General features: G+C 44.8%; 2 protein-coding genes and 1 long non-coding RNA gene across 6 annotated transcripts; 2 read left to right on the top strand and 1 right to left on the bottom strand.

Annotated features, from left to right (window-relative positions):
- The first annotated feature begins 30,398 nt into the window (after positions 1–30,398).
- LOC115831199 lies at positions 30,399–47,818 on the top strand. Its single transcript, XR_004026718.1, has 4 exons — positions 30,399–30,458; positions 41,451–41,458; positions 45,127–45,132; positions 47,808–47,818. It is a non-coding gene; the product is annotated as an uncharacterized LOC115831199 (long non-coding RNA).
- An 8,120-nt stretch (positions 47,819–55,938) lies between these two features.
- NUBP1 (nucleotide binding protein 1) lies at positions 55,939–81,153 on the top strand. 4 transcript variants are annotated; one of them, XM_003269272.4, is made up of 11 exons: positions 55,963–56,028; positions 56,107–56,211; positions 59,290–59,423; positions 64,851–64,919; positions 67,976–68,008; positions 68,940–69,030; positions 70,121–70,275; positions 73,616–73,726; positions 74,017–74,119; positions 79,758–79,841; positions 80,847–81,153. In XM_003269272.4, the coding sequence occupies exons 1-11, from the start codon at positions 56,010–56,012 to the stop codon at positions 80,903–80,905; spliced, it is 963 nt and encodes a 320-aa protein (XP_003269320.1). In that variant the 5' UTR covers positions 55,963–56,009; the 3' UTR covers positions 80,906–81,153. The 4 variants fall into 4 exon arrangements, with proteins under 4 accessions (XP_003269321.1, XP_003269320.1, XP_030654103.1 ...); XM_003269273.2 differs by lacking the exon at positions 67,976–68,008 and having other exon boundaries at positions 55,939–56,028; XM_030798242.1 differs by lacking the exons at positions 55,963–56,028; positions 56,107–56,211 and adding an exon at positions 56,378–56,686.
- Positions 81,029–131,055, bottom strand: TVP23A (trans-golgi network vesicle protein 23 homolog A). The gene is made up of 8 exons (XM_030798244.1): positions 130,701–131,055; positions 130,323–130,402; positions 87,354–87,498; positions 85,837–85,926; positions 85,113–85,241; positions 83,472–83,600; positions 82,071–82,130; positions 81,029–81,280 (listed from the first exon to the last, which is right to left on the bottom strand). The coding sequence occupies exons 1-7, from the start codon at positions 130,707–130,709 to the stop codon at positions 82,071–82,073; spliced, it is 642 nt and encodes a 213-aa protein (XP_030654104.1). The 5' UTR covers positions 130,710–131,055; the 3' UTR covers positions 81,029–81,280.
- Positions 131,056–131,321: the final 266 nt, after the last annotated feature.

Raw genomic sequence — 131,321 nt, 5'->3', positions numbered from 1 at the left:
TTTGCTCATCATTAAATTCCTGGCATCCAGCCCACTATTGAATGAGTGAATGAATGGGTATCTAAAATGAGAGCTTTCTTGTTCCAGAAAAGTTATTAACTCTATATTCTATAACAATTTTTTTGTTTTCAGAGAGACAGTCTTGCTCTGTTGCCCAGGCTGGAGTGCAGTTGCATGATCGTAGCTTACTGCAGCCTGAAACCCTTGGGCTGAAGTGATCCTCCTGCCTCAGCCTCCTGAGTAACTGTGACTACAGATGTATGACTTCATGCCTGCTAATTTTTTTTTTTTTTTTTTTGTAGAGATGGGGGTCTCTCTGTGTTGCCCAGCCTGGTCTCAAACTCCTGGCCTCAAGCGATCCTCCTGTCTTGGCCTCCCAAAGTGCTGGGATTACAGGCATAAGCCCCCCACCCCCACCCTACCACCACCACTCAGCCTATAATAATATTTTAATTACACCAAGAAACTTTCCTCCCTCTTTGGCTGGTGAGAGTAGCAACAAAGTGACAAGGTACAGAACAAGAGGAGTGCTTGATTTGTGGGGCTTCTTTCTGCTGTTGAACTGGGAAAGAGATGAATCTAACTCTCAAATGGTCTTTGTTAGTAGAGTATGATGTTCAATAGTAATTTTCCCCCAATCGCCTAAAATCAGGAGTGGGTATGAGAGGACCAAGGCAGCAAAAGTGAAGATAAATAACATTTAGTAAGCACCTTCAATGTTCTTGTGCTTTACATAGACTCATTTATTTCATTTCCACAGAAAACCTTTAAGGAAGGCTTCACACCCACATCTTCTAGTGTGGGATCAGAAAAGCAAGTGGGCCCTGGTCCTCCCGACGTTCACAACCCTTACCTCTCAGGATCTTCCAAGATGAGACGTCACATACAGGAGGGGCTTGCACACAGAAGGCAGCCAAGAAATGGACGAAAAAGATTCGCATATTTTTTAAAGCACTAAATGGTTATGGTAAAATATTATTTTGGAGGAAGTGTAGGGGGAGGCGAGGGGAAAAAAGGTTTTTTGTGTAACATCGACAAGTATAAAGTGAAATTTAGGGTTTCTCATCATCCTTGGCTTCTTGTAGCTTCCTCAGATATAACTAGTATTATCAGATTTTTACAGAGATAATTCATACATACATAGCATATATCTAGATAATATCATATATAACACACTATGATATTAATAAAATCTCTAAAATATTTATAATAATATCAAGTGTTAACACACAGTGTTACCACACTATGATGTTAGCAAATATCCATGATATTTATAATATCTAGTGTTAACACAATGTGATATTAGTAAACTAACTCATCTACAAATTCTAGTGTTAACACACTGTGATATTAATAAAATATCTATATTTATAATATCTAGTGCTAACACATGGTGTAACACACAATTATATTAATAAAATCTATATATTTATAATATCTAGTGTTAACACACTATGATATTAACAAACTATCTACATTTATAATATCTAGTGTTTACAGTGTTAACACACTATGATATTAAGAAAATATCTTTATATTTATCACATCTAGTCATAACACACTGTAATATTAAGAAAATATGTATGATTTTTACATGATCTTGTGTTAACATACAGTGTAAACACCCTATGATATTCACAAAATAGCTATGATAAATATAATATCTAGTGTTAACACACAGGGTTAATACATTATGATATTAATAAAATGTCTGATATTTATAATATCTAAAGTTAGCACACTGTGCTAACACTATAATATTCATAAAATATCTACACTATTTATAATAACTAATGTAAACACACAATGATTAATAAAATATCTATGATATTTATAATATCTAGTGTTAACACACAGTGTTAACACACTATAATATTAAAAATATCTATGATATTGAAAATATCTAGTGTTAAAACATTAAGATATTAATAAAATATCTATGATATTTATAGTAGCTAGTGTTAATACACACTGTTAGCACACTATGATATTAATAAAATATCCATGATATTTATAATATATAGTCTTAACACAGAGGGTTAACACACTATGCTATTAATGAAATATCTACAACATTTATAATATTTAGTGTTAATGCAGTACAATACTAATAAAATATATATGGTATTTATAATATCGAATGTTAACACACTATGCTATTAATAAAATATCCATATTTATAATATCTACTGTAAAAACACAATGATATTAATAAAATATGCATAACATAATATTCAGAAATTAATTCATGGATATTAATAAGATAGCCATGATAATTATAATATCTAGAGGTAACACAGTATGATATTAATAAACTATCCAAGACATTTATAATATCTAGTGCTAAAACACTATAATATTAATAAAATATCTATGGCACTTGTAATATTTAGTGTTAACACACTATGATATTAATAAAATATCTGATATGTATAATATCTAGTGCTAAAACGCTATGATATTAATAAAATATCTATGACATTTATAATATCTACTGTTTACACACAGTGTTAACACACTATGACATTAATAAAATTTCCATATTTATAATATCTAGTGTTAACACACTATGATATTAATAAAATATCCAGTGTTAACACACTATGGTATTAATAAAATATCCATGATATTTATACTATCTAGTATTAACACATGTGATACTAATAATATATCTATGATATTCATAAAATCTAATGTTATCACAGGGTGCTAACACACTATGCCATTAAGAAAGTATCCATGATATTTATAATATCTAGTGTTAACACACTAGGATATTAATGAAATATCCATAATATCGCACCCCCTGTGACATTAGGAGTAATATCTCACTAGGATATTAAGAATAATATCACAGGGTGTACACACATGGTATAAACCCCCTGTGACGTTAGCAGTGATATCTCCCTAGGATATTAGGAATAATATCACAGGGTGTACACATGGTGTACACTTTCTGTGACATTAGGAGTAATATCTTCCTAGGATATTCCGAATAATATCAAAGGGTGTGTACACCCTCTGTGACATTAGGAGTAATATCTCCATAGGATATTACAAATAATATCACAGGGTGTACATCCCCTGTGAAGTTAGAACTAATATCCCCCTAGAATACTACAAGTGATGTCACAGTGTGTACACCCCCTGTGATATTAGGATTAATATCCTTCTAGGATACTATGAATAACATCACAAGGTGTATACCCAGTGTGACATTAGGAGTAATACCTCCCTAATATATTAAAAATGATATCACAGGCTGGGCGTGGTGGCTTACGCCTGTAATCCCAGCACTTTGGGAGGCTAAGCGGGTGGATCACGAGGGCAGGAGATGGATACCATCCTGGCTAACACAGTGAAACCCCGTCTCTACTAAAAACACAAAAAACTTAGCCAGGCATGGTGGTGGGTGCCTGTAATCCCTGCTACTCAGGAAGCTGAGGCAGCAGAATGGTGTGAACCTGGGAGGTGGAACTTGCAGTGAGTCGAGATTGTGCCACTGCACCCCAGCTTGGGTAACAGAGTGAGATGCCATCTCAAAATAAAAAATAAATAATAATAATAATAATAATATCACAGGATGCACATCGATTGTGAAATTAGGAGTAACATCACCCTAAGATATTACGAATAATATCACAGAGTGTACTCCCACTGTGACAAGAGAAGTAATATTACCCTAGGATATTATGAATACTATCACAAGAAGTACACACATGGTGTACACCCACTGCGACATTAGAAGTAACATCCCCCTAGGGCATGCCGAATAATGTCACAAGGTGTACACACATGCCGTACAACCACTGTGACATTAGGGGTAACATTTCTCTACAACATGATCAATAATACCACAGAGTATACATCCTGTGAGTAACATCCTAGGAGTAAAATCCCCAGAGGATATTAGGAATAATATCACTGGGAATGTACACACATGGTGTACACCCACTGCGAGATTAGGTGTAACATCTTCCCAGGATAAGATGAATAATATCACAGGGTGTACATACATGGTGGACACCCCCTGTGAAATTAGGAATACACCTCTTTAGAATATTAGGAATAATGCCACAGGGTGTACATCCTCTGTGACATTAGAATTAACATCCCCCTAAGATATTAAGAATAATATCACAGGTTTACATGCCCTGTGACATTAGGAGTAACATCCCCCTAGGAGATTACAAATAATATCACAGGGTGTACACCCCCTGTAATATTAGGATTAAAATTCCCCTATAATATTATGAATAATATCACAGGGTATACACCCCCTGTGATATTAGAAGTAACATCACCCTAAAATATTACAAATAATATAACAGTGTATACACACCCTGTGACATTAGGAGTAACATCCCCTGGGATATTAAGAATAATATCAAAGGGTGTACACCCCCTGTGATATTAGGAGTAACATATCCCTAAAATGTTACTGAAAGTATCAAAAAGGGGTACACAACCTGTGACATTAGAAATAACATCCTCCTAGGATATTACAAATAATAACACAGTAGATATTACTCCTAATGTCACAGTGGGTGACCACACATGGTGTGCACCCACTGTGATATTAGGAGAAATATCTCCCCAGAATATAACGAATAATGTCCCAGAGTGTACACACACGATGCAAACCCACTGTGAAATTGGGAGTAATATCTCCCTGGGGAATTACAGATAATGTCCTAGGGTGTACACACAGGGTGTACACCCACTGTGATATTAGGAGTAATATCTCCCCATGTTATTATAAATAATTTCCCAGGGTGTACACACACGGTGCACACCACTGTAATATTAGCAGTAATATCTCCCAAAAATATTACAAATAATGTCCTGGGGTGTACACACATGGTGTACACCCACTCTGATATTAAAAGTTATATTTTTCTGGGTATCATGAATAATGTCCCAGCATGTACACATGGTATACATCCACTGTGATATTAAGAGTAATAACTCCCCAGGATATTACAAATAATGCCTCAGTACGTACACACAGGATGTTCATTCAATGTGATGTTAGAAGTAATATCTCCCTAGTGTATTATGAATAATGTCCCAGGGTGTACACACACACTGTACACTCACTATGACATTAATGATAATATCTCCCCATGATATTACAAATAATGTCCCAGAGTGCACACACACGGTGTACACCCACTGTGATATTTGGAGTAATATCTCCTTAGGATATTATCAATAATGTCCCAGGGTGTACACATGGCACACACGCATGGTGATATTAAGAGTAATGTCTCTCTATGATATGACAAATAATTTCCCAGAGTGTACACCCACTGTGATATTAGAAGAAATATCTCTTCAGGACATTTCAAATAATATCCCAGAGTGTACACACATGGTGTACACTCACTGTGATGTTAAGGGTAGTATCTTTCCAGGATATTACTAATAATATCCCAGTGTCTGCACACATGGTGTACACTCACTGTAATATTAAAAATAATATCTCCTCAGAATATTACAAATACTATTTCAGGGTTTACACTCATGTTGTACACCCACTGTGATATTAGGAGTAATATCTCCCCAAGATATTACGAATACTATACCAGGGTGTACACACATGGTGTACACCTACTATGTTATTAGATGTAATATCTCCCCAAGCTATTACGAATGCTATCTCAGGGTGAACACACATCCTGCACACCCACAGTGATATTAGGCACAATATCTGCTCTGGATATTACAAGTAATATCCCAAACAGTACACACATGGTGTACACCCACTGTCATATTAAGATTAAGGCTGGGTGCGGTGGCTCACGCCTGTAATCCCAGCACTTTGGGAGGCCGAGGCAGGTGGATCACGAGGTCAGGAAATCAAGACCATCCTGGCTAACATGGCGAAACCCCGTCTCTACTAAAAAAATTAGCCGGGCATGGTGGCGGGCGCCTGTAGTCCCATCTACTCGGGAGGCTGTGGCAGGAGAATAGCGTGGACCTAGGAGGCGGAGCTTGCAGTGAGCCCAGTTCGCACCACTGCACTCCAGCCTGGGCGATAGAGTGAGACTCTGTCTCCAAAAAAAAAAATTAATAAACCCCAGAATATTACAAATACTATACCAGCATGTACACACACAGTGTACACCCACTGTCATATTATAAGTAGTATCTCCATAGGATATTATGAAGACTATACAAGGGTGTAGATGCATGGTGTACACCCATTGTGATATTAGGAGTAATATCTCTCCAGAATATTACTAATAATATCTCAGGGTGTATGCACACAGTGTACCCCCACTGTGATATTAGGAGTAATATCTTCTCAGGATATTACAAATAATGTCCCAGGGTGAACACACATGGTGTACACCCACTGTGATATTAGGAGTAATATCTTTTCAGGATATTAGCAATAATGTCCCAGGGTGTACACACATCGTATACACCAACTGTGATATTAGAAGTAATATCTCCCCAGAATATTACAAATAATTTCCCATGGTGTACACACTTCATGTACACCATCTGTGATATTAGGAGTAATATCTCTCCAGGATATTATGAATATTGTCCCAGGGTGTACACACATGGTGTGCACCCACTGTGATATTAGGAGTAATATCTCCCCATGATATTATGAATAATGTTCTAGGGTGTACACTCTGCTGTGATATTAAGAGTAATATCTCTGCAGGATACTACAAATAATATCCCAGGGTGTACATCCACTGTGATATTAGAAATAATATATCCCCAGGATATTACAAATAATATCCCAGTGTGTTCACACATGGTGTACACCATCTGTGATATTAAAAGTAATATCTCCCCGGAAATTACGAATGCTATCTCAGGGTATACACACCTGGTGTACACCCACTGTGATATTAGGAGTAATATATTGCCAGGATATTGCTAATACTATTCCAGGGTGTACACACATGGTGTAAAAGCATTGTGATATTAGGAGTAATATCTCCCCAAGATATTACAAATGCTATACCAGTGTGTACACACATGGTGTACACACACTATGATATTAAAAGTAGTATCTCCCCAGGATATTAATAATAGTATCCCAGGGTGTACACACATCATGTACACCCACTGTAATATTAGGAGTAATATCTCTCCTGGATATTACAAATACTATCCCAGAGTGTACACACATAGTGAACACCCACTGTGATATTAAGAGTAATATTCCCCAGGATATTATGAATACTATGCCAGTGTATACACACATGGTGTACACCAACTGTGATATTATAAGTAGTATCTCCCCAGGATATTATGATTACTATCCCAGGGTGTAGACACACGGTGTACACTCTTTGTGATATTAGGAGTAATATCACCCCAGATATTACTAATCATATAACAGGGTGTACACACATGGTGTACCTACCCCCACTTTGATATTAGGAGTAATATCTTCCCAGGATATTACAATAATTTCCTAGGGTGTACAGACATGGGGTACACCCACTGTGATATTAGGAGTAATATCTCCCCAGGATATTATAAATAATGTCCCAGGGTGTACACACGTGGTGCACAACAACTGTGATATTAGGAGTAATATCTTTTTAGGATATTATGAATAATGTCCCAGGGTGTACACACATCATGCAAACCAACTGTGATGTCAGGAGAAATATCTGCCCAGCATACTACAAATAATGTATACACCATGTGTGTATACCCACTGAGATATTAGGAGTATTATCTCCCCAGGATACTACTAATACTATCCTAGGGTGTACGCACATGGTGTACACCCACTGTGATATTAAGTGTAATATCTTCCCAGGATATTACGAATACTCTCCCAGGGTGTACCCACCTGGTGTACAACCACTGTGATATTTGGAGGAGTATCTCCCAAGGATATTACGAATACTATTACAAGCTGTAGACACATGGTGTACACCCACTGTGATATGAGGAGTAGTATCTCTTGAGGACATTTTGAGTACTATCCAACACATCGTGTACACCCACCATGATATTAGGAGTAATATCTTCCCAGGATATTATGAATACTATACGAGGGTGTACAGGGTGTACACACATGATGTATGCCCACTGTGATATTAGGAGGAATATCTCCCCAAAATATTACAGATACTAAAACGGGGTGTACACACATGGTGTACAACCACTGTGATATTAGGAATAATAGCTGCCCAGGATATTATGAATACTATCCCTGGTGTACACATATAGTGTCATATTAGAAGAAATAATAGACATACATAGGGTCATATTAGAAGAAATATCACCCAAGAATACTATGAATACTACCTGATGGTGTACACACATAACATACACCCACTGTGATATTATGAGTAATATATCCCCAGAATATTATGAACACTATCCCAGGGTGTACACACCTGGTGTACACCCACCGTGATATTAGGATTAATATTTTTCCAGGATATTATGAATAGTATCCCAGGGTGCACACACATGGTTTACACCCACCATAATATTAGGGGTAATATCCGTTTAGGATATTATGGATACTGTCACAGGGTGTACACCATGTATGTGATATTAGGAGTACATTTCCTCAGAATATTATGAATACTATCTCAGGATGTACACACATATTGCACAACTACTGTGATATCATCAGTAATACCACCCAATGTTATTACGAATGCTATACCAGGCTCTACACATATGGTGTACAACCACTGTGATTTTACGAGTAATATCTCTTCAGTATATTAAAAACACTATCTAATGGTGTACACACATGATGTACACCCACCATGACATTAGAAGTAATAGCTCCCCAGGATATTACAAATACTATACTATCCCAGGGTGTACACACATGGTGTACACTCACTGTGATTTTAGTAGAAATATCGCTCCAGGGTATTACAAACACTTCCCAAGGGTGTACACACATGGTGTACACTAACTGTGATATTAAAACTAATATCTCCACAGGATATTATGAATGCTATCTCAGGGTTTAAACACACGGTGTACATCCACAGTGACATTAGAAGCAATATCTCCCCAGGATTTTACGAATAATATTCCATGATATTAAAAGTAATATCTCCCCAAAATATTACAAATACTGTCCCAGGGTCTGCACACATGGTGTACACCCACAGTGATAGTAACAGCAATGTCTCCCCAGGATATTATGAATACTATCCTAGGGTGTACACACATGGTGTACAAGCACTGTGATATTAGGAGTAATATCTCAACAGGATGTTATGAATAATATCCCAGTGTGACATTAAGAGTAGTAACTCCAGAAAATGTTACAAATACTATCCCACACATCGTGTACACCCACCGTGATATTAGAAGAAATATCTTCTTAGGATATTATGAATACTATCACAGTGGGTGTACACAAATGATGTACAACCACTGTGATATTTAGAGTAATATCTCCCCAAAATATTAAGAATACAATAACAGGATATATACACATGGTGTACACCCACTGTGATATTAAGGGTAATATCCCCCAGGATGTTATGAATACTATACCAGTGTGTACACACATGGAGTACACGCACTGTGATATTAGGAGTAATATCTCCCCAAGTCACTGCAATATTAGGAGTAATATTTTCCAGGATATTACCAATGCTATCCCAGGGTGTACACACATGCTGTACACCCACTGTGATACTGTAAGTAGTATCTCTGCATCATATTATGAATTCAATCCCAGGAGGTATACACAGGTTGAACACAGACTTTGATATTAGGAGTAATATATTTCAAGGATATTACAAATACTATACCAGGGTGTACACACATGGTGTATGCCCACTGGGATATTAGGAATAACATTGCCCACGAATATTACAAATAATAGTGCAGAGTGTATACACATGGTATACACCCACTGTGATATTAAAAGAAATATCTCCCAAGGATATTACAAATAATATCTCAGAGTGTACACACATGGTGTACACCCACTTTGATATTTGGAGTAATATCTTTGGAGGATAATATGAATAATATCTCAGAGTGTACACACATGGTGTACACCCACTGTGATACGAAAGTAATATCTCCAGAGGACATTACAAATAATATCACAAGGTGTACACTCACTGTGATATTAGAAATAATATATTCCAAAGATATTATGAATAATATCAAAGGGTGTACACTCAATGAGATATTATGAGTAATATCTCCCTAGGATATTACAAATATTATCACAAGGGGTGCACACACCGTGCTATTAGGAGAAATATCTCTCTAGGATATTACAAATAATATCACAGGCTATACATACATGGTGTACACACACTGTGCTATTAGGGGTAATATTTCCCTAGGATATTATTAGTAATATCACAGGGTGTACACACATGGTGTACATTTACTGTGATATTAGCTGTAATATCTCCCTATGATATTACAAATAATATCACAGTGGGTGTACACCCACTGTGGTATTAGGAGTAATATCTCCCTCGGATATTATGAATAATATCAGAGGGTGCACACACGTGGTGTACACCCACTGTGATTTTCGAAGAGAAATATTTTCCCAGGATATCATGAATAATATCCCAGGGTGGGCAAACATGGCATACACTCACTGTGATATTAGAAGTGTAATATTTCCTCAGGATATTACAAATATAATCTTAAGGTGTACATATATGGTGTACACCCACTAAGTTATTAGGAGAGTAATATCTCCTTAGGATATTATGGATAATATTTCTGGGTGTACACACCATGTGTACACCCTTGTGATATTAGGAGAATAATATTTCCCTGTGATATGGGGTGTAACATCATCCTTTTCCCCGCTGGATATTAGGGACTATATACACCCCCTGCGATATGGGAAGTAATATTATCCTTTCTTCACCTGGATACTCTGGACAATATCTCAGGGGGGTGTACAACCCCTGCAATATGCAGAGTAATATCATCCACTCACCTCCTGGATATTATGAACAATATCACAGGGGGGTGTTCACCTACTGTGATATGGGGAGTAATATCATCTTCTGTCTTCCTGGATGTTGGAAACAACATCAGAGGGGGGTGTACATCCCCTGAGATATTGGGAATAATATCATCCTCTCCCTTCCTGGATATTATGAAAAATAAAACGGGGGGTGTACGCCCCCTGTGGTAGGGAGAGTAATATCATCTTCTTCATCCCTGCATATTATGAAATATGTCATAACAATGTGTATACTTCCTGCGATATTGGGTGTAATATCATCCTCTCCCTCCCTGGATGTTATCAACAATAGCATAGGGAGGTGTACACTCCCTGCGGTATGGGGAGTAATATCATTCTCTTCACTCCTGGATATTATGAAATATAGCACGAGGGGGTGTATACTTTCTGTGATATTGGGAGAAATATCACCTCTTCCACCCTGGATATTACAGACAGTATCACAGGAGGGTGTACACCTCCTATGATATGGTGAGTGACATCATCCTCTGTTCCCTGGATGTTAAGGATAATATAGCAGGATGTTGTACACCCACTGCAATGTGGGGAGTAACATTCTCTCCACCCGAATATTACTGACAATATCGCAAGGAGGTTACACCCCTTGTAATACGGGTAGCAACATCAGCCTCTCCACCCCTGGATATTATGAACAATATCATATGAAGGTGTACACCATGAGGTGTGGTGAGAAATATCATCCACGACCGCTCTGAATATCAAAAAACCATATCACAGGACGTTTTATACCCCCAGTGATATGGAGAGCAATAGTATCGTCTCTCGTCCTGGATATTATGAACAACATCATAAAAAAGTGTACACCCCCCGCTATACGGGTAGTAAATATCACCATCTCCCTCTCTGGATGTGACGAACCATATCACGGGTGAATGATATGGGGAGTACTAATTCCCCACCGGATATTACGAACAATGGCACAGAAAAGGTGTACACACCGTGCGATATAAGGAGTAGTAGTATACATTTTCCTCTTGGATATTAAGGACCACATCACAGAGGATGGAACATCCACCGCAATATAAAAAGTAGTATCACCCTATCCAACCCTGGAAATTATAAATTATATCACAGGGGGGTGAACACCACCAGCGATATGGGGAGTAACACCACCAAATCCAAACCGAATATGACCAGTCATATCACAAGGAGGGTGTACAGCCCGCGCAACACAAAGAGGAATATTACACAGTTTCTTCTTGGATATTACAAACCACATTGCAGAGGGGCAAACGACCCCTGCGATATGGGGACTAACAGCACCCCCCTCTCCCCTCCCCTCCTGGATGTTCGCCCCTCTCGTTCGCCGTGTTTTCGACATTGGAAGAAACATCGTCTCTTCCATGTGTATTACGGCCCATATAACAGAGGAGTCTGCACCCCCTGCAATATAAAGAGAAGTATCATTCTCTCCTTTCTGGATATTAGGAAGAATAACACAGGGATTTGTACACCAGCTGAGATATTAGGAGTAATATCACCCTCTTCTTTCCTGGGTGTTAGTAGCAATATCACAGGGGCGTATATACCTCTTGCGATACTGGGTTTAATATCATTTTTCCCTCACTGGATATTACGAACAGTATCACCAGGAGGGGGTTTAGACCCTCTGAGATAATGGAAATAATATCTTTTTTTCCACTCTTGGATATCAGGAACCACATCACAGAGAGGTATATACTTCCTGCAATTTTGACAGTCATATCACCTCCTCCTCCCCTGGAAATTAGGAACAATATCATAGAAGTGCTGTACACTTTCTGGGATATTGGTTGTAATATCTTCCTCTCCACCCTGGACGTTATGAACAATGTCACAGGCGTGTGTACATGCCCTGCGATTTTGAGAGTAATATCTTTTCCTTCTTTGCATAGTAGGAACCACATCACAGGGGTGTATAAACTCCTGCAATATTGACACTAATATCACCTTCCTCTCCCCTGGAAATTAGGAACCATGTCACAGGAGGGGTGTATACTTCCTGCAATATTGTGAGGAATATCCTCTCCCTTCCTGGATATAGGAAGAATATCACGGGCAGCTCTACACTCCCTGCAATAAGGGAAGTAATACCATATTCTCCTTCCCTGGATATTGAGAACAGTATCACAGGGGAGGTGTACAACCCCTGAGATATTGGGAGTAATGTTATTCTCTCCACCTTTGGATACTAGGAACTATGTCACAGAAATCCTGCACACTTCCTGCGATGTTGGTGGTAATATTTTCCTATTTACACTGCATATTATGAATAATGTCACAGGGGTGTGTGCACAGCCTGCGATATTGGGAGTAATATCATCCTTCACCCCCCCCGGATATTAGGAACAATATCACAGAAGGGGTGTACATTCTCCCTGCAATATTGGGACTAATATCATCCACTCACCCCCTGGATATGAGAAACAATATCACGGGGAGGGGGCAGTGTACACCCTTCTGAGATATGGAAAGTAACAGTATCCTCTTCCCCCCTGGATATTAGAAACATATTACGGAGGGGTGTACACCTCCTGAAATAGTGGGAATACTATCATCCTCTGCCCTTCTAAATATTACAAACAATATCACAGAGAGTGTACACCCCCTGCGATATTGAAAGTAATACCATTTTCTCCCCTTCTGGATATTACGAACCGTATCACGGGGGGTGTACACCCCATGCAATTTTTTGAAAAATATCATTTTCTCTCCCCTGAATATTACGAACAATATCACAGGGGGAAGTACACCCCCTACGATAGTGGGAGTCACATCATCCTCTCTCCCCCTGGATATTACATACAGTATATCAGGCGGTTGTACAACTCCTTCTATATTGGGAGTAATATCATCTTCATTTCCTTGGATATTAAAAATAATATTACAGAGGGGTGTACACTTTCTGCGATATTCAAAGTAGTATCATCCTGTCACCCACTGAATATCACAATAATAATAATGGGTTATTATTATGAACAATATCACAAGGGAATGTACAACCCCAGTGATACTGGGCATAGTATTATTCTCTCCATCCCTGGATTTTATAAACAATATCACGGGGGAGCTGTACACCTCCTGGATATTAAGAGTAATATCATCCTTTCCCACCCCTGGATGTTAGGAACAATGTCATAGGGAGGGTGTACACCTCCAGCGATTTGGGGAGTAATATCCTCTCATATCTTTGGATATTATAAACAATATCACAGGGAGTGTGTACACCCCTTGCGGTATTGGGAGACACATCACCCTCCCCTCCACTGGATATAAGTGACAATATCACACAGGGGCGTACACCCTCTAAGATATTGGGAGTAATACTATTCTCTTTTTCCCTGGATATTAGGAACAATATCAAAGGGGGGTGTGTACACCCTCTATGATATTGAGAGTAATATTATCCCTTTCCTCCCTGGATATTAGAAACTATATCACAAGGGGGTGTACACCCCCGAGATATTGAAAGTAATATTATCCTCTCCCTCCCCCCCTAGATATTGGGAACAACGTCTCAGGAAAGATGTACACCAGCCGCGATGTTGGGAGTCATATCATCCTCTCGCCCTCTGGATATTAAGAACAATATCAGCCGGGCGCGGTGGCTCACGCCTGTAATCCCAGCACTTTGGGAGGTTGAGATGGGTGGATCGCGAGGTCAGGAGATCGAGATCATCCTGGCTAATGCGGTGAAACCCTGTCACTACTGAAAAAAAAAAAAAAAAATTAGCCGGGCGTGGTGGCGGGCGCCTGTAGTCCCAGCTACTCAGGAGGCTGAGGCAGGAGAATGGCATGAACCCGGGAGGCGGAGCTGGCAGTGAGCTGAGATAGCGCCACTGCACTCTAGCCTGGGCGACAGAGCGGAACTCTGTCTTAAAACAAAACAAAACAAAACAAAGCAAAACAAAGAAACAAAAAAGCAATATCATGGGGGGTGCACACACCCTGCAATATTGGGAGTAATACCATCCTCTTTTCAACTGGATATTAGGATATTACAATATCACAGAGGGAGTGTACACCCCCTGAGATATTAGAGGTAATATCATCCTCTCCCCGCGGATATTATAAACAATATCAAAGGGGGAGGGTGTACACGTGCTGTGATATTGGGAGCAATATTACCCTCCCTTCCTGGATATTAGGAACAATATCACAGGGGGGTGTACATTCCTTGCAGTATTGGGAGTACTATTATCCTCTCTCCCTCGGATATTAAAAACAGTATCGCAGCAGGGGTGTACACCCACTGCGATATTGCGAGTAATATCATCCTCTGCTCCCCTGGATATAAGAAACAATATCAGCAGGGAGGTCTACACCCCCTGCGATATTGGGAGTAAGATCATCCTTTCCTCCCGTGGATATTAAGAATAATATCACAGAAAATGTGAACATCCTCCTGCAAAATTGGAAGTAATATCATCCTCTCACCCCCTAAATATTATAAACAATATCACAGGGGTGGTGTGCACTATCTGCGATATTGGGAGTAATAATATCCTCTCCCCATGCCTAGATATTAGAAACAATATTACAAGGGCGGGTGTACACCTCCTGCGATATTGGGAGTAATGTCATACTCTCTGCCACTGGATATGAGAAATAATATCATCGGGGGGCATATACCCCATCCAATATTGACAGTAATATCATCCTCTCTCCCCGTGGATATTAGGACCAATATCACAGAAGGGGCAAACACCCCCTGCAATTCTGTGAGTAATAGCATCCTCTCCCTTCCTGGATATTCGGAACAATATCACGGGAAGGTGTACACTCTCTGTGATATTGTAAGTAACATCGTCCTCTTTCTCCCTGAATATTATGAACAATATTACAGGGAAAGTGTATACTCCCTGCCATATTGGGAGTAATATCATCTTCTCTCCCCCGGATATAAATAATATCACAGGGGGAGTGTACACACCCTGTGATATTACAAGTAATATCATCCTCTCCTTACTAGATATTATGAACAATATTACAGGGAAAGTGTACACCCCCTGCGATATTGGGAGTAATTTCAGCCTCTCTTCTTTAAATATTAGGAACAATATCACAGGGGGTACACCCCCCTGCGATATTGGGAAAAATATTATCCTCTTCACCTTTGAATATTAGGAACAATTTCACAGAAGTGGTGTACACCCACTGTGATATTAGGAGTAATATCTACCTAAAATATTACAAATAATGTCAAAGGTGTACACCCACTGTGATATTAGGAGTAATATCTTTCTTAGATACAACAAATAATATCATAGGGTGTACACCCACTGTGAAATCAGGAGTAATATCTCCTTAGGATATTACTAATATTATCCTAATATTCGTAATAATATTACGAATACTATCACAGGGTGTACATCCACTGTGATATTAAGAGTAATATCTCCCTAGGATATTACAAATAATAACACAGGGTGTACAGCCATTGTGATATAAGGAGTAATATATTTCTTAGATACTACAAATAATATCCCAGGCTGCACACCCACTGTGATATTACAAGTACTTTCTCCCTAAGATACTATGAATAATATCACAGGCTGTACACTGTGATATTATGAGTAATATCTTTCTAAGATACTATGAATAATATCACAGGCTGTCTACCCACTGTGATATTAGGAATAATATCTTTCTAAAGTACTATGAATACTATCACAGGGTGTATACCCATTGTAATATGAGGAGTAATATCTCCCTAACATACTATGAACAATATCACAGGGTGTACATGCACTGTGATACTAGGAGGAATAGCTCCCTAAGATACTACAGATAATATCACAAGGTGTACACCCACTGTGATATTAGAAGTAATATCTCCCGAAGACACTACAAATAATAGCACAGGGTGTACACCCACTTTGATATTAGGAGTAATATCTCCCCACAATACTACGAATAATATCATATGGTGTACACCCACTATGATATGAGTAGTAATACCTCTCTAAGCTACTACAAATAATATCACAGGGTGTACACCCACTGTGATATTAGGTGTAATATCTCCCTAAGATATTACGAATAATATCACAGGTGTACACACATGGTGTTCACCCACTGTGATATTAGGAGAAATATCTTCCTAACATATTATGAATAATATCACATGGTGTACACACATTGTATTCACCCACTGTGATAGTAGGAGTATAATCTCCTTAAGATGTTAAGAATAATATCACAGGGTGATAACGTACACTCACTGTGATAATAGGAGTAAGATATTATGAATGGCATTACAGGGTGTACACACATGGTGTACACCTACTGTGATATCAGTCATAATATATCTCTAAGATATCACAAATATTACAGAGTAAACATCCACTGTGATATTAGGAGTAATATCTCTCTAAGATATTACAAACAATATTACAAGGTAGACACCCACTGTGAAATTCAAAGTAATATATGCCTACGGTATCACGAATAATATCACTAGGTGTACACTCACAGTGATATTAAGTGTAATATCTCCCTCAGATATCACAAATAATATCACAGGGATTAAACCCATCATGGTATTAGGAGTAATATATCCTTAAGATACCACGAATCTTTTCAAAGGGTGTACACCCCCTGTGATATTAGGAGTAATATCTTCCTAAGATAGCATGAATAATATGACGGGGTGTACACTCACTGTGATATTTATAGTAATATCTCCCTAAGATATCACAAATAACGTAAAAGGTTGTACACCCACTATGATGTTAAAAGTAATATCCCTCTAAGATATCATGAATAATATCATAGGTTTACACCCAATGTAATATTAGGAGTAATACCTTTCTAAGGTATAACAAATTATATCACAGAATGTACACTCACTGTGATCGTAGAAATTATACATCCCTGAGATATCACGAATAATATCACAGGGTGTACCTCTACTGTAATATTAAGAGTAATATCTCCCCAAGATATGATGAATAACATTTCCCTGGGATATTACAAATAATATCGCAGGCTGTACACCCTCTGTGATATTAGGATTAACATCTGCCTAAGATATTATGAATAATATCAAAGAATGTACACCCACCATGATACTAGGAGTAATATCTCCCTAGGATAATACGAATAATATTATCACAGGCTGTCCACATACTGTAATATTAGGAGTAATATCTCCCTAGGATATTATGAATAATATCATAGTGGGTGTTCACACATGGTGTACACCCACTGTGATATTAGGAGTAATATCTTCCTAGGATATTATGAATAATATCACAGGGTGTACACCCACTGTGCTATTAGGAGTAATATCTTCCTAGTATATGACAAATAATATCACTGGGTGTACACCCACTGTGATATTAGGAGTAATATCACCCTAGGATGTTACCACTAATATCACAGTGGGTGTAGACACATGGTGTACACCCACTGTGATATTAAAGGAAAGATCTCCCCAGGATATTACAAATAATATCCTAGGGTGTACAACCACAGTGATATTAGGAGTAATATTTCCCTTAGATGTTACAATCAGTATCACAGGGTGTACACCCACCTGGATATTGGGAGTAATATCTCACTAGGATATTATGAATAATATCACACGCTGTGCACCCACTTTGATATTAGGAGTAATATCTTTCTAGATATTATAAATAATATCACAAAGTGTACAACTACTGTCCTATTAGGAGTAACAACTCCCTAGGATATTACAAATAATATCACAGGGTGTACACACATGTTGTACACTCACTTTGATATTAAGAGTAATATCACCCTAGGATATTACAAATAATATCACAGGGTGTACACACATGTTGTACACCCACTATGATATTAAGAGTAATATCACCCTAGGATATTACAAATAATATCACAGGGTGTACACACAGGGTGTACACCCACCTGGATATTGGGAGTAATATCTCGCTAGGATATTATGAATAATATCACACGCTGTACACCCACTTTGATATTAGGAGTAATATCTTTCTAGATATTATAAATAATATCACAAAGTGTACAACTACTGTCCTATTAGGAGTAACAACTCCCTAGGATATTACAAATAATATCACAGGGTGTACACACATGTTGTACACTCACTTTGATATTAAGAGTAATATCACCCTAGGATATTACAAATAATATCACAGGGTGTACACACATTGTGTACACCCACTGTAACATTAAAAGTAAATCTTCTGAGGATATTATGAATAATATTATAAATAATACACAAATATGGTATACACCCACTGTGATATTAGGGGTAATATCTCCTTAGGATACTACGAAGAATATCACAGGGTGTACACTCACTGTGATATTGGAAGTAATATCTCCTGAGGATATTATCAATAATATCACAGGCTTTACACACCACTCACTATGATATTAGGAGTAATATCATCTCCCAACGATATTACAAGTAATATCACGGTGTGCACACACATGGTATACACCCACTGTGATATTTGCAGTAATATCTTTGGAGGATATTATGAATTATATAACAGAGTGTACACACATGGTGTACACCCATTGCGATATGAAATATCTCCCAAGGATATTACAAAGAGTAGTGCAGAGTGTACACACACTGTGTACACTCACTTTTATATTTAGAGTAATATCTCCACAGGATATTATGAATAATATCACAGAGCATACACACATGGTGTACACCCACTGGGATATTAAAAGTAATATCTCCTGAGGATATTATGAATATCACAGGGTATACACTCATGGTGATATTAGAAGTAATATATCACCATATATTATGAATATTATGAATAATATCACAGGGTGTGCACCCACTGTGATATTTGGAGTAATATCTTTGAAGGATATTGTGAATTATATTGCACAGTGTACATACATGTTGTACACACACTGTGCTAGTAGGAGTAATATCTCCCTAGGATATTACAAATAATATCACAGGGTGTACGCACATGATGTACATTTACTGTGATGTTAGGAGTAATATCTCCCTAGGATTTTACTCCTAATATCACAGGATGTACACATATGGTGTACACCAGCTGTGGTATTAGCAGTAATATCTCTCTCAGATATTATGAATAATATCACAGTGGGTGTACACAGGATATTACGAATTTCCTCAGGATATTTCCTCAGGATATTACGAATAAAACCCCAAGGTGTACACACACAGTGTACACCCCCAGTGTTATTAGGAGAGTAATATCTTCCCAGAATATTACAAATAATATTTCTGGGTGTACGCATGGTATGTACATCCACTGTGATATCAGGAGAATAGTATTTCCCTGCGATATGGGGAGTAACATCATCCTTTTCCTTGCTGGCTATGCTGGCTATTAGGGACTATATCGCAGACACCCCCTGCGATATGGGGAGTAACATTATCTTTTCTTCACCTGGATACTACGGATAATATCGCTAGGGATGTACACCCCCTGCGATATGCAGAGTAATATCATCCACTCACCCCCTGGATATTATTAACATATCACGGGGGGTATTCACCTACTGCAATATGGGGAATAATATCATCTTCTCCCTTCCTGGATTTTACGAACAATATCACAGGGGAGTGTACATCCCCTGCGATACTGGGACTAATATTATCCTCTTTCTCCCTTGACATTATGAAAAATAACACAGGAGAGTGTACACCCCCTGCGGTATGGGGAGTAATATCATCCTCTTCACCCCTGGATATTATGAAATATATTACAGCAAGGTGTATACTTTCTGCGATATCGGGTGTAATATCATCCTCTCCCTCCATGGATGTTATGAACAATGGCACAGGGGGGTGTATATCCCTTGCAGTATGGGGAGTAATATCACCCTCTTCACCCCTGGATATTATGAAATATGTCACAAGGGGGTGTATATATTCTGCAATACATTCTTCCACCCTGGATATTACAGACAATATTGTAGGGGACTGTACACCTACTGCGATATGGAGAGTAACATCATCCTCTTCCCTCCTGAATATTACAGACAATATTGCGACGGGGGTACACCCCCTACGGTATGAGTAGCAACATCATCCTTTCTGCCCCTGGATATTATGAACCATATCACATGAAAGTGTACATCCTGCGCTATGGTGAGAACTATCATCCCTTCCCCCTCTGGATATTAAAAACCATATCACAAGACATTGTACATCCCGGCAATATGGGGAGTAATATTATCATCTCTCATCCTGGATACTACAAACATCACAAGAAGGTGTACCCCCTGCTATATGGGGAGTAGTATCACCCTCTCCCCCCCGAATATTACGAACCATATCACACCCCCCGTGATATGGGGAGTAATATCACCGCCCTCTCCCCGCCTGGATATTACGAACCATATCACACCCCCTGTGATATGGGGAGTAATATCACTGCCCTCTCCCCCCTTCCCCAAGATATTACCAACCACATCGCAGAGGGGTGAACACTTTCTGTGATGTGGGGAGTAATATCACCCCCCTCTCCCTCCCTGGATATTTTGAACTGTATCACACCCCCCATGATATGGACAGTAATATCACCCTCCTCTCCCCACCCCTGGATATTATGAAACATATCACACCCCCTGTGATATGGGGAGTAATATCACCCCCTCCCCCCCTGGATATTACAAACCATATCGTGGGGTGATGACCACCCTCCTGTGATATGGGGAGTAATATCTCCCCACCTCCGCCTCTGGATATTACGAACCATATGGTGGATGGGTGAACACCTCCCCCGATATGAGGAGTAATATCACCCCCCCTTCCCTCCTGGATATTGCAAACCATATCGTGGGGTAATATTCCGATGTAATATTAAGGGTTTTTCATATGGATGAATATTCCTGTTGGCTAGATCTTATTGTACAGTTAATAATATAAGCTCTATAGTTGATTAAGAAATTTTGATACGTGTTTATATGTATGTGGGCTAACTTTTTTATATATTTTAATATATGAATGAACTATGTGCGATTAAGCATGTATAGTACAATATATTATTCTTGGGGAATAACAGTAATGCATGAAGTACATAGAAGCACTGATGTATTAGTGTTAGTTTATTAATACTGACATGGTAGCTAAAATGTGTGCTGAGAAAAGTACATGGAATAGTTTAATTATGATTGCAGCTTTAGATGTTGACGGTGAAGTGGGAATGCTTTTTCCCTGAGTTGTCCTGTGGAGGGAATTCTCTATTTCTGGTTTACAAGACCAGAGTATTGAATTATACTGCAACAGTAGTTTAATTTAAGTAGCTTATTTTCAATTAAGGCAGTGAGTGGCATAAGGGTGAGTAGAGTGGAGAAATACATAATGGATGCTGATTGTCCAATAATAATGAAACGGTAGTGGACTGGCTGTCCTCTGATTCATGTGAGGGTGAGCAGGTCAGCTACTAAGATTCAGAATAGGCATTGACTTAATGGACGGAATATTATGCTTTGTTGTTTAGACGGGTGAAGTATGGCATAATTGCTAGAATGAGAAGGGAGGATATAAGGGCTAGTACACCTCCTGGTTTGTTAGGGATGGATCGTAGAATTGCATATGCAAACAAAAAATGTCACTCTGGCTTAATGTGGGGTGGGATATGTAGGGGGATGGCCAAAGTATAATTACCTGGGTTGCTTAGAAGGTCAGGTGAAAATAGTGATAGAGTTACTAGGAGGAAGAGGAGAAAAATTAAACCTAGAATATCTTTGATCGTGCAGTAGGAGTGGACAGTGATTTTGTCTGGGTCTGATGAGACTCCTGAAGGGTTGTTAGATCCTGTTTCATGTAAGAATAAACGGTAAACAGTTGCTAGATCTGTAATGATGAAAGGTAAGATGAAATGGAAGGCGAAAAATCATGTAACAGTGGCTTTGTCAACTGAGAATCCACCTCAGATTCATTGTACAAGGTCAGTTCCAATACATGAAACGGCTGATATTAGGTTTTTAATTACTGTAGCACCTCAGAATGATATTTGGCCTCATGGAAGTATGTAGCTTAGAAATGCTGTTGCTATGGTTGTGAGTAGGAGGATAATACCAATATTTCAGGTTTCTAGAAATATAAATGAACCATAGTATAAGCCTCGGCCAATGTGTAGGAAGAGGCAGATAAAGAATATTGAGGCATCATTAGCATGAAAATAGCGGATTATTCAACCATAATTTACATCTCGGCTGATGTGGGCTACTGAAGAGAAAGCAGTTGAGGTATGTGATGTATAGTGTATGGCTAGAAATAATCCCATGATAATCTGGAGAATTAGCCAGGCACCAAGAAGTGAGCCCAAGTTTCCTCATGTGGAAACGTTGGATGGTATGGGGAATCAATGAATGAATGGTTAATAATTTTTATTAGTGGGTGTGTTTTGTGTATTTTGGTCATTAGTGTTTTTATAGTTGAAGTACAATGACGGTTTTTCATACCATTAAGTCATCGTTATAGTCCATTTGGAATAATGGCATATGCTTTATTTTCATTAAGTATTCTTTTGGTTATAGGGTTTGTAGGTTTTTCTTTGAAACCTTCTCCTATTTATGGGGGTTTAGGGTTAATTGTTAGTGGCGCTGTAGGTTGTCGTATTGTGCTGGACTTTCGTAGGGCTTTCGTGGGGTTAATAGTGTTTTCAATTTATTTGGGTGGTTACACTTAGTGCTGTCAGTTTTAGGTGACGCGGTACAGTTGTCTGGGGGAATGAAGTAGGAATAATACTGTTGGTGATAAGGAATCCAGCGAAGATACTGCCAATTACTAGGCATTTAACTGAGTTAATTAGGAAGGGGTTATTTTCGTTAATAATGATCAGGGTTGTAAAGCGGGGTTGTCCTATCAGAGCGAAGAAAATAATTCGGATACTATAGACAGCTGTTAGGGAGGTTGCAATAAGAGTAACACAGAGGGCTCAGCCATTGGTATATGATGTGTTTGCGGTTTTGATAATAAGATCTTTAGAATAAAAGCCTCTGAGGAAAGGCATACCTGTAAGTGTGAGGCTACCAATAATTAGGGAGGAGGAAGTGAGGAGTAAAGTCTTGAATAGATCTCCTGTTTTTCGGATGTCTTGTTCATCAATAAGGTTATGGATCATGGATCCTGAACATATAAATAATACAGCTTTAAAAAAAGGCATGGGTGCAGATGTGAAGAAATGCTAGGTGTGGTTGATTAATGCCAATTGTGACTATTATAAGGCCTAGTTGGCTTGAGGTGGAGAACACTACGCTTTTTTTGATGCCATTTTGTGTTGGAGCACAGATTGCTGTAAATAAGGTGGTCATAGCCCCTAAGCCTAATGTGAAGGTTTGCACTAATAGTTTATTTTCTATTAAAGGGTAGAAGCAGATGAGCAGGGAAACTCCTGCTACACTATAGTGCTGGAGTGGAGTAGGGCTGAGAGTGGGGTTGGACCTTCCATGGCAGAAGGAAGTCAGGGATGAAGGCCGAATTGAGCTGACTTTCCTACTGCTGCTAGGAGAAGACTAATTAACGGAAGGGAATTGGAGGCAGAATCTATAATAAATGCTTGTTGAAGCTCCCATGTGTGGGAGGACAAGAGGAATCACGCCATAGCTAAAATGAAGCCAATGTCATCGATGTGGTTATACAGAACTGCTTGGAGGGTTGCTGTATTAGTATCTGCTCGGCCATATCATCAGCCAATTAATAAGACGGACATGATTTCTATAACTTATCATCCGATAACAAGTTGAAAGAGGTTATTGGCAGTAACTAGAATTAATATTGTGATGAAGAAAATGAGTAAGTATTTGAAAAACTGATTAATGTTAGGGTCTGAGTTTATCAAATTGAGAATTCTATAATAGATCAAGTAACAAATACTGCTACTGGGAGAAAGATTGTGGCTAAGTAATCTAGTTTGAAGCTTAGTGAGAGTTTAAGAGTTTGGATTGTTATTCAACGTCAGTTTGAGATAATTATTTCTTGGTCTATTTATAGAAATATTGCCGTAGGGATGAGGCTAATGATGAAGGCGCATGCAATAGATATTTTTACATAGTATGGGTATGAATCTTTTTTGCAGGAGTTGGCTAAGGTAATAATAATTGGTAAGATTAAGGGAATTAGAATTGTTATAGTAGTGGAAAAGTACATGTTTATTACTTTTGTTTGGAGTTGCACCAATGTTTTTGGTTCCTGAGACCAATGGATAACTCTTATCCTTTAAAAGTTGAGAAAGCCATGTTGTTAGACCCAGGGGAATGAGTTAGCAGTTCTTGCATACTTTCTCGGTAGATAAGAAGTTGCGGGCTTCTATTGTTAGATTCATAGTCTAATGTTTTGGTTAAACTATATTTACAGCATGCAAATCCCATAATAATTTTAGAGTTTAAGGATAATACCAAAATAGGTGCAAGGTATATAAGTATTAGTGTATTTTCTCGTGTAAAGGAGGGTTTAATACTGTTAATGTAAAATGCAAGTGTTCCTCATTGTGTCGTGGTTAGCATACACAGGGAGTAAAAGGGCTGTGATTAGCATATTAAGTCCTATAAGCATAATGGTGCTGTTTGATCAGGAGAATGAAACCATAGTGATGAAGAGTTCTCCTACTAGATTAATATTCAGCGGTAAGGCAAGGTTAGTAAGATTTGCTAGAAGTCATCAGGAAGCTATTAGTGGAAGCAATCTTTGAAGGCCTTGGGTAAGTAGTATAATTCAGCTGTGGACTCGTTCATAGTTCCAGTTTGCTAGGCAGAATAGTAAGGATGAAGTGAGCCCATGGGTAATTATAAGGGTGACTGCACCTGTAAAGCTTCAAGAGGTTTGAATGAGGATAGCTGTAATAACAAGTGCTATATGGCTTATGAAGGAGTAAGTGATAAGTGATTTTAAATCGGTTTGTGGTAGAGATATTGAGCTTGTCATGACTATCCCTCATAAGGATAATATGAGGAAAGGGTAGGCTATATATTCTGTTAGGGGGCTGAGGATAAGGGTAAGCCATATGATACTGTAGCTGCCTAGTTTTAGGAGTACCGCTGCAAGTACTATTCATCCAGCAATAGGAGCTTCTGCATGGGCTTTGGGAAGTCATAGGTGAAGTCCATATAGAGCTATTTTTACTATAAAAGCCAAGATACATGCTAGTCATATAATGTTATTAAATCAGGCATTTAATAGTTCTTCGGTGGTAAACATCATTATTAGCCTACTTAGTGAACCTGAGACATTTTGAGTATAGATAAGTGTGACAAGTAGGTGAAGGCATCCCACTAGTGTATAGAATAAGAAACATGAGCTTGCATTGAGGAGTTTGGTTACCTCAGCAGGTGATGATAATTAGGGTAGGAATAAGTGTAGTTTCAAAGAGGATATAAAATATAATTAGTTCTGTGGCTGTGAATGCTATAACTAAAAAATTTATAGGGAAATTAATATGGAAATGTAGAGTTTTTTTCGTAGAAGTGATTCATTGGACATGTGATATTGGCTTGCTAGAATTATAAGAGGTAATAGTCAGGCTGTTAAGATCAGAAGGGGTAACGTTAGCGGGTCAGGAGAGAAGGTTAGTAAGAAGTTAGATGAATTATCGTTTAACTGGTTAAAAAATAGTAGAGTAATGAGGCTGATGAATATGCTGTGAATAGTTACGTTAATTCAGATTATAGAGTTTTCTGAGAGTCATGTTATTGGTAACAGTATAATTGTTGGAATAATAACTTTTAGCATTAGAGTAAATTTAAATTTTGTATGTAATCTAGGCCATACGTGTTGGAGATTGAAACTAGTAAGGCAAGGCCAACTGCGGCTTCGCAGGCAGCAAATACTAGGAGGATAATGGGCACTATGGATGCTAGAATAAAATGTATATTTAAAGTTACAAGAGTACTTATGATAAATATTGATAATATTATGCCTTCTAAGCATAATAAGGATGATATTAAGTGGGATCAATAGATTAATATTCCCAGCAGTGCTATGGCATATGCTAATATGTTAATATAAATAAAAGGCATTTAGTAAATATGGTCTATCATAATCTAATGAGTCAAAATCATTTATTTTAACTTAAACTATTTATCAATTCAACTCAATCTAATCCTTTTTTGGTTCATTCATAAATTAAGCCTAGGATTAAAATGATAACTAATACAAGGGCTGTGCTAATTATTAGTGTTGGGTTGTTTGTTTGAAGGGCTCAATGGCAGGGCTAGTAGTACAGCGACTTCTAAGCTGAACAGGAGAAATGTGATGGTTACTAGGACGAATTTTATGGAGAAGGAGAGGTGAGCAGAGGCTAGTGGATCAAATCCACATTCATAAGGGCTGGATTTTTCTATATAAATATTAAGTTGTGAAAGTCAAAATGTAACTATTATTAGTAATAGGGCCAGTAAAGTGTTGGTTGCTAGGGCTAGTGTCAGGTTAATTACTCTTTTTCAGATCTTATCGAAACTAATTGATTGGAAGTCAATGGTACTACTGCTTATACTAAAAGAGTAGGACCCTCATCAGTAGATAGAGACATATAAGAATAATCACAGTACATCTACGAAGTGTCAATATCAGGTGGCGGCTTCAAAGCCAAAGTGATGGTTGGATGTACAGTGATATTTTAATTGGCGGAGGAGGTAGATAGTGAGAAATGTTGATCCAATAATAATGTGAAGTCCGTGGAAGCCTGTGGCTATAAAGAATGTTAAGCCATAAATTCCATCAGAGATAGTAAAAGGGGTCTCGAAATATTCTGAGATTTGTAGAGGGGTGAAGCAGCTACCTAAGGTAATCATGATGGATAATGCTTGAATTATTTGCTTTCGACTACCTTCTGTCAGGCTGTGGTGAAGTCAAGTAATTGAAACTCCTGACGCAAGTAAGATGCAAGTAAACACAGATGCACTGAGGAGAGGTACTTCTAAAGGGTTAAGGGGAAGAATGTCTGTTGGAGGTCAACGTCCCTCTAATTCTGGAGCTGGTGCTAAGCTAGAGTGGTAGAATGCCCAGAAGAGACCGGCAAAGAAAAACACCTCTGAGATAATAAATAGAAGCATTCCATATGAGAGGACTTTTTGGACAATTGTCATGTGGTGGCCTTGAAATGTACTTTCTCGGACAACACCACGTCATCATTGATATATAGTTAGTGTGCCGGTTACTAGGTTTAGGGTTAAAAGAGTAATAGAATTAAAGTGAAATCATATGGCCAGGCCAGATGTTATTAGGAGAGCCAAGAGAGCTCCTGTTAGTGGTCAGAGGCTGAGATTAACTATATGGTAGGCATGTGTTTGGTGGGTCATTACGTGTTATCATATAAATAAAGGCTTACTAGTAGTGTGAAGACATAAGCCTGAATAAGGGCTACGGCAAACTCGAGAATACTCAGTAGGATTAGAATAATGAGAGATATTGAAGCGGTGGGGATACTAATAGTTGACAGTACTAGCGTGGCATCTCCTATTAAGTGTATTAGTAGGTGACCAGCTGTAATGTTGGCTGTTAATCGCACAGCCAACGCTATTTGTTGAATAAATAGGCTAATAGTTTCAATGAAGACTAATATAGGGATAAGCGGCATAGCTGTGCCTTGTGGTAAAAAGTGAGCTAAGGATATTTTGGTTTTAAAGTGAAAGCATGTGATTACTGTTCCTGCTCATAAGGGGATTGTTATACCTAGATTTATTTATAGCTGTGTAGTCGGTGTAAATGAATGGGGTAGAAGTCTGAGGAGACTGGTTGAAGCAATAAAGAGAATTAGGGATATCAGCATAAGGGATCAGGTTTGTCCTTTAATGTTATGGATCATTGTTATTTGTTTTAGTACAAGTTGAACTAATCATTGTTGGATCGAAATCAATCGATTACTGATTAGGTGATTTGAGGTTGGAAATAGCATGGTGGGAAATAAAATAATTAACACTACTACGAGTAGACCTACGATTGTCGGGGTAGTGAAAAAGGTGAATAGATTTTCATTCACTTTAATTCTCAGGGGGTTTTATGCTTTTGCATTTTGATTATTTTTGGTGTAGGGAATATATAATAAATGAAACTTGATAATTTTAACTGAATGATGGAGAATAAAGTTATAATTATTGACAGGATAACAGTGAATCATGTGGAAGTATGTAGTTGTGGCATTCACCTTAGAGAAGCATAGATCCACTCAATCTTTAACTTAAAAGGTTAATGCAGGCCGGGCACAGTGGCTCACGCCTGTAATCCCAGCACTTTGGGAGGCCGAGGTGGCAGATCACGAGGTCAGGAGATCGAGACTATTCTGGCTAACACGGTGAAACCCCGTCTCTACTAAAAATACAAAAAAAAAATTAGCCAGGTGTGGTGGCACGCACCTGTAGTCCCAGCTACTGAGGAGGCTGAGGCAGGAGAATTGCTTGAACCCAGGAGACGGAGGTTGCAGTGAGCCAAGATCATACCATTGCATTCCAGCCTGGGTGACAGAGTGAGAGTCAGTCCCAAAAAAAAAAAAAAAAAAAAAAAGTTAATGCAAGGCAGCTTAGGCAGCTTTACAGTGATTACTATAGTGTGGATGTAGATCAGATTTCGAAGTCTTTTAAGGGAACTAGTTCTAGGACAATAGGTATAAAACTCTGATTAGAATCACAAATTTCTGAACACTGTCCGTAGTAAAGGCCTGATGGTGTGGCAGTTAAGGCAGATTGATTTAGGTGTCCGGAGATTGCGTCTGTTTTGAGACGCAATGAGGGGATAGTTCATGAGTGCAGGACGTCTACAGATGTAATTAATATATGGATGGGAATCTCTGTTGGGAGAATTGTTCGGTTATCGACTGTGACGAGTCAAAAATCCCCTGGTTTTAAGTCAGCTGTTGGGACTATATAAGAATCAAAGCCTAATTCTTTGCAGTCTGTATATTCATAGCTTCAATATCATTGATGGCCAATAGTTTTAATGGTAAGTGAAGGATTGTTAATTTTATCTGTTAAATATAGAATACTTAGGGATGGGAGGACAATTAAAACTAAGATAATAGCAGGTAAGATAGTTCAAACAGTCTTAATTTCTTGGGCATCTACGGTGCTAGTATGAGTTAGTTTTGTTTTGAGTATTGGGCAAATAATATATAGGACCAGGGAACTAATTAGGAAAATAATTATAAGAGCGTGATCATGGAAAGTGAGCAGTTCTTCTATAATAGGGGATGAAGCGTCTTGAAGGCCTAACTGAACTAGATGAGCCATTAAGATACACAGGTATTAACCTATAACTTAACTTTGACAAAGTTATGTAATGATTTTACTAATATCTTATCGAGAAAGTCATAGAGGTTATGGGATTGGCTTGAAAGCAGTCTCTGGAGATTCGATTCCTTCCTTTTTCATTTAGGTTTTTACGCAAGCTGGTTCTTCAAGTGTATAATAAGGTGGTGGACAGCCGTAAAGTCACTCTAGATTGGTAGATAATTGTTTAATTGTTAGAACTTTCCTTCTCAGGTTATAAAAATTATTAATATTACTGCTGTTAGTGAAATAAATGAGCCTACAGGTAAGATAATATTTCATGTGGTGTACATGTCACGATAATTGGAGTAATATTATCACAAATAATATCACAGGTGATACACACATAATGTACACCCACTGTGATACTAGGAGTAATATCCCCCTAGGATATTACAAATAATATCACAAGATGTACACACACTGTGATATTATGAGTAATGTCTCCCAAGCATATAACGAATAATATCAAAGGGTGTACACCCACTGTGATGTTATGAGTAATATCTCTCGATGATATTCAGAATAACATCACAAGGTGTACACCCACCATGATATAAGGGATAATATCTCCCTAGGGTATTACAAATAATATCACACTGTGCATACCCCATGTGCTATTAGGAGTAATATCTCCCTAGGATATTACAAATAATATCACAGGATATACACACAGTGCACACCCACTGTTATATTAGGAGTAATATCACTCTAGGGTATCACGAATAATATCACAAGGAGTACACACATGGTGTACACACACTGTAATATTAGGCATAGTATCTCCCAAGGACATTACAAATAATATCACAAAGTGTACACACACGGTGTATACCCACTGTGATAGGAGTAATATCTCTGGAGGATATTATGAATAATATCACAGGGTGTACACCTACTATGATATTAGGAGTAATGTCTTTCTAGCATATTACAAATAACATCACAGGGTGTACACCCACTGTGCTGTTAGGAATAACATCTTTCTAGGATATCACAAATAATACCACAGGGTATACACACACGCTGTGCACCCACTATGATCTCAGAAGTTATTTCACTGTAGGATATTATGAATAGTATCACAGAATGTAAACACATGGTGTACACCCACTGTAACATTAGGAGTAATATCTCCTGAGGATATTTTGAAAAATATCACAAAGTTTACAAACATGGTGTACAACTACTGTGCTATTAATAGTAATATCTCCCAAGGATATTACGAATAAGATCATGGGCTGTACAAACATAGCGTACAGCCACTTTGATATTAGCAGTGATAACATCTCCCAAGGATATTATTAATATTATCACAGGCCATTCACACGTCATGTACACCCACTGTTATATCAGGAGTAATAACATCTCCTGACGATATTACAAATAATATCACAGGCTGTAAACACATGGTATACACCCACTGTGATATTAGGAGTAATATCTACCTAGAATATTATCAATAATATCACAGGGTTTACACACATGGTGTACACCCACTGTGATATTAGGGGTAATATCTTCCAAAAATATTATGAAAAATATTGCAGAGTGTACACCCACTTTGTTATTATATCTTTTGAGGATATTATGAATAATATCACAGGGTGTACATTCACTGTGATATTAGAGGTAAAATCTCCCGAGAATATTATGAATAATATTACAGGGTGGATGCCCACTGTGATATTATGAGTATCTTTCTAGAATATTACAAATAATATCACAGGATGTACACCCACTATGCTATTAGGAGTAATATCTCCCTGGAATATTATGAATAATATCACAATGGGTGTACACACATGGTGTACACACATTGTGATATTAGGAGTAATATCTCCCTATGATATTATGAATATTATCACATGGTGTACAAACATGATGTATACCCATTATGATATTAGGAGTAATACCTCCCTGGCATATTACAAATAATATCACAGTGGGTGTACACACATAATTTACACCCACTGTGATATTAGAAGTAACATTTCACTAGGATATTATTAATAATAACAAACATCATGTACACCCACTGTGATACTAGGAGTAGTATCTTCCTAGGATACTACTAATAATATCACAGGGTGTGCACACATGGTGTACACTCATTGTGATATTAGGAGTAATATCTGCCTAGGAAGTTATGAATAATATCTCAGGCTATACACCCACTGTGGTATTAGAAGAAGTATCTCCCAAGGATATTACAAATATTATCACAGGGTGTACAGACATGATGTACACCCACTGTGATATTAGGAGTAATATCTCCCTAGAATATTACAAATAATATCACAGTGTGTGTACACATGGTATACACACACTGTGATATTAACAGTAGCATCTCCCTAGGATATTATGAATAATATCCTATTCGTAATGTGTGTACACCGACTGTGATATTAGTAGTAATATCTGCCTAGATTATTACTTATAATACCACAGGGTGTACACTGACTATGATATAAGGAGTAATATCTTCCTAGGATATTACAAATAATATCACTGGATGTACACCCAGTGTGATATTAGGAGGAAAACCTCTCTAGGATATTACGAATAATATCACAGGGTTTACACCCACTGTGATATTAGGAGGAATATCTTCGCAGGATATTACAAATAATATCACAGTGTGTACACCCACTGTGATATTAGAAGGAATAACTCCCTAGGATATTATGAATAATATTACAGAATGTACACCCACTGTGATATTAGGCATAATAGCTTCCAAAAATATTATGAATAATATCACAGGGTGTACACCCACTGTAATATTAGTCATAATATCTTCTTAGAATATTATGAATAATATCATAGTGTATACCACAACTGTGATATTAGGAGTAATATCTCCCTAGGATATTACAAATAATATTATAGGGTGTACACCCGCTGTGGTATTAGGAGTAATATCACCCAAATATATTAAAAATAATATCAAAGGTATACACCCACTGTGATATTAGGAGTAATATCTCCCTAGGATATTACGAATAATATCGCAGGGTGTACACCCGCTGTGATATTGGGTGTAATATCTCCCTAGGATACTATGAATAATATCAAGGGATGTACATCCACTGTGGTATTTGGAGTAATATCTCCCTAGGATACTACAAATAATATCACAGGGTGTACATCCACTGTGATATTGAGAGTAAGATCATTCTAACATACTAGAAGTAATATCACAGGGTGTATGCCCACTGATATTGAGAGTGATATCTCCCTAGGGTACTATGAATAATATCACAGGGTGTACACCTACTGTGCTATTAGGAGTAATATCTTCCTAGGAAATTACAAATAACATCACAGGTTGTAAATGCATTGTGATATTAGGAGTGGTATCTTTCTAGGATTTAAGAATAATATCACAAGATGTACACCCATTGTTATATTAGGAGCAATATCTTGCTAAAGTATTATGAATAAATCACAGTGTTTATACAATGGCATACACCCACTGTAATATTAGGGTAATATCTCCCTAGGATATTATGAATAATATTACAGGGTTTATACCCACTGTGATATTAGGAGTAATATCTCCCAAGGATATTACAAATAAAATCACAGGGTGTACATCCACTGTGACATTAGGAGTGATATCTCTCTAGGATATTACAAATGATATCACAGGGTGTACACGCACTGTGAGATTAGGAGTAATATCTCCCCAACATATTACAAATAATATCACAAGGTGTACACCCACTGTGATATTAGGAGTAATATCTTTCTATTATATTATGAATTATATCACAGCATTGTCCACACATGGTGTACAACCACTGTGTTATTAAAAGTAGTATCTCCCAAGGACATTATGAATAATACCACAGGGTTTGCACTTACTGTGATATTAGGGGAAACCTCTCCTGAGGATATTATGAGTAATATTAAAGTGTGTATACCCACTGTGACATTAGGAGTAATATCTTCTAAGCATGTTAGGCGTAACACCTTCTAAGTATATTATGAATAAAATCACAAGGTGTACACCCACTATAATATTAGGAGTATCTCTCTAAAATATCACAAATAATATTAAAGTGTGTACACCCACTGTGATATTAGGAGTTATATTTCCCTGAGATATTACAAATAATGTCACATGTTGTAAACTCTCTGTAATATTAGGAGTAATATCTCCATAAGATATTACAAATAATATCACAGGGTGTACATCACAGTGGTATTAGGAGTAATATCTTTCTGTGATATTATGAATAATATCACAAGGTATACACTCACTGTGATAATAAGAGTACTATTTCCCAACAGTAGTACAAATGAGATCACAGGCTTTACACTTACAGTGATTTTAGAAGTTATATTTCCCTAAGATATTACTCCTAATATCACATGTTGTACACCATCTGTGATATTAGGAGTAATATCTCTGTATGATATTATGAATAATATCACAGGGTGTACACTTACAGTGATATTAGGAGTAATATCTTCTTATGCTATTACAAATAATATCATAAAGCATATACTTACTGTGATATTTAAATACCTCTCTACAATATTATGAATAATATCATAGGGTGCACACCCACAGTGATTTTAGGAGTAATAGCTCTCTACGATACTACGACTAATATCACAGAGCATACACTCATAGTGATATTAAAAGCAATATCTCTCTATGATATTACAAATAATATCACAGGGTGTACACCCACAATGACATTAGGAGAAATATTTTCCTGCACTATTATGAATAATCACAGAGTGTACACCCACAGTGATATCTGGAGTAACATCTCCCTATGATATTATGAATATTATCACAGGGTGTACACCCACAGTGATATTAGAAGTCCTGTCTCTCTACAGTATTATGAAAAATATCACAGGGTGTACACCCACTCTGGTATTAGGAGTCATATCTCCTATGATATTATGAATAATATCACAGAACGTACACCCTCAGTGATATTAGGAGTAATATCTCCATACAGTGTTATGAATAATATTACAGGGTGTACACCCACTGTGATAATAGGAGTAATATCTTCCTATGATATTACAAATAATATCACAGGGTGTACACCTATCATGATATTAGGAGAAATATCTCCCGATGATATTATGAATAATATCACAGGGTGTACACCCATCGTGATATTAGGAGTAATATCTTTCTGCAATAGTATGCATAATATCACAGGATGTACACCTACTGTGATATTAGGAGTAATATCCCCCTTCCATATTACGAATAATATCACAGGGTTTATACCCACCGTGACATTAGGAGTAATGTCCCCCTATGATATTACGAATAATATCACAGGGTGTACACCCACTATGATATTAGTAGTATTATCTCTCTATATTATGAATAATATCACAGTGGGTGTACACACATCGTGTACATCTACTGTAAAACGAGTAATATCTTTCTACTATATTATGAATTATATCACAGCGTGTCCACACATGCTGTACAACCACTGTGATATTAGGAGAAATATCTTTTTATGATATTACAAGCAATATCACAGGGTGGACCCCTGCTGTTATATTAGGAGTAATATCTCCCTATGATATTATAAATAATATCACAAGATATACACACATTATGTACACCCAGTGTGATATTAGGAGTAATATCTTTCTTTGATATTATGAATAACACAGGGTGTATGCCCACAGTGATATCAGGAGTAATATCTCCCCACAATATTATGAATAATATCACAGGGTATACACCATGGTATTAGGAGTAGTATCTCCTTATGATGTTACAAATAATATCACAGGCTGTACCCCCACTGTGATATTAAGAGTCATACCTCTTTTTGATATTACAAATATTATCACTGGGTGTACACACATGGTGTACACCCTCTGTGATATATGAGTAATATCACCCTACAATATGACAAATAATATCACAGGGTATACACCCACTGTGCTATTAGAAGTAATATCGTTCCATAATATTATGAATAATATTACAGGGTGTACTCCTCCTGTGATATTAGCAGTAATATCTCAAGAATATGCTATGCATAATAACACAGGGTTTACACCCCATGTGATATTAGCCTTAATGTCTCGAGCATATGTTATGCATAATATCACAGGGGTTTACACACACATGGTGTACACACCGCTGTGATATTACCAGTAATGTCTCAAGGATATATTATGCATACTATCACTGGGGGTGTACATACAGGGCGTAATCCCCCTATGATATTAGCAATAATTTCTCAAAGATATATTATGCATAATATCACAGGGGTTGTACATAAACAGAGCATACTCTTTCTGTGATCTTAGCAGTAATGTCTCAAGGATATGTTATGCATAATATCACAGTGGGTATACATTCCCTTTGATATTACCAGGAATGTCTCGAGGATATATTATGCATAATATCACAGTGTGTACACCCACGGTAATATTATCAGTAATATCTTAAGGACATTATGCATAATATCACAGGGTGTACACCCACGGTGATACTAATAGTAATATCTCGAGGAATTATGCATAATAAAAGAGGGTTACACCCACTATGATATTAGCAGCAATATCTCAAGGATATTTACACACTGCGATATTAATGAAATATCGCTCTGATATTTATAATATCCAATGATTACACACTGCAATATCAATGAAATATCGCTTTGATATTTATAATATCTAGTGTTTACATATTGTGATTTTAATGAACTATTGCTCATATATAGTAATATCTAGTGTTTACACATTGTGATATTAATGAAATATCACTCTAATATTTATAATATCCAGTGTTTACACACTGTGATACTCATGAAACACTGCTCTGATATTTATAATGTGCATTGTTTACACACTGTGATATTAATCAAATACCTCTCTGGCATTTATAATACCCCATGTTTACACACTGTGATAATACTGAAATATCAGTCTGACATTTATGATATCTAGTATTTACACACCGTGATATAAGTATCTCTTATAATATCCAGTAATTTATACACTATAATATTAATGAAATAGTGCTCTGATATTTATAATATCCAGTATTTACAGTGTTTACACTGTGAGAGTAATGAAATATCGCTCTGATATTTATAATATCCAGTGTTTATACACTGTAATATTAATGAAATATTGCTGTGAAGGGCCAGGTGCAGTGGCTCACACCTGTAATTCCAGCACTTTGGGAGGCTGAGGCGGGTGGATCACGAGGTGAGCAGATCGAGACCAGCCTGACCAACATGGTGAAACCCCGTCTCTGCTAAAAATACAAAAAAAATTTGCTGGGCATGGTGGCGGGCGCCTGTAATCCCAGCGACTTGGGAGGCTGAGGCAGGAGAATCGCTTGAAAGAAGGCAGGGGTTGCAGTGAGCCGAGATTGCATCACTGCACTCTAGCCTGGGCAATAAGAGCAAAAACTCCGTCTCAAAAAAAAAAAGAAGAAGAAAAAGAAATATTGCTGTGATATTTATAATATCCAGTGTTTACACACTATATTAATATCACTCTGATATTGATAATATCCAGTGACGCACTGTGATATTAATGAAACATTGCTCTGATATTTATAGTATATTTATACACAGTGTTTACACCTTGTGATATTGATGAAATATCGCTGTGATATTTATCATCTTTAGTGTCAATGCACTATGGCATTAATGAAATACCGCCATGGTATTCATCATATCTAGTGTCAATGCACTATGGTATTAATGAAATATCACTGCAATATTTATCATATGTAATGTCAACGCACTATAAATGAAATTAATGAAATATCACTGTGATATTTATCATATCTAGTGTCAATGCACTGTGATATTAAATATCACTGTGATATTTATCATATCATATCTAGTGTCAATGCACTGTGGTATTAATGAAATATCACTGTGGTATTTATATTAATGTCAAACACGAGTATTCATGCAATATCACTGTGATATTTATCATATCATATCTAGTGTCAATGCACTGTGGTATTAATGAAATATCACTGTGGTATTTATCATATCTAATGTCAACACACGAGTATTCATGCAATATCGCTGTGATATTTATCATATCTAGTGACAATGCATTATGGTATTAATTAAATATCGCTGTGGTATTTCTCATATCTAGTGTCAACACACTATCTTATTAATGAAATATCACTGTGATATTTATACTGTCATATGTAGTGTCACGCACTATGGTATGAGTGAAATATCGCTATGACATTTATCTTATCTAGTGTCAATGCACTATGGTATTAATGAAATATCTCTGTGGCATTTATCATAACATATCTAGTGTCAGTGCCCTATGATATTAATGAAATATCACTGTGATATATATCGTATCTCTAGTGTCAGTGAACTATGGTATTAATGAAATATCGCTGCGACATTTATCATATCTATTGTCAATGCATTATAGTATTAATGAAATATCACTGTGATATCATATCTAGTGTCAACAGACTATGGTATTAATAAAATTTTGCTGTAATGTTTATCATATCTAGTGTCAACACATTATAGTATTAATGAAATATTGCTGTGATATTTGTCATATCATATCTAATGTAAACACACTACAGTATTAATGAAATATTGCTGTGATATTTATTATATTATCTCTAGTGTCAAACCACTATGATTTTAATAAAATATCACCTATATAATATCTAGTGTTAACACACTATGATGTTAATATCATCTATATATTTATAATACCTAGCGTTAACACACAATATCTATGAAATATTAGCTACATATTTACAACATATAGTGTTAATACACTATGATATTAATAAAATGTCTAGATATTATAAATAATATCACAAGATATACGCACATTATGTACACCCAGTGTTAACACTAGCTATTAGAAATAGCCAAAAATGTCCTATGGTGATTTCCATAGGTGGACTGCTCTCTGCAGGCTGAAGTGTCTGGGACCTTGCTCACCTGGGCTCCAGGTCAGCTGCTTGAGTGATTTGGGGAGTTGAGTGAGGACAGACCCCATGAAAATCTTACCATCCACTTGGGGCTCTTGCTTGATCTTCCTAAGCAAGGTGGGGCTCCTTGAAGGAAAGAATTAATCTCAAATTTCTGATATTTGACTTTGCATACATAATATATATGGACAAAATATGATCTCTACTTCTGTGTGTGCATGTGTGTATAACCCATGTGCATTTTTCCCTGCTGTAAAGAAAGATAAGAATCTATGTCAAGAGTCCAACAGTATAGCAGAGTGCAGCCTGCAAGGTGTGATGTTTTTGTTTGGATCATGACATTTTTAGTTCCTCCATGAAATCTTTTACTGATTCCAAACCATGTCTTTAACACTGGCCAGGCGGCAGGGCGCGGTGGCTCACGCCTGTAATCCCAGCACTTTGGGAGGCCGAGGCGGGCGGATCATGAGGTCAGGAGATCGAGACCATCCTGGCTAACACAGTGAAACCCCGTTTCTACTAAAAAATAGAAAAAATTAGCCAGGCTTGGTGGCTGGCACCTGTAGTCCCTGCTGCTTGGGAGGCTGAGGCAGGAGAATGGCGTGAACCCTGGAGGCAGAGCTTGCAGTGAGCCGAGATCGTGCCACTGCACTCCAGCCTGGGTGACACAGCAAGCCTCCATCTCAAAAACAAACAAACAAAAAAAAAACACTGGCCAGGCATGGTGGCTCATACCTGTAATCCCAGCACTTTGGGAGGCCGAGGAGAGGAGGATCACTTGAGCCCAGGAGTTCCAGACCAGCCTGGGCAACGTGGCAAGACCCCATCTATAAAAAAAAAAAATTAATTAGCCAGGCATGGTGGTGTGCGCCTGTAGTCCCAGATATTCAGGGAGTCTGAGGTGAGAGGATCACTTGAGCCCAGGAGGTTGAGGCTGCGATGAGCCATGATCTCACCACTGCACTCCAGCCTGGATGACAGAGCAAGACCCTGTCTCGAAAAAAAAAAAAAAAAACGAAAATTGAATCATATTCTCCTTTTATGTAATTGTTATAAAACCATAAAACTAACCAAAAACATAACTATTACTGAAAATGTTGTACAGTGGAGGAAAGTGTTTAAAAAATAGATCTACTCCAATGCAAATACCCTAGCTACACCACTGCTTAGAGTCCTCTTGTCCATCACCAAAAGATTGTTTTCAATCTCTCTTAAACCGTATTCATGGGAAACACATTCTCTTTCTGAAATGCCAGATGGCCGGCAGAATCCTACCCTGTGTGGGCAGTGGAGGAGGAGGGTCAGGGAGATGGGAGAGGCAGAGACCTCACTGTCCCCAAGAGCAGGAATCCCGATCCTGCGCCCCCGCCTGGGCCTCCCGCACTTTGGACGCTCCAGGTCAAGGTTGCCGGGCCATTTTCCCGCCATCTCTGCCTGGAACCTGCCCAGATTGTTTTGAGACAGCTGCTTGAGCTCCACGGGCTGGAAAGAAACCGCGCTGCATCTGTAAACCTGATGTGAAACCCATCTGCCTGCTGAAGGAACGCATCGGAGACCGTCTTCGGTGACAACTGGCACAGCGCTGTCTGACAGAAGTTTCTGTAGCAATGGAAATGTACTGTTCTGCGCTAACCACATGAGGCTACTCAGCACTTCAAATGTGGTTAGTCAACTCTTAATTGAAATTTAAATCGCCACCTGTGGCCAGTGGCTATCATATCGGACAGCACAGGGCTAGAAAATCTATGTGTGCTAATGTGGAGTAACCATGCGGAGGGATATATGAGGTGCAGGGAGAGACAAGGGTCCAATCTGCTGTCATTTGACTGAAAACAGAGGTGGAGGGTGGTGTTTGCAGAGGCACACATCCCGCCAGAAGGACCGAGGACAGGAGAGGAGCTGGCAGAGGGCAAGAGGGAGAGTTTCCAGGTGTGCTCTTTCGAACATTTTGTATTTTGAACCACGGTAATGTATTACTGATTCCAAATATTGACCCATTGAAAGGTATTGCTAAATGGCTGCAGGGGAGGGGCAGAATATTGCTGGGTATTATTATAGCATATGGGTATATTATATGCTATATGGGCATATTATAGCATTTAGTATATGTCTTGGGTCAGGGGATGTGGCCACAGTGTGCACACGCATAGCTGTGAAAGAATGGGTGTGTGACTGTGAGTGCAGGTGTGTTGAGTGTGTAAGAATGGGAGTGAGAATGAGTGTGTGTGTGAGTGAATATGAGTGTGTGCATATGCAAATGCAAACTGTGTGTGTGCACAGGTTAGAGGATGGGTGTGTGAGAGGATAGTGTGTATGTAAATGTGTGAGTGTGGGTGAGTAAGTCTGTAAAAGAATCAGTGGGAGAATGTGCAGTGAGTGCGAGAAACAGCAAATGTGAGTGTGTGAATGTGTGTGTGTGGTTGAGTATGGGTGTGAGTGGGGGTAGGTGTGTGTGACACTGTAAGAGTACGTGTGTGCGTGTGTATATGTGAGTGTGAGAGTGAACGAGTTCTGTGTGTGAGAGTGAGCCTGGAGAGGTGTGAGGCTGTGTGTCACTGTGGGTGCACGTGTGTGTGCACTGTGAGATCAGGCATGGGAGTCATCGAAGAAGAAAAAGACAGATGAGACACACAAACCCCGACCCTGGAGGGCTCAGCCTGGCGTGGGAGGCGGAGAGGAAACCCCTCAGTGAGAACTACACAATAGGATGGTGGAAATTTAATTTGCTGGCGTTTGACTCAGGGAGGCTGGCTGTGCTTAGAGAAATGTTTCCTAAGGGCTTGGCATAGAAGGTGGTAGCAGCAGCAATGGCATCTGTTGGGTTTTGAGCCCCTGTCATGGCAGAGCCTCCTGAGTTGAGAACTTCATGGTGTCATTTCCCGGCCATGTCCCCACCCAGCCCCAACTCAGGGCCTGCTCACAGCGGGCACCCAGCACCCTCCAACCAGCCCAGGAGCAGCTACACAGCCTCACTCGTCCCTGTTCACCCAGCCCCAGATCCCTGCAAGCGCTGGAGGCAACGTGATACTCCATGGAGGAGGAGGAGGGGAAGAAAGGGAGAACCCCTCAGATCAAATGAGTCGTCAGTGCCACTCAAGCCAACAGGCGCTCCACTGGCGCACCCTATGGCAGGCAGGAATCTTGTCTAAACTTTGCCTTCCTTGAAGCCAAAATTTGTGACCGGAGGTGGCTCTAAGCAGTGCTTAGGAAACAGGGAAATGGGGACACACACACACACACACACACACACACACACGAGACAGAGGAAACCCAGAAAGAACCTGCTCTGCTTACAATTCAGCATCCATCTCAATTTGTATCATTCAATTTTTTTTTTTTTTTTTTTGAGACAAGAGTCTCACTCTGTCACCCAGGCTGGAGTGCAGTGGCGCAATCTCGGCTCACTGCAACCTCTGCCTCCCGGGCTCAAGCTATTCTCCTGCCTCAGCTTCCCCAGTAGCTGGGACTACAGGCGCCCACCACCATGCCCGGCTATCAGTTTGTACCCTTCAAAACCTAAAATATATTTGATAGCAAAGCGTTTTGTTTTTCATTTTCAGTTTCAGAGGAAATCTCTCTGGTGTTTAGAGCACTGGCCCTGGTTGGCATCCAGTGATTCAACAATCTTTCAGAAAATCTACCTGCAGACACATGCACATGTGCTAAAAACACACACAGAACTATGTTCATTGCTGCATTGACTGCAAGCAGCGAAAAAAGGTAGAACTGACCAAATATCCCCAAGTAAGGGACAGCTAAATAAAATATAGAACACCCATTCTACAGAAAGTTCAGCAACACAGAAAGAGTAAGGCAGACCAGTATTGGCTGATAAGGAAAGCATTCATATTAAGTGGCCGGGCACAGTGGCTCACGCCTGTAATCCAGCATTTTGGAAGGACGAGGCAGGTGGATCACTTGAGGCCAAGAGTTCGAGACCAGCCTGGCTAACAGGGCGAAACCCCGTCTCTAATAAAAATACAAAAGTTAGACAGGTGTGGTGGCACGCACCCATTATTCCACCTACTCGGGAGGCTGAGGCGGGAGAATTGCTTGAACCCAGCAGGCACAGGTTGCATTGCGCTGAGATCGCACCGCTGCACTCCAGCCTGAGCAACAGAGAAAGACTCCATCTCAAAAACATAACAAAATAAAACAAAAACAGTAAGTCAGACCGCTGTTGGCTGATAAGGAAAGATTTTTGTACCAGGTTTTGTATTAGGTGGCGGGGCACAGTGGCCCACGCACTTTGGGAGGCTGAGGTGGGAGGATCACTTGAGGCCAAAATCAGACAACATAGTGAGATTCCACTTCTACAAAAAATAAAAAATTTAGCCAGGCATGATGGCACACACCTATAGTCCCAAATACTTGGGAGGATGAGGTAGGAGGATCACTTGAGCCCAGGAAGTGGAGGCTGCAAAGGAAGTGGAGGCTACAGTGAGCCACGATCATACCACTGCACTGAGGGTGCATGCGGTGGTATAGAAGGTGGTAGCAGCAGCAATGGCATCTGTTGGATTTTGAGCCCCTGTCATGGCAGAGCCTCCTGAGTTGAGAACTTCATGGTGTCATCTCCTGGCCATGTCCCCACCCAGCCCCACCTCAGGGCCCAGGTGACAAACCAAGACCTTGTCTCAAAAAAAAAAAAAAAAAGGATATATTAAGTGAAGAAACCAAGGTATAAAACAGCAAATATAGTGTGATACCACTTAAGCAGATACATGTGGAATTGTACACACAAACACTTCTGGGAGGATACACAGGAAACAGCGCCAAAGTGAGAAATCTTTAGGGGCCGGGCAGGTGTGAAGGAGGCAAATGGGGCACAGAAGAAGACTTTTACTTTTCAATTAAGCCCTTCCATACCATTATTTACATATTTATTCCTCCAAAACATAAAAGCAAACATATATACAACATATATATGTGTTTAAATATAAATATGCATATATACGTGTATCAATAAAAATCTAATAGATTTCACCTTCTAGACAAGATTGAGTAAACAAGGACTGATCTTACCCTCCTACCTGAAATGACTCCGAAAACACTCAAAATCCGTAAAGCAATGGTGTTCCAGACACTGGCCATCAGGTCTTGAAGGACGGCGATCCCCGTGCTGTGGGAAGGAGATGAAGTGTGTCCTATAATTGCCCAGCTGACTCCCTGGGGAAGTTTCCAGGCGTTGGCACAGGAACAGTCCACCACAGGGAGTCCATTGACCTTCAAGAGACGGAGCTGGGAAGGAGGAGTGCCGATGTGGCTAGGGTGTGACGGATGGAGCAGAGGCAGCAGAGGGCCATGCAGAGAATGCCCTGAGATGTGCAGAGGGCTCCCCTAAGTCTTCAGTTGAATGGGTGCATGCAAGGAAACAACCCTAGGCTGGGGAAAGAACCACCCCGGCCTTAAAGGGAACAATTCCCAGAGCTCATGCAAGGCTGGGTAGTTCCTGATTCCAACAACTGCAATAGAAAATGTCATAATTCATGTAGCATCAAGTCAGATCCCAGAAGGGTTTTACCTCAGTATTAGGGCAAAATGAGTTCTGGACTTGTACCACTCCGGTCCCATCTAACAAAACTTGTTTTTAAATTTTTCCTTTGAGACAGGGTCTCACTCTGTTGCCCAGGCTGGAGTGCAGTGTCTTGATCTCGGCTCACTGCAACCTCTGCCTCCTGGGTTCACGCAATTCTCCCACGTCAACCTCCCAAGTAGCTGGAATTACAGGCATATGCCACCACACCTGGCTAATTTTTGTATTTATAGTAGAGACACGGTTTTCACCATGTTGTCCAGGCTGGTCTCAAACTCCTGGCCTCAAGTGATCCACCCACCTTGGCCTCCCAAAGTGCTGGGATTACAGGTATGAGCCACTGCGCCCGGCCCCAACTAGCAAAGCTTAAAAGGAAATCTCAAAATGATAAAAATGTTTCCAAGTAAATTAGCTGTGTCCTAGAAAAATAAAAGATCAAAGATATTTGTAAAAGCACAAACATTTTTAGCACTCTGGCATGCAATTAAAAAAAAAAGGCAGTATCCATGCAAAGAGACAAGAAAATATGACCCAAAATGAGGGGAGGAAATCAATCAATTGAAACCAAACCAGAAATAACACAGATAATGGAATTAGTGGATTAGGACATTTTAAGTTATTATAACTGTATTCTATGTGTTCAATAAACTAGAAAAAAGATTCAGCACATTTAGTCTTAAAAATGAATTATACTTAAAAACAAACAAACAACAATAACAAAAAACCTAAGCTGAACTTCTAGAGATGCAAAGTATAATGTCTGAGATGCAAAATATCGATCCCATCTTGGTGCAAGATGGGATTAAGAATATGTCTTAGCTCAGGCTGCCGTAACATAATAATAGTCTGGGGGGCTTATACAACAGACACTTACTTTCTCACAGTTCTGGAGGCTGGAAGTCCAAGACCAGGCGCCAGCATGGTTGGATTCTGGTGAGGACCATCTTCCTGGCTTGCAGACTGGCTTCTTAATCTGCCCTCACATGGCCTTTTCTTGGTGTGTGCCTATGGAGAGAGAAAGGGCACAAGCCCTCTGGTGTCTATTCTTATGCAGACACAAAGTTCATTAAGAAGATCTCATCCTCATGACCTCATCTAGCTCTAATTACCTCCCAAAGTCCCCATTCCCAAATATTATCACATTGGTATTTGGTTTGGGCTTCAACATATGAATCTGTGGGGGGGACACAAACATTCCATTCATAACAATGCAAATTAGACCCTGTAGAAGAAAATATTAGTGAAGTTGAAAACACGGCAACAGAAAGTATCCAGAATAAAACAAAGAGGAAAAAAAAAAAAGACTGAGGAAAAAACTACTAACTATGACTGAGAGAAATGTTAAAATAGATAAAATAAAATAGAAAGATATGTCATATGTGTGGACCAGAAGCCTTCATATTGTTATGATATCAATTCTTCCTAAATTGATGGACAGACTTAATACAAACCCATTCAAAATCCTAGTAGGCTTTTTTGGTACAAATTAATAAACTAATTGTAATATTTATATGAAAATTCAAAGACCTAGCATAGCCAAAAACAATTTTGGAAAGAAAAAGTTGGAGGATTTAGGCTGTCTGACTTCAAGCCTTATATATTTTAATTTTATTTTTATTATTATTATTTTTTTGAGACAGAGTCTTACTCTGTTGCCCAGGCTGTAGTGCAGTGGTATGATCATGGTCAAGCCTTATTATAAAACTACAGTATGATATTGGCATAAGGATAGACAAATAGATCAATGGACAGAATAAAGAGTCCAGGCCAGGCGAAGGGGCTCACACCTGTAATCCCAGAACTTTAGGAGGCTGAAGCAGGCTGACTGCTCAAGCCTAAAAGTTCAAGACCAGCCTGGGCAACATAGTGAGACCTTGGCTCAATATAGATATGTGTGTGTATATATATATGTGTGTGTATATGTGTGTGTGTATATATATGTGTATATATGTATGTGTATATATATGTGTATATATGTATGTGTATATATGTGTATACATATATATATAGAGAGAGAGAGAGTCCAGAAATGGTCCATTGATTTTTCAATGAAGGTACAACGTTAATTTTGTGGAGAAAGGCTAGCCTTTTCAACCAATGGTGTTGAAACAATTGGATATCCAAACAGAAAAAAATGAACTTCAACCCATATTTCACACCACATACCAAAATTACCTACAAAAATTTACTCCAAATGGATCAGAGACCTCAATGTAAAGTCTAAAACTATAACATGTCTAGAAGGAAAAACAGGAGAAAATCTTTGTGACATTGCATTCGGTTAACTCTTTCTTAGATATAATATCAAAAATACAATACATAAAAGAAAAAAATGAACAAATAAAACCTCATCAAAATTAAGAATGGCTTCAAAAGACACTTTTAAGACAATAAAAGAACAAGCTACAGCCTAGGAAAAAACATTTGCCAAACACATTATTGATAAAGGCCTTCCAGCTGGGCACAGTGGCGCACATCTGAAACCCCAGCACTTTGGGAGGCTGAGGCAGGCGGATCACTTGAGGTCAGGAGTTCAAGACCAGCCTGGCCAACATAGTGAAACCCCATCTCTACAAAAACTAGCCAGGTGTGGTGGTGTGCACCTGTGGCCCCAGCTGCTTGGGAGGCCTAGGCAGTCGAGTTGCTTGAACCCGGGAGGTGGATATTGCAGTGACCAGAGACCATGCCATTGCACTCCAGCCTGGGCGACAGAGTGAGACTCTGTCTCAAAAAAAAAAAAAAAAAAAAAAAAGACTTCCATCCAGAATATATACATAATATCAAAACTCAATAATAAAACAAATTAACAAATTTTATAAAGTGAGTTTGAAGATTTGAATGAACACTCTCAACAAAAAATATGTAACGTCAAGTGAGCACGTGAAAAGATGTTCAGGCCAGGCCTGGTGGCTCACACCTGTAACCCAGCACTTTGGGAGGCTGAGGTGGGCAGATCACTTGAGGTCAGGAGTTTGAGACCAGCCTTGCCAACACAGTGAAACCCCGTCTCTACTAAAACACAAAAATTAGCCGGGTGTGGTGGCACACGCCGGTAATCCCAGCTACTCGGGAGGCTGACACAGGAGAATCGCTTGAATCTGGGAGGCAGAGTTTGCAGTGAGCAGAGATTGGACCACTGCACTCCAGCCCGGGACAGAGTGAGACTCTGTCTCAAAAAAAAAAAAAAGAGAAGAAAAAGAAAAAGAAAAGATGTTTGACACAGTCATTAAAATAATGCAAATTAAAACTACAATAATACAGCAGTATGCATCTATTGAAATATTTAAAATCCAAGGTTGTCTGTACCCATTGCTGGCAAGAATATGGAGCTGTTAAAAGTGTCATATCCTGCAGATGAATATGCATAATCATTATGGAAAACCATTTCGTAGTTTCTTTTTTTTAAAAAAAACAACATTCTCTCGCTCCATCTCCCAGGCTGGAGTGCAGTGGCGCGATCTCAGCTCACTGCAAGCTCAGCCTCCTGGGTTCAAGCGATTCTCCTGCCTCAGCCTCCCGAGTAGCTGGGACTACAGGCCACCATGCCCGGCTAATTTTTTGTATTTTTAGTAGACATGGGAGTTTCACCGTGTTAGCCAGGATGGTCTCGATCTCCTGAGCTCGTGATCCACCTGCCTTGGCCTCCAAAGTGCTGGGATTACAAGCATGAGCCACCGCGGCGGCCTCATAGTTGCTTAAAAGTTAAGTGCCCATCTACCATTCCACTCCTAGGTATTTAAGCAAGAGAAATGAAGATATACGTCACTATGAGGACTTGCACAAAAATGTTCACGGCAGCTTTATTTGTAACACCCCAAAATCGGAAACAGCCAAATGTCCATTAACAGATAAACAAACTGTAGTATAATCATACAGTGGAATAGCAACCAGAGGAAACGAGCTTCATACACGCAACAATGTGGATGAAACGAAAATAAATACGCCGAGTGAAAGAAGCCGAATTAAAAAGTGTGCATGCTGTATGATTACATTTATGTAAAATTCTAGAAAATCGAATCTAATCTACAGTGAAAGAAAACAGGTCAGTGATTGCTAAAGAACAAGAATGGACCACAAGGAAACCTTTGGGTATATACATATGCCAAAACTTGGCAATGGTACACTTACAATATGTGCAGTTTGTTGTATATCAGGTATACCCCAACAAAGCAGCTTACGAAATAAACTGGCCGGGAGTGGTGGCTCACGGCTGTAATCCCAGCACTTTGGGAGGCCAAGGCGGGCGGATCACCTGAGGTCAGGAATTCGAGACCAGCCTGGCCAACATGGTGAAACTCCGTCTCTACTAAAAATACAAAAATTAGCCGGGCGTGGTGCCAGGCACCTGTAATCTCAGCTCCTCAGGAGGCTGAGTCAGGAGAATCGCTTGAACCTGGGAGGCGGAGGTTGCAGCGAGCCGAGATTGTGCCACTGCACTCCAGCCTGGGCGACAGAGCAAGAATCTGTCTCATTAAAAAAAGAAATAAACCGATAATTACTAACATCTATATAGGGCCTAAATGTGCCAGACACTCTAAAACACTGTTTTACTCATTAACTTGTTTAATCTTCCCAACAATAACTCTTTGAATATTATTGTTGACATTTTTCAGAGACGGAAACTGAGACAGGGAGCCTGAACGCGAACACCTGGCGCTCAAGGATCCACGTCCTTTCCAGTTTCTCTGTATATAATGCATCTGAGCCTTGTTTTTCGACTCAACTATGTATTGAGCACCTGGTGTGTATATAGCCCCTTGTTAAATTTGCCAGATCCCAGGGAAGAAGTAGAAAATTGTCTACACCTAAACTTAATTTTGTTTCCTTTGCCTGAGCACCTTGATCATAGATGGGGGGAGAGCTCCACCTGCTGGTAAAACTGAGGAACCGCAGGCACTTCCTATGTTTTCTAAGGGTGCTCGCAGACCTGCTTTGAATATTTAAAGTGCCCCTGTCTGGCTGAAATCACCAGCTAAATTTTTATAGCCGCTCTAACCAGGTTTTAGTCTTGTTTCATCCACTCATATTTTTTTTTTGTATGAGGCAGATTCTTGCTGCGTTGCCCAGGCTGGAGGGCAGTGGTGAGATCACCTCCCAGGCTCAAGTGATTCTCCTGCCTTGCAGCCTTCCGAGTAGCTGGAACTACAGACGCACACCACCATGCCCGGCAAATTTTTATATTTTTAGTAGAGACAGGGTTTCACCATGTTGGCCAGGCCGGTCTCAAACTCATGACCTCAGGTGATTACCCACCTCGGCCTCCCAAAGCGCTGGGATTACAGGCATGAGGCACCACGCCTGGCCGGTTTCCCCCATTTTTAACATCTTGCATTAGTGTGGTACATTTGTCACAGTTGATGAGCCAATATTGACACATTATTATTAAATAAAGTCCATGGCTTATATTAGGGCTCACTCTTGGTGTCGTGTGTTCTATGGGATTTGACGAATGCATAATGACATGCATCCACCATTACAGAGTCACACAGACTAGCTTCCCTGCCCTAAAATTTCCCTGGGCTCCCGTTTACCCCTTATCCCCTCCCACCCGCTGAACTCCTAGCAACCCTGACCTTCTGACTCTATAGTTTTATTAATTTATTTTTAAAATTATTTTGAAGTCTATTTAAATCCTTGGCACTTCGCTTTGTAAATTTAACTTTCATTTTTAGTCTTTATTCACCATCTTCAGTCAGAGGGACTGAAATAAAAAAATTTGAATTTAAAATCTAGTCTTTCAAAATCACAGAACTAAGTAAGTGTAAAGGAAAATTACATGAAATTTCAAATGATAATTTTTGTTAAGTTTATGACATTCATACTTTGGAAGTTGTTAGAACGGAAAACCGTGCTCAGACTTCTGGAACGCACTGTGTTCAGTTCTGCAGGCCAGGAATGGCCTCCATGGGGAGATGCTGCTGAGACTTGGCCTGTCACAGAGGACTGGGCCACAGCCAGATAGGCGACGGACAGGCAATGGCCATTCCTGGCAGAAGGGCCTGTGTGAGTGACAGCAATGAACTAGGGTGCCAGGCAAAGGCCAGCTGTTTAGTGAATAGACTCGGTATTCTCAGTGACACTCAGGCTGGAAGGGTCAAAATGAGTCATGGAGGCCACTGAACAACATGTGAAAATTGGGCCTTATCATGTGGGCCATAGGGAGCCATTGATGGTTTATGAGCAGCAGAGTGACTTGCATGGGGAAAGAATGTGAAGACTGAGAAACAATTCAGGGAACTGTGGGAGACATCACTGTGATGCTGGATATCCGCTTTTCCTTCGCTTCCAGTCATATAAGACTGTACTTCCTATACTCAAATATGATTCCAGTCATATAAAACTGTACTTCCTATGCTTTTCTAGGCATGACCATGTGAATTTTTTTTTTTTTTTTTTTTTTTTTTTTTTTTTTTTTGAGACAGAGTTTTGCTCTTGTTGCCCAGGCTGGAGTACAGTGGTGTGACCTCGGCTCACTGCAACCTCTGCCTCCCAGGTTCAAGCAATTCTCTTGCCTCAGCCTCCCAAGTAGCTGGGATTACAGGCATGCACCTCTGTGCCCAGCTAATTTTTGGTATTTTTAGCAGAGATGGAGTTTCACACTGTTAGTCATGCTGGTCTTGAACTCCTGACCTCAGGTGATCCAACCGCCTCGGCCTCCCAAACTGCTGGGTTACAGGCATGAGTCACCACGCCCAGCCTTTTTTTTTTTTTTTTTTTTTCCTGAGACAGAGTCTCATTCTGTCGCCCAGGCTGGAGTGCAGTGGCACGATCTTGGCTCACTGCAACCTCCGCCTCCTGGGTTCACATAATTCTCCTGGGTCAGCCTCCTGAGCAGCTGGGATTATAGGCGCACAGCACCACACCCAGCTAATTTTTTGTGTATTTTTACTAGAGACAGGGTTTCACTTTGTTGGCCAGACTGGTCTCGAACACCTGACCTCGTGATCCACCCACCTCGGCCTCCCAAAGTGCTGGGATTACAGGCGTGAGCCACTGCACCCGGCTTTTTTTTTTTTTTTTTTTTTTTAGACAAGGTGTCACTCTGCTGCCCAGGCTGGAGGGCAGTAGTGTGATAATAGCTCATCGCTCATTGCAGCCTCCAACTCCAGCAATCCTCCTGCCTCAGCCTCCCAAGCAGCTGGGACTACAGGCATGCACCACCTTGCCCAGTTAATTTTTGAATTTTTTGTAGAGACAGGGTCTGACTATGCTGTTCTCCAACTCCTGGCCTCAAGCAATCCTCCTGCCTTGGCCTCCTAAGATGCTGGGATTACAAGTGTGAGCCGCTGCACCTGATGTGTGTGACTAATTGTAGCCAATGAAAAGTGGGCAGATAAGTGTCATTTCTAGTGGAAGCATTTCAGAACCAGGGTACAATTCTCCTGGCTTGTGTCCTCTGTGTTCAAAAGGGGCCACATGAGACGGTGGAGCTTCAGTCTGTGTCCCTGAGGAACCACAGGGAGCAGGGGCCTCTGTCCATGAAGTTACATATGGAGCAAGTGCCAAAATAAACTTGGTTGCTTTGAGCCACTTCAGTTTGGGGATGTCTGTTTTGGCAGCATAGACTAGCCTATCCCGGCTGAAACAGACACTGTTGCAGGACCAGGAGGAGGAGGGGGCCTGAGCTGAGGCAGGAGGGATGCTGGAAGGCATGGAGTGTCAATTGTCTACAGCCACCCCAAACTCAGCGGTGTCAAACCATCAGCATTTAGCTAGTGCACCAGCCTGTGCATTGGCTAGGTGGTTCTTCAGGACTCATGCATCTCCCGCCAGTTGTGGGTCTGGATGGGTGGATCTGCAGCTCTTGGCTGGACTCTTCTCATGTGTCTCGGGCCGCTGGTTTAGGACCGCCTTCACTGAGAGCACAGGGGTGGCTCAGCTCAGTTCCATGTGTTTCACCTCCCATGGGCCAGCCCAGACCTTCTCCTAGCGATTGCAGGGGAGCCGGAGAGGGATTAAAACAGGCAAATCCCCGTTACAAGCTTTTGCTTGAATCACATTTGCTAAAATAAGTCACACGCCTGAGCAGAGTCAAGGGGTAGGATAGAACCCCCTCCCCGCACGTGGGAGGGCACTGCAAAGTTCAGCAGCCAAGGGCACAGATCCAGATGGGGAGAGAAGTGGGGTCACGTGTGCTACCAGCCTACCACCTGGGGGTGCAGCTGCTGGCCTGATGTCTGATTGGATGCAGGGGCTGCTGTGGGCGTCTCTACGGACAACATTGACCCCCATCCCTGTATAGGTACGCCACCCCACTCATCAACAGGAGGAGTCTGTCTGTGATGCTTTGACCGAGAGAACATGGTGAAAGTGACTGTCACTTCCCAGCTTTGTCATTCCCAGCTGCCATTTAAACGTACACAGGCTAGACCACTGAAAAATGAGAGAGGGAGGCCATGAGGGGGGAATCAAGGCCAGTGTGAGAGTGAAGCCATTTGACACCTTCCAGCCAACTCCCAGCTGAATGAAGCCACATTAAGGCAGTCCAGGTGAAACCAGAAGAATCACAGGAAACAATAAACTATGGTGGCTTTAAACCATTACATATTGGGGCGACTTGTCACACAGCAGTTGATCACTGATGCAGCTGGAGAAAACTAAGCAAGGCTGATGCTCAGATTTACGGCTTGAGTTCTTAGCCCAGGGGTCATGCCCTTTCCAGGTATAAGAAATCCAGAGGCAGGAACCGGCTTGAGAAGAAGTTGTAGACATTTATTGGTTACCCTTGTGGGATGTCCATGCAATAAAATCCAATAGGCACAAGGTAGGATCCACAGATCCGAACTCACGGAGCAAGAGGCGTGGGAGCTGGAGACAGAAGATGGATGGCGTCAGGGCTGTCAGCTGCTTGCCCAGGAGGAAGTGAGAAGTGGGACTGGAAGTAGCCCAAGAACAGAGTCTTGGCGAGCACTCGCCTTAAGAAGCGGCCCTGGCCAGGCGCAGTGGCTCACACCTATAATCCTAGCACTAGAAATGAGGCCGAGGCGGGTGGATCACCTGAGGTCAGGAGTTCGAGACCAGCCAGGCCTACATGGTGAAACCCCGTCTCTACCAAAAATACAAAAAGTTAGCAGGGCGTGGTGGCGGGCACCTGTAGTCCCAGCTACTCGGGAGGCTGACGCAGGAGAACTGCTTGAACCCAGGAGGCGGAGCTTGCAGAGAGCCAAGATCACGCCACTGCACTCCAGCATGAGCAACAGAGTGAGATTCCATCCCAAAAATATAAAAATAAAAAGGAGAATAACTTGCATCCTGCCCTCTAATGTGCAGTATAGTAATTAAGAGCCAAGGCCCTGTATCAGACTTTGTTAAAAACCCAGTTCTGCTCTTTCTGCCTCTCAGACTGTGGGCAAGTAAATCTTTGCAGCCATCTCATCACCTGTAAAGTGGAAATGACAACAGTCCCTACCTGATCGGTGACTTCCTCTCTGCTCTCCAGGCCTTTGCTGATGCCCCATCACTCTGGTCCTCTTCTCCCGACCAGACTGGGCTCCAGATGGCAGGGGTCAGTTTAGTCTGGAATCACTGGCATCTAGCCCAGTGCTGGCTGGGACCATGTGTTACTAAGTGCAGGCGCTGCACCTGGACAGACCAGGTTTATCACCCTGCTTCCCCTGCTACCAGTCATGTGACCTCAGGAAACTAGTTTACTTTAAGCCTCAGTTTTCTCATCCAAAAATGGAGACAGTAGGACTATGAAAGGACATAAATTAAGTAATTCACATGAAAGCACAAAGATGACAGCTGCCAAACGGTAAGTATTCTACAAAATGCTGGCCATAATTAGTGGTAGTGACAGGCAGCTCATACACTGCTGTTTAATAAACGTTTCCGAGGCCGGGTGCAGTGGCTCACGCCTGTAATCCCAGCATTTTGGGAGGCCGAGGCGGGCAGATCACGAGGTCAGGAGATCAAGACCATCCTGGCTAACACAGTGAAACCCCGTCTCTACTAAAAACACAAAAAATCAGCCAGGCGTGGTGGCCTGTAGTCCCAGCTACTCGGGTGGCTGAGACAGGAGAATGACGTGAACCCAGCAGGCAGAGCTTGCAGTGAGCCGAGATCCCACCACTGCACTCCAGCCTGGGTGACAGAGCGAGACTCCACCTCAAAAATAAATGAATACATAAATAAATAAACGTTTCCATATTCTTAGTGTCTGGGGCTAGGTGAAGTTTGTTCACTCATTAATATTCCAGGTGCCAAACCTGTGAGCAATGACACTCCAGTAGCAATGAGCATTTGTGGCATCCAGATCTTGGTTTCTGAACTGTTGTCTGCTAAAAAGTAACCAAGGCTCCCTGAAGAAATGACTGCAGCAGGGAGAAGGGATGACTGAAATATCTTGTATCAGAAAGCAAGAAAATGCTCAAAGAAGCTGGATTAGTGCCCAAAGAACATAAGAACTGTCTTGAAGGGGCTTCACTGGCCACATTTGGGGGAAAAAAATTGACCAGAAATAATAATAATTTATTATAAAAGACACAAAAATCCAGGAATCCATAGTGAGTCTTCGAAAAAAAAGAAAAAAGAGAGGGTATAAAACTGATATTTATCTCATATATAATCTATAGCTTTATATATATATATATATAAATGCTGCTAAAATCAGAGTGAAAGGCTGATAGAGAAGATGGTCCCAGAGAGAACTTGTTAATTACAAATGGAAGAAGTTAACATTCAATGGTGAAATGGGGCAGATACCACCTTTAGCAATCGATCAAGCTTCACATTACCAAAAACGGGACAAATTGACATTATCCAAGTGTGTTCTGCAGGAAAAAGAAAAAACCTTTATCTAATTACGGGGCAAGAGGGAGGGGAGGATTAGACAAATCAAGAATATGGGATATTCTATTAGACAACTGGTCTGGACCCGTCAAAATTATCAACGTGATGAGACTGTCCCTAAAAAAGGAAGGACTGATCTGAATTAAAGGAGACCGAAGAGAAGTAACTCCAGGCAGTGAGTGAATCCAGCAGGGGAGGGGGTCTAACAACTGAAATTGAAATATAAACTGCCTATTGGCTAATACTGCATTGGCTAGTACTGCATCAATATTAAATCTCTTGGGTATGAAAATGGCACTGAGGTCATGAAGAATGGCTTCGTTCTTAGGAGATGCACTGCCGAAGTATTTAAGATAGGAAATCTCTGAAAGGAACAGACGTTGAGTCCCAGTCTTTCGGCCCAAGGTTCGCGCGTGCGCACAGCCCCCTCTTTCCGAGACTTATTTCGCGCGGCCGGAGAATCAGATTGTGCCCACAGGCGGAAATGCACGACAGCGGGTTCCGGTGACCACGAAGGCGGCAAAGGCGACGGAATGGAGGAGGTGCCTCACGGTGAGCTCGCGGAGGGGGCGTGGGTGGCGGGGCGAAAGTGTCGCGAGCTGCTCTAACTGTGGTCTTGTCTCTGCGCAGACTGTCCAGGGGCCGACAGCGCCCAGGCGGGCAGAGGGGCTTCATGTCAGGGATGCCCCAACCAGCGGCTGTGCGCTTCTGGAGCGGGGGCCACTCCAGACCCGGGTGAGAAAAGGGCAAGGCCTCAACAGGAACTGAGAGGCGCAGGCCCGGAAAAGGCGGGACGTGGGGGGAGGGGGCGGGATCTGCAGAATCAGTGACAGGGGCGGGCTAGAAGGTATTGTATTCGGAGAGGGGTGGGGCCCAGAGGGGGCGGGGCGTGGGAAGTGGGCAGGGTGAGGGAGGAGCTTGGAATGACTGACAGGAAGGAGGCCTTTGGAAGGCGAGCGCGAAGGACCTGGCGCGGATGGAGGGTGGAGACTGACCGGCGCGGAGTCGAAAAAGGACATTAATTAAGAGGGTCGGGGCCAGAGGTTTGAGTGACAGTAACCGACCGCAGAGAAAATGGGATAAGCTTCGAAGTCGGGGAGTCTTCGGACTTACATCCTGCCTCTGCCAGCTATTTTCTTGACACAATTTTCTTCCTTTTGAGGAGTGATTCTCCCATTCATTCAACAGAAATGTGTTGATCGCCTCGTAGGTATGGTGCTGTCCTGGGGACACAGCTGGGGATCAGGCGTGGTCACTGCGCTAGTGGAGTTTAGCTTTATAGGGGAAACAAACACGTGAGCTAGCACCTAAACCACCACAGCTTTAAGTGCTGTGAAGCACAGATTCCAGGATGAGAGGACCCAGGGAGCCTGCTCAGAAGGACCTTAAAAAGCAGGAGGCAGAAGGACAAGAATTTTTTTTCTTTTTTTTCCCCTTTTTTTTTAGACAGAGTCTTGCTGTGTAGCCCAGACCGGAGTGCAGTGGCGCGATCTCGGCTCACTGCAATCTTCACCTCTCGGGTTCAAGCGATTCTCGTGCCTCAGTCTCCCGAGTACCTGGGACTACAGGCGCCTGCCACCACAGCTGGCTAATTTTTATATTTTTAGTAGAAACAGAGTTTCACCATGTTGGCCAGGTTGGTCTCGAACTCCAGACCTCAGGTGATGCATCTGCCTGGGCCTCCCAAAGTGCTGGGATTACAGGCGCGAGCCACTGCACCTGGCAAAGGGGGAGAATCTTGAAGGAGTTCAGACAGAGACTTGGATTTGATTCTTGGGTCCATGCGGTGTGACCTTCAGCAACAGTCCTAACCTCTCTGAGCTTCTGGTTCCTCATCAAAAATGGAGACAGGCCAGTTGCAGTGGCTCACGCCTGTAATCCCAGCACTTTGGGAGGCTGAGGCGGGTGGATGGATCACTTGAGGTCAGGAGTTCGAGACCAGCCTGGCCAACATGGTAAAACCTGTCTCTACTAAAAATACAAAAATTAGCCAGTGTGGTGGTGCATGCCCGCTCTCGAGGCTGAGGTGGGAGGATCACTTGAACCCAGGAGGTGGATGTTGCAGTGAGCTGAGATCATGCCACTGCACTCCAGCCTGAGTGACAGAGTAAGACCCTGTCTCAAAGAAAAAAATAATAATAATGAAGAGAAAAATAGTTACCTCTGTCAATCCAAGGGAGAGACTGAACCGAGTCTCAGTGGAGGTTTATTGGGCCAGGGCTTGAGGGCGTGCCCTGGAAAATACAGGTGACAGAAACATCTGTGGCCTGTGCTCCCTGGAGAGGTTCCAGAAGGCTTGTGTTTATATATTTCGTTAAAAGGGGAAAAAGCATGCAGGAAAAAGTGCAGTAGGCCTTGAGGCAGGTAGTTACATTCTTGTGAGGTTTTAATTTGTGCCCAGTATATCTACACTATACAGAAAATAAACATTCAAAAGAGGGAGTAAAGGAAGAATTAATTAGGCAGACGTCTCAGGGTAGGAGAGGAAGGACGGATCTCACCCCGTCTTTGTTTGGCATGTGGGAAGATAAGCTTGTAATGGACATTGTCAGTGTGATGTTTAACAGACATCAGTAATAGGGAAGGAGTTAGACTGAGGTTACAGTCCTAAAGTTAAAGTTGACATGTCCTTGTTTATGGGAGGATACTCATCTTCAAAGATTTAGGGGCCAGCAAAGAAGTTCCTTAGGAGCAGCTTGTGAGGGCAGTCATCCCACGATGGAGATGCATGGGGCCTTTGGCCTTTCGCGGGGGTCTGGTTAATGTAGAATGCTTTGACACAGAGTTGGGAAGTAACAGCTGTCTGTTGATGGGGAGGAGGACAGCAGTGTTGGGAGGTTTCCAGGCTTAACTTTCACTTGAGTTTGGCCAGTCATGAGACTTTTTAATTTCCTTTATACCTCGTGTATTGTTTTAAGGATTTGAAATAAGATAGTTTCATTGGCAGATACTTAGTATGTGCCCGCTGTCTATCAGAGTTTCTCAACCTCAGCACTGGTGACATTTGGGGCAGGATCACTCTTTGTTGTGGGGGGCTGTCCGGTGCATTGTAGGACATTTAGCACAATCCCTGGCCTGTACCCATCAAATGCCAGCAGTACCTCTCCTGTGATAATGAAAAGTATCTCCAGGCTGGGCGTGGTGGCTCATGCCTGTAATTCCAACACTTTGGGAGGCCAAGGTGGGTGGATCACTTGAGGTTGGAAGTTCGAGACTAGCCTGGCCAACATAGAGAAACACCGTCTCTATTAAAAATACAAAAATTAGCCGGGCATGGTGGCAGGCACCTGTAATCCCAGCTACTTGGGAGGCTGAGGCAGGAGAATCGCTTGAACCCAGGAGGCAGGGTTGCAGTGAGCCAAGATCACGCCACTGCACTCCATCCTGGGCGACAGAGCAAGACTCTGTCTCAAAAAAAAAAAAAAAAAGAAAAAGAAAAGCATCTCCAGACATTACCAAATGTCTCTGGGGGATTTTGTCCCCAAGTTGGGGGCCATTCCTGTGTGCAAAGTTCTCTTCTGGAGCTGGGAATACAGCACTGAAAGCTTCAGACAGTTCCTACCTTTGTGGAGAGTATGTTCTAGTTGGGGGAGACAAACATGTAAACCAATAAATGAGACACCTTCAAGTGTGATAATAGCCTTATTTTCTTCCTAGCACTTATTTCTACCATTGTCTAAGAGGTATTTCGGAGGATCGTTTTAAACAGCCCCAGGACTAGGATTAGGACTTAGCTCTTTCTAGTTGACTGGAAGAATGACATTCGAAGTTTGGTCAGGGACCTCATCCCCTGAACTTTGGTTTTCTTTGCAGCTATAGAGGAAATCAAAGAGAAAATGAAGACCGTAAAACACAAAATCTTGGTATTGTCCGGGAAAGGCGGTGTTGGGAAAAGCACATTCAGCGCCCACCTTGCCCATGGCCTAGCAGAGGATGAAAACACACAGGTGAGACCTCCGGAACCACTGGGAGATGCTCGTTTTGTCTGAGGGTCATGATGGCTACTAAATAACTGAGTCCTAGGCCAGGCGCAGTGGTTCATGCCTGTAATCCCAGCACTTTGGGAGGCCAAGGCGGGCAGATCACTTGAGACCAGGAGTTTGAGATCAGCCTGGCCAACATGGCAAAACCTTGTCTCTACTAAAAATACAAAATATTAGCTGGGCGTGGTAGCGCAGGCTTGTAATCCCAGCTGTTCGCGAGGATGAGCCATGAGAATCGCTTGAGCCCAGGAGGCAGAGGTTGCAGTGAGTCAAGATTGTACCAGTGTACTCCAGCTTGGGCAACAGAATGAGACTGTCAAAGAAAAAAAAAAAGATTCCTTAGACTAAGTTGAATTGGCCTCTTTGGAATCTCAATCCTGCAGAGAGCAAAGAAATGCCCAGTAGTCAAATGAAGCATTTCATTGGATTCCATAGCCAAGAAAATGGCTAGCAGATGTATATCTCTCCTTACATGTGGATAGTTTGTTACATTACGTTCACGCTTCTTTTTCCTCTTTATTAACCCCTTTTTGCTTTTCTCTAAGCCGGGGACCTGCAAACTATAGCCAGTGGGCCAAATCCAGCCCATCTCCTATCTTTATGGCCTGTGAACTAAGAATGTTCACATTTTTGAAATGTTTTTTGTTTGTTTGAGACAGGATCTCACTCTGTCACCCAGGCTGAAGTGCACTGCTATGATCAGGACTCATTGCAACCTCTACTTCCTGGGCTCATCAAGCTATCCTCCCACCTCAGCCTCCCAAGTACCTGGGACTACGGGTGCTTGCCACCATGCCCAGCTACTTTTTGTGTTTTTTGTAGAGGTGGGGTTTTGCCACGTTGCCCAGGCTAGTCTTGAACTTCAGCCTCGGCCTCCCAAAGTGCTGAGATTATAGGCATGAACCACCGCGCCTGGCCTAAAATTGCAATTTTTAAATTAGTACCTAAGTACCTACATATGATCCTTGATTTTGCCCACAAAACCTAATAATATATTTTTTATTGGCCCTTGTGGAAAATGTTTGCTGGCCCTTACACGAGTTTATTCATTTCCACCCATGTATACAGACGAGCATGAAAACTCAAATTACCCACTGCTGCCCTCTGGATCTCAACTTTAATAAAAGGGGTTGTGGGTCGCTAAGAACACACACTCTGGAGTCAGACAGCCCAAACTCAGGTCCCAGCTCCTTCTACACCACTGCTGTGACCTTGGGCAAGTTACCAGGCTTACTCTGCCTCCGTTTTCTCATCTATAAAATGGGACTCCGAGGACTGAGTGAGATGGCACATGTAAAGCACTTAGCATGGGGCCTGACGAATAGTAAATGCTCAGTAGATGTCTGTGATGGCCGCCATTTTTATTACTTTATTTCACTCACTGGATATGAAGGGATGATGATTACATCTGCCTTAGAGATGAGTTTGTAGCCTACCCAAGGTATAGTACTGGGCAGATTCAAAATACACTTGTTAGGCCGGGCATGGTGGCTCACACCTGCAATCACATCACTTTGGGAGGCTGAGGCAGGCGGATCACTTGAGGTCAGGAGTTCGAGACCAGCCCGGCCAACATGGTGAAACCCTGTCTCCACTAAAAAATACAAAAATTAGCTGGGTGTGGTGGTACGCACCTGTTGTCTTAGCTACTCGGGAGGCTGAGGCACGAGAATCGTTTGAACCCAGGAGGCAGAGGTTGCGGTGGGCCAAGATTGCCCCACTGCACTCCAGCCTGGGTGACAGACCAAGACTCTGTTTAAAAAAAAAAAAGTATATAGATACACACACACACACACAGATACACACTTGTTGATTCATCATTCTGTTAGTCAGCAATCTCTTGCCATTTGAGGGTCAAATCTGTATTGGCCTAGTGGGCTGGCCAAGAAATCTGCCTTCTCAGAGTGTCTGTATCGTTTAGAATAATCTTCGCTTTTTGAAGCTGTCAGGAATATTCCTGAACAGCTCACTGGAGATGGGCTTTCATCTCACCACTTGCAAGTAACCACTTGTGAGTAGACAACTGTTTATATCATTCACTGTCATGTAATTACGTTCTGAAGTCTTTGCTGCATGCCTGTCTAGACTTTGCAATATATAGAAGGAAAGCACACCATTCAGTGTGGAAAGATGTCTAGATCAGCTCTATTTATGCAGCGGTGGTTTAAAAAAAAAAAGAAGTCAGCATTTAGGAAAGTGTGTTTTCCCCAGGCAGACATACTCATGACAGTGACATCACTATCTGCAAAGTGTCAACACATGGAAAATGCTGAATATATCTTGATTAAAGTCAAGCAGCACAGATTTCTCCCTGCCCTAAATCCAGCAGGATGGTGGGACATGTCCTGACCCTTTTCTGCCTGCCATCTGGTGGACGCTTGGCTCTAACTCTATGCAAGACCATTCCATGTTAGCGCTTGAGGCAGGCAGGTGCCTGTCATCTCATTGGCACAAAGGGCCTTGGCTCAAGACAGAGTAGAATTACAAAACACCCCTGACGAGTCACCGGCTGCCCAGGGAGTGTGTAAGTTGTGGTGAAGGCAGAAGGAGCCTCTGTAGCATAAGCCTGAGCCATGACACAGCCAAGAGTCGCACACTGTCTTCCACTGCAAAAGTCACCGACTCCCAGCCTGGGCTACAAAGTGAGGCCCCTGTCTCTACAAAAAATAAAACATAAAAAAAGTTAGCCAGGCGTGGTGGTGAGCACCTGTAGTCCCAGCTACTCAGGAGACTGAGGTAGGAGGATCACTTGAGCCTGGGAAGTCAAGGCTGCAGTGAGCCGTGATTGCGCCACTGCACTCCAGCCTGGGCAACAGAGTGAGACCCTACCTCAAAAACAATCAATAAATAACAAGTCACCAACTTCCATAAATTAAACTTGTTTTGTTTGTTTTTTTGAGACGGAGTGTCGTTCTGTTGCCCAGGCTGGAGTGCAGTGGCGTGATCTCAGCTCACTGCAACCTTCGCCTCCCGGGCTCAAGCAGTTCTGCCTCAGCCTCCGGAGTAGCTGGGATTACAGGCGCGTGCCACCACACCCAGCTAATCTTTGTATTTTTAGTAGAGACAGGGTTTCACTATGTTTGCCAGGCTAGTCTTGAACTCCTGACCTCAGGTGATCCGCCTGCCTCAACCTCCCAAAGTGCTGAGATTACAGGCGTGAGCCACCGCACCCAGCCACCATAAATTAAACATTTATGATCTTTGTGATCTGAAAGGCAAACTATCATTACAAGGTCAGCACTAGGTGCTGACTTGGTGAGGGGGTGAGCAAAAGAGAGCTGTTTAGGGTGGCTCCAACATAGCTGTCTCTTGGCTGTTCCATCCATTCTGTCACACAAGCCAAAAAGGCGCTAGGCCCCTTTCCCTGTCTCCTCCAACCTAGGTCAGCACTCGGGTCAGCACACTGAGTGTGCGAGGCCCTCCTCTGGGTCTTGGGACTGCAGAGCTGGGAGGGGCCTTGATGACCCCGGAGCACTCGTCTCGCAGATCAGAAGCCCAGACAGCCAAGGCTTAGAAAGCAGAAGCAACTCATGCAAGGACTAAAAGTTAGGACTAAATCCCTCTTCCCCTACCCTCCTCATCGGGGCAGTTTGGGATGCTGATTAAAGGAGACGCTTTGGGTCCCAACAGCCCTGCAGCGTCTCCACCTCTGCAGCAAACACAGCCTCTTCCCATCAGCTGCAAACGTAGGTGCAGAGGTCCTGCTGGGAGGAACGCAGGCGCGTTGCTCTCAACTTTGCTTTTCTGGCCTAACCTAAGCAAAATTAATTGGACAGATTTGGGGGTAGTAATAGGATCAACAGGAAGTCTGAACAGACAGGACCCAGGGCCGTCCTGGCCATCTGGGTAGCAGGAGCTTGTCAACAGCCTCCCAGGCCTGCCACGGGAGTGAGTGAGTGCGCTAGATCTGCTTCTCATATCCTTACATCATTTCGCTCAAGATTCACTCCCCAAGGCAGTGAAATTCCTCTAAAGGGAATTGATTAAATTGTTCCCTGAAGGAAGGGCATGGAGACAGAGTCGCTAGAAACCTGAGAGTATCGAGGAAAGTCTGTATCACAGTCATAGTGATAGTGTCATTTCCCCGTGGATCATTGACACATCAGTCCCATGTATCAAGGTCCAGAGAGAGAAAGTCAGGTTTTCCGATGATGTCGTTCTGCTGTTCTCCTCAGATGGCCCCATAGAGGGCGCCTGAGGCCAGCGCTGGTCTGTGGATGGCGTTTTCCCATGCACACGTTTGAGGCAGCGCTGGGTGCTGAGGAAGTAGGAGGCTGGGTTTGTTGAGAGGATTGAAGAAAGAGGCAAGAAACTAATTCGGAGCAAGTTAAAAAGTAACCCAGAGGTGCAGCACTTTGGATCCGCGTCATTGCAGCTTTCAAGATGAATACTAGCCCTGTTCTCAGAAGGTTCCTGAAGGCCGCCTCAGACCTCCTGTATCAGAGGGGAAGGCTTGGGGTGGAAGGGGTCGCCTGAAGCTGCACCTGAGTCACAAGTAAAGAGCTTTTCCAGGTTTCCATCTTACTTTAAGTTTCTGTTTTGAAAGTTTAGCCTAAACCATCATTCACCTTCAGGATCAAAGGAAAACAGGGCTTGGTCAGGGTTCAGCTAGAGGCTCCACTCTGGTCCTCCACAGCAGGCCCGTCGTGTACTGGAAAGAGCCCCAGTTGGGGCCGAAAGACCTCAGTTTATGTCCCAGCTCTGTTCCCTGCTTATTGAACTGGTCCCCTCTGAACCTCAGTTTCCTCCTCTGTAAACCAGAGATAATGATACTTACCTTCTAGGCACATGGCTGCCTCAGCCTCCCAAAGTGCTGGGATTACAGGCGTGAGCTACTGCGCCCAGCCCCCAATATTTTTTTAATACATTCATATTCTGCTTAAATAGGCTAGACTTGGCTTGTATCTGAGAGTCCTGAACAAGGTAGGATGAGTTTGAGAAAAATTTTAGATGCAGAGACCAAGACTTGGTGAGGGGGTGAGCAAAAGAGAGCTGTTTAGGGTGGCTCCAACATAGCTGTCTCTTGGCTGTTCCATCCATTGTCTCACACAAGCCAGAAAGGCGCTAGGCCCCTTTCCCTGTCTCCTCCAACCAAGGCTCAGTAAACAAGGTCTGAGCCCGAGCCTCCAAGTGACCTGACAGCCAGGTCTGTAGATCACCCTTGAGGAGCTCAGCCCGGCCGAGGGGTAGGGGAATGGGGGCATCAGTGTTCATGAACCTTGAGATCAGCATTAGGACTCTCCCTCAGGAGAATCTGATGGCTCCAAGTTTGACCCAGTTTCTGTCTTCTCCCCTGTCCTTTTCCTCTAACCCCGCTCCCCTCCCAGTTGTGCGTATCTGGAGTGTGTGCATTCAGTTATATAACCGCTTTGGTCTCTTCTTGTTCCCCAGATTGCTCTTCTAGACATCGATATATGTGGGCCGTCGATTCCCAAGATAATGGGATTGGAAGGAGAGCAGGTAATAGCCGGTTACAGAACTCAGGAAATTATCCTCTTAAGGCAAACTCTGTAGCACTGAACTGTCAAACCTCAACAGAGAGGCATGCAGAGCCCATAAAGGTTTTTTTGTTGTTGTTGTTTTGTTTTGTTGTTTTTGAGACAAGGTCTCACTCTATCACCCCGGCTGGAGTGCAGTGGTGCGACCTCAGCTCACTGCAACCTCCACCTCCTGGGTTCAAGCAATTCTTGTGCTCAGCCTCCCGAGTAGCTGGGACTACAGGGGCGTGCCACCACGCTCAGCTAATTTTTGTATTTTTGGTAGAGACGGGGTTTCACTGTGTTGGCCAGGCTGGGCTCTACCCCCTAACCTCTAGTGATCGCCTGCCTCAGCCTCCCAAAGTGCTAGGATTACAGGCGTGAGCCACCGCACCTGGCCCGTAAATGTTTATGTGGACATGAGGAGCTCAGATACATGCTCAGTGGTCCATCTGTCTACTTTTAACAACAACTGCGAGTCTTGGTGGGGGAGGGGCGGGATTGTATATGAAGTCTGTCTACACCATTGGAGAAGTATTGGTTTCGATGCCTCCTCAGAGGGGAAGGGAAACAGCCAGTGAAATGCAGAAGTAAGACACGGAAATTTAGCTCTGACTGGGAACATTAGACCAGGGCTTGCTAGGGGTCTGTACCCTGGAAGCAAGGGAATGTTTCTGCCCTTGTGGTCTCCCCTGGGGAACTGAGACTGCAGGGCGGGTGAGCGATGTGGGCTGGGGGCAGGGCTGTAGCAGTCTATGTAGTTGCTGGCCTTTTCTTGCTAGCAAGAAGCCCTCCAGGAGAGGATTCCCGCAAGGGCAGTGCATGGAAGCTGGGGCTGGGGGTGCTGGGATGTCCCAAGAGTCTCAAGATTGGTTCTTTCTTTAATTAGTGCCAGGAATGCATTAATCCTGTTCTGCAGATGCAGTGATGAACAAGGTCCGTGAAGACCCCTGTCTGGGTGGGAGAAGGCAGGTGCTAGATAATGTGAAACCAACCCAGAGTGAGGAGATAGACAGTAGGGAAGGGTCAGAGGGGCTGAGGGGTGATCAAAGGTGCCCTCACTGAGGGATGGCATTTGAGCAGAGGGTGACGGGAGGGGAGAGCTGGGGGAAGAGCTTTCTGGGCTAAGGGAGCAACTGCATGGGCCACTGACGCAAAGTGTCCTTGTGTCCTCAGTGGAGTGACTGCAGGGGCTGGAGGGTGGCCCGAGGCAGATGGGGCCAGGCCTTGCAGGCACTTCTAAGGCCTTGGGGTTTGCTTCCGAAGGAGTAGGGAAGGAGAGCGATGGCATCCCTTAAGGCTTAGTCACATACCCCAATGGATTTGGTAGCACACGCCCCAGTGAGGGTATAAGCTACTGTCATCACACGGAATTATTTCATAGAAACAGAAAATTTTAAAATAAAAGAAAACAGAAGTTTCCCCATTTTCTTCTCCTGCACTATTGGATCATCCTGTTTACCCCTCTTTTAAGACAAGTGGACTTAGCAAACGAGTATAAATAGGAATGAATGGTTTTGTGGGGGTTATTTTATTTTTATTTATTTATTTTTTTGAGACGGAGTTTCGCTCTTGTTGCCCAGGCTGGAGTGCAGTGGCGCGATCTCGGCTCACCGCAACCTCCGCCTCCCAGGCTCAAGCAATTCTCCTGCCTCAGCCTCTTGAATAGCTGGGATTACAGACACGCCACCAAGTCCAGCTATTTTTTGTATTTTTAGTAGAGGTGGGGTTTCACCATGTTGACCAGGCTGGTCTCAAACTCCTGACCTCAGGTGATCCTCCCGCCTCAGCCTCCCAAAGTGTTTGGATTACAGGTGTGAGCCACTGCACCTGGCTGGGTTTCTTTTAATAGAACTTCGAAGTCAGTCACAGAGGACCACATGTTGTATGATTCCACGTACATGAAATGTGCGGAGTAGGTCAGTCCACGGTGAGGGAAAGTGGATTGGGGTCCCCTAAGGCTGGGAGGATGTGAGAGAGACTGTGGGGGGTGGTGACAGCTGAGGGGTATAGGGATTCTTCTTAAGAGTCATGCAAACGTTCTAAAATTGTGGTGACTGGGTACAGGGGCTCACACCTGCAATCCCAACACTTTGGGAGGCCAAGTCGGACAGATCACTTGAGGTCAGGAGTTTCAGACCAGCGTGGCCAACATGGTGAAACCCTGCCTCTACAGAAAATACAAAAATTAGCTGGGCATGGTCGCGGGCACCTGTAATCTCAGCTACCTGGGAGGCTAAGGCAGTAGAATCGCTTGAACCTGGGAGGTGGAGGTTGCAGTGATCAAGATCACGCCACTGTACTCCAGCCTGGTCGACAGGGCAAGACCCCATCTCAAAAATAAAAATAAAAAATAAAATTGTGGTGATGGTTGCACGCTTGTGACTGTACAGAAAGCCACTCATTCAGTGGGTGAGTCGTATTGTCTATGAATCATGTCTCAGTAAATCTGTTGAGAAAAGTAAGGCTTCATCAAGAAAATTAAACTTTCAGTGTGCACTTTGTGTGCTGCTGGACACCTGCTGGGAGGAAGAGGTCTGAATCTTGTTGCCCCAGGGAGCTCCCCTTTGACCCCCAGCCCTTGCCCTTGGGGGCAGCGGCTGGAGCTGATTCGGGACAGGTTCTGAATCAGCTGTTTTGCGAGAGCTCATTCCCTTCACTCCTGTGCTTTTACAAAAGCCACCTCATTGCTCCACAGGTACCTGCATTTTCTCATCAGTCCCCAGCTGATTTTTATCACTCTTTTAAAATACCTTAGACACAACATCATATTTGAACTTGAGTAACTTTGGTTCCCTATCTAGACACCCAAGTAGAGTTTCCAAATAACCCAGCTTAGGTCGCAAAGGGAGTTGAGTTGCATCTTTATTTCCCACGCCCCAGCTGTTCACCTCCTTTTAGGAATTTCGTGGTACCATGTAAGACAATGAATTATATTTTATAAAACCATCTTCTTACTTTATACAATTTGTCTGCGCATGAAATGTGACCAGAGTACATGATTTCTACTAATGAACATCATTGCTCATGTTCACACAGGTTCACCAGAGTGGCTCAGGCTGGTCTCCAGTGGTGAGTTTTCACCTCTTTGCCCTATTTTCACAGTAGTATGTGGTTGTGTGTACATAATGGGTTTGTGGTTTGTTGGTCCATGGGTATTTATTGGGGTACTTTTCAAGGCACAGAGGATGTGATTAAAACCAGTGATTGGCAGGCTTTTTCTGTAAAGTGTGGGACGGTAAAGATTTTCAGCATGTGGGCCTACCTTCCCTGCTGTCGTAGCACAAAAGTAGTAATATGTAACTGAACAACTAGGACGGTATTCCAATAAAACTTTATTTACAAACACAGATGGTGGGCCAGATTTGGCCCTGAAGGCCATAGTTTGTAAATCTCTGGTTAAGAGAGTTAAGGAGTCAGGGTGCAGTGGGTCACACCTGTAATCCCAGCACTTCAGGGGGCCAAGCCAGGCAGATCAGTTGAGGCCACGAGTTCGAGACCAGCCTGGCCAACATGGCAAAATCCCATCTCTACTAAAGATAGAAAAATTAGCCGAGCATGGTGGCACGCACCTGTAATCCCGGCTACTCGGGAGGCTGAGGCAGGAGAATTGCTTGAACCCAGGAGGCAGAGGCTGCAGCAAGCCGAGATCGCACCATGCACTCCAGCCTGGGCAATAGAGCCGGACTTCATCTCAAAAAAAAAAAAAAAAAAAAAGTTAAGGAGATGACATTTACTTATTTTCGCTGAGTTCCCTGTCATTGCCCTGTCATTGCAGCCCATGGACATACAGCGCCTCTTTCAAATCCCCCAACATGGTACCCTTTTTTTTTTTTTCGAAAAATGATTTAGGAGCAAAGAGTGAATACACTCATAGGTCATATGGTAGTTTTGTCCTGAAAATGTTTTTTTCAGTCAGAGCTCAAACAGAAGACCTGGGGGAGGGCCTCACTGTGTGGTTTTGAGTAAAGCATGTCTTGCCCTCCCCCTGTTCCCTCTGCAGTACCTGGAAGACAACCTGGGGGTGATGTCAGTGGGCTTCCTGCTCAGCAGTCCTGATGACGCTGTTATCTGGAGGGGACCCAAGAAAAACGGTTTGCCACACTGCCTCTTTTTGTTTCTCACATTCTCCCACAAGCACTGTGGCTCTTGGCCTTATCTGCTCCCTGTCCTGCCAGTCTCAGCCTGCTGGACTTCACAGTCTCTTATTTTTAAGCATCCAGTGCCTCTTTCTTCACTGGTTGAAAAGAGCTAATAGAAATACCAGTTTCCATTACATAATTATAAATATCTGCTGTGAGTTTTTCTCTCCTTAAAAGCTATAGAACCCTGGCTGGGTGTGGTGGCTCACGCTTGTAATCCTAGCACTTTGGGAGGCCGAGGCAGGCAGATCACCTGAGGTCAGGAGTTCAAGACCAGCCTCGCCAACATGGTGAAACCCTGTCTCTACCAAAAACATAAAAAATTAGCCAAGCACGGTGACACATACCTGTAATCCCAGCTACTCGAGAGGCTGAGGCAGGAGAACCCAGGAGGCGGAGGTTGCAGTGAGCCGAGATCATGCTGCTGCACTCCAGCCTGGGTGACAGAGCGAGACTTTGTCTCAAAAAAAAAAGCTATAGAACCCTGAAGTTATTTTTATCATGGTTTTATAGTGGCTTATTTGGGTCAGAGAGGTGAGATCAACAGCAGGTTGATCTGGTACTGAGACTAAGGTAATAATGTGAAAGTGTTATCAGGGTAAGCTTGAGCCTCAGCACTATTGATATTTTGAGCCAGATAAATCTTTGTTGGGGGAGGAGTAGACCATGTTCTACATCATAGGGTGTTAAACAGTGTCCCTGGCCTCTAGCCACAAGATGCCAGTAGCACCCCCTACTGTTTTTGCGACAACCCAAAATGTCTCCAGGCATTGCAATTCACTCTCAGTTGAGAGCCACTGATTTACAGCATAGACCAAAGGCACAAAAAGATCAGATCATGCTTCTCCATGAGCTGGGCACAGTGGCACCCACCTATAGTCCTAGCTACTTGGGAGGCTGAGGTGGGAGGATTGCTTGAGCCTGAGAGTTCAGAGCCAACCTGGGCAACATAGCAAGACCCCATCCTTTAAAAAAAAAAGAGGGAGTTGAAAGTACAGAAAAGAAAGGAAAAGTAAGCATCCCTGTGGATTCCTCTTTCTAGGCATGATCAAGCAGTTCCTCCGAGATGTGGACTGGGGAGATGTTGACTACCTCATTGTGGACACCCCACCCGGGACATCGGATGAACACCTCTCGGTCGTCCAGTACCTGGCCGCGGCACACATCGATGGAGCAGTCATCATCACCACTCCCCAGGTGAGCAAGCCCCCAGCTGGAGCTGGGTCCAAACTGTGCTCCACACTGCGAGATTTCTCTCCCACCTGCCTCTCATACTCTGGTCTCACCAAGGCTCTTCCCAGTGTGTGTCCCACAGCTGCATCCGATGTGGATCTGCAGAAAACTCTTGTTAAAAACTTCAGCCAGACACAATGATTCACACCTGTAATCCCAGGACTTTGGGAGGCTGAGAAGGGAGGATCACTTGAGCCCATGAGTTTGAGACCAGCCTGAACAACATAGCAAAACCCCATCTCTACAAAAAATATTTTAAAATTAGCCAGGCATGGTGGCTCGCGCCTGTAGTTCCAGCTACTTGGGAGGCTGAGGTAGGAGGATCATTTGAGCCCGGGGAAAGGAGGTTGCAGTGAGCCATGATCACGCCACTGCAGTCCAGCCAGCGCAACCGAGTGAGGCCTTGTCTCAAAAGATAAAAATAAGAAAAACTTCATCTTTGGTCTAGACATTTGCAGCTGACACCCATTCAACAATTTGTTTTTTTTAGTCCATGGATTAAACAATAGTGGGTCAAGAATGCTTTTTGAACTTTCCTTGAGGAAACTAGGGAAACCACCAGTGCAGTTATAATTCATATTGTGCTGCCTGGCCCCGTCAGCCCTGCCGTGTCCATGTGTCAGGTTCCCCAGCCTACAGTGGATTTTCCATTTACATCGCGGAATGATTTAGGCAATCTCTCCAGTTTTCAACAGAACCAGCTGGGTGCAGATAGGGATTTCGGGATAAGCCACTGGGTGCCTTTGCTCCTTCCTTAGGGACACCCAGCGACCCTCTGTAGCAGTCACCTAGTGGCTGTGCCCCAAGGCCCATGGTGAGCCCGAGCTGAGAGGAGAGCGATAGGAAGTTTCCTCTCTGTAAGCCCTGCAGAGAGCAACTGCAGGCAGGACCATGATGCTATCCATCTCGGGGGCCTGAGAAACCAAGGGCTCTTCTCCATCTCCACAGTTACGCTTGACTTCTCTTCATGACGTTCTCCTCCACACTTAAGAAAGCCCAGCGAAGGAGGTTTAATTTGATCTTACTGGCCACAGTCAGTCAGGACTACCCACAGTCTCACCCTTATCCAGCACTCACTGAGCTCTGACTCTGACATGCCAGGCACCAGGGCAGTAAAAAGGCCTGGCCCTCCCTGGTGGCCCCTGTGGCTCCCTGAGGAACACAGGTGCTGGACACCGGCATGAGGGTACAGCCAATGGAGTGGCAGGCCCAGCGGCCATGGGAAGGGTGTCTGGGTCACAAAATGGTGCAAGATTCGTGTCCACTGTGGCATCCTGCAAGAGAGGGGACATGGGGGCGCACGGAGGAGCAGGACACCAGCTGGGACCCTGGACTGGAGGGAGGATGGCCTGGCCTGGGTGATGGCAGTGGAGAGAAAGTGGATTTGTCCTTAGGAATGTTTTCTGTCACATTTTTAAAAAGTGGTTGGTGCTGGGCACAGTGGCTCATGTCTGTAATCCCAACACTTGGGGAGGCCAAGGCAGGCAGATCACTTGAGGTCAGGAGTTCGAGACCAGACTGGCCAACATGGCAAAACCCTGTCTCTACCAAAAAAATACAAAAATTAGCCAGGCGTGGCGGTGGGCACCTGTAATCCCAGCTACTTGGGAGGCTGAGGTAGGAGAATTGCTTGAACCCGGGAGACAGAGGTTGCAGTGAGCCGAGATCACGCCACTGTACTCCAGCCTGGGTGACAGAGCAAGACTCTGTCTCAAAAAAAAAAAAGAAAGAAAGAAATGAGAGACTGAGTCACAGCCCATTGACTTTCTAGCTGAACGCCTCTTCCTCTGCATCCCAGCCTCAGTGCCAAGAGCCAAACAGGCATCTCAGGAAAAGAACAGGCCCAAAGCTGCAAGCCTTTCGGGCTCACGTGAGTGGTGAAGCCCCAGGTGCTAAGGAGTCCCTACACCTGACAGTGACAAGCCACAGCAGGACTTGGGCACAGGGATCTGTGATAACATTAACTGAGGAAAATAGGGAGCCACTGAGTGGTGTTGTTTATACACAGTAATCACATTGTAAAAACTCAGAGTTTAGAAGGAAATGCAAAGTTGTCCACATTGGGCAGTATTCCTTATTTCCTTTTAGTCGGTTGTTTGTGTTTATAATTATCTAGGGCAGGGATCGGCAAACTTTTCTGTAAAGGTCCAGATAGTAAGTAGGCGTTGTGGACCCCACGGTCCCTGTCCCAGCCCCTCAGCTGTGCCACTGTGGCATGAAGCAGCCACAGACGGTGCCTAGAGGGATGGGCATGGCTGGTTCCAGAGGAACTTTGTAAAACCAGCCAGATTCAGCCCCCAAGCTGGGGTTTGCCAAGCTCTGGTCTAGAAAACAGTGCACACTCTGGCTTAATATAGTATAGTATAGGGACATGGAGCATGCAGATGCATTAAAAGGTCATTTTCAGATAGGCACAGTGGCTCATGCCTCTAACCCTAACACTTTGGGAGGCCAAGGCAGGAGGATCACTTCACACCAGGAGCTTAAGACCAGTCTGGGCAACAACCATCTCTACAAAAAATTAAAAAGTTAGCCAGGCAGAGTAGCACATGCCTGTAGTCCCAGCTACTCAGGAGGCTGAGGCAGGAGGATTGCCTGAGCCCAGGAGATCGAGGCTGCAGTGAGCTATAACTGTGCCACTGCACTCCAGCCTGGGCAACAGTGAGATCCTGTCTCTAAAAAAAAAGTCATTTCTTTTAGGTTGATTTCTTGCTATTTGGCTGTGTGAGAAGTAAATAGCACCTCAAACAAACAGGGCTTAGCACTAGTAGGCACTAAATAAATATGGATGTGGCAGAGGGCATGTATTAGTTCATTTTCACACTGCTATAAAGAACTGCCCGAGACTGGGTAATTTATAAGGGAAAGAGGTTTAATTGATTCACAGTTCCGCATGGCTGGGAAGGCCCCAAGAAACTTACAATCATGGTGGAAGGCAGAGCAGGCACATGTTACACAGTGGCAGCAGTGACAGAGAGAGTGTGTAGGAGGAACAGTCAAACACTTACAAAACCATCAGATCTCGTGAAAACTCACTATCACGAGAACAGCATGGGGGAAACTGCCCCCATGATCCAATCACCTCCCACCAGGAACTGCCTGTTCCTGTAGGGATGTAGGGATGATGGGGATTACAGTTCGAGCTGAGATTTGGATGGGGACACAGAGCCGAACCCTATCAGGGCAGAAACCTCTAAGGCTTTATGATCGCAGATCCACTGCATTGCAGTCATCCCCTCGGTTGCACAGACATTCCCTGTCTCTCACTTTGATGCTAGAATCACTGGTCTTTTTACCTTGGTAGGAGGTGTCACTCCAGGATGTCCGGAAAGAAATCAACTTCTGCCACAAGGTGAAGCTGCCCATCATCGGGGTGGTGGAGAACATGAGTGGCTTCATCTGTCCTAAGTGCAAGGTGAGGGCGCGTGGGACCGCCAGGCGAGCCCAACAAGATCCTGCTGTCATGGTTGAGGAAGTGATCGGAAGGCTGCTCTGTAAACTGTTTCTGCTTTCCCTGTCATTTTGGGAAGTGGAATCACAATTAAAATCCCTTTCTGCTGACTAAAGGAAAGTCCTTTAGGTGTTAAGTGTTCCACATTCAAACTAAGCCTTTTTTTTTTTTTTTGTAAGTTTCTTTAAAATGTGGTCCATCCTTGTGATTCTGCAAAAAAATTATGTTTCCTCCCCTTTGAATTTGCCTTGCAGAAAGAATCTCAGATATTCCCTCCCACGACTGGGGGCGCGGAGCTCATGTGCCAGGACCTGGAGGTTCCTCTCCTCGGCAGAGTGCCCCTGGATCCACTCATAGGTGGGTGACCCCGGCGTGGGGCGGGACCTCACTCCTCAGTCAGCCCCACAGGCATGGGTCAGGCACAACAGGGGGCGGCTACGGAGAGGGGCACTGGAAGGAGGAGGGTCAATGGGGCGCTGGAGCCAGACCCACCCTCCAGCTGGCACCCCAAGAGGCCACCGGCAGAGAGGCCGAGACCCCTGCGGGCAGGTAGCGGGAGCAAGCAGGCCTCAGGCAGAGGGGTGAGGCCTGGAAGAATGAGGTAGAAGTTGGTGAGGGTGGTGGTGGCAGGGGACTGAGGAGGGCGCCCGATAGAGGGGCGGCTCCAGGGGATGGGCATGTGTCCGGGTTACAGAGGAAGGCAGCCTGAGGTGAAAATCCCTCAGGAAGAGGCCCAGCCTCCTGCGCCCCGAGAAGCTAGCACGGCACAGATGAGGCCCCTTTGTCTCCAACACCGGGACAGACGGGAACGCGGATCACTGGCCTGCGAGCAGGGGCCAAGTTCCCAGAAAATGCTCTTCTTAAGTACCTGGGTCCCCCAGGATCCCAAGAGATGCCCGCTCCCTGAGTGGCCCTGGGACTGAAGGAGGGACGGGGGTTCACGTCTCCACCCACACTCCCCCCGGGCGCCCACTCGCCGCGGGGCACTGGGCAGGGCCTACACTCGAAGCTGCTCGCCCAGGAGGCTGCTGTCCCCCAGGACCGCGGAGCCAGGCGGGCCGCCGTTACTGGGGCCCTGCAGTGGGGCTCCTGTGGGGCATCCAGCACTCGCCTTTAGGTCTGAGGGGAGAACAGAGAGAGAAGGCTGGAGGGGAGGCCAGGATCCAGGAGTGCCGGCTGCACCCATGCCTCAGAACTTCTACTCCATTTGTCAGGGAACCAAGGCCAGTGCAAGGTGTCTGTGCGGGACGGGAGCAAGGGGCTGGGCGGGTGAAGAATGGCCTGGCCAGGAGACGGTGGGGGCCGCGTGCTTGGGGAGAGGGCGGGGCCGTGGAGAGCCTGGAGGTGGGGAGGGTGGAGGCCACGTGGGGAGCCTTGGGGAAGGGCTGCAAGGGGAGAATGGGAGCCTGTGGGAAACGGCTGCCAGTGTCAGTGAGTGTCAGTGTCATGTGCCTGAGAACAGGAGGCTCAGGGGTGGCTGCCCTGGGATAGGGGTTCAGGATGAGGCCCTGGGTTACAGCGTTGGTGTAGAAAGGAAGGGACACACACAAGAGAGAAAGTGACGGCATCTGAGGGTCGAGGTTGGCCCTGCTGCCAGTACAAGTCACCTGGAGGAGGGTCCGTCCCTCAGAGACAGTGAAGCAGGGGTGGTAGAGGGAGGCCAGGCCCTCTGGGGTGCTGCAGCTAAGGGGCTCGGGGGCTCAGGTTGTCAGCAGGTTCTGGGGTTCGTCAGGAGAATGTGGTTCATGTCCGCGCAGTCGAGTTTTGAAGCCACAGGACGTGGACAGGATTGCCAAGGGGCCGTGCAGAAAGCGGGAGCCAGGAGGACAGTGTTGGGGAACGGCTGCCTCGAGGAAGTGGTAGGGGGTGGCGTGCGAGGGCCACTCTGAAGATGGGAACAGCCCGGGAGAATGCCAGAGACCCCATGTGCCCAGGAGGCTGTGTCCCCAAATGCTTTTTCCCTTATTCCCACATCCCACAATACTTCTCTGCCATGTGGTTTCCCCAGCAACATGCAGAAAAGTACAGCCGCTTTCTCAACCTGCCCCAGCATTATAAAACACTCACCAGGCAGCTTTTGCAGTGGCCAGAAGTGGTGATGAGAGCTGCCCTCTGAGGCCCCTGGAGGCAGCTGGGCTGCATGAATGGATGTGATTGGGGACAGGAGCTTGCAGCAGCCCAGGGCACATCCATTCCTGCCAGCCTGCACCTCTGCCGCAGTTCAGCTCTGCTGAGATGGGATTGGTGGGCAGGACATTTGTCAGGGGAAACATCTGTGGGAGAAAATGACAAGGGAGAGCGTTAGCCCACAATGAAGGAGCGGGGGAAGGAACCTATCAGCCCGAAAGAGCATCCCGGCCCACAGGAGTATCTCAGCCCATGGGAGCATCCCAGCCCACTGGAGCATCCCAGCCCACTGGAGCATCTCAGCCCACTGGAGCATCTCAGCCCACTGGAGCATCCCAGCCCACTGGAGCATCTCAGCCCACTGGAGCATCCCAGCCCACTGGAGCATCTCAGCCCACTGGAGCAACCCAGCCCACTGGAGCATCTCAGCCCACTGGAGCATCTCAGCCCACTGGAGCATCTCAGCCTGTTGGAGCACCTAAGTGTACTTTACTTTTCAGCATCTCAGTCTGCTGGAATATTTGTCTGTTGGAGCATCTCAGTCTGCTGGAGTGTCTTGGCTGCTGTCGAGGAAAGCTGGGCACAGCCACCAGGGCATTCCTGAGCCCACTTACCCATCAGAGGGGCTGCATCTCCCAGAAGCGTGCCTGCCCGAGTGCCATGCTCGTCTCAGTCACTAGCTAGGAGCAGCCTGGGGGCGGCATTGCCTCAACACCAACGTGGTGATGGATTTTGGAGCATGGCAGCTGCTGTCAGAGATCCAAGAGGTGTGTCCTTATGGCCATCACAATTGCCACATTTTCCAAGGTTTAATGAAGAGCTAGAAATCTATATCCTTACCCAAAGTCTCCGGATTACTAAATGATAGCAATTAACTCCATTAAATACACACACACACACACACACACACACACCATGCTCTAGCCTGGGCAACACAGGAAGATACCTCGTCTCTAAAAAAAAAAAAAAAAGAAAAACCATTCACCCAGTGTGGTGGCATGTGCCTGTGGTCCCAGCTACTCAGGAGGCTGAGTTAGCAGGATCACTTGAGCCCAGGGAGGTTGAGGTTTCAGTGAGCCATGATCGCACCGCTGCACTCCAGCCTGGGCAACACAGCAAGACCCTGTCTCCAAAAAAAAAAAAAAAAAAAATGGCATGCTTGCTGACCCACCCAAATATGTCCATGGGCCCAGCCACAGGCCTGCCCTTGCCATTGTCTGACAGATCCGGAAGTGACCTTGGGGCTGTTAGATCCTGATGGGGCTTTTCTTCCAAAGAGCCACCAACCGCCATCTTCCCACCTCCCTCACACCAAGCCCTGGCATTGGCCCTGGTCTTTCCTTTCAGGGCCACTTTTCACAAAGAAACAAAAGTTCCAGGTGGTTCACAAGAGCTAATTTCAAAGCAGAGGCGCTGCCAGTGACAGCTGCGGGGCTCATTCTGAGCTGAGAACATTAAGTGCCTTCTAGTGGGCATGGTCCTATGTGTCAAATGGCACATTGCAGAATCTCACCTTGAGGGGAAACCACAGATAGCAAGGCCAGGGAGTGCCAGAAAGGAAGGGGTGGTTAACACTGTCACACACCCAAGAGGGTGGAGTGTGAGGGCCAAGTGACAGATACGCATCTGGCAAGGTCACTGGGGACAGAGTGGAGGCAAACCCACCTTCCTAGGAACAGACAGGAAGGCATGAGGACAGCACTTCAGTCTCCTCTGGGGACATGGTGGCAAAGAGTTACAGATGCCAGTGCTCTGGTGCTGTGGGTCCTGGCCCCCGTGTGCTGAGGATCACAGGAAGGGCTGGCCTCAGAGCCCTGCTCCGCCACCACTAGCTGTGGGACTTGGGCTAGTCATTTACCCTCTGTCAGCCTCGATGGCCCTGTGTGTAAAATGCAAGTGACAGTGGTGTCTAGTGAGAGGGATCTGCCAGGGTGGGGCGAGAGGATGCCTGGGATCTCTTGGAACAGGGCTGTGCTCACACCAGCTGTTCTGATAATGCTGCCCGTTCTTGGAGAGGTGGGAGCCCAGGGGGAAATGGAGTTAGGATGGGAAAACGCTAGAGCATGTTTGTGTGTGGGGGCTGGGGAGCCCTCTGGGGAAGGGAGACCTGGGTGAAAGTCAGGGACAGAAAGTAGCCCCAGCATGACTATTCTGGGATCCCCAACCTCCCAGGTCTGGCCCAGCGAACGTGCACTCAGGGGCCTCCCTAGCGAGTTCCACATGGTCTCATGGTCCCAGTGTTAACGGCAGAGGGTGTCCAGGTTTTTGGTGTCTGGAACAAAAAATTGGACAAAACGCACAAAGAAAGGAAGGAATGAAGGGATTTATTGAAAATGAAAGTCGGCCAGGCGCGGTGGCTCACGCTTGTAATCCCAGCACTTTGGGAGGCCGAGGCGGGCGGATCACGAGGTCAGGAGTTCGAGACCACGGTGAAACCCCGTCTCTACTAAAAATACAAAAAAAAAATTAGCCGGGCGTGGTGGCGGGCGCCTGTAGTCCCAGCTTCTCGGAGAGGCTGAGGCAGGAGAATGGCGTGAACCCGGGAGGCAGAGCTTGCAGTGAGCCGAGATCGTGCCACTGCACTCCAGCCTGGGCGACAGAGCGAGACTCCGTCTCAAAAAATAAAAAGAGAAAATGAAAGTCAACTTCCACGGTGTGGGAGGAGAACGGTCCTGAGAATAGGGGCTCAAAGGCCCCATTACAGAGTTTTTGTGTTTAAATGCCCTCTACTTGAGGTACGCCCTAAATAAACAAAGAGGATGAAGTAAAGTTACAAAGTCATTTACGGCATACGTCCTATGGAGAGGACATTTCCTGTTACGGCTCAAGTGCGATTTGGCCTTATGTTCCCTGCCTGCAGACCCTATTTTCCTGCCTCACTGGGCCATCTGGGCTCCCCATCTCCCACCACCCCCTTCCCACAGTCTTCTTGGACTTCCCTGTCCCACAGGGTGACACAGTAGTGAAGTTGAGGAAGTGATGAGTGCAAGGTAGGAACCCCTCCTGGGGTTCACCTGAGGCTGTTGACCGGCCATGGGCAGTGCAGTCACTTGCCTGTTTCTCCAGCAGCTCAGGGCCTGGGGAGTGGGCAGAGCAAGCCGATGGCAGGTCCAGCCATGACTGGGGGCTGGCAGGGCAGACTGGAGGCGAGAACACCCCCAATGACCCCAAGCCCCTTGTGTCCTGTCCACCTGGCTCTGGGATAACATGGTCCTAGAGAAACGGGTGTGCATAGGAGGGGACTGGAACAATGGCCACATGGCAGGGAAAGACTAGCAGACCGATAGACACCAGCACAGATGACCTGGAAGATAAAATTATACACAGACAAAGCAGCAGGCAGAATGTGTGTGCCATGTGCTCCCATTCGTATTTTAGGTATATGAGAGTGTGTGTATGTGTGTGTGCACACATGCGAGCGTGCACATTTATATGCACATAATCTTTCTGGAAAAACACCTAGAACACTAGTAGCCCTTTTCGGACTTGGCCTTTCATGCCATATCCTTTTGTATTCTGTACTTTTTTTAACCATGTGCATTCATGATCCTTTCGCTCAAAAGCTGATCTCTTAAAATGCAGACTCCTGGGCCCATCTGGAAGCTGCTGAATCAGTTCTCTGTGGGGCCCTGGAACCTGCATTTTCTGTACACCACCTGATTATTTAGCCAGCTGAAATGCTGGCTGGGGACCCTGCTGGAAGGAAGGTCCCTGAGACCCCACTGGTCTTTTCTACTTTGTTCTTCATTATGAGTGAAGCGGGCTCAAGATCTTCCCATTGTCACCAGCACGGAAACAGCCCCAAGATCTTGTGGCCACTCTGTTTTCCTCTTGGACTGAATTGTCTTCCGTTTGTTTCATTTTTAAGGTAAGAACTGTGACAAAGGCCAGTCTTTTTTCATTGACGCCCCAGATTCCCCAGCCACGTTAGCCTACAGAAGTATAATTCAGAGTAAGTATTTCCATGAGTACTAAATGCAGATGCCTGTGGGGCAGGAAGCAACATAAAGGAGCCAAGGGTGTGGGGGGTGTGGAAGGACGGGTGGGTGGTGGGGTCTGTGATGACCACAGAGTGGCCCCCATAGCCAAGGAAGCCAGGAGTCCATGAGAAACCTCTCAATGTGTGGGTGTTGTGAATTAATTCATAGTTTAAAGAACATGGTGAGGGTGAAATTTATGGCTTAGGAAATACATCCCAATAAAGCGATAAAGTAGTTCATTTTTAAAAGTAACTGATAAAAAAAAAAGGCCAGGTGCAGTGGCTCACACCTGGAATCCCAGCACTTTGGGTGGAGGAGGCAGGCAGATCACTTGAGGCTGGTGAGGAGTTCGAGACCAGCCTGGCTAACATGGAGAAACACTGTCTCTACTAAAAATATGAAAATTAGCCGGGTGTGGTGGTGTGTGCCTGTAGTCCCAGCTACTCAGGAGGCTGAGGCAGGAGAATCGCTTGAACCTGGGAGGCGGAGGTTGCAGTGAGCCGAGATCGCGCCACTGCACTCCAGCCTGGGCAACAGAGTGAGACCGTGTCTCAAAAAGATTAAAAATAAAAACTTTGGTGAGCCAGACCAAACCCACGTGCAGGCCACATTCAGCCAGTGGCAGCCATCAGAGGCTCCAGAGTTAAGGCAGAGGTGTGTTTGTTAAAGCTGTGGTCTCTGAGTTTGTGGCTAGGTTTTACTTGCCTAGAAGAATGTCAAGGGTAAGGAAACAGCACTCCCAGAATCCTCCATCTATAGATGGTGTGAGGAAGGCCTCAGCCATTGGTTATGACCAAGATGGGTAGTGTGAGGTATTCCGGTCACTTTCAAAGACTCGGCATCACAGACACGGCTTTTTATGGAACTAGCCAGAGGATTCCATCCCTGTCAAAACACAGCCCTCCCCAGCACAGGACAGGGCTGTCAAGGGGTAGACAAGCCATTTAGCACTCTATGCCTGTGGTCTTGTTTTCCAGGAATCCAAGAGTTTTGTAATGTCCATCAGTCAAAAGAAGAGAACCTCATCAGTTCCTGAAACCAGAGGCTGTTCAGGACCAAGCAGTTACGGAGCGAGGCACTCACTGGGCAGCACATCCAGCCAGACCCGACCAGCTCCAGGATGGGGCGGGTCACAGCAAAAAGGGACCAGATGCTGGTGTGGTCCAAAGCCACTTTCTCAGAGACACTTTAATCATTGAGTATTTGTACACTTTTCTTTAGAACATATATAAAGGGCATTCTCTACAAATGTGCCGTTTTAAGAATAAAAACCCCTCAAACCTCTCCCCTGAGGCCTGTTTCACGTAAAAAACAAACGGGTTGTGGGACCGTGGGATTCTGCTGTGTCGGAAGCTTAGTCGATTGTAGAAACTCCTGTTTAAGCCATTTCTGCCTCTGAAGATAAGAAAGCCTAGAAAAGAACCAAAGGGGTGAGTGTGTGGCTTCACTGCAGAACACACAGGCATGTTTTCAAACACCACAGTCCAAATGCTCTTCTTCAGATTGAGGAAAAATCTAAAAGCGACAGAGCTCACGCTGGGGTTCGTTCTAAAATCACTGCATATGATGCAGCTGGGTCAAATCAAAAAGCCCTTGAAGAGTCCTTGAATCACCCCGTAAGACAGAATTTGGGATCTGTGTAAATACCCTGTGTAGTAATATGTGCACAGTATATCCAGTACTGTCCAGTGTCATGCAAACCAATTTTCAGGTTTTTTAATTATGTAAAAAAGAGGGACAGATGTAAACTCTATGATCATCCTCACTGCCATGAGGTGTTTGCTCTGTTTGAGACACACAGGATCTGAGACCACATGGGAGAAGAGTAAATTCCTGTTTTCCCTCCACTCTGGGGCATAAAGTCGGGGGGTGGGAAACAAGAACAAATCCCCTTGTTCTTTCCCTCCCTTGTCTCTTTTCCCTCCCCGCCCTTCCCTAGGACCGCACATATGGTCAGATTTGCACATGTTCAGTGTGAGGAAGGTGTGACCTCGCCCCCACCCCCAGCTCCTCACCCCAAGAGCAATGTGGCTGCACAGCCCAGGGCAGGCCCATTGCCCGGTCTGCTTCCTGCCTGGTCACGTACCTGGCCACCCCAGGGAACGGGAAGCCCACCCAGACCCCGGGCCCCTGTGCCCCAAGAGCTGCATTTTTCAGAATTCCCCAGCTCCTCTACACGGGTGCCATGATCCATTTCTCACCTAATGCTGGTGAATCTCCAGCCCCTTGAGGCCAGGCTTCTGAAAGTCACCTGGGCAGGCCTGCAAGGGGAAAAGTCAACCATGGTTGTCTGTCCTTACACGCGAGTAGGGCAATCCTGCTGATGCAAGGCCAGAGAAAACCCACAAAGTACAGAAAACCTGTGGAATTGGTTGCTTGATGTCTTGGCATAAAGCAGCGCTGTTCAAATTTAAGACGGTTCAACCCATTTCAGGATGAACCTGGTCAAATTTCAAAGACTTCTGTCTCTCACTTTTAGAAATATCTATTAAGTTAAACAAACAAACAAACAAACAAAAAAAACAAGCCGGGCATGGTAGCTCTCGCCTGTAATCCCAGCACTTTGGGAGGCCAAGGCAGGCGGATCACTTGAGGCCAGGAATTTGAGACCAGTCTGGTCAACATGGCCAGACCCCGTCTCTACTATAAACACAAAAATTAGCCAGGCATGGTGTTATGCACCTGTAATCCCAGCTACTCGGGAGGCTGAGGCAGGAGAATCACTTGAACCCAGGAGCCGGAGGTTGCAGTGAGCCAAGACATGCCATTGCGCTCCAGCCTGGGAGCAGAGTGAGACTCCCATCTCAAAAAAAAAAACAAAAATAAAAAATTGAAAAACCATTTGTGACTCTTTCCTTAATTCTATAGTTTTAAAAATCACTGAAAACTAACAATGGCAGTCACAAAAGGACAAAAACTATAATTGCACTTATAGGAGGTCCCTAGGGCTGTCAAACCAATAGATACAGAAAGCAGAATGCTGGTTGCTAGGTCCAGGAGGCGAAGAGGAGGGGGAGTTAATGTTTTACGGGTACCGAGCTTAAGTTTTGCAAGATGAAAGCAGTTCTGGAGTTGGGTGGGGTGAAGGTTGCACAACAAAGTGGTTATACTTAATGCCACAGAACTATACATTTTAAAATGGTTAAAATGGTACATTTTATGTAAATCTTACAATTAAACAGCAAAACTGCCAGGCACAGTGGCTCATGGCTGTAATCCCAGCACTTTGGGAGGCCAAGGCAGGCGGGCTGCTTGAGCTCAGGAGTTTGAGACCAGCGTGGGCAACATGGCAAAACTTCGTCTATACAAAAAAAAAAAAAGGCCAGGCATGGTGGTACACACCTGTAGTCCCAACTGCGCCGGAGACTGAGGTGGGAGGATCGCATGAGCCCAGGAGATGGAGGTTGCAATAGGCCGCGATCACACCACTGCACTCTAGCCTGGGTGACAGAGCGAGATCCTGTCTCCCAAAAAATAAATAAACAATAAAACAATGGCAGCCTGGCTGATATGTTACATTACAAACCGCAGTTGCCAGGAAGCCACCTTGACTTTGACTACCTGGAGAGGAGTGGTCCAGGAGTCAGACCTCAGTTACTTACCGTCTGGAACACTGTCTGGGACAGGAAACTGGCTGTGACCTTGCTAATGTCACTGTTGCCTCCCATCTTACAAAGGATGTAGCCATACAGGTTTGCAGCTTGGAGAGAGATCCCAGCAACCACCAGAGCCTGCATTCAGACAAAGAAAGCAAAGGTCACTGTTTTTTGAGACAGAGTCTCGCTCTGTAGCCCAGGCTGGAGTGCAGAGGTGCCATCTCGGCTCACTGCTAGCTCCGCCTCCCAGGTTCACGCCATTCTCCTGCCTCAGCCTCCCAAGTAGCTGGGACTACAGGCTCCCGCCACCAGGCCCAGCTAATTTTTTTGTATTTTTAGTAGAGACGGGGTTTCACCGTGTTAGTCAGGATGGTCTCGATCTCCTGACGCAAAGGTCATTTTCTAAGAGCATTTACAGAAATGCACCTCTCAAGCCAAGTAGAAGTGCTCTAGCCTGCACCTAAGAACAGTAACAGCCAACATTTACTGAGCATTTGCAAATACCCACGGACATCTCAGAATCATTACAACTGGAGAGGTTAACACCGTCATCATCCCATTTTACAAAGAGGAAACTGAGGCTCAGGAAGACGAAAGCTGCCCAAGGTCACACAGCTGGAGCGTGGTCGAGCCGGGATCCAAATTCCAGGGCCCACACTTTCATTAAATGACACTGTTGTTTTACTATCTACAGATATTTTGTTTTCTCTATTCTTTTTAAGACGGAGTCTCACTCTGTCACCCAGGCTGGAGTACAGTGGCACGATCTTGGCTCACTGCAACCTCTATCTCCTGGGTTCAAGCGATTCTCCTGCCTCAGCCTCCCAAGTAGCTGAGATTACAGGCGTGTGCCACTAAGCCTGGCTAATTTTGGTATTTATAGTACAGACAGGGTTTTGCCATGTTGGCCAGGCTGGTCTGAAACTCCTGACCTCAGGTGATTCACCTGCCTCGGCCTCCCAAAGTGCTGGGATTACAGATGTGAGGTACTGGGCCAGCCTGTGCGATTCCATTTATATGAAATGCCCAGAATAGGCAAATCCATAGAAACAGAAAAATTAATAGGTGCCAGGGCTTGGAGGAACAGAAGCACAGGGAAGCAATGTCAAAAGGGTGCAAGGCTTCTTTTTAAGGTGATGAAAATTTCCTAACATTGATGGTGATTTTGGCTGCACAACACTGTGACTGCACTAGAAGCCACTGAATTTCACACTTAGTATTTATTTATTTTATTTTTTGGAGACAGGGTCTCACTCTAGTGCCCAGGCTGGAGTGCAGTGGCACAATCTTGGCTCACCGCAACCTCTGCCTCCCAGGATCAAGCGTGCACACCACCAGGCCTGGCCAATTTTTGCATTTTTTGCAGAGATGGGGTTTTGCTATGTTGCCCAGGCTGGTCTCGAATTCCTGAGCTCAAGGAATCCTTCCACCTTGGCCTCCCAAAGGCCTGGGATTACAGGCGTAAGCCACCACGCCAAGCCCCTAATTGTATACTTTAAATGGGTAAATTGTATGGAATGTGTATTATATCTCAATAAACTTGTTATAATTGATCAATCAATAACAAATAACAACAAAAGCCTAGTGGTGCAAACACTGGTTTTGCAGAGACATCAAAGCAATGTGGAAGTCAAGGTCTGGCCTTACCAGCCACTTTAGCTTCAAGGAAAATAAGGTGCTAAAAAAAAACACAATCCATATTATGGGGCAGATTATGAGGCCCAGCCAGAAGATTCGTGCTTCAGCTTCTGTGGCAGCAATGCTATTCGGAGAGACCTGTTAAAGGAAAGTAATCGAAATGTCAAAACAAGTGGAAATGGTTGCAAACAAGTGTGCTCCCATTTTCATTTATTTTATTTTGCAGATGCTTTTGTTGTTCTGGGGTTTTTTATTGTCGACGTTGTTTTGTTTTGTTTTGTTTTTGAGACAAAGTCTCACTGTGTCACCCAGGCTGGAGTGCAGTGGCATGATCTTGGCTCACTGGAACCTCCAACTCCTGGGTTCAAGTGATTCTCCTGCCTCAGCCTCCAGAGTAGCTGGGAATACAGGTGCTTGCCACCATGCCCAGCTAATTTTTGTATTTTTAGTAGAGACAGGGTTTCACCATGTTGCCCAGGCTAGTCTCAAATTCCTGACCTCAAGTGATCCACCCACCTCCGCCTCCCAAAGTGCTGGGATTACAGGTGTGAGCCACCGCGCCCGGTCTATTTTGCAGACACTTTTGCCACACCCATGTTTCACCAGGGCACCGGCAGTGGTGGCTTTTGTGTAGGGCAGGAATCAGATATGCACAAAACTCCAAAGGAACCCACAGAAACTTGCCACACCCATTATCCCCGCTCTGGTTAGTTCAGCTCGTCATGGAGAATACCTTCCTGGCTTCAAAGATCCAGTGGCTCTTCCCATCTTCATCTATCTGGTTCCACCATCGAAGGCCCACCAGGAGTCTTCCGGTTACATTCTGAGGACAACAGACAAAGGACTCTGAGCAGGTCACAGGCAAAGAGGCTTATTCACTGTATTGATAAATAAAAGTTCCTTGATTCATTTCAGACTTGTACTGGGAGCAGGAAGAAAAAAGGCGTTGAATTGTAGTGGATTCTCAGATGTCAAGGCTTCTAGGTTTCAACTAAGCTCACTTTAAAAAGTTATACACTCCCCCCACAAAACATATATAATTTATATGTTCATATCATATATGTTTTAAATATATGTATTAATTCATATACAAGTGATATGGTTTGGCTGTCTCCCCACCCAAACCTCATCTTGAATTGTCACTCCCATAATTCCCACGTGTTGTGGGGGAGACCGGGTGGGAGATGATTGAATCATAGGGGCAGTTTCCCCCACACTGTTCTCATGGTAGCAAATAAGCGCTGCAAGATCTGATGGTTTTTATAAGGGAAACCCCTCTCGCTTGGCTTTCATTCTCTCTCTCTCTCTCCTTTTTTTTTTTTTTTTTTTTCTGAGACAGAGTTTGACTCTTGTCACCCAGGCTGGAGTGCAATGGCACAATCTCGGCTCACTGCAACCTCCACCTCCCGGGTTCAAGTGATTCTTCTGCCTCAGCCTCCCAAGTAGCTGGGATTACAGGCACGCGCCACCACGCCAGGCTAATTTTTGTATTTTTAGTAGAGACAGGGTTTCTCCATGTTGGCCAGGCTGATCTCAAACTCCTGACCTTAGATGATCCTCCTGCCTCAGCCTCCCAAAGTGCTGAGATTACAGGCGTGAGCCACCACGCCCAGCTGGCTTCCATTCTCTCTCATCTGCCACCATGTAAGATTTGCCTTTCGCCTTCCACCATGACTGTGATGCCTCCCCAGCCACGTGGAACTGTAAGTCCATTAAACCTCTTTGTCTTTATAAATTACCCAGTCTTGGGTATGTCTTTATCAGCAACGTGAAAACAGACTAATACAATAAGTTTTACAAAAAAATGCAAAGTCATATGGGGTTGTCATGTGCAAGAATGACAACTGACATTTGACCAAAGCCATTTATTAAACGCTAAACAATGCATTTTTCCCCTTACCTTTTTTTTTTTTTTAATTTTTTTTTTTTTTGAGATGGAGTTTCACTCTTGTTGCCCAGGCTGGAGTGCAATGGCACGATCTCAGCTTACCACAACCTCTGCCTCCCGGGTTCAAGTGATTCTCCTGCCTCAGCCTCCGGAGTAGCTGGGATTACAGGCATGCACCACCGTGCCCGGCTAATTTTGTATTTTTAGTAGAGACAGGGTTTCTCCGTTCCCCTTTTAAGTGACACTGCTCAGCACTCTTAAGCATGTCTCAGGAGTCTAAACCAAAGTACCTCTTGGTCCCACGCACATAGGGGACAAGCCTCGTGTTTCGGGAGTGGTGACATCACAGGAAAGGGCCTCACCTTCACAGACCAGAAGTCCAGGGACAGGAGGAACAGCACCGTGACAAAACAGCCCACAAAGCTCTTGCTGAACCAGTCGCAGCACACGTAGGTGACGATGGCACTCACTCGGAAAAACAGGTGGAAAAAGGTGGCCAAGGGGTGTCTAGGAAAGGACCCAGAAGGCACCCTCACTCCAAGAGCCAAGCGGATGGTCACTGAACTCCCGTTACCACTTCAGACTTTGCTGGGGGCATTAGCATGGCTCAATGGAATGTTCTCCCTGGTGCATATGAAGCAGAAACTCAGGCTGTAGCCCTGGGGACACATCATTAGCTCAGCAGTCCCCAAACAGTCATGCTGACACCGTTTTTTTTCCTCCCCTTCGAAGAATCCAGTACTTTCCCACCACTTAACTCCAAATATCACTTGCCCTCTTCGAAACACGGTCATCTTTGAAGTGAAACGTGACAGCAATCACTGCCTTCCCACCTAGCAGAGATGACGGCCAGTTCCCTAAAGGTAAAGGTTGGGTTTTTCCGCCGGTCACTGAGCTCCAAGCTCACACGCAGCCCACGGGGCAGGTGTCTCATGTCATCAGGGAATGTGTGTTCCTGGACAGAGGGAAACATGTGACCTGTGAATGGCAGGTCTAACTCATCATAGTTGCTCAGTGGTGAATGGCACATGAATCCTGGCATTTAATCTAAGGGAAGGTGGTTCTTGTTCACTGTGCCTTTAGACACAAACCTGGCCAGAAAGAAGAGAGGGAGCCAAGGGGAACATGCTCATCCTATGCAAATTGCTTTTTTTTCTTATTTTTTTTTTCTTTCTTTTTGAGATGGAGTCTTGCTCTGTTGCCTAGGCTGGAGTGCACTGGTATGATCTCAGTTCACTGCAACCTCCACTTCCCGGGTTCAAGCAATTCTCCTGCCTCGGCCTCCCAAGCAGCTGAGATCACAGGAGCCTGCCACCACTCCCAGCTAATTTTTGTATTTTGAGTAGAAACAGGATTTCAACATGTTGGCCAGGCTGGTCTCGAACTCCTGACCTCAGGTGATCTGTCCACTTCGGCTTCCCAAAGTGCTGGGATGACAGGCATAAGCAACCACGCCTGGCCTTATTTTATTTATTTTTTTAATGTAACTCTGATACAGGCCAGGCACGGTGGCTCACACCTGTAATGCCAGCACATTGGGAGGCCAAGGCGGGCGGATCACCTGAGGTCAGGAGTTCAAGACCAGCCTGGCCAACATGGTGAAACCCCATTTCTACTCAAAATACAAAAATTAGCTGGGCATGGTGGCGGCCGCCTATAACCCCAGCTACTCGGAAGGCTGAGGCAGGAGAATCACTAGAACCTGGGAGGCGGGGGTTGCAGTGAGCCAAGATCGCGCCACTGCACTCCAGCCTGGGTGAGAAAGTTAGACTCCACCTCAACAAATAAAAAAATAAAAAATAAAAAAACAAGAAAAGAAAGGTTACCAAATTGTATAGAGCAGGTGATGGCAGTGGGTGATGTGGGCCAGACAGAAGACACTTGTGGGTTTCGGTTTCTTTCTGTGGTTTCCCAGTTTAAATAGAGCACACAGGTAGAGAACGATACTCAATTATGATCAGGAAATCAATGGCACGAGCCCAGTTGTTATACCAGAAAGGGTTTCAGATCCAGACCCCAAGAGAGGGTTCTTGGATCTCATCCAAGAAAGAATTCAGGGCAAGTCCATTGAGTAAAGTGAAAGCAAGTTTATTAGGAAAGTAAAGTAATAAAGAATGGCTAGTCTATAGATAGAGCAGTCCTAAGGGCTGCTGGTTGCCCATTTTTGTGGCTATTTCTTGATGATATGTTAAACAAGGGGTGGATTATTCATGCCTCCCCTTTTTAGACCATATAGGGCAACTTCCAGACATTGCCATGACATCGACATCTGTAAACTGTCATGGCGCTGGTGGGAGTGTAGCAGTGAGGATGACCAGAGGTCACTCTCATGGCCATCTTGGTTTTGGTGGGTTTTAGCCAGCTTTTTTACTGCAACCTGTTTTATCAGCAAGGTCTTTATGACCTGTACCCTGTGCGACCTCCTATCTCATCCTGTGACTTAGAATGCCTCAACCGTCTGGGAATGCAGCCCGGTAGGTCTCAGCCTCATTTTACCCAGCCCCTCTTCAAGATGGAGTTACTCTGGTTCACCCGCCTCTGACACAGTGATGGATGAGAATGAAACCTGCCCCTCAGCGCAGGGGAGGAAAAGGGAGGGATGAAAGGGACTCTTCCCAGCACCAGGCAGCTGTGCAAAGCAGACCCAGTACTGCCAGATCCAAGATTTTCATGAGAAGTCAGAAATCAAGACTTGCAATGGGAAATCTGATTTTAAATGATGGCCACTAATTCTTTTACTGAAATATCACAGTCTATGTTTCTCACTGGCCTGCAAGCAGTGAGCTTGCAACCTCTGGATTAGAGTTACAAAATGTTGTGGGCTTTGGAAAATGAGAGGCAGAATGGGGTGGTCACAGAGGTCCACACAGAACTGCAGGGGAAAGAGCCTGCTCATTCTCCCCAAGAAGAAATGGAGTCAGAGACAACAAACAATAGGCGCCTATAAAACTGTGGGGTTTCCGACCCCCAGGGGAATGTTAGGATTCAGAAGCAGACTTCATAGTGACTTTTTGCATGGCAAAGCACCAACTATTCACCAGGATGGGTCTCATCTGAGCCTCTCAGGCTGTTGGCTCTCCTGGTGACCTGAATGAAAACCAACCCAGGAAGTGCACCCAGAATTTAAGAATTAGACAGGATCAGGTCGGGCATGGTGGCTCACATCTGTAATTCCAGCACTTTGGGAGGCTGAGGCAGGCAGATCACGAGGTCAAGAGATTGAGACCATCCCTGGCCAACATGGTGAAACCCCATCTCTACTAAAAATACAAAAATTAGCTGAGTGTGGTGGTGGGCGCCTGTAGTCCCAGCTACTCGGGACACTGAGGCAGGATAATTGCTTGAACCTGGGAGGCGGAGGTTGCAGTGAATTGAGATCGTACTACTGCACTCCAGCCTGGTGACAGAGCAAGACTCCGTCTCAAAATAAAAAAAAAGAAGAAGAAGAATTAGACAGTATCACCAGGCGTAGTGGCTCACACCTGTAATCCTAGTTCTTTGGGAGGCCAAGGCAGGCAGATCACTTGAAGTCAGGAATTCAAGACCAGCCTGGCCAACATGGCAAAACTCTGTCTCTACTAAAAATACAAAAATTAACCAGTTGTGGTGGCGGTCGCCTGTAATCCCAGCTACTCAGGAGGCTGAGGCAGGAGAATCGCTTGAACCTGGGAGGTGGAGGTTGCAGTGAGTCGAGATGACGCCACTGCACTCCAGCTTGGGCAACAGAGCAAATCTCTGTCTCAAAGAAGAATTAGACAGGATCACATAGAACTTAAAAACTTCCTGGAGTGTTCCAGAAGGTAAGACTCTTGGGTGTCTCTTTTTGCTGTAAACCTTATTGAGAATTTCCTAACTTAATAAAATTTTGTCCCTTGCCCCTGGAGATAAATAAATGCTCTTTCAATAACTGAAAGTTCTTTGAGGGCACAGACCATGTTTAACATATTTTTATATCCCCAAAAGCACCTGGTATTTAAGATTCTCGGCAAACATATTTGTTATGTTGAACTTTGTAATCGAGTCAGTTAGAATCACTGGAAACATCAGTCCTCTTTGTAGAACAATACAAATGTAAAAACATATAGAGGGTCAGGCGCGGTGGCCCACACCTATAATCCCAGCACTTTGGGAGGCTGAGGCGGCTGGATCACTTGAGGTCAGGAGTTCGAGACCAGCCTGGCCAACATGGTGAAACCCTATCTCTACTAAAAATACAAAAATTAGCCAGGCCTGATGGCAGGCGCCTGTAATCCCAGTTACTTGGGAGGCTGAGGCAGGAGAATGGCTTGAACCTGGGAGGTAGAGGTTGCAGTGAGCTGAGATCGCACCACTGCACTACGGGGCAAGACTGCATCTCAAAACAACAAAATAGGTAGATCTCAAAAAAATGTCAGAGTGTGAGCCAAGTGTGCGCTGACCCATGGTAAAATGTGGAAGTAAATGCATTCGAATAAATCCCCTGCCCACCCACTTCTTTTCTTTTTTCTTTTTAGCTGTGGCTCTCCTAAAATAAAATGCAGAAAAATTTCCAGTTGTTGATAGCTTCCACTTAGCTGGGCCCCGATTAACTCAATGGAAAGTGGTGTTACTCAAACAGAGTTCAAAGCCCAAAGCAAGTAGAAGAGGATGCCGGTTGCCCTTTTAAATGTTGCTTTAATCCTATTTCGTGCAGGTTGCTCCATCAGCATCCTCCACGTCCTCATTCAGTGCCTATCTGGAGTTTGCCCAGCCTGTGCCTCTAGCTAATACTGTGTCATCTCAGAACAGTTTTCCAGTGTTGAGAGTTTTGAAAGTCATGGCTGAAGTCCTGTCCACTCGTCTCTGCCATTGGGTCCTCCATCCTCCTGCTCCCCGGCAACATGGAGCACACACACACACCCCACCAATCAACTCCAGTTCCCAGCGCCATTGCTCTCCAACTCCGCCCTCCCAGGCACCAACCTGGGAGGTTGCCCCTTGAGAGGCAAACAGCATAGTGGGCATGGCACCAGCTGCGTGTGTTCCCGGACCAACTGAGAATCAGGCGGCATATTCTTGTGGCCCAAAAACGAGATGCAGATGAACTGAGAGAGGAAGTTTTTATTTCTGTAGCCAGTTACAGGGAGAAGACCTAGAAAATATCGCCAGGCCAACTTAAAATTACCAAGTTTTCCAGAGCTTATATACCTTCTGAGCTATATGTCATGGGTAAGTTGGCATTCATCTAAAATAAGTGATTGGCCAGTGGCGGTGGCTCACGCCTGTAATCCCAGCACTTTGGGAAGATGAGGCAGGCAGATCACTTGAGGTCAGGAGTTCAAGACCAGCCTGGCCAACATGGCAAAACTCCGGCTCTACTAAAAATACAAAAATTAGCGGGCGTGGTGGTGCGTGCCTATAATTCCAGCTACTCGGGAGGCTGAGGCAGGGGAATTGCTTGAACCTAGGAGGCAAAGGTTGCAGTGAGCCAAGATCGTGCCACTGGACTCCAGCCTGGGCGACAGAGCGAGACTCCATCTCCAAATGAATGAATGAATGAATGAATGAATAAAATAAAATAAAGATTAACTTCTTTTAATCTATAACTAACATCTGAGTCCTGAAGACCTTCCTCTGGAGCCTCAGTAAATTTACTTAATCTAAATGGGTCCAGGTGCTGGGGTGATTACCCTTATCTTGTCTCCTGCTAAATCATGGGGGTTTGGGGAGTCTCTTCAGACCCCCAATAAACTTGTTTGTGGAGGCCTGGGGAGTTTCTTCGGACCCCCCAATAAACTTATTTAAGCCTAAATGGGTCCTGTTAAGAATTCCTTCATTATCTTGTCATACTTCAAGGCCCAGGAAAGGCCTGGGCACAACTCTGGGTGGGCTTTTGTCACATTCCAGCCTTTGTATAAGGGCACTGGCTCTCTCAGCTTTTACTATTTAACTTCACCACTCAGTCAGTGCTGAGACAGCTGTTATGGAGGCCTATGTTAGTGAGACCTGGCCTGCCACCCATGGGCTTAGGCGCTAGACCACCAGCATTGCAATCCTGGCTCTAACCTCTGAGTAGCTCTGTGGTCTCCCCTAAGCTACTTAACTCTGTGATCCTTCCATCTCCTCTTCTGCAAAATGGGAATGCCAACAGGACCCACTTCCTAAAATACTGAAAACATTGGGTGAGGGTGGTACATATAAAGTGCCTGAAACACACAGAATGCTCAAAAATAGGTGACAGCCATTACCATCTCAGTCCTCCGTGTCACTCGAAACAACAGTTCCACCACCAAGAGCTAAACTGTGAAATTCCCCCTCTGACCACAACTTTCTCTCACTCCTGAGGGGACTACTTTTTGTCTTTGCAGGGATCTCCCAAGACTCCTGGGCCCCTCACATTCCCCCAGATGAACGTTTATCATGTTCAACTTGAACAGGTGCTATTTCCACACAGTATCCAACATCCCCAACCCCAGCCAGGTAGAAACCCATTGTTTCAAGAAGAGGAGACTGGGTGCTAACGCCTATAATCCCAGCACTTTGGGAGGCAGAGGTGGGCAGATCACTTGAGATCAGGAGTTCAAGACCAGCCTGGCCAACACGATGAAACCCCATCTCTACTAAAAATACAAAAATTATCCTGGTATGGTGGTAGACGACTGTAGTCCCAGCTGCTCAGGAGGCTGAGACAGGAGAATTGCTTGAACCTGGGAGGTGGAGGTTGCAGTGAGCCAAGATCACATCATTGCACTCCAGCCTGGGTGGCAGAGTGAGACTCCATCTCAAAAAAAAAAAAAAAAAAAAAAAAGAAGAAAAGGAAAAAGAAGAGGTGAGAAAATCACACAGTGATGAAAGGGGGAAATGGGATTACTCAAGTAAAGTGTTGTCAAGGCAGGGAGAGTCCTGATGGGGGCTTCTGTTCAACTTTCCTCTCTTTCTAGATCCATTTATGCAGCTCTGGGCCCTTGTCATCCATTGTCTTCCTCCCTGGAGGGAAGCACAGTAGATTCTCAACCTGGAATGTGCGTGAAAGCCACCTGAGGAGGTCTCACGTTGTGCACAGGACACAAGGATTCAGATTTCAGGTGGGACCTGGACATGAATTTCACAAAGAAAAAGCACAGCTCTACCCAGGTTCAGCAAACTACAACCTAAGGGCCAAATCTGGCCATGGCCTGCTTTTGTAAATAAAGTGTGGAGTCTTAATTAGGGAGAGTCAGCTTGGCAGAAATGAGGGAAAGCAAAAAGAAAAGGCAGATAAGCTATAAATCTCCCTCTGTTCATGGTCCAGAACACACAGCCCTCCTTCACAAATAACATAATTTTTTTTTTTTTTTTTTGAGACAGAGTCTCACTTTCTGTTGCCCAGGCTGGAGTGCAGTGGTATGATCTCGGCTCACTGTAGCCTCCGCCTCCCGGATTCAAGCGATTCTCCTGCCTCAACCTCCTGAGTAGCTGGGATTACAGGTGCATGCCACCACATCTGGCTAATTTTTATATTTTTAGTAGAGACGGGGTTTTACCATGTTGGCCGGGCTGGTCTCGAACTCCTGACCTCAGGTGATCCACGTGCCTCAGTCTCCCAAAGTGCTGGGATTATAGGTGTGAGCTACCGTACCTGGCCAAATAACACAACCTTCCTGCACCCAGCTGTCATCAGACCCTCAGCTGATACAAAAATCACAAGTGAACTCACTGCAACCTTGGCATTGTCAGTACTTCACAAAGCCCTCTTCAGCACACAGCACAAGCACTATCCTAGAAAATCCCCAGCAAGCCTTTGTTTCCTGGCAGTCAGCTCCTCTCTTGCTGGCCTGCCCGTTGCTCCTTTGAAACGTACTTCCATACTTTCTCTAATAAATCTGCCTGTCTTTACCTATAACTGTCTTGGTAAATTCTTCTTAACCCTGTGCCACCAGCCCCAGGTAGTTGCTGCTCACCTGTGTCATAAAGTTTTGTTGGTTTTGTTTTTGTTTGTTTTGTTTGTTTTTAAGACAGGGTCTCACTCTGTCTCCCAGGCTGGAGTGCAGTGGTGTGATCAAGGCTCACTGCAGCCTCGACCTCCCAGGCTCAAGCACTCCTCCTATGTCAGCCTTCCAAGTAGCTGGGAATTCAGGCAGACACCACCACACCTGGCTAATGTTTAAAATTTTTTGTAGAGATGGGATCTCACTATTTTGCCCAGGCTGGTCTCAAATTCCTGGGCTCAAGCTATCCTCCCATCTTAGCCTCTCAAAGTGCTACAATTACAGGTGTGAGCCACTGCTCCCAGCCTGTAAATCAAGTTTTATTGGAACACAGTCACACCCACTCATTTGCTGGACGACCAAGCCCAAAATACCCAGAGAGTGTGCCAACCCCTGCTCCAGACCAGCAAGAACAACTTGGTGATGACATTAGGCTCCCTTCAAAGCAACCCAAAATGAAGCAAACTGCTCCTACCTGCTCCCCAAACCCACACCCCAAAAAATCTGCTTTCAAAAGCTGTGGGGTGGTTGCTGCCTGACTGGCAGAATCCCAAGGGGTTGTGTTCTTTCTTGGAGTGGGTGAGGGGGGTAGTGATTGGGAAGGGATATGAGGGAGAATTCTGGATGCTGGGATGTTCCGTATCTTTATCTAATGACTACACGTGTGTAAAAATTCACTGAACCATATGAATCTCCTGTTGGAAGCCGCTGACCAAAGCCAGCCTTTGCAAGTCACTCTGAACATTTTACATGTGATACAATCCAGCAACTACAATCCCAAGTGTTTACCGAAGTGAGCTGAAAACGTACATCTGCACAAAAAGCAACACACAAATGTTTATAGCAGCTTCATTCATAATTGCCAAAACTCAGAAGCAACTAAGATGTCCTTCAATTGGCCAGGTGTGGTGGCTCATACCTGTAATTGCAGCACTTTGGGAGGCCGACGTGGGCGGATCACTTGAGACCAAGAGTTCCAGACCAGCCTGGCCAAAATGGTGAAAACCCATCTCTACTAAAAATACAAAAAAATTAGCCGGGTGTGGTGGCGCGTGCCTGTAGTCCCGGCTGCTGTAGAGGCTGAGGCATGAGAATCACTTGAACCCAGGAAGTGGAGGTTGCAGTGAGCCAAGATGGCAACACTGCACTCCAGCCTGGGTGACAGAGTGAGACTCTGTCTCAAAAAACAAACAAACAAATAAGATGTCCTTCAATAGCAGAATGGATTAACCGTGGTACATCCAGACAACAGAATGTTATTCAATGCTAAAAAGAAATGAGCTATCAGACCTCAAAAAGGCATGGGGGAACCTTAAATGTATATTGCTTAGTGAAAGAGGTTAATCTGAAAAGGCTGTGTATGGACAACTTCCACTATACAACATTCTGGAAAAGGCAAAACTTAGAGACAGTAAAAAGATCAGTGGTTGCCAGGAGTTCCAGAGGGTGGGGAGGGATGAATAGGTGGAGCAGAGGGGATTTTAGAGCTGGGAAACTACTCTGTATGCTGTTGTGATGGAGGATATATGACATTACGTATTTGCCAAAACTCATAGAATGGGCTAGGCGTGGTGGCTCATGCCTGCCTATAATCCCAGCACTTTGGGAGGCCTAGGGGGCAGATAGCTTGAGCCCAGGAGTTCAAGACCAGCCTGGCCAACACGGTGAAACCCTGTCTCTACTAAAAATACAAACATTAGCCAGATGGTGCATGCCTGTAATCCCAGCTACTGGGGAGGATGAGGAAGGAGAATTGCCTGAACCCGGCAGGCGGAGGTTGCAGTGAGCCGAGATCTCGCCACTGCACTCCCGCCTAGGTGACAGAGCAAGACTCTGTCTCAAAAAAAAAGAAAAAATATCAACCTGGGCAACATGGTAAAACCCCATCTCTACCAAAAAAAGAAAACAAAAAAGAAAGAAAGAAAATTAGCCAGGCATGGTGGCACACTCCTACAGTCTCAGCTACTTGGAGGGCTAAGGTGGGAGGATGGCTTCAGCCTGGAAGGCGGAGGTTGCAGTGATCCGAGATCACACCACTGCATTCCAGCCTGGGCAACAGAGCAAGACCTTGTCTCAAAAAAAAAAAAAGAAGAAAGAAAAACCTCATAAAATGTACAACACCAAGAGTAAACCCTGATCTAAACTATGGATTTTAGTTAATAATAATGTATTGGTTCATCAAGTTTAACACATATACCACACTAATGCAAGATGTTTAAAATGGAGAAATTGGGGGAGAAGGGGAGTATATAAAAATTATATGAACTTTCTCCTCAAACTTTGCTACAAAACTGAAACTGCTCTAAAAACAGAGCCAGGGCCAGGCATGGTGGCTCACACCTGTAATCCCAGCACTTTGGGAGGCCGAGACAGGTGGATCACCTGAGGTCAGGAATTTGAGAGTAGCCTGACCAACATTGTGAAACCCCATCTCTAAAATACAAAAATTAGCTGAATGTGGTGGTGGGCGCCTGTAATCCCAGCTACCTGGGAAACTGAGGCAGGAGAATCCCTTGAATCCGGGAGGCAGTGGTTGCAGTGTGCTGCACCACTACACTCCAGCCTGGGTGACAAAGTGAGACTCTGTCTCAAAAAAAAAAAAAATAGAGCCAGGCCAGGCGTGGTGGCTCACGCCTATAATCCCAGCACTTTGGGAGGCCAAGGCGGGTGAATCACCTGAGGTCAGGAGCTCAAGACCAGCCTGGCCAACATGGTGAAACCCCGCCTCTATTAAAAATACAAAAATTAGCCAGGTTTGGTGACGGAAGCCTCTAATCCCAGCTACTCGAGGGCTGAGGCACGAGAATCACTTGAACTGGGAGGTGGAGGTTGCAGTGAGCCGAGATCACACCACTGCACTCCAGCCTGGGTGACAGAGCAAGACTCTATCTCAAAAAAAAGAGCCAGAATTTATAAAGGTGGGTGGACATAGGTATGAGGCTCTGTCTAGACAGAGTACACAGAGAAACTGGGAGGAGGCACAAACATCACCGTCCCACAACTTCTAAAGTAGGTCTGATTTGGGGGTGTAAACCCTGAATATCTGAGACAGGTCTCAGTTATTTTAGAAAGTTATTTTCCCAAGGTTGAGAACACACTCAGGAGGTCCTGACGACATGTGTCCAAGGTGGTCAGAGCACAGCTTGGTTTAGTACATTTCAGGGAGACAGGAGACAACAATCAACTTATGTAAGATGAACATTGGTTGGGTCTGGAAAGGCGGAACACCTTTCCAGACATCTGCTTCTCAGATCTAAGTGACTATACTCAATAAATAGTGTGGAGACCAGAACTCTGAGCGCTTTGCAGCCTCTGATTTGCTCTGGCCCCCTGGTTCCCACCTTTATGAACTCTTAACCTGTCTCTTCTCATTCCTTTTTCACCACCGGACTTTGGGTACCCTACGGGTGGCGTTGAAGCTGGTCCCCAACAGAGACCGGCCTGACCAACATGATGAAACCCCATCTCTACTAAAAATACAAACAATTAGCTGGGAGGGGTCTTCCAGGTCATAGGTAGATTAGAGACAAATGGTTGCATTCTTTTAAGTTTCTGATGAGCGTCTCCAAAGGAGGCAATCAGATATGCATTTATCTCAGTGAGCAGGGGGGTGACTTTGAACAGAGTGGGAGGCAGGTTGGCCTTAAGCATTTCCCAGTTTGACTTTTCCCTTTAGCTTAGTGATATGGGGGCCCCAAGATTTATTTTCCATCCACAGGGGAAGGTGAGTTCATCCTAAATTCGGCAGTGATCTAACAATGTCTTTAAAAGTTGTCCTGTGGCCAGGTGCAGTGGCCTGTAATCTCAGCACTTTGGGAGGCTGAGGCAGGAGGATCACTTGAGGCCAGGAGTTTGAGGCTGCACTGAGCTATGATCAAACCAGTGCACTCCAGCCTGGGGACAGAGGGAGAACTTGTCTCAAAAAAAAAAATACCCTTTACTTTGAAAACAGTACTCTTTTTTTTAAGCCCATCTCCAACGAGAATTCCTCATGAAACATCACATTTTAAATTCTGTGTCCTCTTTCAGACACTCTGGAAACCTTCCTGCTTCTCAGTATGGCAGGCCTGAAGAAAGGCATTCTCTTCCCTTCTTGGTTTTCTTTGCTCTGTGATGATGTCTAGAATTTGCTTAAAAATAACCTGAGTATGCGGGGGTGGGAGGGGGTGAAGATGAAACGAGGCACATCCTGGTGATGACTGGGGATGGGCAATGGGAACATCAGGTTCATTGTTCTCTGTACTTTTACGTAAATTTGAATCTAAAAATAGAATAAGAAAGAAATAGGCAGAAGCAGCCCTGACTTTGCATTGAGGCCAGATGCCTTTTGGGATAAACCAAGCTCACGGGGCTGATATTCGGGGTGCCTAGATGGCCCAGCTGTGGTCCAAACAAAAAAAAAATTTAGACCTAAAAATCCCCCATTGAGTAATGGACCATTAGAGCTGGATGCATGAAGAAAATTCCAGAAAGCAGGTCCTTTCTTCTGGGCTTACCAGTTCCTCTACAAAAAAAGAGGCCACCCCTCTATGAAGTACAAATGCCCAACCCTCCCTGCACCTGGCCAGCATGGTGCGGGGAAAGCCAGAGGGTCCAGCCCCACGCTCCTGCTCCATGCTTGCTGGGTATGCAGTCCTGGACAAAGTATTAAACCCTTTTTGATATAGAAGTTAAGAAGAAATTATTTAGGCAGATAGTGAGGATATGAGAGTCCTCTGTAAGGTTTTCCTTTTAATGAGAAGCAGCCCCATAATTATTTTCTTTCTTAACAAAGAGCAGCCTGTAAAATCTAGCTGCAGACAAGCAAGCTGGAAGCTTGCACAGGTGAATGCCAACAGCTGTGCCAATAGGAAAAGGCTACCTGGGACTAGGCATGTTCAAAATGGCGGCTCCATCATCTCTTCTCCTTTCCAGTCACGTGTACAGTAAGGGGCAGGCAACATGGGGCAGGCAACATGGCGCCAGCCAAGTGGAAAGCTCATTTGCATAATAAGATTAGTGTGGGGGAGGGCAGCCTTCCGTGAGCGCTATGTGAACGTCACCCCTGGTCCAACCAACCTGTGGGCTGTACGTAAATCAGATACCGCCTCCTCAAGCCTGTCTATAAAATTTGGTGCAGTGTGCAGTGGGCTGGTTTTTTCCCTTTCAGAAGCCCCTCTCTCTCACAAGGGAGAGCGCTGTTCTCCTTTCTCTTGCCTATTAAACCTCGCCTCCTAAATTCACTCCTCATATGTGTCCGTGTCCTTAATCTTCTTGGCGCAAGATGACAAACCCAGGGTATTTACCCCAGACAACAACGCCGCTTCACTTTGAGCCTCACATTATCCACCCGTAAAATGAGACAGTAACATTTGCATCAGATGCCGGAGGCTTTCAACTAACAGAGTTAAACCCTGTAAAATATTTAAAGAGATTAATCCTAAGCCAAATATGAGAACTGTGACCCATGACACAGCCCCATGGGGTCCTGAGAACGTGTGCCCAAGGTTGTCGGGCTACAACCTGGCTTTATGCGTTTTAGGGAGACAAAGGCATCAGTCAATACATGCAAGATGTACATTGGTTTGGTCTGGAAAGGTGAGACAACTCAAACAGGGAGGGCGCTTCTGGGTCATAGGTAAATTCAAAGATTTTCTGATCGCCAATTTGTTATTATCTAAAGACCTGGAATCAAGAGAAAGGAGTGTCTGGGTTAAGATAAGGGGTTGTGAGCAAGGTTTTTTTTGGTTTTTTTTGAGAGGGAGTCTCGCTCTGTCACCCAGGTTGGAGTGCAGTGGTGTGATCTCGGCTCACTACAACCTCCACCTCCCAGATTCAAGCAAATTCTCCTGCCTCAGCCTCCTGAGCAGCTGGGACTACAGGCGCCTGCCACCACACCCGGCTAATTGTTTGTATTTTTTAGTAGAGACAGGGTTTCATCATGTTGGTCAGGCTGGTCTCTGTTGGGGACCAGCCTCAACACCACCTGTAGGGTACCCAAAGTCCAGCGGTGACAAAGGAATGAGAAGAGACAGGTTAAGAGTTCATAAAGGTGGGAGCCAGGGGGCCAGAGCAAATCAGAGGCTACAAAGGGCTCAGAGTTCTGGTCTCCACACTATTTATTGAGTACAGTCACTTAGATCTGAGAAGCAGATGTTCAGGGGTGAAACGGGGAAAGGGAGACAGTATGTCATACTGTAGCAGTAGCGGTTTAAACGAATCTCCTTTGTGCTCAAACAGCGTATTTTTAACTTAGCGGAGAGTAGCTAGTGGAAGTGGGCTTAACTAGGAGCCTGCACGTCTGTCCACATTCCAGTGCTTCAAAGGAGCGTCTTTCTCCTTGAACACAGTGTTTGCAGATAAGAGAGCAGGTCTCGCTCTGAGCATGGGAACTTGATGGCAATTAGGACGCTTTCCTCCTCAGCGGCCTCTTGTGGCTTTCCACAACTTATTGTCCCATATTTTTACGGCCAGTTTATGCAGGCACCCCACAAGCCTTTTTCCCAACAGGTCTCGAACTCCTGACCTCGTGATCCACCTGCCTCAGCCTCCCAAAGTGCTGGGATTACAGGCGTGAGCCACCGCGCCTGGACAAGAGCAAGGTTTTTATATCACAGATGATGCCTCCTGGTAGCCAGCTTCAGAGAGAACAGATGGCAAATGTTTTTTACCAGCTTTAAAAAGGCGCTACTCTTAGCGAATTCTCTCCTGGATCAGGGGAAGCACCTGGAAAGGGAAGGGGGTTCTCAACAGACTGCAGATTTTCCCCACAGCCCTGTAGGGCTCTTTCAAAATACGTTCAAAAAATGTGTTGACGAAAAGAGTCAAACTCTGTAAAATATTTGATGAGATTTATTCTGAGCCAAATATGAGTGACCACAGCCCCTGACATAGCCTTCAGGAGATCCTGAGAAGATGTGCCCAAGGTGATGGGGTACAGCCTGGTTTTATATATTTTTGGGAGATATGAGACATCAATCAAATACATTCAAGATATACATTGGGGCTGGGTGTGGTGATTCACACCTGTAATCCCAGCACTTTGGGAGGCTGAGGCTGGTGGATCACTTGAGGTCAGGAGTTCAAGACCAGCCTGGTCAACATGGTGAAACCCCATTTCTACTAAAAAAAAAAAAAAAAAAAAAAAAAAAAAAAAAAAAAAAGCCGGGCGTGGTGGCAGGTGCCTATAATCCCAGCTACTTGGGAGACTGAGGCAAAAGGCTTGAACCCAAGAGGTAGAGGTTGCACTGAACTAAGATTGTGCCACTGCATTCCAGCCTGGGTGACAGAGTGAGACTCTGTCTCAAAAAAAAAGTACAACGGTACATTCGTTTGTTTCAGAAAGGCGGGACAACTCAAAGAGGGGCAGGAGGAGGGGGCTGGTTGGTACGGACCTTCTAGGCTATAGATAAATTTTAAAATTTTCTGGTTGATGGTTGAGTCTAAAGACCTGGGATCAATAGAAAGGGAATATTCAGATGAAGATAAAAGATTGTGGAGACCAAGGTTCTTTTGAAGTCTTATAGTGGCAGCCCTTAGAGACAATAGAAGACAAATGTTTCCTATTCAGACCTTTAAAAGGTGCTAGGTTCTCAATTAATCTCTTTAGGATTAGGAGGGCCTGGAAGAAAAAATCCAGCTATGTTAATAGAGATTCTTTACAGATGTAAATTTTCCCCCACAAAGAACAGCTTTGCAAGACCATTTCAAAATATGGCAAAGAAACATGTCTTGGGGTACAATTTTTTTTTGAGACAGAGTCTCGCACTGTTGCCCGGGCTGGAGTGCAGTGGTGTGATCTCGGCTCACTGCAACCTCCGTCTTCCAGGTTGACGCCATTCTCCTGCCTCAGTCTCCAGAGTAGCTGGGACTACAGGCGCCCGCCACCACGCCCAGCTAATTTTTTGTATTTTTTAGTAGAGACGGGGTTTCACCGTGTTAGCCAGGATGGTTTCGATCTCCTGACCTCGTGATCTGCCCACCTCAGCCTGCCAAAGTGCTGGGATTACAGGTGCGAGCCACCACGCCCGGCCATCGTGGGGTAAAATATTTTGATTTTCTTCTTTGTCATGTAATGTTACCCTAGAATCAGGTTGGAAAGTAAGTCATGATACATAGGGTTAAATAAAACCCATCAGATGAAACTTTATGGTTTGTAGGGCATGAATCCCCAGACCCCTTAGATAGGAATTTGGGCAAGATAGGAAAAAAATAGAGTTTAGTTCTCAAATGTATTTTGGGGTAAAATACTTAAATTTCTTTCAGGGCCTGCTATCTGTGCTGTTGGGATGTTATTGCTACAAACAATCTGTTTGTCCAGTCTTAAGGTCCCTGTGTTAATGTTAATGCTGGTCAGCTGTGCCTGGATTCCAACAGGAGGAGGGTAGAACGAGTCATGTCTGACCCCCACTTCTTCCCATCATGGCCCGATCTAGTTCTTCAGGTTAACTTCGGAATGCCCTTGGCCAAGAGGAGGGGTCCATTCAGTTGGTTGGGGGGCTTAGACTTTTATTTTTGGTTTACTGTCTTCTGGGAGATAAAAACCTATCATGCCAGATCAGAGACAGTCCTCCAGCGGCTGTGGTTCCTATCGCTCTACTTATTGCTTGACTCATTAATAGTCAACATTTTTGAGAACGGAAGAAAGAGAAAAAAACCATGACCAGTAATGCTCTTTTTGGACATCCTTTGTCAGACGAATGTTTTTCCCCATTGTTAAAAATAAGTAGGGTGTTGCTATTTCTTTCTTTAGCCCTGACACCCACTTACACTCAGGTGGCTTCTCTGCTACTGATGTAGGAGTTCAGAAGAAATTACTTAGGCAAATAGGGTACAGGAGTACCAAGTAAGGTTTTCCTTTTAATGAAAATCAGCCCCAAAATTATTTTCTTTTCTAACAAACAGCAGCCTGTAAAATCCAGCTGCAGACATAGACAAGCAAGCTGGAAGCTTCCAGGGTGAATGCCAGCAGTTCTGCCAATAGGAAAAGGCTACCTGGGACCAGGCATGTCCAACATAGAGGCTCCATCTTCCCTTCTCTTTTTTTTTTTTTTTTTTTTTGAGACAGTCTTGCTCTGTTGCCCAGGCTGGAATGCAGTGGCACAATCTCGGCTCACTGCAACCTCCGCCTCCTGGGTTCGAGCGATTCTCCTGCCTCAGCCTCCCGAGTAGCTGGGACTACAGGCATGTGCCACCATGCCCGGCTAATTTTTTTTTTATTTGTATTTTTAGTAGAGACAGGGTTTCACCGTGTTAGCCAGGATGGTCTCAATCTCCTGACCTCATGATCTGCCCGCCTTGGCCTCCCAAAGTGCTGGGATTACAGGTGTGAGCATCTTCCCTTCTCTTTGCCAGCCATGTGTGCAGTAAGAAGCAAACCACATGACATGGGCCAAGTCGAAAGCCCATTTGTGTAATAAGATTAGAGTGGGGTGGCCAGCCTTCCCTGAGTGCTATGTAAACATCACACCTGATCCAACCAATCTGTGTGCCCTATGTAAATCAGACACCACCTCCTCAAATCTGCCTATAAAATCTGCTGTGGTCCACCGCCCACCGGATTTTCCCTTCGGAAGCCCTTCTCTCTCACTAGGAAGAAAGCTGTTCTCCTTTCTCTTTTTTTTTGCCCATTAAACCTCTGCTTCTAAACTCATTCCTTATGTGTGTCCATGTCCTTAATCTTCTTGGCATGAGACAATGAACCCTAGGTATTTACCACAGACAATACCACTTCACTAGCAGTGGCATGCCACCAAGAAGATGCTGGGCAAGGGATCCCCAGGTGTCAGGGGAGGCAGCTAAGATGACGTTTGCCCAGAAAGAAGTACATTCTTAGCCACTTCTCCATCCACTAGTTCCACCATACCTCCTGGGAGTTACGAAACGCAGGACCCACAACCCCACCCCCAGGCCTCCTGGGCTAGAATCTGCACTTTAACAAGACTCCCAAGTGATTCTTCTGTGTGGGACAACTGAGGTGCTCTCCTCTCTTCCATTTTCCAGATGAACTCAGTTTCAGCAACAAAGCAGAAAGGACTTAAGAAACCCAAGCCTAAAAAAGCAAAGGTCCCTATAAACCCTTCAGGAACGCTGTGGGGCCTGCACTAACCCAGGGGACGAACCATCTGGGCTGATCTGATTTTTCTTTTCCAGAGTGACCTAGATGCAATGTTAGCTCCATCATCCTTCTGAAACGGGCTTCTTAATTCAAAAGACAGCACATCCTCTTACTCTCCCAACATCTGAGCCCGGAGATCAGGGTTTGGGACTGTTGGGATGTCTGAGCAAAGGCTGATTGCCAAGTGCTCAGTTTCCATTCAAAGGTCAGCACAATAGAGGTTCATGTGTAGAAGTGAATAAAAGAACAAACTTCCCTCTGGTTGCCACAGTTTTTTCCTCTTGTTTCTGTTCTTTATTTCTTTTTAAAGAGACATACCCAGCAGGGCATGGTGGCTCCTGCCTGTAATCCCAGCACTCTGGGAGGCCGAGGTGGGTGGATCACTTGAGGCTGGGAGTTAAGGACCAACCTGGGCAACATAGCGAAACCCTGTCTCTACTCAAAATACAAAAATTAGCCAGGCATCGTGGCACGCACCTGTACTCCTATCTACTCGGGAGGCTGAGGCAGGAGAATGACTTGGAGGTTATAGTGAGCCAAGATCGCACCACTGCACTCCAGCCTGGGTGACACAGCAAGACTCTGTCTCAAAAAAATAAAAATAAAAAAATAAAGAGACATATCAACTTTGGAGTCTGGGTATGCTCAGCATCAAAATGAAAGTGTGAGCCCCAGGGACAAGTTGGGGGGGTGCCTTTGGATGCCAGGCTCAGGCTGGGCCCTGTGTGCAGATTCTCACCCTTCACCCTCCACCTCTGGGCACTGCTTGGCTTGTAGTGGCATCATTCTAATCTCTGCCACATTTTCAGGTACTTGTTATAGCAACATTCCACTTCTCTGGTACCAATTTCTGACTTGGCCTATTTTGTGCTGCTGTAACAGAATATCATCCACCAAGTAATTTACAAACAATAGAAATTTATCTTTTGGCTAGGTATGGTGGCTCACGTCTGTAATCTCAGCACTTCGGGAGGCCAAGGTGGGAGGATCACTTCAGCTCAGGAGTTTGAGACCAGCTTGGGAAATATAGGGAGACCCTGTCTCTACAAAATAAAAAAAATAAACCTAGCTGGGCATGGTGGCACACACCTATGGTCCAACCTATGTGGGAGACTGAGGTGGGAGGACTGATTGGGCCCAGGAGATTGTGGCTTCAGTGAGCTGTGATCACACCACTGCATTCCAGCCTGGGTGACAGAGTGAGACCCTGTCTCACCAAAAAAAAAAAAAAAGTATTTTTCACAGTTCTGGAGGCTGGGAAGTCCAAGATCAAGGTGCTAGCACACTTGATATCTGGTGAGGGTCCGGTCTCTGCTCCCAAGATGATGCATTGAATGCTGCACCCCCAGGAGGGAAGGAACACTGTCCTCACATGACAGAAGGGCAGAAGAGCCCTGAGACAGGACTCACTCCCACCAGCCCCTTTATAAAGGTATGAAACCCACTCATGAGGCACAGCCCTCACGGCCGAATCATCACTTACAGGTCCCAGCTCTTAATAGTGTTAGAATGGCAATCAAATCTCAACAGGCATTTTACAGGGGACAAATACTCAAACCATAACAGTGGCAATTCTTGGCATTGCTTGGCTTGTAGCCACATCATTCCAATCTCTCCCTCTCCCTGTGTCTCTATCCTCACATGTCCTTATAAAGATCCCAGTCATACTGGATTAGGGACCTGCCCTACTCCAGTATGACCTCATGTTAACTAATTACACCTGCAAAGACCCTAGTTCCAGGTAAGGTTCAATTTTTGAGGGAGTTAGGATGTAAACATGTCTTTTTGGGAAGACCCAGCTCAACCTATAACATCTGCCTTAGGTCAAATGAGCCCAAAGAAAATAAGTGAGGTAGGAAGAGGACACTGTGCTGTTTTACAGATGAGGACACTGGTGCTCAGAGAGGTGACATGAGCTTCCCGGAGTGGGAGTAAAGAAGCAGTTATGTATGCAGGTGGTGCAGGGTGAGGGTGCTTGGCTGAGATGGGGGTGGGGGGCAAGTGCTGAAATCTGTCCATGCTCCACTCCCCAGCTAGGTACCTGGTGGGGGTCGGTGTCTGTCTGAGAGGGGGCCACCTGTCCTAGTTTTCAGGATAACGTCCTGTGGGCTAGCAGCTGCTCTGAGTGGCAGAATCCACAGGAGGTCCTAGGTCCCCACTCACTCTCAGCCCAGGGTTTCCAGGCTGCCCCTGGAACACTCAGATTAGCAGGCTGAACCACAGAGACCTAATAAGACAGGCGACCCGAGACAGTGGCCTCTGAACTCCAGTCTCCACTCAGGAGCCCTGGAGAAATGGCAGATTCCAGGTACAGATGGAGAAATGCACACAGTGGGGCAGGGACATTGGAACATCCCAGATAGCAAGGAAGCTGCCAGACGCCATGAGAGTCAGGTTAAGAAAATCACTTGAGCCCAAGAGTTTGAGACCAACCTGGGCAACATGGTGAAAGCTAACTAGAAGAGGCTCCCACTGGCCAACAGTGGGACAATTTGAGTAGCAATAACAATATGTCTGCATCTATGAGTTTATATGATACTTCATTTTTTTTAAGACAGAGTCTCGCCCTTTTGCCCAGACTGGAGTGCAGTGGCATGATCTTGGCTAACCCTCAGCCTCCCCAGTAGCTGGGATTACAGGCATGCACCACCACGCCTGGCTAATTTTTGCATTTTTGGAAGAGATGGGGGTTTCACCTTCTTGGCCAGGCTGGTCTTGAACTCCTGACCTCAGGTGATCTGCCTGCCTTGGCCTCCTCAAGTGCTGGGATTACAGGTGTAAGCCACTGTGCCCGGCCTATCTGATACTTAAGAAAAACCCTCATTGCTCATCTCATGGAAGACGCAGGGGACCTAACTCATTACTTTGAAAATCGAGTCACGAAGGACAAGTTTCAAGCACGCATTATGCCTGTTCTCTACAAAGTATACCGTGCAAGAACCACACATTCGATGAGGGGAGTTTCTCCTTCTGGATCACTTCAGCTCACAAATGATAGAGTCAGAACACCACTGCCCTGTCACAATCCCTGAAGAATTCAAGGATGGAGGACTGAGCACCAAGGGTTCCTGAGAGACCGCCAGGTGCTAGGAGCCTCCTGATGGAAGAACACACCCCCTCCTTTGAAGACCACATGCCGAAAACACTCAGATCTGAATCACATCAGGACTGTAGCTCTCACTACTCATTTACAAGAAATACAGAGAAGCAAGGAAAATATTAAAGGATGCAACCAGCAAGCCTCACAGAAAAACAATTCGCCTGCAAAGCAAAAAAATTTAAAAAATTTAAAAGATGGGCTGGGCATGGTGGCTCATGCCTGTAATCTCAGCACTTACGGAGGCTGAGGCAAGAGGATCGCTTGAGCCCAGAAGTTTGAGACCAACCTGGGCAACATGGTGAAACCTCATCTCTACAATAACAATAATAATAATAATATAAAAAGTAGCCAGGCGTCGTGGTGTGTGCCACTTGGGAGGCTGAGGTGAGAGGATCACTAGAGCCCAGGAGTTCAAGGCTGCAGTGAGATGTGATCACGCCACTTGCACTCCAGCCTGGGCAACAGAGCAAGACCCTGTCTCAAAAAAAGAACAATTTAAAAGATAAGAAAGAGAGAGCGAGAGAGAGGAGTGGGTGGGAAGCCTATGTAGTAAAAGGGATTTTATTTTATTTTTTGAATGGAGTCTGGCACTGTTGCCCAGGCTGGAGGACAGTGGCACGGTCTTGGCTCAATGCAAACTCTGCCTCCTGGGTTCACACCATTCTCCTGCCTCAGCCTCCCAAGTAGCTGGGACTACAGGTGCCCACGACCATGCCCGGCTAATATTTTTTTTTGTATTTTTAGTAGAGACAGGGTTTCACCGTGTTGGCCGGGATGGTCTTGATCTCCTGACCTTGTGATCAGCCCGCCTCGGACTCCCAAAGTGCTGGGATTACAGGCGTGAGCCACCGCGCCCGGCCCATAGAAGGGATTTTATACAGCAACGAACTGCAATATTGTGATGTGTGGATGTTATTTCAATTACGACTCAAATAAGCTGTAAAAAAATAAAGTTATGAGACAATCAAGGATAGGGACACTGGCTAGATATTTCATTCCATTTGGGTATTGTCAATTATTTTAAAGTTTAGAAAACTGGAGTCTGGGCACGGTGGCTCATAAACCTTGGGAGGCTGACACAGGAAGGTGACTTGAGCCCAAGAATTTGAGACCAGCCTGGGCAACATAGTGAGAGCTCATCTCTACAAAAAATCAAACAATGAGCCAGGCGTGGTGGCATGCACTTGTGGTCTCAGCTACTCAGGAGGCTGAAGTGGCAGGCTCACTTGAGCGGGCAGGTCGAGGCTGTAATGAGCCCTGATCATGCCACTGCACTCCAGCCTGGGTGACAGAACAAGATACTATATGAAAAAAAAAAAAAAAAACAAGATTGAAAGTTCAGAAAATTCTATTGTAGTTTTATTTTTAAAAATGATTCTTGGCCGGGCGCAGTGGCTCATGGCCTGTAATCCCAGCACATTGGGAGGCCAAGATGGGCGGATCACCTGAGGTCGGTAGTTCGAGACCAGCCTTACCAACATGGAGAAACCTCATCTCTAATAAAAAGGAAAACATAAAAAAAAAAAATACAAGAATAGCCGGGCATGGTGGCACATGCCTGTGATCCCAGCTACTCGGGAGGCTGAGACAGGAGAATTGCTTGAACCTGGGAGGCAGGGGTTGTGGTGAGCCGAGATCACGCCATTGCACTACAGCCTGGGCAACAAGGGAGAAACTTCATCTCAAAAAAAAAAAAAAAGGATTTTTGTCAAAAATTAGCCAGGCGAGGTAGTGTGCACCTGTAATCTCAACTACTTGAGAGACTGAGGATTGAACCTGGGTGGCGGAGGTTGCAGTGAGCTAAGCTCATGCCACTGAACTCCAACCTTGATGACAGAGCGAGACACTGTCTCAAAAACAAAAAATCATTCTTGTCTCTTAGGGATATCAAAATTTGTATATTTGAATTGATGTGATGTGATCTCTGTGGTTTGCTTCAAAATGATCTGGGGAAGGGGAAAAGCTGGGATAGAAATGCAAAATGATTGGTCATGAATTGGGTATCATTGAATCAGGGTGATAGGGACATGGGATTCACTGTATTATTCTATTTTGTATGTTTGGAATTCTCTAAAGTAAATCTTTTTTTTTTTTTGAGACAGAGTCTTGCTCTGTTGCCCAGGCTGGAGTGCAGTGGTGCCATCTCGGCTCACTGCAAGCTCTGCCTCCCGGGTTCAAGCAATTCCCCTGCCTCAGCCTCCCGAGTAGTAGGGACTACAGGCACCTGCAACTACGCCTGGCTAATTTTTTATATATATATTTTTTTAGTAGAGATGGGGTTTCACCGTGTTAGCCAGGATGGTCTCGATCTCCTGACCTTGTGCTCTGCCTGCCTCGGCCTCCCATAGTACTGGGATTACAGGTGTGAGCCACCACACCCGGCCTTTTTTTTCTTTTTCTAAGTAATTAGGGAAGCAGACTATTTCCTTTCAAAGTACAGTTCTGCCATTTACTTGTGTGACCTTGAGCAAGTAAGTCAACCTTTCTGGGCCTATTTCCTCACCTGCAAAATGGAGATAATCACATCTACCTAACATCAAGGCCTGGAGCACAGTGGACACAGTAGACACCCATGCGTTTGTTCCTTCTTTGGGATGGGACCTGCGGTAGCCAGCCTCTGAGATGGCCACCGGTGATCATGACTGCCTCGTGCTCATACCCTTGTGTAGTCACATCTCACAATGAAGCAGGGGTCCTGGTCATCAGAGTGGCCAAGAGAATATATCAGAAGTGACTGTATGTCACTTTTGAGATTAGGTTATCAATGACATGGCAGCTTCTGTTTTGTTTTTGTTTTTGTTTTTGTTGTTTTTGTTTTTTAGAGACGGAGTCTCACTCTGTCACCAGGCTGGAGTGCAATGGTGCGATCTTGGCTCACTGCAACCTCCACCTCCCAGGTTCAAGCGATTCTCCTGCCTCAGCCTCCCAAGTAGCTGAGATTACAGGCACACACCACCATGCCCAGCTAATTTTTGTATTTTTAGTAGAGATGGGGTTTCACCGTATTGGCCAGGATGGTCTCGATCTCCTAACCTCGTGATCCACCTGCCTCAGCCTTCCACAGTTCTGGGATTACAGGTGTGAGCCACCGCACCTGGCCGCTTCTGTTTCTGTCTTGATCATTCTCTCCCTCATTCTCCCTAGGGCAAGCCAGCTGCCATGTTGGGAGCAGCACTATGTTGAGAGGCCCACATGGCAAGGAACCGAGGCCTCCAGCCAACAGCCATGGGAGGAACCATCTTGGACACAGCTTCTCCTGCCCCAGTCAAGCCTTCAGATGACTGCAGCTCTGGGCAACCTCTTGACTACAACCTCTGGAGACCCTGAGCCAGAACCACCCAGCTGAGCTGCTCCAATTCCTGAACTTCAGGTGTGAGATAATAAATGTTTGTTATCTATAGCTGCTAAGTTGGGGGAGATCTGTCACGCATCAAAAGCTCCCTGCTGCTGGGCGCGGTGGCTCACGCCTGTAATCCCAGCACTTTGGGAGGCCGAGGTAGGCGGATCACGAGGTCAGGAGATCAAGACCATCCTGGCTAACATGGTAAAACCCCGTTTCTACTGAAAATACAAAAAATTACCCAGGCGTGGTGGCGGACGCCTGTAGTCCCAGCTATTCGGGAGGCTGAGGCAGGAGAATGGCTTGAACCCGGGAGGCGGAGCTTGCAGTGAGTGGAGATCACGCCACTGTGCTCCAGCCTGGGCGACAGAACGAGACTCCATCTCAAAAAAAAAAAAAAAAAAAAAAAAGCTCCCTGCTACAGGCTCTAATGTTGAAGAAGTTCTTTTTGTTTTTGTTTGTTTGAGACAGAATCTCACTCTGTCGCCCAGGCTGGAATGTAGTGGTGGGATCTTGGCTCACCGCAACCTCCACCTCCCAGGTTCAAACGATTCTCCTGCCTCAGCCTCCCAAGTAGCTGGGATTACAGGTGCCTACTACCACGCCTGCCTAATTTTTGTATTTTTAGTAGAGACAGGGTTTGGCCATGTTGGTCAGGCTGGTCTCAAACTCCTGACCTCAGGTGATCCTCCTGATCCTCCCGCCTCTGCCTCCCAAAGCGCTGGAATTACAGATGTGAGTCACTGCGCCCGGCCTGTTGAAGAAGTTTAACTCTGCATAAGGCATGTTGTTGTGTTAGGTGGTTTCAAGGGGCAGGAAAGACAAGGAGAGTGAGGTTCCTCTTAGGAGCAGATGGTGAAATGAGGGGTCCCAGGCTTGAGGAGAGCTGGGGGTGAGTGGATGAGACCATGAGGACAGCTGTACTCACATTTACCTTTTTAAAACAGGGGACTCGGAGTTATTAACTGATGGACAGTAAAGAGCAGAGAGGCCCAAGACTGACTTTCCAGAAGTCTGGAGCAGAAACCAGCAAGCCAGATGGCATGAAAAGACGGAGTGGCTCACAGAGACTGCAGAAGTTATGGAGCCTTTATTCTTGTTTCTCTTTTCACCCTGAGTGGGGTTCTTTTTTTTGTTTGTTTTTTTGGCACTGGAAGTAAAAAGTAGTATTCCCCCAGCTACATGCTTTTCATTTTCTTTAACTAAAAACTTTTTTTTTTTTTTTTTTAGAAACAGGGTCTTGCTATATTGTCCAGGGTAGTCTCAAACTCCTGGGCCAAGCCCACCTTGGCCTCCCAAAGTGTTGGGATTATAGGTGTCAGCCTCTGTGCCTGGCCTTGTGCTTTTTCTTCTGAAGAGCTTCTAGATTCTGCTAGAAACTGGACAAGATCTGAAGGTAGCAAATACTCACTTGTATCTGTTACCTGGCTCTTGGGAGCTTCAGTTTCCTCATCTGCAAAATGGAGAGAGAATCTTGTCTTCCCTTGCATTTTTATTTTTGACCATTTTAATATTTCTGGAACCAGGGTGTGTCTACTAAAGGTTGCAAATATTTAATATGGTGTTTATTTCCCACCTCTACTTCTTAAAAGCTATAACCAAACCAATGTACCCTAAAATGTATGGCATTCTAGAAACTAAGGCCGTCAGTGGTAAACCCTAACTCAGTGGTCATTTAATGGGAGAATTGAGTGGTCATATTAACTCCTTCAGCAAATACTGAATCACTACTGCAACCTGGCCTGTGGGAGGCTCTTTAGTTTATTTATTCTTTTTGAACAGCCTATAACTTTTTAAAAAGTATTTTTGGCCAGGCAAAAATCACAGGTGGCTCACACCTGTAATCCCAGCACTTTGGGAGGCTGAGGTGGGTGGATCGCTTGAGCTCAGGAGTTCAAGACCAGCCTGGGCAACATGGCAAAACCCCATCTCTACTAAAAATAATTTTTTAAAAAATTAGCCAGGCATGGTGGTATGCACCTGTGGTCTCAGCTATTTGGGAGGCTGAGGTGGGAGGATCGCTTGAGCCTGGAAGGCAGAGGATGCAGTGAGCCAAGATTGCGCCACTGTACTCCAGCCTGGGCAACAGAGCAAGACCCTGTCTCAAAAAATATACTTTGTTAAAAAAACAGTATTCCTGCTTTTTGCCAACAAAAGGATGTCCCAGATCCAGTCTGACTGGTTTCTGCCTCAAGACTTAGAATTAGCTCCTTTCTAAGGAGTCCTGGCTTCTTTGAATGGCAAAGAGAATGAAAGACCGAAATCTGGGGCCTGGGATTGTAGGTAAGAGGTGGTGGATGACCAAAAAAAAAAAAAAAAAACTGCGATTTCTGGGCCATCTTTAGTAGCGACAGAGCTCAAAAAAAATGTCCTTTTAGGATGCAACATCATTTCTGAAATATCTCTGCCAAGAAACATAACCTGGATGTAATCAGGAGAAACATCAGACAGACCCAAATTAAGGTGTATTCCTCAAAATTGCTGCCCTTTTACTCTCCAAAAACGTCCATGTCATGAGAAATAAAGAAAGGCTTGGAACAGTTCCAGAATAACTAAATGCATTGGAGATCCTGGATTGAGTCTTTTTTTTTTTTTTTTTTTTTTCCTGAGTCTCGCTCTGTCACCCAGGCTGGAGTGCAGTGGTGTTATCTCAGCTCACTGCAACCTTCACCTCCTGGGTTCAAGCGATTCTCATCCCTCAGCCTCCTGAGTAGCTGGGATTAGAGGCACATGCCACCATGCCTGGATAATTTTTGTATTTTAGTAGAGACGGGGTTTCACCATGTTTCCCAGACCGGTCTCAAACTCCTGAGCTCAGGCGATCCTCCCACCTCGGCCTCCCAAAAGATTACAGGCATGAGCCACCGCCCAGCCTCTGGATTGAATCTCGAACTGAAAGAAAAAATTACTCTAAAGGACAATGGAATATGAACTATAGATTATATAGTCTCTTAGCTTCCATAATCACACTCTGCTTACATAAGAGAATGTCCTTTTCTTACAGTACACATTGATGGCTGGACACAGTGGCTTAGGCCTGTAATCCCAGCACTCCGAGAGGCCAAGGCAGGAGGATCGCTTGAGCCCAGGAGCCATAGTGAGACCTTGTTTCTACAAAAAATAAAAAATAAATTTAAAAAGTGCACATTGAAGTATTCAGGGGTAAGCAGGCATGATGTGTTACTCTCAAACACTTTAGAGAACAAATACACATACACACACACACACACACACACACACACACACAATTAGGAAGACTCAGAAGCCAACTGGAAGAGGCTCCTACTGGTCAACAATGGGACAATTTGAGTAACAATATGTCTGCCTCCATGAGTTTGTATTATACGTGTGTGTGTGTGTGTGTGTGTGTGTGTGTGTGTGTGTGTGTGTGTGTGAGTCTCATTCTGTCACCCAGGCTGGAATGCAGTGGTGTGATCTTGGCTCACTGCAACCTCTGCCTCCTGGGTTCAAGTGATCCTCCTGCCTCGGCATCCAGGGTAGCTAGGATTACAAGCATGTGCCATCATGCCCGGCTAATTTTTGTATTTTTAGTAGAGATGAGGTTTCACCATGTTGGCCAGGCTGGTCTCCAACTCCTGAGCTCAAGCCATCCTCTCACCTCGGCCTCCCAAATTGCTGGGGTTACAGGTGTGAGCCAGTGCACTCGTCCAATTAGTGAATCTTGGTAAAATGTACACATCAGTTCTTTGTACTATTCTTGCTACCTTCCCGTAAGTCTGATATTATTTCAAAGTAAAAAGTTTTTTTTTAAGTTATTTTAAGGACACTAATTCAAAATATTATTTTCCAATTCAACATATCTTGCTGCTGTATTTTACATATTTATTTCATTTGGGGTTTCATTAACCACTAAAAAATCCCCACCACTCTGTAAACAGTAAGTTTTGTCATTGCTGTGTGTATTTTAGGTTGCATGTTTTTTTGGTGCTCCACATAATCACGAATGCTAAATTTGAAATGTCATTTAAATTGCCCAAGGATATAGAATTAAGTTTATGATCAACACATAAACGTTTTTAATTGATTTGCAACACTGCTTAAGAAACACTGAGTTTAATAAATTGAGCTTAGAGCAACGACTACACATGTGTGGAGAACCTCCCATCTACCAGGTGGAGGGCCAGGTCAGAGGGCACTGAACAGGCTGGACAAAATCCTGCCCTCCCAGATGTTACTCATCTCTAGCAGGGAGGGAAAGGAGCTGAGGAGTGGTTTCAACCCACTGTGCACAGTGTCATTAATGGGTAAACAGAGTCACAATCAAAATATTCAACAACTGATATGGGACGACCACTGTCCAACGAGAATGGCCAGTGGTGCAGGGTCCTATCAGCTGGTCCTGGTGTTCGGGGTTCTGACCCTTTAGTTGTGGGAGCTTGTCCCGGCAGGGTAACCATGAGGCTCTCGGCTCTTTATCGACATTTTAACCAACACAGGGACCCAAGAGGTGGACACAACAGCCGACCATCAGGCCTGGGTAGACACTGGGGTTGTGGGGGCTAAGGAGAGATGCCTCGTTTATAGAACACTGCTTAGCAGTGATGTAGATTAGGATCTACAGGACATGGGGTTTTGGGGGGTAATGAAAACGTTTGGAAATCAGACAGTGGTGATGGGTGTACAACCTTGTAAATATACTAAAAGCCAATGAATTAAATACTTTAAAGGGGTGAATTTTGAATTTATGATATATGAAATCTATCTCAATTTAAAAATTTATTTTAAATTTTGTTTTAAAGATCTAAGGACAAATTTAGGAAGCAAGAGAGCAGCGTATACAAACGCCAGGGGCTGACCAGGAACATGGGGCTGTGGGTGAGTGGCCTTGGATGGTCTCAGATGTCCATATGCACAGCCTGACCCTGGGGCTGGCCTATCCACACAGGCCCCTCAGTCCCCTGGAGGTGGCTTCAAGAGGTTTAGGGAGACAACCACAACATCAGGGAGGAATTCCAACTCAAGGCCTCTTGGGCTTCTGGAAACTGCTTTCGTTGGGACATTTTCTCACCACTGTTTTCAGGGCTGGGGTCGGGGCTGCAACCTCAGGTGCTCATAGGGCCAGGCAAGGCTGGGAAATAACTCAACTGAGTGGGTGAGGGCCGCAGCTCACCCACAGGCAACTCCCGGCAACTCCGGCCCATTCTTCTGGCTCTAACAGATTTCCAAAAGAAACCAGCAGGCCGGGCACAGTAGCTCATGCCTGGAATCCCAGCACCTTGGGAGGCCAAGGCAAGAGGATCGCCTAAGGCCAAGAGTCTGAGACCAGCCTAGGCAACTAGAGAGACCCTATCTCTATAAAGAACAAAAAAATTAGCCGGTGTGGTGGTACATGCCTGCAGTCCCAGCTACTCAGGAGGCTGAGTGGGGAGGATCGCTTGAGCAGCTCGAGGCTGCTGAGGGCTATGATCATGCCACTGCACTCCAGCCTGGGCCACAGAGCTAGACACTGTCTTTAAAACAAACAAACAAAAAAGCCAGCAATCATATTTTTAAAAACCAATTTAGTGAAGTGAAATTCACATCCCAAAAAATTAACCATTTTAAAGTATACACTCCAGTGGCATGAAGGGAACAATTCATACTGTTGTCCCAAACATTTCCATCACTCCAAAGCAAAACCCAATACCTCTTGGGCAGTTTCTCCCCATTCTCCCCACTCCTCCCAGATCCTGGCAGCCACCAATCTGCCTCTGTCTCAGTGTGTTCATCTATTCTGAGCAATCCAGATTTTTAATGTAATCTTTTCTTTTTCTTACTTTTTTTTAGACAGAGTCTCACTCTGTTGCCCAGGCTGGAGTGCAGTGGTGTGATCTTGGCTCACTGTAACCTGCTGGGTTCAAGCGATTCTCGTGCCTCAGCCTCCCGAGTAGTGGGGATTACAGGTGTGCACCACCACGCCTGACTAATTTTTGTATTTTTAGTAGCGACGGGGTTTCACCATGTTGGCTAGGCTGGTCTTGAACTCCTAACCTCAAGTGATCTGCCCACCTCAGCCCCCCAAAGTGCTGGGATTACAGGTGTGAGCCACTGCACCTGGCCTAATGTGATCTTTTCTAATTTTAAATTTTAAATTCAAATTAATGTAAAATATCTCCCTGGCCGACAAGAGCATACCTGAGGCTTGGAGTCAGTTGGCTGTCACTTTGCAATATTTATTCTAAAGTATCTTAAAGTCCGGGGGAGAGATACATCTGTATTTTAATGCAGGGAATCCATGAACATGATTTGTGGCTGTCTCGGAGTCCTCTCGGAAGCCGGCTTGCTCCTGTCACGAGTGAAGGGTTAGCAGGGGGCCATGGAACCCCCGAGGCTGGGCTCCACGTGAAGAGGACTCCTCAGGGCTGAAAAAAGGCCCCTGGACGCTTTTTTATCACATTCCACTTTACTCTCGCAAGTTACTTTGTTTCGATCGTTGCTTATATGTTTATTGTCTTCTCCCTAAATAAAATGTCAGCTCCAGGAAGGCAGGGACCAAGCCTATCTGGTTTTCTCTGTGGCCCCTAGAACTGTGCTTGGCACACAAAGGTGCTATAAAATGTTTGTTAGTTTAATGAATAAACGAATGAGCAAAAGAATAAGCCAGTGGTTCTCAAAGAGGTGGGCGATCTGGAGTGTCCCCCAGCAATGTCTGGAGACATTTTGGTTGTCACAATGGGGGTTGCTACTGGCATCTACAGGATAAGGCCAGGGATGCTGCAAAACATCCTATGATGCACAGGACAGAGAATAACCTGGCCCCAAATGGCAAAAGTGCCAACCTTGAAATAAATGAATGATTAAATATTTGGCCAGATGCGGTGGCTCATGCCCTTAATCCCCAGCACTTTGGGAGGCTGAGGCGGGTGGATCGCTTGAGGTCAGGAGTTCGAGACCAGCCTGGCCAACACAGTGAATCCCCATCTCTACTAAAAATACAAAATGCAGCCAGGCATGGTGATACATGCCTGTAATCCCAGCTACTCAGGAGACTGACGCAGGGAATCACTTGAACCTGGGAGGCGAAGGTTGCAGTAAGCTGAGGTTGTGCCACTGTACTCCAGCCTGGGTGACAGAGCAAGATTGTCTCAAAAATAAAAAAATAAAAGAACTAAATACTCCAGGTCCATGCAGTCAAGCTGCTGTCCAAGATAAAACATCAAAGAACCTGGCCAATGTCCTCTCCCAAATGCCTCCCCAGCTTATGTGGGTCACAGGTCAGCAGAAATCACCCCTCAGTGATTTTACTTTATTTTATTTTACTTTTTTGAGACAGAGTTTCGTTTTGTTGCTCAGGCTGGAGTGCAGTGGCACAATCTCAGCTCACTGCAACCTCCACCTCCTGGGTTCAAGCAATTCTCGTGCCTCAACCTCCTGAATAGCTGGGATTACAGCTGCCACCACGTCCAGCTGATTTTTTGTATTTTAGTAGAGACAGGGTTTCACCATGTTGCCCAGGCTGGTCTCAAACTCCTGAGCTCAGGCAACCCACCCATCTCAGCCTTCCAAAGTGCATGGATTACAGACATGAGCCACCGCACCTGGCCCTTCAGTGATTTTATTGTGGGCACAGCTTATGCAATAATTTCATGTGAACAAGAAATATAAATAAGAGGAAGTTAAGCTGCCTTAGATGTAAGGAGTTAATTTCAAAATATGTAATTCCGTGCCCTAATCAAAGAGAACTGAAATTTGTCTAGTTCCCTGATTCTGTGGGTTATTTTCCTTGGTAATCATGGACCTTCCTTAAAATTAAACAATCAGCTCTTGATGGGACCTGCTTATGTGTCATATTTCTATAATTTCAAAATAGATTTTAGAGAGCTGGTGACAATATAACTTTGTTCCCCAAAAGCTCAGGGGACAGAGGTCTGGATAAGGGGTCCTCACTCACTGAGGTGAGCAGAACTCCTGGAAAATCAACAAAGAAAAACTAAAAGTCTTCTCCTTAGTGTGTGGGAGCATGAAGTGTGTGCATGTCTGTGCGTGGGTACCAATCAGAGATGTGCTAATGTTGATTTCAGAGGATGAGTGCCCACCAAGGCGTCATCAGTACTGTCACCTGTGCCCTCTCCTTCCTTGCCCCCCACACCTCCGGCTTCTCTTGGGTCAATGTCACACACAGAAGTGTTAAGAGGTGCTTTGAGTTCCCTCAAATACAAATTTCACTTATCCAAATCCAAACCCCAGACAGAGAGGGGATAATCTAAATCAGAGATCTCAACCAGGGGCAATCTGGCTGCGAGGGGACACTTGGCCACATCAGGAGACATTTTTCGTTGTCACAGCTGAGGGGTTGGAAGCTACTGGCATGTAGTGGGTGGGGGCCGGGGTGCTGCCCAGCATCCTATGATACATATGACAGCCTCCACCACATAGAATGATCGGCCTCAAATATCCATAGTGCCAAGGCTGCAAAGCTGCTCTAAAGAGTGGGGTCAATTCTGCATTAGCATTTACAGGAGGAAAATATAAAGTACGCCCCAGGGTAAGCCTAAGATGGAAGCCCTGAATCTGCTGTTCTCACAGCAAAGCTCATGCTGAGTGTCTCGCCCTGTGAGTATCTGCGCACAATGTAATGTAAGATATGGAGTCTAGAGCCCGATTCCAAGGGTTCAAATCTCCTCCTTTTTTCTTTTTAGAGGTGGGTGCTTGCTATGTTGTCCAGGCTGGACTCGAACTCCTGGACTGAAGCCATCCTCCCACCTCAGCCTCCCTAGTAACTGGGACTACAGGTGCATGCCACTGTGTCAGGCTCAAATCCCTTCCTTGAAGTGAATAGGTGTGTGACATTGAGCAAGTCACTCAACTCCTCTGTTAGGCTCAGTCTTTTTAATCTTGACTCTGAGAAAATAACAGTGCCTAGGTTTGTAATGAAGATGAAATGAATTATGCTAAATAAAAAACCCGGCATAGTGCTTGCATATAGTAAGTGCTGGGGAAGTGTTTGCTATTGTTATTTTTCATTCAACCTAAGTTCCCCCCAAACAGCAGCCAACAATTTCAAGTGGGGCTCATGTTCAGGACTGCTTTTGTATCCAATGGCAGATAAAGTGATTGCTAAAGACGTCTTGAAAGACAAAAGTTACTTGATTGGCTAGTTAAGGATTTTCAGGGGTGATTTTTACTTCACATGTTTGCCTGAAGACCGGGGCCCACTAACACGTGACTTCCTGTAGTGTGTGAGACCACAGGACAATGATCTTCTCAATATGACATTCGCTAGGCTGAACAAGGACCAACCAAGAAATACTAATCAGGCTGGGTGCAGTGGCTCATACCTTTAATCCCAGCACTTTGGGAGGCCAAGGCAGGAGGATCACTTGAGGCTAGGAGTTTTGAGACTCTGTCTCTACAAAAAATAAAAATAAAATTAGCAGGGTGCAGTAGTGCATGCTTGTATTCCCAGCTACTGAGGAGGCTGAGAAGGGAGGATTGCTTGAGCTCAGGAGGTTGAGGCTGCAGTGAGCCATGATTACAGCACTGCACTCCAGCCTGGGCAACAGAGCAAGACCTTATCCCCCCACAACTCCCCAAAAGAAAAAGAAACACTGGCCAAACCCCACAAACAAAACCAGCTCTGACAACTGAGACCAAAATTAGATCTAAGAAATCTGTCTGGGGCAGGAAGAGACTCTCCTGCTTTGGGTGGAAATTCATGGGAGCCCATGACCTTTGGGTTCAGAGGAATTCCGTGAAAACAGTGCCTTGAAAGCATAAAATAACTTTCCATAGGAAGACAGTTTCCAACTCCAGGGGGAACGCCAGTGTGATGGGGTGAGCTGAGAACATGCCTCTTTACAGCCCGGGATGTGGAAGTCACACTCATGATCAGAATAACAGGTGCCACTTATGAAGCCCACAAGGGGCATCAGGAGCCCTGCCAGGTCCCCTAAACACATTGTTCACCTCATTTAATCATCTTTTTACAACATTATAATATAGCCAACATCATCCCCATTTTACAGAAGAGAAAACTACGGACCCAGAAGATGTCATGGTCACTGTTCAAGTTCAAGGTCACTGTGCGTCAAGGGTTAACATCGGGCCTGGGCTGATGGGGGCCTGCCTGGGAATGACCCTGGCCTCCCGTAGCACAGAGGCTCCACAAGGACTGTTGTATCTGCCACCCACTGCCCCTGCACTGGAGGGACTGAGTTGGCCAGCAGGCCTTGGGTCTGGGTAAACAGAGTCATAGAAAACGTTGGTGGGAAACGGAGGCTACGGCTTCTATGATTCAAGGTAACCCATAGGGCTTTGGCTCTCGCCTGTGGCAGCCAGACACAATTCTTGCAGTGGTAGAGCAAAACGAGCTATGTGGGTGCAGGGGCGAGATCTCCCAATGAGCTGAAAATGCCCTACCTCTGCCTTCCTATAAAGCTGAGGAAACACAGTTTTATATCAAAGCCTATTTGCATCTGCCAGCTTGGGCCGAGAACTATACTGTGGGGGTGGAGTTACTTGGGTAGGGAGTGGTAGAATCAAGATCCAGGTCTGTCTGACCTAAAGCCCAGGCTCCTCCTGCATCCCAAGGCAGTTGGAAACCCACAACACTCACTCAGAGCTGGTCTGCAACACGGCATGGCTAAAACAGAGTTACCATATGGCCCAGCAATTCCACTCCTAGGTATGTGCCCAAAAGAACCAAAAATGTATGCCCCAAAAAAAGCATGTACATAAACATTCATAGCAACACTATTCATAACAACACAAAAGCAGAAACAACTCAAATGCCCATCAACGTATGAATGGATAAACAGAATGTGGTATGTCCACACAATGGGTGATTATTTGACAATCAAAAGGAATGAAATAATGATAAACACCAAAATCGGGATGAACCTAGAAAATATGCTAAGTGAAAGAAGCCAGACAAAAAGCCACATATTGTACAAAACATGTGTCACCTAGGCTGGGCTAAGGGATACCCAGATCGCATCTGGGTCTGTGAAGGTGTTTCTGGGAAAAAAATTAGCATTTGAATTGGTGGACTGAGAAAAGAAGATCCACCCTCATGCAGTGGCTCATGGCTGTAATCCCAGAACTTTGAAAGGCCATGGTGGGAGGATCACTTGAGCTCTGGAGCTCAAGACCAGCCTGGGCAACATAGTGAGACCCCGGCTCTACAAAAAATAGAAAAATTAGCCAGGCGTGGTGGTGCATGCCTGTAGTCCCAGCTACTCAGGAGGCTGAGGCAGGAGGATCAATTGAGCCCAGGAGGTGGAGGCTGCAGTGAGTTGAGATCACACCGTGGTATTCCAGCATGGGTGACAGAGCAAGACCCTGTCTCAAAAAAAAAAAAAAAAAAAAAAGAAAAGAAAAGAAAAAAGAAGACCCTCCCTTTCCAATCTGGATGGGCATTATCCAAACCTTTGAGGGCCTGAATACGACAACAAAGAAAGGAAGAGGGAATTTCCTCTCCCTGCTTGAGCTGAGATAGCCGTCCTCATCTCCTCTCAGACATCATACCTCCTGGTTTTGGGGCCTTTGGAGTCAGACTAGGATTTACATGTCGGCCCCTCTGTTCTGGGGCTTTCAGATTCAGACTAGACACTGTAGGCTCCCCTGGTTCCCAGGCCTTCAGGCTAGGATGGGTTTTACGCCACCAGCATTCCTTGGCCTGCTGCTTGTGGATGGCAGATCGTGGAACTTCTCAGCCTCCATAATTGCATGAATGAATCCCTCATAATAAATCTCTTTCTACATACTTATAGATATCCTATTGGTTTTGTTTCTTTGGAGATCCCTGACTAACCCAGATTTCATTTACATGAAATGTCCGGAATAGGCAAATTCATAGGAACAGAAAGTAGATTAGTGGTTCCCAGTGGCTTGGGGAAGGGGAAAATGGGTAGGGACTGTTGAATGGGTACAGGGTTCCCATCTGGCGCAGTGAAAAACTTCTGGAACTACATAGTAATGATGCATGTACAACATTGTGAATGTATCAAAACCAAAACTGAATTGTACACTTTTAAAGAATAAATTGGTGGAATGTGAATTATATTTCTTTTTATTTATTTTGTTTTTTGAGACAGGATCTTGCTCTGTCACCCAGGCTGGAGTGCAGTGGTGTGGTAATGGCTCACTGCAGCCTCGACCTCCCAGGCTCAAGCGACCTTCCTGCCTCAGCCTCCCAAGTAGCTGGGACTACAGGTGTGTGCCACCACGTCTGGCTACTTTTTGTATTTTTTGTAGATATGGGGTTTTGCCATGTTGCCCAGGCTGGTCTCAAACTCCTGGCCTCAAGCAATCCACCCGACTCAGCCTCCCAAAGTGCTGGAACTACGGGCATGAGCCACAGTGCCTGGCCATGAACTATATTATATTGAATTAAACACACACACACACACACACACACACACACACAGACACTAAAAGCAAAGGAAACAAAAAGTACAAATAGGCCACTTTAGGAGGCCGAGGTGGGTGGATCACGAGGGCAGGAGATCGAGACCATCCTGGCTAACATGGTGAAACCCCATCTCTACTAAAAACACAAAAAATTAGCCGGGGAGGGGGTGGTGGCAGGCACCTGTAGCACCATCTACTCGGGAGGCTGAGGCAGGAGAATGGCGTGAACCCAGGAGGCAGAGCTTGCAGTGAGCCAAGATCATGCCACTGCACTCCAGCCTGGGGGACAGAGCAAGACTCCGTCCCCAAAAAAAAAAGTACAAATAGGCAAATGGAATTACATTAAACCTAAAAACTTTTGTGCATCAGAAGACACAATCAACAGAATAAAAAGGCAGCCAATAAAGTAAGAGAAAATATTAATATCCAGCATAAAGAACTCAACAACAAAAATCCGATAACCTGATTTAAAAAATGGGCAAGAGACTTGAATAGACATTTCTCCAAAGGTGATATACAAATGGACACATAGCACATGAAAAAACGCTCAGCATCATTAACCATTAGGGATATGCCAACCTAAACCACAATGAAATAACATGGTTATCACACCCGTGAGGGTGGTTACTATCGAAAATACAGCCAATAACAACGTTGGCAAGGATGCGGAGAAACTGGGACCCTTGTACAGTGTTGACAAGATTGTAAAATGGTGCAACTGACGTGGAAAACAGTACGGTAGTTCCTCAAAAAATTAAAAATAGAACTACCATAGGATCCAGCAATCCCACTTTTGGGTATAAGGCCGAAAGAATTGAAAGCAGAATCTCAAAGAGAGCTTTGCATACCCACGTTCATTGCAGTACTATTCTCAACAGCAAGAGGTACAAGTGTACCCAAGTGGATGAATGGGTAAACAAAACATAGTTTATTCATATCATGGAACTATTATCCAGCCTTAAAAAGGAAGGAAATTCTGGCACATTTTATAACATGGATGAACCTTGAGGACGTTATGCTAAGTGAAGTAAGCCAGTCAAAAAAGGACAAACACTGTATGACCCTTTTATGGGGTCCCGAGAGTAGTCAAATGCATACAGACAGAAAGGAGAATGGTGTTTACCAGGGGCTGGGGGAAGGAGAGTTGTTAAACGGTACAGGGTTTCAGTTTTGCAAGATGAAAACGCTCTGTTTCAGAAGGGGAACATCACACTCCGGGGACTGTTGTGGGGTGGGGGGAGGGGGGAGGGACAGCATTAGGAGATATACCTAATGCTAAATGACGAGTTAATGGGTGCAGGAAATCAGCGTGGCACATGGATACATATGTAACAAACCTGCACATTGTGCACTTGTACCCTAAAACCTAAAGTATAATAAAAAAAGAAAAAAAAAAAAAAAGAAAACGCTCTGTTTCACCACCATGTGACTATACTTAAACTACTAAACTGTATAATTTAAAATGACTAAGATGGAATTTTACGCTGTGGGGTTTTTTTAATCACAGATTTTTAAAGTCGAAAAAAAAAAGTAAAAGAAATAAAAAGTTTGCCCACTGGGGAAAAACACACACAGCATGGCTAACATTTCCTCTACGTGCCCAGCTCTGCTGTGGAATCACACCCTCCACTGATCCTGCAAGATGTGATGTACTTCCCAGGCCCCCCACCACAACGCTGCACCTCACTGACCTGGAACCAGGGACAGAAAGAGCAGAGACCAGAGCTCCATCCCCAGGGCTTAGCCCAGCACCTGCCCCTGGCAGACGCTGAATAAATATTTACTAAATAAACTGTATAGTAACTGCGTGGTGAAGTCAGGCTGATACAATTATCCCCATTTTATAGACTGGCCAATGGAGGCCCAGCAAAGCAAGGTGACGTGTCCAAAAATCACAAAGCCAGAAAGCGATAAAGGAAGAGATGAACCCAATGTTCCAGACTCCTGTGACAGGCCCCCTTCCACAGCATCACCTCCTTTCGATGTCAGCCTGGAATCCATTTCAACAAGGGATTTACAAATAACCGTTTTCACTCTATACTAGTGATCCTTAACTTTTTTGGATCATGGGCCCATTTGATAATCCAATTAGTGTTTGGATCCTTTGGGAGCACTTTGGGAGGATGAGGCAGAGAGATCGCTTGAGTCCAGGAATTTGAGATCAGCATGGGCAACACAGCAAGACCTCGTCTCATAAACAAACAAACAAATAAATAAATAAAGTTTGGATCCTTTTCCTAAAACAACATACATATGAAACTTAGATAATAGTTTTCCGAGGTTTCCTGAACCCCTGAAGCCTAACTGTAGACTCAGTTAAGAATCCCCTTTCTAGGCCAGGTATGGTGGCTCACGCCTGTAATCCCAGCACTTTGGGAGACCAAGACACTAGGATCACGTGAGAACAGGAGTTCGAGACCAGCCTGGCCAACACGATGAAACCCTGTCTCTACTAAAAATACAAAATTAGCCAGCATCGTGGCACGCACCTGTAATCCCAGCTACTCAGGAGGCTGAGGTAGGAGAATCACTTGAACCCGGGAGGTGGAGGTTGCAGTGAGCCGAGATTGCACCACTGCACTCCAGCCTGGGCAAAAAGAGCGAAACTCCATCTCAAAAAAAAAAAAAAAAAAATTCCCTTTCTACACTGCAATCTGGGTAAGTTCATTTGTTCTCAGGATTTTAGAGCCATCTCTACATTCCTACGCATCAGAATCAATGGGGTACTATTTTAAATTCATGTTCCTAGGCCCATCCCCTGTGAGTCTGGTTAAATAAGTCCAGAGCCAGAGCCAGGGATCTGCATTAGGCACACCGAGGATTCTGGGATGGGTGGCTCTCAAACATACCCACCTGGATGCATGAGCTGCTGCCTCCCAGATCTCTGATTGCAGCCCTGGTGACTCTCAAGCTCCTGGCCTCTCCTCCCAGCTGTCCGTTGGCTACTAGAATGTTCCAACACAGACTAACAAAGACCACTCTGAGTTCAACATCTTTTCCCCCACAAGTGCTTCTTCACCTGACTCACCAGACCACCAGCCTGAGTGTCACCCTGATGGTCCCTGTCCCCACCCCACATCTTGACCACCAGCAAGGCAGGCTGATTCTACCTCCCCTGTGCCTCTGGGCGCCTTTCCTCCATCATCCCTGCCAGTGCCTTGGTCTGATCTCCTATCCTCCTTCCACCCCAATAACCCAGCCTCCATCCCGCAATCCTCACATCACTGCCCTGAGCAAAATCCTTCCATGGTGACCGAACTCTGGAACTGCCCTGCCCAATGCCACAGCCACATGTGGCTATGTACATTCAAATTAATTAAAGTAAATAACATCAAAACATCTGTCCCTCAGGTGCCCTGGCCACATTTCAGATAATCACCACAGGTGGCTGGGGCCACGGTGCTGCACAGCACAGATAAAGGCACAGCCCCATCCTCGTAAAGGGTTCAGCGGACAATGCATCTCCCGAGCTTGGAGCTTGGTTGCTGAGTGCTGCAGGGTCTGGCCCCAATCTCCACGCAGGCTACTTCCCAGCACCTGGGTCTTATGCCACATGGAACCACCGTAAGTTCATGACCTTACCTCCAAGCCTTCCCATGGTATAGCTACCCTTCCCAGCCTAACCAACTCCCACCCTACCTGTGGGTACCAGCTTAGCTGGTACCTCCTTCTCTGGCCAGGATAAGAGCCCCAGCTTCTGCCTATCCCAGCATTTAAAATACTGAATTCTGGCCAGGCACAGTGGCTCACACCTATAATCTCAGCACTATGGGAGGCTGAAGCAGGTAGATCACCTGAGATCAGGAGTTTGAGACCAGCCTGGCCAACACGGCGAAACTCCATCTCTACTACAACAAAACAAAACAAAACAAAAAACATAAAAATCAGCCAAGCGTGGGGGCATGCACCTGTAGTCCCAGCTACTTGGGAGACTGAGGCAGGAGAATTGCTTGAACCCAGGAGGCAGAGGTTGTAGTGAGCCGAGATTGCACCACTGTGCTCCAGCGTGGGTGACAGTGAGACTCCATCTCAAAAACAAAAACAAAAACAAAACAAAACAAAAATACTGAGTCGTAACAGCCACTGGTATGCCTACTCCCACCCTGCAAACCAATGGTTTTCAACCGGGGGCAAGTTTGCCCCACAGAGGATATTTGGCAATGCCTGAGACTTTATGGATGGGCTGCTACTGGCATCTGGTGAATAGAGGCCAGGGATGCTGGTAAACATCCTACGGTGCACAGGACACTCCCTACGGCAAAGAAGTATCTGGCCTAAAATGTCAGGAGTGCTGAGATTAAGCAACCCTGCCCTAGATGGGGCAATCCATAAAGGCAGGAGTGGAGTCCTGAACACTGCATATCCCCAGCCACTAGCCCAGAGTTGAGCATACAGTAGATGCTCAATAGAAATTGAACACATATGAGTTCAGATGTTCTAGAAGATTCTTTACCCAGGATTCCAGTTCTTTTGGAATCTTCATTTGCAGTGTCTTCCCTTAAAGACAATCATTGGCCATTACGGTGGGATGAATAATAGCCTCTGAAAATATCCAGGTCCTGGATGGGTGCGGTGGTGGCTCATGCCTGTAATCCCAAGGCTTTAAGAGGCTGACAAGGGAACAGTACTTGAGGCCGGAAGTTCCAGATCAGCCTGGACAACATAGCAAGACCCCATCTCTACAAAATTAGATTTTAAAAAAATTAGCCGGGCATGGTGGCAACACCTATAGTCCTAGCTACTTGGGAGGCTGAGGCAGGAGGATCTCTTGAACCCAAAAGTTTGAGGTTCCAGTGAGCCATAATTGTACTACTGCACTGTAGCCTTGGCAACAGAGCAAAACCCTGTCTCAAAAAAAAAAAAAAAAAAAAAAAAAAAAGAAATCCAGGTTCTAATCCCCAGAAATTGTGACAGCCACCTTATACGATAAAAGGGACTTTGCAGATGTAATTTAATTAAGAATTTTTTGTTTTTTGAGACAGGGTCTCACTCTGTCATCCAGACTGGAGTGTAGTGGCGTGATCTCAGCCCATCGCAGCCTCTGCCTCCCAGGTTCAAGTGATTCTCCTTCCCCAGCCTCCTGAGTGGCTGAGATTACAGGTGCATGCCACTACACCTGGCTATTTTTGTATTTTTTATAGAGACAGGGTTTCACCATGTTGGCCAGGCTGGTCACAAACTTCTGACCTCAAGTGATCTGCCTGCCTTGGCCTCCCAAAGTGCTGAGATTACTTACAGGTGTGAGCCACTGCACTTAGCCTATAATTAAGGATCTTCAGATGCAAAGGTTATCCTAGATTATCTGGGTGGACCCTAAATGCCATCATAACAGTCCTTATAAGAAAGAGGCACAGGGAAACTTACACACACACACACACACACACACACAATCACCTGACCATGGAACAGAGAGAGATCTGAACATGCTATAACGCTGGCCTTGAAGACGGAGGAACAGACCACAAGCCACAGAATGCCAGTAGCCACCAAAAGCTGGAAAAGGCAAAGAACAGATTTTCCCCTAATTCTTCGGAAGGGAGTGTGGCGCTTGGTTTCAGCCCAGGAACACTGACTGTGGACTTCTGGCCTCCAGAACTGCAGGAGAATAAACTTCTTTTGTCTTAAGCCAAAATGATAATGGTAATTTGTTCTAACAGCCCTAGGAAACTAACACAGTCTATTACTTTCTGGGGTTTATTAGGTTTGAATCAGAGAGTTTGATTTTAAATACAGAGACTTTACAAGGAATGGCACTTGGGTGCCAGGGCCTGTCCCATGCCTACTGACTCTGATAGCTGGAAGCAGAACTGGGTGGGTGAGCGAGGCTGAGCTGTGGATGTTTCTAGAAGTGGCTGCCACCTGGGCCATCGGCAACCACGTTCACAGGTCATCCCTCATGCCTTGGTCCTGCCACCTTCTGGGATGCTAGAGGTCTCAGGCAGTTAAGTGACTTGACCCAGGACAAGTCTGTCTAGCTAGACTCAGCAGGGATTAGAATAAAACTCCAAGCTCTCTTCCACTTGTCCAGCCCACTGCCAAGATTGCTCCCCTCTGGCCTTAGTGGCTTTCTCTGATCTTGCAACGTAGCCCCAGGGCCTTTGCACTTGCTGTTCCTTCAGCTTGGAACACTCTCCCTCTGGAGTCTCCCATGGCTGGCTGCTTCTCATCATTCAGGTCTCAGCTCAAATGCCACCTCCTCCGAGGGGCTCTCCATGGCTGCACTAAAACAAGTGGCCTTCTCTAGTTACCTTCTCTTTCATCACAGGGCTGATTTTCTTCTTACATTCAATTATCTCATTAATCTCCTTGCCTGTTCAACGTCAGCTCCACCCCTTCTTCCTGCCTCTCCCAATGCAGGCTCCAGGAGGGCAGGGACCTTGTCTGATGTGTCCACAGATATGTCCCCAGTCCCAGGCCTGGCACACAGTAGGTGCTCAATATATTTTGAATGAATGAGTGAGTAAATGAATGAATTTGCAGCTTTGGGGAACGCCTGACCCAAGCCCCATCCCAACACACCTGATCTTGGCTTTCCTAAAGGCCAGCTCCTCCTCGTTTCCAAAGTCCAGGGACACATCCTCGGTATCGTCCACCAGGGCCTGGGGGTACAGCAAGGGCAGGTGGCAGACCCAAGCACGGCGCATACCTCGACCCCACCTGCCCTGTCCCCCTGGGCTTGGACTCCACTCGCACCCCACTGGGTTCCCAAGTGGGGTGCTGGCGGGGCCCCTCCGCTGCGGCCGCAGTGGCAAAGCCCTCTCCACCCTCTCGACCACCGGGAGCAGCCCAGCCCCAGGCCCCGGCGCATCCCTCCTACTCCTCCGGGCTTCTCCAGCGCTCCCGCAGGCTCTTCTCGTCCCTGCCCCACCTCCAGCCCCAGCATCCCCGCGGCCCTACCTGCTTCATCACCCTCCCAGGAGCCCACCCGGCGCCCAGGCCCGGGGCTCCAGCTCCGCCCGTCGCCGCTGAAGGGCTCGGACGCCGGGCAGGCGGATGCGGGCAGCAGGCGGTGGACGCTGAAGGTCGGGGCCTGCGCCCTGTGGGGCCGCCTCAGCGCACGTTCTCGGGTGGGGCGGGGCGCTCGGGGCCCAGGGCGCAGTCGCGGGCTGGGGAGGGGGCTCGGCTCGCCGGGGACGCGCCCGGGGGAGAACCGGCGGCAGGGAGGGAACGGCCTGGGGGGCTGCGGACAGAGATACTGGGAGGAATGGGAGTTGGGGGCGGGGGGCGGCTGCGTCAGCGAATGGTGTGGACGGCGCATAAACGTGGATGGAGGGAATGATAAGGCAATAAATGAATGTCAGTGGTGGGCAGCCGCATTCAGAGTTGGGAGAAGGTCAGTGTTTCCCAACAGTCTCTGTGCCCAGGCTGGAGAGCAGTGGTGCCATCATAGCTCACTGTGGCCTCAAACTCCTGGGCTTAAGCAATCCTCCCACCTCAGCCTCCGGAATAGCTGGGACCACAGGCTGCACCACCACACCTGGCTAAATTTTTATTTTTGTAGAGAGGAGGGTCTCACTA

The sequence above is a fragment of the Nomascus leucogenys genome, chromosome 18 (assembly GCF_006542625.1).
Source record: "Nomascus leucogenys isolate Asia chromosome 18, Asia_NLE_v1, whole genome shotgun sequence".
NCBI lineage: Eukaryota > Metazoa > Chordata > Mammalia > Primates > Hylobatidae > Nomascus > Nomascus leucogenys.
Note: the sequence above shows the minus strand (reverse complement) of the source record. Positions and strands in the feature narration are given on the sequence as shown.

Excerpts from the sequence above, each read along its gene's own strand:
- NUBP1 (XM_003269272.4), top strand. Across the intron at positions 59,424-64,850 it reads CAGAGGATGAAAACACACAG|ATTGCTCTTCTAGACATCGA; the intron begins GTGAGACCTCCG and ends CTTGTTCCCCAG. Across the intron at positions 64,920-67,975 it reads TGGGATTGGAAGGAGAGCAG|GTTCACCAGAGTGGCTCAGG; the intron begins GTAATAGCCGGT and ends ATGTTCACACAG.
- TVP23A (XM_030798244.1), bottom strand. Across the intron at positions 85,927-87,353 it reads TGGACTTCTGGTCTGTGAAG|AATGTAACCGGAAGACTCCT; the intron begins GTGAGGCCCTTT and ends TGTTGTCCTCAG. Across the intron at positions 85,242-85,836 it reads GGATCTTTGAAGCCAGGAAG|GTCTCTCCGAATAGCATTGC; the intron begins GTATTCTCCATG and ends TTCCTTTAACAG.